The sequence below is a fragment of the Oncorhynchus clarkii genome, chromosome 10, assembly GCF_045791955.1.
Source record: "Oncorhynchus clarkii lewisi isolate Uvic-CL-2024 chromosome 10, UVic_Ocla_1.0, whole genome shotgun sequence".
Lineage (NCBI taxonomy): Eukaryota > Metazoa > Chordata > Actinopteri > Salmoniformes > Salmonidae > Oncorhynchus > Oncorhynchus clarkii.
This window is the reverse complement of record NC_092156.1, coordinates 48447107-48548295: the sequence shown is the minus strand read 5'-3', so window position 1 is coordinate 48548295 and position 101189 is coordinate 48447107. Positions and strand designations below refer to the sequence as shown.

At 42.5% G+C, this 101189-nt stretch overlaps 4 protein-coding genes across 5 annotated transcripts; 1 reads left to right on the top strand and 3 right to left on the bottom strand.

The window, feature by feature from the left end:
• Positions 1-8863: 8863 nt before the first annotated feature.
• LOC139419615 (vascular endothelial growth factor C-like) lies at positions 8864-16856 on the bottom strand. Its single transcript, XM_071169595.1, has 7 exons — positions 16682-16856; positions 13538-13751; positions 11835-12025; positions 11508-11638; positions 10562-10665; positions 10012-10348; positions 8864-9219 (listed from the first exon to the last, which is right to left on the bottom strand). The coding sequence occupies exons 1-7, from the start codon at positions 16775-16777 to the stop codon at positions 9105-9107; spliced, it is 1188 nt and encodes a 395-aa protein (XP_071025696.1). The 5' UTR covers positions 16778-16856; the 3' UTR covers positions 8864-9104.
• Positions 16857-22764: 5908 nt separating this feature from the next.
• On the bottom strand, positions 22765-47149 carry LOC139418695 (macrophage colony-stimulating factor 1 receptor 1-like). 2 transcript variants are annotated; one of them, XM_071168340.1, is made up of 21 exons: positions 47005-47149; positions 34886-35152; positions 34525-34803; positions 34285-34421; positions 33980-34148; positions 33536-33746; positions 33277-33392; positions 33025-33136; positions 32693-32850; positions 32373-32500; positions 32155-32281; positions 31963-32070; positions 31659-31769; positions 31368-31548; positions 28948-29027; positions 26270-26379; positions 26045-26167; positions 25826-25937; positions 25619-25718; positions 25419-25524; positions 22765-24986 (listed from the first exon to the last, which is right to left on the bottom strand). In XM_071168340.1, exons 1-21 carry the CDS (start codon positions 47054-47056, stop codon positions 24837-24839), a joined length of 2937 nt encoding a protein of 978 aa, XP_071024441.1. In that variant the 5' UTR covers positions 47057-47149; the 3' UTR covers positions 22765-24836. The 2 variants fall into 2 exon arrangements, with proteins under 2 accessions (XP_071024441.1, XP_071024442.1); XM_071168341.1 differs by having other exon boundaries at positions 34886-35147; positions 47005-47123.
• Positions 47150-50346: 3197 nt separating this feature from the next.
• Positions 50347-74798, bottom strand: LOC139418694 (platelet-derived growth factor receptor beta-like). The gene is made up of 24 exons (XM_071168339.1): positions 74273-74798; positions 69311-69384; positions 68894-69175; positions 68257-68514; positions 67962-68092; positions 66224-66383; positions 65836-66019; positions 65589-65704; positions 63907-64027; positions 63397-63608; positions 62983-63077; positions 62257-62389; positions 62018-62122; positions 61770-61880; positions 61507-61669; positions 61231-61382; positions 59375-59493; positions 59089-59211; positions 58299-58410; positions 56550-56649; positions 56331-56436; positions 55965-56236; positions 54783-55698; positions 50347-54724 (listed from the first exon to the last, which is right to left on the bottom strand). The coding sequence occupies exons 1-23, from the start codon at positions 74293-74295 to the stop codon at positions 55536-55538; spliced, it is 3315 nt and encodes a 1104-aa protein (XP_071024440.1). The 5' UTR covers positions 74296-74798; the 3' UTR covers positions 50347-54724; positions 54783-55535.
• A 12991-nt stretch (positions 74799-87789) lies between these two features.
• LOC139419614 (homeobox protein CDX-1-like) lies at positions 87790-93238 on the top strand. Its single transcript, XM_071169593.1, has 3 exons — positions 87790-88201; positions 92676-92824; positions 93041-93238. Exons 1-3 carry the CDS (start codon positions 87790-87792, stop codon positions 93236-93238), a joined length of 759 nt encoding a protein of 252 aa, XP_071025694.1.
• Positions 93239-101189: the final 7951 nt, after the last annotated feature.

The following is a 101189-nucleotide window of genomic DNA, read 5'->3' as shown; positions in this document are numbered from 1 at the left end:
TTTACTAATTCCCACACTGTATCTCTCTGGCACTGGGGGTAGGGCTGGTGTAGGGCTATAATCATGTTACCTGTCTTCCTGGGAGCTGCAGGCCAACACTTCTCACTGACATCAGCCCTACATTGCCTGTACTGTGTACACGTTAACAATAGCGTCTGCTTTGCGTACTGTAGTAAACTCTGACTAATCATGTAAGGCTGGCAGTATAACAGCTCTGGCAGCAAGTGTTGTCACAATGCCATTTGCCAAACTCACTCCATGTGTGTTTATTTGGTGAAAACATTGACATAAGAAATACGGGGAAGTGAACTTGAATTGAACGAAAGGAATGTGGATTTACCGTGTTGATTTGAACAAATACTGTGTAGTCTACAGTGCAAGCAGACACTTGCTGGGGAGGTTGAGAAATTATCTTGTGTTGTTTTAAGGGGAAATCTGTAGTTGGTACATTTTTTTTTTTTTTTACTTTTTAAAAATTAATGATGTGTACTCTTTTGATTTGTGAAGCAAATCACTCATGAGCTTAGTTGTCCTACCCCATCAGAACCCAAAGTATAAGCTTGTTTTTAAATCTAAACAAACACGGTACACCCGCAACTATAATGTTGATATCATGGACGGTCAGTCCGTGTCTCCAAAGCTCTGACAAGGATTTTGAGAGTGGTTACATTATTCCAGCCCCATCCCTCAGCTGTTTGCCAAATCAGTGGCGGGGTGCCACGTTGTTCTTGTTCAAACTGCGGATTGCCGCATTAATGCACACATCACACCATACCGGTGCATCACAACTCAAGTCCTGAGAAGCTAGTTGCGATTGGCTGTTGTGTCGGATGTTTTCTCACCCAAGCAATCGTGTATTGAAAGGTGAAACACCGTCCTCGGATTAGCGCTTATGTTTCCTGATTCTTCTCCTGATTACTTGGGGGGGGGGGGGGGGGGGGGGGTGTTTTCATTCCAGAAAGTTAACTTGCGTCACACATTCCAAAATCTTGGCAAATGTGAACGCGTTAACATGGTCTGACACAGGTCCATCTACAAGCAGTTTCATTCTAGAGGTAACTGATGCTATTTGTTTGCGTCTTGCCGAGATATTAGGTCTCCACTGTGTTTTCTTTTTTTTTTTTTAAGGTCTACCACCACCTACAGTATATGATCAACTGTTGTAAACGTTCCCTTTTTATCTCTTTAGAAAATGCTAATCTTTGTTATCTGTTCAACAGTTCTGTGTGTTAAATGTGTTCCAACAGTTTTTTTATTTTTATTTGCACTGTTTCTTGTAGCGGGAGATGCCGCGTGTCAAATGTATTACAGCATTCACAACACAGCTCAATCAGCCTCACAGTCACAGCCAGTCTATACGGTCATCATTTACTACTAGGCAAAACAACCCAAAACAAACTGCAAATGCAGTCAACGAGCTTGTAGAGTCACAAGCTTGATGTAATCATTGCGCGCTAGGAATATGGGACCAAATTCGACACTTTTGACTAAGTGATTTTCCCCAAAGAGACGGATATGTATGAAAACCACCTCAAATACAAGACAACATTCTATAGTCGCTTCATATGAAACAATTTTGATCTCAAATCCAAAACGCTGGAGTATAGAGCCCAAAAAAATAAATGATCCTTCACTGTCCAAATACATATGGGGGGAGTGTATCTTCACTGACAAATAGCTTCAAGCAGAAGGGGTACTATACCACATGTCCTTAGAGAGGAACAGACCGAGCACCACAGGCTAGTTTCACAGAAATCAATATTTCCTAAAACATGGGTGTCTGTCTCAAGAGACCTCTGTGTTTGAACAGGTGGTGGAGGAAAAGGAAATTGACAGAAAAGCCATCATTCTATTCCTCCGCGGCCCCATTTGGTTGTATATGTTAAGATACTGTGAGACTGATCGTCTCACGCTGTTGCTGCTGTGAACTGGCTGAAAGGAGAACCGACACCCAATCACAGTAATCCTGCTGGGCTATTAAACGCCCTCTCTCCAGACATGAGTGGCAAAGCAACAGTCACTCTCTCCCGATGTGGTGGTGACTGCTGAGGCCTCAATAAGCACTCATACATACCCCTAGCAGCACTAATACACTTCCGATCGCTTTATTGCTACATCTCACTTTTGAATGTAGACAGATGGTTGCAAGACGCGATTTAGATTGAAATCTCACTGTAAGCGACGTCTCCCACACTACCTCTGATTCAGAGGGGTTGGTTTAAATGTGGAAGACACATCTCAGGTTGAATGCATACAGTTGTACAACTGACTAGGTGTCCACCTTTCCCTTTCCCAGTAATTACCCCAATGACCTTTTTAAAGGGACACTTCTGGATTTTGGCAATGAGACCCTTGATCTACTTCCCCAGAGTCAGATGAACCATTTTTAAGTCTCTGTGTCAAGGACGTTGGAGCTAGTGTCCCTAGCCAATGCTAACTAGCGTTAGCACTAGGACTGGAAGTGTATGGGTATCTTCTAGTGTGCTTGCAGTACCCATAGACTTGCAGTCATTGTGCAGCGCTAGTTAGCCATTTCTTTAGAACTGCACGCAGGATTTTAAAATATCCACACATTTGCCAATCATTGCATGTATCAACTGTGCAATATGGTTTAGATGAGAAGCACCTGTGCAGTTTGAATTGCTATCCTCACTTGGTTTGTCTATATTGTATTTACAGTATGCTAATAGGTGCACATGAAGCAGGAATGTAGCTTTGGCCACACCACATCCAAGGCTGATGTTGGAAGAGCGAGATCTCACGAGACATATTTTAATCATGTAAATCCACCCTTCTTACTGCACATTTTATACTTTTCTCTCTCTGTTGTTTTTCCATGAGGTGAGAACTCGTGAATGAACGTGTCCAGCATCACATAACGTGTATCCAAATCAAAGGTTGCCGCAGTCAGTTGTTTCATTCAGATGAATTCGTGATGATTATTAAGACTTCACATTGCAGATTCAGACTTGAGTGTCCTGGCCAAGCAATACATAGTATCTTTACCACAATTTATGCCAAGAGAATTGTGTGTATCCATTCCTCACCCCCAATAATGGCACCCGTTGATGGATTAATGAATGCTCCAGGTTTAAGAACAACACAAGGCAGGAAGAGAGAATTTAATTTTCATAAGATGATAGACACTTTATGTAAGATTGAGGTGCAGCCTTGAAATTGAATGGCTTTTCCTGGTGGTGACATTCAGTGTTTAACCTTGTAAAAACAAAACGATGTGACCTCTAAGAAAACATATCACCCTTGATAAAAAGTGAAGTCGACCTTCCTGTCTCAAGTACTGTGTCTACTCTGTATGTATAAACCAAACTTTTTTGAATATCACAAACAAAAGATACTATCACTCAGTTTAGCTATGCGGTCACGTTTCTGTACAGAGGAATGAGCTGGTTTAGAGTACCAACTGTGGATGGCAGTTTCTACAGACACAAGCCAGAAGGGAATTAGATCTCTCTGCAATTGACCTCGGTGTAGTGTGTTTATTGTTCCGGACACATATGGCGGGTATGAGGAATTTGAGACGAAGGTCCTGGATCCATTTCCACTGCAGGGGTGTGTGTTTTCATTGCCTTTCTTTTGTGATTGGAGAAGGTGTTGTGAACACATCACACACCATGGTGCTAGTCTGGTCTGGTTCCCATAGTCTGTTGCCAAACTCCCTGACATGCAACCAACCCAGCTAGCACATATGGTTCCTTGGAAGTTGTGGGAGCATACGTTTTTGGTTTCCCATTGGTTCTAGGAACGAAGCCATAAGTTTCCTTACCAGTAAAATTGAACGTTTTGAGTGGGAGGTTTTATTAACGTTCTGAGAATGGAAATTAAAGGTTATTTTGAGTTTTTTAAATAATTTCCTTAACTTTCACGGAATGTTTCAATAAGACTTGTATTAACACTGCTAGCTTAGGTTAACTGTTTTGAACTCCAAGCACAGATAGGACACATTGAAATGAATTTCCTTAGGCATTAATCATGCAAACACACAGATTTTTTTTGTGGCAGTGCATCAGTGAGATTCAAACCCATGATCTTCTGTTCTCTATACATGGATTTAGTCCACTGTGCCACATGGATAGCATGCCATGTTTGATTTTTTTACTCAGACTAAAATGAACAGTTATGTATATTAAAACAGACCCCATTTCAAAGGAAACAAGCACTCATTAAGATCAGGTGTGGTCAATTAGTGGGCGCGGCCAACACACTTAACAAGATAGAGGATAGAGAGAGTTTTGTTGACGCTGAGAACGGAATATATATGTCGTTCTTTGAACGTTACTAACGTTTTAATGTTCTGAGAACATGACTTTAAATGGAAGAATGAGGAAACCTGCCGAAAATGTTATGCTGATGTACTGAAATTCCCACAGAAGAAAGTTGTTTCTTAACATTCCCTGAACTATTTGAGAATATTCCCAATGTCAAACAAGTTGGAGAACGTTCCTGGAACATTACCAATGCAACTAATTGTAACTTAATTAATTTGAACTTTTAGGAAACGTTCTGTTGGAGTAATGAAATGCCAAGAAAATTGTTATTTTGTCAAATTCCTTAAATGTGCTGAGAATGTTCCAAAGCCAAGCAACTATCCTGCACCATTCCCAGAATGTTGTGGGAAGGTTGTATGCAAAATAACTATAGGACAACACGTGCTCACCGAGCATAGGATTCTCAGAATGTTATGTGCTACCTGGGAATACCCCTTTTAACACACTTATCAAACACACACCGTACACATTTACCAAAGCCAATCAAGTTTTATTTTAAATACCATACAAATATGATAAGACATTAAAAACGCATACACTACGTGGCCAAAAATATGTGAACTCCCCTTCAAATTAGTGGATTTGGCTATTTCAACCACACCCATTGCTGACGGGTGTATAAAGTCGAGCACACAGCCATGAAATCTCCATAGACAAACATTGGCAGTAGAATGGCCTGTTCTGATGAGCTCAGTGACTTTCGACATGGCACCGTCATAGGATGCCACAAGTCAGTTTGTTGTATTTCTGCCCTGCTAGAGCTGCCCCGGTCAACTGTGGGTGTTGTTATTGTGAAGTGGAAACATTTAGGAGCAACAGTGGCTTAGCTGTGAAGTGGTAGGCCACATAAGCTCACAGAATGGGAACGCAGAGTGCTGAAGCGCGTAGCACGTAAACATTGTCTGTCCTTGGTTACCGAGTTCCAAACTGCCTCTGGAAGCAACGTCAGCACAATAACTGTTTGTCGGGAGCTTCATGGAATGGTTTCCATGGCTGAGCAGCTGCACACAAGCCTAAGATCACCATGTGCAATGCCAAGCATCGACTGGAGTGGTCTAAAGCTCACCGCCATTGGACTCTAGAGCAGTGGAAAATTGTTCTCTGCAGTGATGAATCACGCTTCACCATCTGACGAATCTGGGTTTGGCGGATGCCAGGAGAACGCTACCTGCCCCAATGCATAGTGCTAACTGTAAGTTTGGTGGAGGAGGAATAATGGTCTGGGGCTGCTTTTCATAGTTCGGGCTAGGCCCCTTAGTTCCAGTGAAGGGAAATCTTAACGCTACAGCATTCAATGACATTCTAGACGATTCTGTTCTTACAACTTTGTGGCAACCATTTGGGGAAGGCCCTTTCCTGTTTCAGCATGACGATGCCCCCCGTGCACAAAGCTAGGTCAATACAGAAATGGCTTGTCAAGATCTGTGTGGAAGAACTTGACTGGCCTGCACAGAGCCCTGACCTCAACCCCATTGAACACCTTTGGGATGAATAGGAACGCAGACTGCGAGCCAGGCCTAATCGGCCAACATCAGTGCCCGACCTCACTAATGCTCTTGTGGCTGAATGTAAGCAAGTCCCCACAGCAATGTTCCAACATCTATTGGGAAGTCTTCCCAGAAGACTGGATGCTGTTGTAGCACCAAAGGGGGGACCAACTCCATATTAATGTCCATGATTTTGGAATGAATTGTTCCACTTACTTTTGGCCATGTAGTGTAGAGACACGCTTTTCATTCACAGTCACCACTGACTACAGTATGTCACACAAGTTAAGTCACACATTTTGTACAATACAGTATATGCATGGGTCTTACATTTTAAGTATTATTTTCTTCCTTCCCAATTACATCATGACTTTGTCATCTCAGAGAGGTGCAGGGTCACTTACAATAAATATAAATGTCATTTTTTTAACTCATTTTAAATGCAGCACATACTGTACACTGCCTTGCAAAGTATTCATCCCCTTTGGCATTTTTCATATTTTATTGCATTACAACCTGTAATTTAAATAGATTTTTGTAGTAGTCCAAATTGGTGAAGTGAAATGAAAAAATTTACTTGTTTCAAAAAATTCAAAACAGAAAAAACTGAAAAGTGGTGCATGCATATGTATACACCCCCTTTGCTATGAAGCCCCTAAATGAGATCTGGTGCAAAAAAGTATCTTCAGAAGTCACATAATTAGTTAGATTGCACACTGGTGGACTTTATTTAAGTGTCACATGATCTCAGTATATATACACCTGTTCTGAAAGGCCCCCGAGTCTGCAACACCACTAAGCAAGGGGCACCACCAAGCAAGCGGCACCATGAAGACCAAGGAGCTCTCCAAACAGGTCAGGGACAAAGTTGTGGAGAAATACAGATCAGGGTTGGGTTATAAAAAAATATCAGAAAATGTGAACATCCCACGGAGCACCATTAAATCCATAATTAAAAATGGAAAGAAAATGGCAAAACAACAAACCTGCCAAGAGAGGGCCGCCCACCAAAACTCATGGACCAGGCAAGGAGGGCATTAATCAGAGAGGCAACAAAGAGACCAAAGATTACCCTGAAGGAGCTGCAAAGCTCCACAGCTGAGATCGGAGTATCTGTCCATAGGACCACTTTAAGCCGTACACTCCACGAGCTGTGCTTTATGGAAGAGTGTCCAGAAAAGAAGCAAACGTTTGGTTTTTGCCAAAAGGCATGTGGGAGACTCCCCAAACATATGGAAGAAGGCACTCTGGTCAGATGAGAATAAAATTGAGCTTTTTGGCCATCAAGGAAAACGTCTGGCGCAAACCCAACACCTCTCATCACCCCGAGAACACCATCCCCACAGCGAAGCATGGTGGTGGCAGCATTATGCTGAGGATGTTTTTCATCAGCAGGGACTAGGAAACTGGTCAGAATTGAAGGAATGATGACAAGCTTATAGAGACAAACCCTAAGAGACTTGCAGCTGTAATTGTGCAGTGAATAGTTATGCACGCTCAAGTTTTCAGTTTTTTGTGTCTTATTTCTTGTTTGTGTCACCATAAAAAATATTTAGCATCTTCAGAGTGGTAGGCATGTTGTATAAATCAGATGATACAACCCCCCCCCCCCCCCCCCAAAAAAAAACACATTTTAATTCCAGGTTGTAAGGCAACAAAATAGGAAAAATGCCATTGGGGGTGAATACTTTCGCAAGCCACTGTATCTGAGGCAATGTCAATGATGTCCATGACAGCAATATGTAGACAACTACATAATGTTGTTAATTGTGGAATGGGGACTGTGCTCCATTTTATGTTCCCTGGCCTGAAGATGGAGAACATGTTGATCATGGCCTATCAGGAGAATTTATGAAAATATTCCCACAGTCTAGTCTCCATGTTGTGTTGTAGAGGGAATGTGAAAGGGTTTCGAGATACATATAGCCTACGTACTTGCTGTACATTGCAAACATAGCTATTGTTGGTATTTATTACAAAAGTTACAGCGAGTTGCTTTGTCACTTTTCACAGATCAAAACGTTATAATTTATAACACACTGATTGTTACAAAGGACTGGGTTCGTTCATTACATGTTATTTTAGTGACATAAAAACACAAGTCATCTGTTACAAGTTGCTTACTCTTTTGGGGACCATTTCAGTACATTCTCAAGTGCCGAATTAGTTAAATGACTCCTCTTAGCTGAATTAGTTAAATCAGTGGCTTCAAAACTGTGGGGTGGTCGGCAGAGGGGGAGGAGGCATGTCAGCTAACATTTTTGTATTAGGGGGCCCTGAGTGAAAAAATTTGGGGACTCCTCACAGCTGTATCAGTTAAATGGCTCCTCCTCACAGACGTAGAAATATACTGAACAAAAATATTAAAGCAACATGCATCAATTTCAGTGATTTTACTGAGTTACAGTTCATATAAGGAAATTAGTCAATTGAAATAAATTCATTAGGTCCTAATCTATGGATTTCACATGACTGGGCAGGGGCGCAGCCATGGGTGGGCCTGGGTGGTTATAGGCCCACCCACTTGGGAGCCATGCCCAGCCAATCAGAATGAGTTTTCCCCCACAAAAGTGCTTTATTAAAGACAGAAATAATCCTGAGTGTCATGAGCTGTCCAAGGGGTTGATCTCAGACAATCCTGCAGGTGAAGAAGCCGAATGTGGATGTCCTGGGCTGGCGTGGTTACACGTGGTCTGCGGTTGTAAGGCCATTTGGACGTACTGCAAAATTCTCTAAAACCATGTTGGAGATGGCTTATGGTAGAGAAATTAACATTAAATTATCTGGCAACAACTCTGGTGGACATTCCTGCATTCAGCATGCCAATTGCACGCTCCTTCAAAACTTGAAACATCTGTGGCACTGTGTTGTGTGACAAAACTGCACATTGTAGAGTGACTTTTTATTTTCCCCAGCACAAGGTGCACCTGTGTAATGATCATGCTGTTTAATCTGCTTCTTGATATGTGACACCTGTCAGGTGGGTGGATTATCCTGGCAAACGAGAAATGCTCACTAAGAGGGATGTAAACAAATGTGTGTTTTTTTTTGGGGGGGGGGGGGGGGGAATAAGCTTTTTGTGCAAATATCAAATTTCTGGGATCTTTTATTTCAGCTCATGAAACATGGGACCAACAGTTTACATGTTGTGTTTATATTATTGTTGAGTATAGAATACCATTTGGTCAGTGTCCTCTCTGCCACACCTTCTTCTCTATTCCGGCCCATGTGGACAATGGTTGTGGTCAGGTCAGCCTTCATTTCTGCTTTATTTCACCATACAGTTACAGTACATTGCAGTTTGGCACCAGTGCTAGTGACACCAGCTTTGTCAGTTCCACTCCTCTGACCTCATGTGGTTGGGTATGCACTGGCAGACGTAGTGGCTGTAGTAGAAGCCAGTTGGACAGTTCTTGTGTGGCTTTCTGCAGGGCAGCCGGTAACAGCTTGGTGGAGGGGAAGAGAAACCGATAGAACAGTTGGTTTTACGCAATGTACTGTAACTTCAACTCAACTGTGACCCACTTGCATGACCCTGTGTGTGTAAGCTAGTTGTGTGTGTGATCTCGGACCAATCCCCATTGTCTCATTGATAAAACATGCTCTAACTCTTTCCGCTGTTTGGATAGAACATAAAACATTATTTTTAATCTCTCGCAAGAGGGGAATTCTGTGCTTTCTGGAAAGTCTGGTTTCTACATTCCAAAGAAATGTGGCAGGTGCCTTGCCTCGCTTATCCAGATTCATTGTAAAGGGACGTAAACAGGATATGAATTCTCACGCTGGAGTAGTTCTTCACATGAATGTCTTGTCATTATCCGGAAGTGTGAAATAATATTTGTATAACTATCATTACGTTTGAACAGATTCCCCTGAAATACATATTGCTCATGATACCGATACAGTATCTGGATTCAGACTTCACACTGAGTTTGAGTTTCCTCTATTTAATTCCTCTCGGTCTCCTCTTTAAGTGGAACAGGTTGTGTGTTGCTCTTGCCAAATTAAAATAACCTGTAGCTATAGCAGTTATAGCTTTTGTACTATGTGTTCCCAAGTTGTCACACTTAGGTCAACCGCGTATTATTACTTTGACCCGCATCATAGTTCTGGGAATAGTTTTCTAGAAATGGCAATGGGGATGTCCACCGGTGTCATGAGGCCTAATGAAATGTGAAGTGTTTGAACTTTCGCCCTCTTCTGTTGTGCGGTCTGTGTTTTAGAGTCAATTGTTTTACCTGCAATTGTGTGCGTTGAACCTCTTGCCTTGCAGCAGGCAGGTGTGAGGACTCTCCCTGCACTGGCACAGGCACGTCTCTGGGTTGAGAGGCTGACTACGGGGGCACTCTGCCCGGCACACACAGCCACACAGATCTGGGTCCCAGCGTTGGTTGGGTGGGCAGGTCCCTGGGCCGGGCTGGTCCTCACAGAGACACTCACAGGACTCTTGGTCTAGACGCCAGCCTGGCCCACAGCTGGCCTCCGTCAGACCGTTCTGACACACACACTCACAGCTGTCCTCATCCAGGACTTTGTTGGGGCCACACAGCTCCAGCAAGGCTGACTCCAGGGGCTCTGCAACAGATGGTGGAGAGGAGAGAGGCTAGTTAGTGTCACTTCTTGACCTCTAGACAGACATGTGGTTTAGTACATTTCACTTCAATGCGGCGAGGCATTATATCATTCTCATTTACCAACTCCCTGACCTATGGGCTACAGTATCTCTCGGTGTTGGCAAACGGAAACGACTGTACTGGGTTTGTATGGGTATGGGCTAGTTTAACTTACCTAGCTCTCTCTCTGAGAAGGAGCTTGTGTCCATGGGAACACACAGGCAGCTGGTGGGGTCCCAGACCAGTCCTGTACTGCAGGGAACATCTGGCGGGGAACACCTGGAGAGGGAAGGAGGGACACACAGACCAGGATCAGATCAGAGGTCTTGGCTTAGGGGGACTGCTACTCTCACAAAAGCATTCCTGTGAATGGGCTGGACACCATGGGCGGTCTGTGAGAGGGAACTGAATCCCCTGGCCCTCCTCCCTGCTGGCCTTGGCCTGGCAGACAGCCTACACACAGCCGTCTGGAGCAGTTAGGCTGGACACAGAAAGACGAGGAGAGAGCAGGGGGAAACATGGCCTCTTCTCCATGGCCTCAGTTCAAAAGCAAATGCACACGCAAAGCACTTGTGACGGAATAGCTGATGGTCTAGCTCATTCACTTGCATCGTCAGATACTGATCCACATAAAATAGGATTAGATGGAATGGTTTAGTATCCTTGGCTTAGTCAGTCAGCTATATTATTACATTGCATTAAAACTGGACGATATTGTTTAATATGAACCAAATACTGTATTCCTTAAAGGTCCAATGCAGCCATTTTTATCTCAATATCAAATATTTTCTGGGTAACAATTAAGTACCTTACTGTGATTGTTTTCAATTAAAATTGTTTTAAAAAAAATAATAATAATAATTCTGGGAGTGGTTACAGTTGGTGGCAAGGCTTCCGGCCCCACGCATAATTCCGGCCCATTCCGGCCCGCACGCATAATTTTTGTGACGTTGTCAGCCAACCCGTCTATATAAAACACAGGAAAAACCCAATTTTTTTGACTGCACTGGGCCTTTAATAATAATGAAGTGTGTGTGTGTGTGTGTGTGCGCACATTGTGTCTCGATCGGCAGCGTCAGAGGTTACGTCTTAAAGTGGACTAGTCCTCACTACTCACTCACACGGTGAGGTGAGCTGCAGCGGCCCTCCTGATGACGGAGTGCAGGGGCCTCTTGGACAGACACTCACAGGACGTGTGGTTGACGAACGCCACCATCACCATAGAGCGGTCACGGTGAGACAACTCCACCAGCTGAGGCCACAGGGGGAAAGAACACGGTGTCAATGACTAACATTCGGATTCGGCATCTATTGAATACAATGTTGTTACTAAAGCTGTGCCATTGGTACAACGCGGGTATAAGAGCGACTTGATGTAAAGTGTTACGCTGTACAGTAGCGTCATTTTAAAATGTCGAAAGATATCTAGTTTGTCCTCCGCTGCTCACCGTTTTGTTGATGTAGATGTGGCTGGTGTTGGTGCAGTACAGACCCTCCTGGGGACAGCAGCCCCCACAGCGGTGCACAGACACACAGCGAGGCACGTAGAAGTGACTGGTGCTCTCCGGGTACTCCTTAGACACCTCCAGACACACCTCCCGAGGAGTACACATGGTACGCTGGATCTCCTCCAGAATGACTGGGGATGTATGGAGTGGCGTTAGCAGAGACAGGTTATCAGGGATGATATAATACAATATGCCGTTTAGCAGACGCTTTTATCCAAAGCGACTTGAGCGTGCGTACGTTTTACGTATGGGTGGTCCCAGCGGGAAACGAACCCATGGCGTTGCAAGCACCATGCTCTACCGACTGAGCCACACAGGACCACCAAGGTCTAGAGAATAATAACTAATCCGGACTAATGTGGAATAGAATCGTCGGGAACATTCTGTTATTGACCATCTTCAGCCACCCAGGTAATAATATAGCTGCATTATTAGGCTATATTGCTGCGCTAATTGGTTGCAACCTCATCGACAGCGTCCACCACCTACAAATTTGGTTGGATTTGTAAAGGGCAATTTCCTTTTGGAAAGCCCATCCCAATAACTTAACCACAGAACCACACTGCCACCCACTAAGCCACATTGTGTAAGAGTAATGTCGATGTTTTAAAAGATTGAATTCAACAAATAATTTCCTTTTTAGTGCAATTTCTGTTGTCGGATGATCACCGTAACAATGTGCAATTTGTCTCGGTAACAGAATATGAGGACAACAGACTGCAAATACTCAAAGAGAGGAGAATGAGAAAAGCTAACCCCTAATGATATTAACTTTTTAGACAACTTGGCGTCTGGCCAATAAACGTCTATTGTTATTGTCTGATGGAAGCACACAATAGGTGGCTTTGACTGTGTTTGCCCAGCTCTTTCATCTTGGGATGTCTCTTGTAAAGTATCATTGTTTAATGTCTTCTAATTCAATCAGATGTCCTACTTTCTGCCACTGGTCGATTGTCCAGCGTGACTGTTTGATTGTCCAGCGTGACTGTTTGATTGTCCAGCGTGACTGTTTGATTATCCAGCATGACTGTTTCCTTCATAAGACTTTTAGTCACTGGACCTGACTGTTTGCTTAATTTTAGTCTGTGGATCTGATGTCCTTTCTTTGAATTGTTTCTGGCATCATTTCATAGAGGTTGGGGCTGGTCAATGAAAGGCAATGGAGCAAGATCAACAGTTTTGTAATGTGCCCTTTTTACAACTTTCTTTCAATGGCATCTGGAGGTCTGTTGTGTAAATGGGTGAACTGAGGCCAGGCCACCTCCTATCATTGTCCTTTAGGTTATAAGGGTCCACTCAGCCTTAATCAGCTCTCCAGTAGGGCCTATATCTTCTGTGATGAGCTCCTGTGATCAGGAAGCAGACACAGCTAGTTTATACTAGAGCGCAGAGAGGGAACACTCAGTCTCTGATGAGTGGGGAGGGAAGAGTGAGGGGCCTCTTTAACTGTTAGGAAAACAAGAACAGGCTTTTCTCTCTCCTTTTTAACAACGACACACAGCTGTACTGCTCCCATCTGTGGGTTTGGGGGGGAAGAGAAATGGGCTATCACGCTAGCAGTTCCCCCGTGTGAGATAGGCAGACAACGTTCTCTCTCAATTGGTGTTTGCTGTTGTTAGGGCCATTTGACCAAAGAGCCTTACCTTCAATGCTGCTGTCAGACTTGACCAGTGCCAGCTCCCTGGGCTTGCCCCAGGCCCAGATATCGTCTTCAGCATGGAGAGGAGGGGAGGTGCGCAAGGCTTTCCTACGTAGGCAGTGCTGCACCAGACTGTACTCTGGGTACAACAGCTCCACCAGCTCGTCCACATTGGAGACGGTGTCCAAACCACTAATACCTTCGCCAACCAGTGGGGCCTGATGAGGAATTGGGAAAATGAGCAATGAGAACATCAAATTCATATCTTTGATCTACCAAAATTCAGTTTATGTTGATCATCCACTGCAATATATTATGTAGAAAATACTATATAAAATGACACGGATGGGTATCTCAACATGTAGAAAAAACATGTTTGTAATAAAGACCATTTGATAAGTCAGAACTAAGTTGTAATCTGCCACTACTACGATACGAACCCTAAGGGCGTCACTGTAACATTATCAGAGATCAACACCCACCAAGCAGCCTGGGTGCTACCTTGTCATTATCTCTTATGGAAACAAATGCTGTTATTTTTTTCCCCCAGGTTGGTAATGCTAGACTGTCACTTCTGTCAGGGATGGAATGGAAACTGAGCCAGTATGGAGCACTGTGTCTGTCTGAGCCCAGGGAAAACAAAGCAACGCAAGATCATATTTTTTTCCATTGAGATCAGCCAAGTTCTTTCCTAGAGATAAGGAACAAGGTTATTATGTCTGTTACAATCAAAGGTCTCCATTTTCAGATGAAAGCCTTGGGTTCACTATCAGACATTTTCAAATATACGTTATAGGTCCTTCAGAAAGTATTCACACCCCATGAATTTTTCCACATGTGGTTGTTGTCACAGCCTGAATTGTCACTGGCCTACACACAATACCCCATAATGTCAAAGTGGAATACGTTTTTTTTAATCTAAAACATTTTTTTATTTATTTTTTTTTACAAGTGAATTAAAACCAAATGAAATGCTGAAATGTCTTGAGTCAATAAGTATTCAATCGCTTTGTCACGGCAAGCCTAAATAAGTCCAGGAGTAAACATGTGCTTAAGTCACATAATAAGTTGCATGGTCTCTGTGTGCAATAACGGTGTTTAACATGATTTTTGAATGACTACCTCACATACAAGTATCTGTTCCTCAGTCAAGCAGTGCATTTCAAACACAGATTTAACCACAAAGACCAGGGAGGTTTTCCAGTGCCTTGCAAAGAAGGGCAACTATTGGTAGATGGGTAAAAAAAAAAAAAAGCAGACATTGAATATCCCTTTGAGCGTGGTGAAGTTAATAATTACACTTTGGATGGTGTATCAATACACCCAGTCACTACAAAGACACAGGCATCCTTCCTAACTCAGTTGCCGGAGAGGTAGGAAACCGTTGAGGGATTTCACCATGAGGCCAATGGTGACTTTAAAACAGTTACAGAGTTGAATGGCTGTGATTGGAGAAAACTGAGGATGAATCAACAACATTGTCGTTACTCCACTCTACTAACCTAGATGACTGAGTGAAAAGAAGGAAGCATGTACAGATTAAAATATTCAAAAAAAACATGCATCCTGTTTGCCACAAGGTACTAAAGTAATGCTACAAAAAAATGTTGCAAAGCAATGAACTTTTTTTGTCCTGAATACAAAGTGTTATGTTTGGGACAAATCCAATATAACACATTACTGAGTACCGCTCTCCATTTTCAAGCATAGTGGTGGCTGCATCATGTTATGGGTATGTGTGTAATCATTAAGGACAGGAGAGCTTTAAATGGAATGGAGTTAAGCACAGGCAAAATCCTAGAGGAAACCTGGTTTAGTCTGCTTTCCACCAGACACTGGGAGATGAATTCACCTTTCAGCAGGACAATAACCTAGAACACAAGGCCAAATCTACACTGGAGTTCCTTACCAAGAAGTCAGGGAATGTTGGCCGAGTTACAGTTTTGACTTAAATCTACTTGAAAATCTATGGTAAGACCTGAAAATGGTTGTCTAGCAATGATGAACAACCAATTTGACAGAGCTTGAAGAATTTTTTAAAAGAATAATGGGCAAATGTACAATCCAGGTGTGAAAGCTCTTAAAGCTATGCAAATGCTGCCAAATGTGCTTTCTACAAGGTATTGACTCAGGGGTGTGAATGCTTATGTAAATTAGATGGTTCTGTATTTCATTTTCAATACATTTGCAAAAAAATCGAAAAAATATATTTTCACTTAGTCATTACGGGGTACTGTGTGTAGATGGGTGAGATTATTTTTTTTTTATATACTTTTTGAATTCAGGCTGTAGCACAAAAAAATGTGCGATAAGTCAAGGGGCATGCATACTTTCTGAAGGCACTGTAGCTGCTTCTAATGTTGTTTAGGATTCACATTTTGAACGTGGCCTTTTATGTAAGCCGCTTGTGTGATTTCGGTTCCACTGGACTTGCAAATGTCACCCCTTGTGGCTAATGGTAAGCTCCTGCTCAGATCACACAACATGAGGTCATCCCCTTGGCAACATGAGGTCATGGCTGACCAATAGATAAACGGTGTATACCTCCCACACGATCGATCGCTCAGGGTGAGTGTTTATCATCACACACAACCCATTGTCAGTTTACCTCACAATTTAAACAAGGTAGCCAACTCAATTGTAACCATCCCTAGTCACTTTTGCTATTCAGCCTCACTCGTCTCCTTTTGTCCAAATTGACAGTCCCTCTCTCTCCATTCAACCTTTTCAATGGCAGACGTCTGTCTAAAGGTATGGCCTACTACCCGCCTCAATAGTGGAAGTAGACAGGTACAACATGACTAACTCATTCACCTTTAATGATGCACAATGTAGCCACAAGGCGAGGAGGATGTTTTATTGCCCAACTAAAGACACACCCGCTGTAGTGAAAGCACTGACGAGTAACAAGGAAACCGCCTGTCTCTTTAAAAAAAAAACTATTGTGACAACTCATTTAGTCAACAAACTGATTTAGTCAATAACAGTAGTCTATTACCTTCACATGCCTATTTATTTTTGTACTGAAATCAGAGTTCTGAGCATAATGAAGGTTCATCGGGAAAGAGCCTCGTCTGGCCAATTCTTATCTGCACCGTACAATATGACACATCATCCAAAAGCAGCAGCGTGTTGTTTAGTTACTCACCTTTGTGTCCTCCTCACCCGGGTACTCATCATAGTCATAACCACGAGTGAGATTGGTGACATTGAGAATCCAAAGGACTAAAGATAATATCCACATGGTGTGTCTGGGATGAAAGGGGGAGCGGGAGGAGGACGAGGGGGAGATGATGAAGGATCAGCTAATGCCCCACAGTTGAACTCTCATCCCACAGAGCACAAGGATCTCCTCGTTCCTTAGCCAGGAACTGACCTTGAGATAAGATGAGCCCCGTAGAGTGCCTTTCAAACACAGCATTTTCCTCCAGGAAGTATTTTCTTTCACTTCGTACAGCATGTGAGACCACTTTCATTGTTTCATTCCAAGTATTTCCATCGCTACTCCCTTGAGTTTCCCTCTGAAGGCTTTGTATTTGGAATCAGATCCTTGTAGATGATCTTAATCAGAAAAGAGGTGTAGAGATTGAGAGGCCAGATTCCATAGGGGCTCCTGCAGGTCCAGATGGGGTGAGAGAGTGTAGGGTTGTGTCTGTCTCCAGTGAAGCCCGAGTACAGAGGAAGTGAGCGCAGACACATGTGACAGCAGGCAGGCTCCCTCGGCAGAGTGCCCTCCTTTCTCTCTCTCCCTTTCACTCTCTCTCTTTTGGGAGTAGCTGCCACCGCCTCTCCAGACTGGGAGTTAGTGTGTGTGTGTGAGCCTGTGTACCAGTGAGTACTGTTGTCTCTGACGCTTGGTGAGCACACTTTTTAAGGTGCTATATTTTCAATATCTACAGTAGAATCTCTTATTTTCAAATGCTCACTCTGTGTATTCCCCTGTAACATGCTGAGGCAATGTGCTTCTCCAGAAAGGTGTTCGTATCTGACTTGGCCTCATGACTTATCACCATACCACCTGGCCTCCTGCTTTTCAGGGTGGTCTACTGTACTGCTCTGTAAAGAGGGGAGAAGCAGAAGCACTCATTCTATGATTCACTGCTATCAAAACATAACCTACCAAACGGCATGATCGCCCTTACTATGTGCTGTATGATTGTCTACTGTCCTCCTCGATCCTCCCATCGCTGACTGTCTACAGTAAACTTTAGATATGTCATGCCTGTCTTTGTAAATCCCTGACATGGGTGTCAATGCTGGCATGGTGGTCTAGTGAGTGAATAGTCAGTCCAACTGTACAGCAATGTTTATTTTCATGGATGATTGAGCAGGAGAAGGAGTTGTGGTCATTTGTAGCTAAGTTGGTATGACATAGTGCTTGTAAAGCCGGGGTAGAGGGTTCGATTCCTGGGACCACCCATATGTAAAAATGTACACATGTATTACTGTAAATTGCTTTGGATAAAATCTAAATGGCATTTGTTTTTATTTTAGTAGTACAGATAGGGCTGTTTATGAGTTACTATGCTGTATGAAAGGATTTACACATTTTGAGTCATTGAATATGGCTATGTTGAGAAGTTGACTTCCCTGATTCCTTGGTACAGTCTTAGAAAAAAGGTTCCAAAGGGGTATTTCAGCTGTCCCGACAGAATAATCATTTTTGGTTCCAGGTAGAACCCCTTTGGGTTCCATGTAGAACCCTCTGTGGAAAGGGTTCTACCTGGAACCCAAAAGGGGTTTTTACCTGTAACCAAAAGGGTTCTACCTGGAACCAATAAGGGTTCTTCAAAGGGTTCTCCTATGGGGACAGCCAAATAACCCTTTTAGGTTCTAGATAGCACCTTTTTTTCCCCGAAGAGTGTATTGATGCAATGGTCTTTAATCAATATCTGCAAAGCAATCTCACATCTTACTTGTTGAATGCGGTTGTTTGAGTCCACCTAGTGTACAACTGCTATACATCTGTCGTCATCATGCTGCTGGCGTGGGGACAGCCAGCCAGGCAGCGAGTATGGCTCGGCTCTGGCCAGCCACAGTCATTACACTTAATGGGCTCAATCCTCTCAAGTAGGGCCATGTTTATCCCGCTCCTAATGAACATCTCCCCATCTACAGTATCTGGCTAATTCAATTCTCCCACAGCCAAAACACTCATTTCCACCCAACAACTGCTCTGTTTCCCCCATTGTTTTCTCCCGGATGATAGAGACATACTGTAGCCTGGAGTTTTTTTTTTTTTTTGGTGGGGGGGGGGTTTCAAACTGAGACACACTCACATAACATACTGTATAACCGGAGCACAAGTGTTTTGTATATGAATTGTCTCTAAGTTGGAGTAACAGAGAAAGTAAATGGAAGACGAGTGGTATTGTAGGGTGAAAGTCAGCAGCTGGCCATCGTATGCTGCAAGCTCAACAGCTCGTCATTGGGACTACCAAAGATTGCTCCAGTTTGTAGACTAGACAATATTCTGCATGACACAGTAGTGATGAGCAGCTCCTCTCTCGGGCCACAACTCTCTTCTCTCCACATACCCTTTTTTATAAATGTCAAATTTTATGAGTTACAAATCTTGCTAGTGCCTTTAGTGCTGGAGGCGATCAAGGCTTTTGTAGTGCACAGTAGCAGGTCTTGCCAGTGCATATCTGAGATATCTGTGTGCGGTAGATCCCTTACTATTGGGGACGTGTTGGAGCTCGCACCTAACGCAACTCACAAACGTGAACTCTACAATGAGGCAAAGACTAAGTTGTGACGGAAAGGGGATTACAATATGGCTGGATTGGTAGACAATAACCATAAAGTAGATCAAATCTACGCTGCATTTTGGGGTTGGATTGGCACGTTAAATGTGCACGTATCAAATTTGAAGGATGTGTAAAGCATGAAGTTGGTATACGCGATTCATAAACGACACGCTGTTAGATGCAATAGATCTCTATAGATTCTCTTAGCAGATGTGATCTAATCACAACGAAGGGTTGATTGGCAACAGATGCCGGAAAATGAGTTTTAATCTGCCAAATAGAAGAAGACGGTAATTGAAGGTAATTGAAATGTCATCCCAGTGTGTAACGTTACAGACAAAGGCTGCAGGTGAGACATGAGAACAAGGCGGAAGCTTTTCAGATCCAGCCTCAGACCCAGTAAATCTCTGCGATGTGAGTGACAGGCAGGTTCCCAGGAACCTGCTCTGGATTAATGGCAGGAAACACGATGGAATGTTGTCTTTCTCCAACATACACTGTGGGCCATGGCCTGGGGCCCTCAATGGTTTCACAGGAAAACATGAACCCAAACACCATTATCATAGAACCAAGACAGATCTATGTTACTGTATGTACCCATTAGAGATTGAGGTTTCAGCACTTTTCAGATGGCAACTCTGGAAGCGAAGCCTTTATTTGGCTTTGTTTTGTAATTCCTTTAAATATAGAAGGCCTCTCAAACTATTTTGTCTCAGACAAATATAGCCCTCAGGCGTCTTGTAAAATGCCAAGCTTTCATGAAAGTTTGGGAAAGGGCTCGAAAGGTTAATACAGCAATGTCCTTTGCTGAGAGCACAGTAGGGAGAATTCGTTATCTGACAGTGGACCTCGTTTTCATACTTATCGTATCTCCGAGGGGTTTTATTAGAAGGAAAAGTTGGTCTCGGGTTAGTCTGAAGTTACTCTCAGTGAGCCACACTCCAAGCTCTCTGGCTCATAACGACGTAGTAGAACGGGCTATAGAAAGTACGTGATGTGGCCACACAGTGAAGAGGATGTCGGTGAGGGTCAATCTGAGCTGGAGCCGAGTGGCTGTTTGGTTAGAACTCTGTTAATAAATTGTGTGCAAGGGTACCCCCTAGTGTCACAAACAGTCACACACAGGGGAATGAGGTAAATTGGGGCAACTGTCCATGAAAGATCAGCAGCATACATGACAGTTATTCACCTGTGGATTGTCATCACTCAGCCTTGCCTTTTTTTTATATCCAACCCCTCTTCTGAATTCTTATTTTTTTATGGTTCGTTTTTGTGGTTATGAAGGGAGGGTGCCATCTTCCAGAATTGCAAAAAAGTAACTTGACCGTTTTTTGCAATGTCTGGACTCTTTGTTTTCAAGAAATCTGTGCAAAATTCAGCACTTCCTGGTAGTGGTAGTAAAAATAAAAGCTAATATGCACATTTTTGGGTATGTGTATACACACTCGACTTCCTCAAGACAAGTTATATGCATGGGAAAGTGTACCCTTTACCGGGACTGGTTATGTGGAGTCAATGAAATTCATAGCATAACACTCCACAGTGGTGTCAAGTTGGTTGGATGTCCTTTGGGTGGTGGGGTATTCTTGAGACGCACAGGAAACTGTTGAGCGTGAAAAACTAACCAGTTGCAGTTCTTGGCACCTACTACCATAACCTGTTCAAGGCACTTAAAGCTATTGTCTTGCCTGTTCACTCTCTGAATAGAACACATACACAATCCATGTCTCAAGGCTTAAAAATCTTAATCTACACTGATTTAAAGTGGATTTAACAAGTGATGTCAATAAGGGATCATAGCTTTCACCTGGTCACCTGGAAAGAGCAGGTGTGTTTTATGTTTTGTACACTCAGTATATATTTAAGTGATAATGCCCAAGAAGCCGGTGTTTGTAGGATATATTGGCACGAACACCGGCTCTGAGGGAATTATCACTTTTATAAAAGGGGTTACCAACATTTTCAAAAAATTATTGAAATGATTGAAACGTGTTTTGAGGAATTTATTCATACTATTTCATACTTCCACGAGATATAGCCCTGACACAAATCTAGGGTTGCGTATACTCACACAGTGCATTCGGAAATTATTCAGACCCCTTGACTTTTGCCACATTTTGCTATGTTACAGCCTTGTTCTAAAATGGTTTAAATCGTTTTGCCCCTCATCAATCTACACATAATACCCCATAATGATAAAGCAAATATAGGTTTTTAGAAATATTTGCACATTTTTTTACAAATAAAAAAACTTGGCTGTGTGCTTAGGTTCGTGGTCCTGTTTGAAGGTGAACTTTCGCCCAGTCTGAGGTCCTGAGGGCTTGGGAGCTGGTTTGCATCAAGGATCTCTCTGTAATTTTCTCCGTTCATCTTTCCCTCAATCCTGACTAGTCTCTCAGTCCTTGCCGCTGAAAAACATCCCCACCGCATGATGCTGCCACCACCATGCTTCACATTAGGGATGGTGCCAGGTTTTCTCTAGACGTGACGCTTGGCATTCAGGCCTTCGAGTTCAATCTTGGTTTCATCAGACCAGAGAATCTTGTTTCTCATGGTCTGAGTCCTTTAGGTGCCTTTTTGGAAAACTCCAAGCGGGCTGTCATGTGCCTTTTACTGAGGAGTGGCTGCCGTCTGGCCACTCAATCATAAAAGCCTGATTGGTGGAGTGCTGCAGAGATGGTTGTCCTTCTGGAAGGTTCTCCCATCTCTACAGAGGAGCTTTGTCAGAGTGACCATCGGGTTCTTGGTCACCTCCCTGACCAAAGCCTTTCTCACCCGATTTTGTCAGTTTGGCCAGGCGGCCAGCTCTGGGAAGAGTCTTGGTGGTTTCAAACTTCTTCCATTTAAGAATGATGGAGCCCACTGTGTTCTTAGGGACCTTAAATGCTGCAGACATTTTTTGGTACCCTTCCCCAGATCTCTGTCTCAACGCAATCCTGTCTCGGAGCTCTATGGACAATTCCTTCGACCTCGTGGCTTGATTTTCACTCTTACATGCACTGTCAACTATGCGAGCCTTGATATAGACAGGTGTGTGCATTTCCAAATCATGTCCAATCAATTGAATTTACCACAGGTGGACTCCAATCAGGTTGTAGAAACATCAAGGATGATCAATGAAAAAAAGATTCATCTGAGCTCAATTTCGAGTCTCATGGCAAAGGTTCTGAATACTTACGTGAGTATAGTATTTCATTTTTTTATATTGTAATGAAACAGCAGGGAGCAGGTCTCGAACCCTCGACCTTCGAGTCCGAGGTCCGGCGCGCTATCGACAGGGTCGTTACAATATACATGTGCAAAAAAAATATAAACCCCTTTTTTCCCTTTGTCATTATGGGGTATTGTGTGTAGATTGAGGAAAATGTTTTATGTAGTGCATTTTAGACTTAGGCTGTAATGTACCAAAATGTGGAAAAGTCAAAGGGTACGAATGCACTGTATATAAATACTGTACCAGTCAAAGGTTTGGACACACCTACTCATTCAAGGTTTTTCTTTATTTTTTACTATTTTCTTCATTGTAGAATAATAGTGAAGACATCAAAACTATGAAATAACACATATGGAATCATGTAGTAACCAAAAAAAAAAAAAAGTATTTTAGACTGTTCAAAGTAGCCACATTTTGCCTTGATGACAGCTTTGCAAACTCTTGGCATTCTCTCAACCAGCTTCATGAGGAATGCTTTCCCAACAGTCTTGAAGGAGTTCCCACATATGCTTAGTACTTGTTGGCTGCTTTTCCTTCACTCTGCAGTCTAATTGATCCCAAACCATCTCAGTTGGATTGAGGTCGGGTGATTGTGGAGGCCAGGTCATCTGATGCAGCACTCAATCACTCTCCTTGGTCAAATAGCCCTTATACAGCCTGGAGGTGTGATTTGGGTCATTGTCCTGTTGAAGTCAAATTATAAGCTCAAACCAGATGGGATGGTGTATTGCTGCAGAATGCTGTGGTAGCCATGCTGGTTAAATTTGCCTTGAATATAAAAAATAAATAAATAAGAGAGTGACACCAACAAAGCACCATCACACCTCCTCCTCCATGCTTCACGGTGGGAACCACACGTGTGGACATCATCCATTCACCTTTAGCGGTTGGAACCAAAAATCTGAAATTTGGACTCATCAGACCAATGGTCAGATTTCCACCGGTCTAATGTCAATTGCTCGTGTTTCTTGGCCCAAGCAAGTCTCTTCTTATTATTGGTGTCCTTTAGTAGTGGTTTATTTGCAGCAATTAGACCATGAAAGCCTGATTCACGCAGTCTCTGTTATTTGGGCTGCAATCTGAGGTTCAGTTAACTCTAATGAATTTATATTCTGCAGCAGAGGTAACACTGAGTCTTCCTTTCCTGTGGCAGTCCTCATGAGAGCCAGTTTCACCATAGCGCTTTATGGTTTTTGCGACTGCACTTGAAGAAACTTTGAAAGTTCTTGAAGTTTTCCCGCACAATAACTGATTGGCTCAAAAACATTAAGAAAGAAAGAAATTCCACAAATTAACTTTTAACAAGGCACACCTGTTAATTGAAATGAATTCCAGGTCACTACCTTGTGAAGCTGGTGTTGAGCGTGCCAAGAGTTACAGTACGTTTCAGTTGAATGTAAAGCATTTCTTACGCTGAAGGCAAGACAAAAAACAGAAATCATTTGGTTCCATTGAAGTTCACACACTTCAGATTTTCAAACACTCAAGAAAAACTTTCAAAAGAGACTATGTTGCTACTATACACTATAATAGTAAAGCGTTTGCAATAACTATGTCTTTTTGTGCTGCTAGGGCGTGCTGAAATGTTGATCTCAGTTCAGTGAAATTGGTGTTGAGAATTTTGGGATTTTTGGAAACATAAAGCTGCATATGTAACTGCCTTTATTCTCCAATAGACATTCATCAAGTTTATCAAGCCGGTTAGATTAGTTAGTAAAGTATCTCATAAATGTTTAAGGTACATTATCTAGAAATCGCTCAGCCATTTCCTGGTTGCTAACATTCTAATAGTATGCCTCATTTCAGTTTATGACAAAACAAGCAAGTATAGTGTTGTGAATCATTGTACCGTCTAAACCGCTGTGAAATAACAAAATATATTGTTTTTTTCAGCTGCTTGAAGCTTGTGTACAAAATAGAAAGTGAAAGATGCAAAAACGAAACTTGTGAACGGAAAAGCAGTGCACAGACAGAAATAGTGCACAGAACAGATCTACTGCTTCTTAGACTTGCTTTCACTGCGAATGACAGATCTATAACTCACATTTCTATGTGAATTTGGTGGGGTCACCCAAAAGTGTACATATTGCAGCTTTAAAGATAATTAGATTTATATGACCTAATTATGAGCTTTTGGTCATTTGATCAATGATCAAGACATAATCAAGGCATAAAAGCTTATGTTGCTTACTGGCAGCTACTGTATGGCACTGAAATCATGTTCAGTACAATGAGAATCAAGACATTTGGATAAACTGGTGTGTATCCACCCATCTCTTGCCTGTGATTGACAGATGTTAACGTGAATGTATAGTCATTGATGATGGCCTGATGTGCTCTCAGCAGAACTGGTAGTTGTTATTTTTCATCAGGGGCTCCTCCTCTCCCTCCTGGTTCAGTGTCTGATCACAATCCCCATTCGTCTTAGCTGGGTCCCCCTGCTCTCCTGCCCCCTGCTGTGGAGTCTTATCCTGCACATTCCTGTAGGTCTGGCAGAAGTCAGGATACTTAGTATCACATTCAAAAACGTTTTTTTCCCACCAAATGATATTCTTCCACAAACTCTAAATACATTTTAGAAGTACAGTAGATCTAGCTGTAGGGAATGATTAGAAGTTAATGGAATGCTAAGAGAGAGACTAAACTTACAAATATTTTCTACAGTGAAAGGGAGATACCTAGTCTGTTGTACAACTGAATGCCTTCAATTGAAATGTGTCTTCCGCATTTGAATCAGAGAGGTGTGGGGGGCTGCTTTAATCGACATTCACGGTACCCGGGGAACAGTTGGTTAACTGCCTTGCTCAGGGGCAGAACGACAGATTTTTAACTTGTCAGCTCGGGGATTCAATCCAGCAACCTTTCGGTTCCTGGCCCAATGCTCTAACCACTAGGCAGTGTGTCACTTAAGTCCATCTTACATGGTCTGGCTGGTCAGGCAGTAGCCTTTGGATAAGTTGGCCGATGGTACTGAAGGCTGGACGCTCTGTTGGTTCCAGGTTCCAGCACATTTTCATGATTGTGTATCTGAGGAAAACAATCCGTTTCAGATAGTGCAGCAGGCAGTCAGGTAACGTCATATCTCTTCACTGATATACCCATCTTGAAGTACAATACTCACATTTCTGGAGGGGCAAAGTCCGGCTGAGACATGTAGCATCCATCTTTGATCATCTTGTAGAACCGGGTGTCCACCACAACATTAGGGTATGGGCTCTTACCTAGAAATACCAACCAAATATTTATTTCAGATGTTTCATTTGGACACAAACTTTGATTAATTCAACATAAGACAGTATTTTTGTCATCACATGCCAGTGTGACCCACCCAGAGAGAAGATCTCCCACAACAGTATCCCATAGGACCAGACGTCACTCTTCACTGTGTACACACATTCAAAGATGCTCTCAGGGGCCATCCACTTCACTGGCAGACGGGCCTGGGAATACAATAGATTTAGAGATCATCCTCATATCATAGTTCGCAATCATTCAAGGATCGGAGCCTCTAAAACTAAAGTGATTTCTTGATATGTTATTTACTCACATTTCCTTTCACCACATAGTTGGAGTCATTTTCAATGTCTCTGGCGAGGCCGAAGTCGCAGATCTTAGCCACACGGCCATCGGTCAAGAGGACGTTCCTAGCCGCCACGTCCCTGTGAATGCACTGCACGAAGACAACATAGGCGTCATTCATATGTACGTGTGTGCATCTGCATGTTACTCTACATGAGTTATGTTATTAATTACATTTGTATTGTTCTATTACATTTTTGGATGCCAAGAAGTCCATCCCCTGAGCCACCTGAGAGGAGAACCTCAACAAGTCTTCCATGTCCAGCGACCAGGTGCCTGTCTCTGGATCCTCACATAGGGAACCTATCAGGAAGAGAAAGAGAGAGAGAGAGTATATGAGACCTAGGGTTGCAAAGGGAGGGTATATTTCAGATAACCTTCTAAGTTTACCAGTAAACTACTGACATTTTGGAAACATTCAAGGTTTTTTATGGAATTTTCATAACATATAAAAGGTATAGAATAATCAAATATATATAATTGTAATATAACAAATGGAATGACAAAGCTGTAAAACATTATCCTAAATATAACCCATCAACTAAGTGAATACCATTGGTGTTTAATATGATAGTTTTTCAGCATGAAATATCCTTTATATATTGCACATGCTTCTATTTATTTTACAATGCCAATAGGTCTTTGTTGTAAATGTTTTGGTGCCAAACTGGTGTCAGTTGTGAGAAATGTGTTGCATAGTTATTTGTTAATTGAGACCTTGGGAGTATAAGGATCTATCTGACATTTTGGTCAAGAATGGGTTGTTCACATAAAGCTGTTCTTTAGGTGGTGTCACGGCTGTCGTGAGAACGGGACCAAGGCACAGCGGATATTGAGTTCCACATATTTATTCCAAAGTGAAACTTAAGCCAAAAACAATAAATAAAATAAACGAACAACGGAACGTGACTACGTGGTGCACAAACACAAAATATAATATCCCACAAACACAGGTGGGAAAAATAGCTACTTAAATATGATCCCCAATTAGAGATAACGATTACCAGCTGCCTCTAATTGGGAATCATACAAAACACCAACATAGAAAATATAAACTAGAACACAACATAGAAATTATAAACTAGAATACCCCCTAGTCACACCCTGACCTACTACACCATAGAGAAACAAGGGCTCTCTATGGTCAGGGCGTGACAGGTGGTCCTTCTCATCTGAGATGTCAGATTTGTTAAAAGTCCATTTACAATGAACAAAAAAAGTTATGTCTGTGCCAACACCTTTGAACTTGGTTCTTTAAGGTTCTAGCTGCAATCCAATCACACAATGCTGGGTTGTAAATAGAAAATAATATCACTGCTGTTGATAGTATCACTGCTGTTTAATAAGTTTACGCATCGGCCTCAAGACCTTCGTCAGAGCTTTTGTGAGTAAAAAAAAAAAATTGCACCCTTATGTAGACATAGCCTCACCCACATCCGTTCCACGCATCGAATGGGGTTGGAGTCGAGGGAAAACAAGTAAGCACTACCAAATATAACAATCTGCATTTAACAAATATTATATTACAGTGTGTACATAAAACGTATTAAACACGCCTGTAAAATCACAATGAGGACATCGACCTACCAAGCAAGTTTTCTAAAATCATTGGGTACAGAGCAAGCAAAACGTCAGAGCAATCTGAAATGGGGGCATTCATTTATGTTCACATTCACAACATAACATATACATCGACTTTTCGTCATTAAGACCTTGAGGAAATAATGTCTGGAGTGTGAAAATCCCAAAATATTCTCATTTGTTGAGAGTATTATTTATATCACCTCCCCTGTCTGACATCTTAACTTTCTCTATGCCTCAAAATAATCTAAAGGTGGAAATGTGATGTTTTAGGTCATTAAAATGTACTGCGACTGGATAGTCCCTGTGGTTTCTCCTGATTGAACTTTTATGTTCAGTAATTTTTTGTTTGAGAGAACGAGTTTTTACCGACGTAACAGCCCACATGGACATTTAATCATGTCGATAACATGGGTGGTGTAGTACGTAATAATGTCATTTGTTTGGAATTGTTTTCCTGTTTGTGGGTGGCAAAAATATTCACACTTGCACTGTGCGCAACCTCTGCATTAAAAGCTACCATTTGGAAGAGGGCGTAAAAGAGCCTGGCTGATTTTCTTTTGTGGCTGGCAGTTGGCATGGACCATTTTATCGTGTAAATTGCGACCTCTCCTATGACAATAAGTGGTGGATTCTTAAATTCAGCTGGCAAGGCTGGGTCCGGTGATTAAACATGCCAGTGTTTCTCGACAACATCTCCCACTCTTTTGTTATGTTCTGTTGGAATTGAAAGAATTGTAACATTCTGTATCAAATCGAACCTTATTGTTCTGAAATGTCAATCTGGGTTCAGCCATACGGTTCTATCTCAGTATTTTGATACTCTGCACTTTAGGTACTTTAAGGTGAAGACCTGAATTGGTTATGAAAGAAGAATTCACTACAAAACAGTTCTGAGATCTGGGTTGTAAACATTTTTGATGCTCAATTTCTCAGAACTATGCTTTGCGCAGATAGAACCTTACTACAGTCCCAACAATAAAATGTCATTATTGATTAGACACTTTTTTAAATAATTTAACTATTTCTTCTTGAACCATATGGTCTATCAACTAGAAACTCATGGACAATGGTCAGATAAAAAGATTAAGAAAATATATTTTATATGATTGCATGTTTAAAAGTTATTCAGGTATAAATGACCAAATTTGCAATAGATTACCTGTTAATTACAAAATGTACTGAAAATGCTGGTAACTTTTGTAAATGACCAGTAGCATTGCAACCTTAAGACGTTCCACTCCACAAACCTCTCTATGCTACTGTGATGAGTAAAAGGATGCTAATTACCCATAGGACAGTGTTTGGGTCTCTGCGCTGGATGCGTGTCCAGGAAGTTGTCTGAGCTGGAGCAGGAGATCCCACTGTCACTGCACACACACAGAGGACTGAGAGGTTTGTTCTGTTTTGTGCGGCAGAATTACAGAACAGAATTGTTTTTTTATTTTTTTTATTTCACCTTTATTTAACCAGGTAGGCTAGTTGAGAACAAGTTCTCATTTTGCAACTGCGACCTGGCCAAGATAAAGCGTAGCAATTCGACACAATACAACAACACAGAGTTACACATGGGATAAACAAGACATACGGTCAATAATACAGTAGAACAAAAGAAAACAAAAAGTGAGTGCAAATGAGGTAAGATAAGGGAGTTAAGGCAATAAATAGGCCATGGTGGAGAAGTCATTACAATATAGCAATTAAACACTGGAATGGTAGATGTGCAGAAGATGAATGTGCAAGTAGAGATACCGGGGTGCAAAGGAGCAAGATAAATAAATAAATACAGTATGGGGATGAGGTAGGTAGATAGATGGGCTGAGTCTCCAGCTTCAGAGATTTTTGCAGTTCGTTCCAGTCATTGGCAGCAGAGAACTGGAAGGAAAGACGACCAAAGGAGGAATGGGCTTTGGGGGTGACCAGTGAGATATACCTGCTGGAGCGCGTGCTACGAGTGGGTGCTGCTATGGTGACCAGTGAGCTGAGATAAGGCAGGGCTTTACCTAGCAGAGACTTGTCGATAGCCTGTAGCCAGTGGGTTTGGTGACGATTATGAAGCAAGGGCCAACCAATGAGAGCGTACAGGTCTCAGTGGTGGGCAGTGTATGGGGCTTTGGTGACAAAACGGATTGCACTGTGATAGACTGCATCCAATTTGTTAAGTAGAGTGTTGGAGGCTATTTTATAGATGACATCAACGAAGTCGAGGATCGATAGGATGATCAGTTTTACGAGGGTATGTTTGGCAGCATGAGTGAAGGATGCTTTGTTGCGATATAGGAAGCCGATTCTATATTTAATTTTGGATTGGAGATGCTTAATGTGAGTCTAGAAGGAGAGTTTACAGTCTAACCAGACACCTAGGTATTTGTAGTTGTCCACGTATTCTAAGTCAGAGCTGTCCAGATTAGTGATGCTGGACGGGCGAGCAGGTGCGGGCAGTGATCGATTGAATAGCATGCATTTAGTTTTACTTGCGTTTAAGAGCAGTTGGAGGCCACGGAAGGAGAGGCATGGCACTGAAGCTCGTCTGGAGGTTTGTTAACACAGTGTCCAAAGAGGGGCCCGAAGTATACAGAATGGTGTTGTCTGCGTAGAGGTGGATCAGAGAATCACCAGCAGCAAGAGCGACATCATTAATGTATACAGAGAAGAGAGTCGGCGAGAGAATTGAACCCTGTGGCACCCCCATAGAGACTGCCAGAGGTCCGGACAACAGGCCCTCCTACTTGACACACTGAACTCTATCAGAAAAGTAGTTGGTAAACCAGGCAAGGCAATCGTTTGAGAAACCAAGGCACAGCAATGCTGTGATGGTGATAAGCACAATCGTTTGCGAACCATTCCCGAGTTTAAATCTTTTTGAGGAGAGGGCGTGTATGTTTTGGTTCTACAAAGCTGTGTCCATTATACAATTCAATAATAAATCAATTGTAGTCATTCTTGCACCATGCAATCTATCATGAGTTCTAAACATGTATTTTTTAAATTCTCTATGCTCATGATCTATTTTTCCGCGAGCATAATGACAGGCAGTTGGTGGTCGGAGCAGGTCTCTGGAGCCACTGAGCTGGAGGAGTGTGTATCAATCCTGCAGTAGAACTCATCGCGGCCAGCACTAGCAGGTCAAACGACTAAAATGAACGAGTCATGACTCTCGGGTCAGTAAAAAGAGTCGTTCAAAAAGAACGAATCGTTTGCGAACTGCACATCACTACGGAGATGATGTAGTGATATGTAGAAGAAGAGGATGCATGTGCAGATTACGTTTGCTGTGATGGAATGCTAAGCTTGCAGAGAAATCATACCCTTTAATTATACCCATTGTGTCCTCATGTTACTGAGCCTGCTACATGACAAGGTTACACCACGGTCTACACTGTACATGTATTCTGTGTAGGCATTATAATGTGTGGTTTCAATGAAAGCATAAAGACCTTGGCACGTGTGAAGAGGCATTCATGTCTTGTTAGAATGTGGATTGTGATGCGGCACCACAGAGAGCAGTGAATAAAATCGGAGCACATGAGGTCACTGACTAGTGGAATACACATTACATAAACCATTTGTGGAGACTGAAACTTTGTCTCACATCTGTTTCTCGTTCTGGTGTGCTTTCACTTAAACAGGAACCATGTGTCTGCTGGGAGATTGGAAAAAGAAGAGTGAGTTGAGACGAGAGCGGCGTGTTAGTGATCATTACAGCCTACCTCCTTACACGGGACTCCTGTGCACATGTGTTCTTGTAGTGATCACGGTTCTCTGGAACCCGTGGAACCTCTGGAGTCCCTGGTCCGCTCGGGATAGAGTACAGGAACAGCTTGGCCTTGCCATGCAAGAAGTTCAGCAGGTCGCCATAGCTGCAGTACTCCGTGATCATCAGCATTGGGCCTGTGGTCGAACACAATAAATGGGATGATCGATTTGGTAACAATGACACTCGCCAAGTCGTGTTGACCTTGTTGTATGGAAATGCAAGTACAGAAAAGAGTTTGTCGCACCTCCTTGAGTACACGCCCCTAACAGGTTAACAATGTTGTCATGAGATCCCAGGTGACTGAGGATCTTCAGCTCTGACATCAGAGCTTCTCTCTCTTCGGAGTGGGCGCTTGCTGAGGAGGGGAAGTCATTTTTTCATTATTACATGTACTGAGGTAGTGCTTCTTCTACGATGGGTGCAAGTATCCAATAACAGCAAGTATCCAATAACAGTTATCTATTGTACAAAAACTTTGACTTCCTTCTGTAATGTAAGTGCAATGCTGCAGGAAAGATTTTACACACAGTATGAGGAGGCTAACTCACGCTTGAGCATCTTTACTGCCACGCGCGTGGTCATGTTGTCATCTGTCCCCAGACCATAGGCAGTGGCCTCCACTACTTTCCCAAAAGCCCCTGCTCCCAGAATCTGGCCTGGAACACACAGTATTCAGTCAGTCATTACTGTTTAGTGTACTGGTCTCTGTTTTTACCCCCAAAAACTGCAATAAAACACACCAAGCCTCAGCTTGTCACGAGGGAACTCCCACTTCTTGTTATAAGGAAGTTGTGTAGGGTCAATAAAGGTGTAGTTATTCCCATCATTGGCCTCAAGGATCTTCCACCGGACTTCATATTTTGGTTTCTATGAGAGAAAACACATGTTGTGTAATGGTCTAACTGCACATGTCTTTGGGCATTGATTGCCAGTGAATGGGCCAGTAAATGCAGCTCACCTGCTTGTATTTGTACAGGACGATGACAAGCAGAAGGAACAGAAGGGTTGCTGTGCTGGTGGCTCCAATGAAAGTGGGTGTGAACAGCTTGGGCGTTGCAAATGTTGATAAAGTCGCAGCAGGGACACCTAAGACATAATAAACAACATGCCCCTGAAGTCAGCTCATGACATTATTCAGTACTGAAAAGTGATATTAGATATAACACTACCTGTAGCTGTTTTAATACTAGTCATGATGTGATAGAACCAGCGCCATGTGAGAACCTCACAAAACCTTTCTTTGTACAGTATATTGTATATCTGCAAAGGTTGTCTTACGCAATACGAAGATGTCCCGCTCTTTACCAACCAGGTTAAAGGTCACACACTCCACTGTGACCTCCATACTTGAGGGACTGAGGGTCACCTCACTCTGCACCTCCATGGTGCTGGTGAGAAGAGGCTGCACCTCCACCGTGTCATTATCACCATCACACCTGACAACAGAGGAACATCAGGACGAGCACAGAAGAGTCAAAACAGCTCTCTCTGCACCTTGTGCCTTGGAAAGATCTTGTTCGATTGCAATCCAGTTAGAGAATCTACAATCCATCAATCAAATGTATTTTATACAGCCCTTTTTTTTTTACATCAGCAGTTTTTACACCTACGTGTTTTGTATTCCTGGGCACTGGTACCAGAGGATTGTGGGAGCTGGGTATCCAGAGGCGGTGCAGGTCAGGGTGGTAACATTCTTCAGTAGGACCATGGCACTGGGTTTCTCTACTCAGTCAGAGAGGACAAACGGCATCACGCTTTTTAAGTCGGCGTCACATTCTCAGATCGGTTCACAATTGCGGTCCATATTTTCCTGCCAGTTTGAATGTTGATGTGACCGATCACGCTGGAGTGAGATCACTTACGGTAGACTTGGACATTGAAGGTGATGGAGCCATTGAGGTATGTGCTCCTAGTGTGGAGGGTGTACTGGCCTCTCTCCTCAGACCTCACTCTCTGTAGCAGCAAGCTGCTCTCGTACCTACAGGGTGACCGTATCAGTCGGTTTCAAATAACAGCGCAGTTTCAATAAATAGATTCTGTACTTACTTTATAAATGATTTGATACAAACATTCAGAATCAGACAAATCATGTCCAGTGAAACTAGATGGGAAAACAATGACCTGTTATTGAATCGGACGGCCCATGTGTCGTCATGAGTGGAGATGTTGTGATTGTGAGACATGGGGATGTCCCACCACTGCTCCTTGATTTGAGGATACGCCTCGATCTGAATGTTTATCTCAAGGTTTTCTCCTTCGTTCACTTCAACTAAGGAGCCATTTAAGTAGAGATCTGGTGACAGGCGGGGTATGAGCCTCATGTAAGGCTTATCTGATGAGGTGAGAGGGAAAATAGAGTGAACGTTATTGTGACCACGAACTTGAACTAAACTGAAAATTGAGATTGTCACACCCCAATTTCCTTTTGAGGATGCTGAGCTGAGTTTCACTTTTAAAACAGGTTTCCGTGTTTGGTGTTTGTGGAAATCAACACGAGCCTCGTACTACCATGTGTCTGTGTAATGAAACATATTAGACGCTAGATCAACACTCCCTAATGCTTACCTACAACCTGCAGGTAGGTGGTGGAGCTGTTGAACCCAGCCTCATTCATGGCTGTACAGGTGAAGTTCCCTGTGTGAGACATGGCCACAGCTGGGATAGTCACACTACTGGTGATGTGCACTTGATTACTCTGGTCCCCTTGTATAATTTTATGTGAAAAGTCCAATACCTTTAAAAACAACACCAACATATCAGTTCAGATCTTCAGAAATATACTGTATCATACAAGTTAAAAGCACACGTAGGTAGGGAAAACATCTATGATTTAATGACAGAAATTGACAATAGGCTACGGTTTAACTGACTTTGAGGGAGGAGTGTTTCCACGTCACGTTGTAGAAGTGGTTAGGGTTGCTGGTAATGCAGGGGATCAGGAGCTGCTCTCCAACAATACGAACATACCCATTTACCTCAATTAGCACAGATGGTGGCAAACGCAAGCCTGGAACAGACGTAGAGAAGTGTTTAGATGTGTTGAAATGCTTTGGGGCTAATAACCTCAATGTCCAACAAACACAAATGCACAGACATCAACTTCATCTCACTTTGAATGACGAAGATGGGGACAACTTTGGAGACTTTCGTGACCCCATTGATCTTTGCACTGCAGACGTAGTCTGCGCTGTGGCTTGTCAGAAGGTATCGGATGAGGATTCCTCTCTTTGGGTTGACAGTGTAGTTCATGTCGGGGGGTGTAGGGTCTCCGTTGGCCATACGGACGGATAGGTCGGTGGCTATGGGGTTTGTCAGCTGACAGAGGAGAACATCACTGCCCTCCTTCACATCTCCCAGGGTTCGAGGGGTCACCAAGATGTTATGGGGATCTATAAGGAACATAACACGTGATATATGGTGCATGTGAGTCTTCAGGTTGAGCACTGAATATGACAATACTTATACACTTACCTTTCACATAGATGTGGACCTCTGAGAGGAGGTCTGGTTGGTTCTCATACATGCACTTGTATGTGCCAGTGTAGTCTACTGTAAGGCGCCTAGTGGTAATCACACTCCCCAATCTAGTTTTCCTCATGAGTTTGAATGCTGTGGTTGACCAGGTGACTGTGCTGTACCCCTCACAGGTCAATGTGAAAGATGAGGTTCCAACAGGGATAGTCCACACAGCCTCCCTCAGCACCACTGAGTTCAGCTTGATCACTGGAGGGCTCTGCTCTGTCAACAAACCAAAGACAGAACCAGGAATTAATAACACACATAAACAAATCTAGCAATCTCCTGTTTCATGGAATGCAGACATAGTCTTACACAGCTATTCCCAAACTGGGGTACGTACAATGCCGTCGGGGGTACGCCAAACAAAAATGTGATTCACATTTTCTTTGTTTTCCTTTAAAAAACAAAAAATATATCCCCTTTTTCTCCCCAATTTTGTGGTATCCAATTGTTAGTAGTTACTATCTTGTCTCATCACTACAAGTCCCGTACGGGCTCGGGAGAGACGAAGGTTGAGAGCCATGCGTTCTCCGAAACACAACCCAACCAAGCTGCACTGCTTCTTAACACAGCTCGCATCCAACCCGGAAGCCAGCCGCACCAATGTGTCGGAGGAGACACCGTGCACCTAGCGACCTGGTCAGCGCGCACTGCGCCCGGGCGCCACAGCGCTGTGCGTCGCCCCATGGGCCTCCCGGTCGCGGCCGGCTGCGACAGAGCCTGGGCTCGAACCCAGAGTCTCTGGTGGCACAGCTAGCCTTAGACCACTGAGCCACCCGGGAGGCTGTGATCCACATTTTTTTTCTCTCGCCTGAGTAGCCTCGTTTCACTTCCAAAAATAAAAGGAAACTATCTAGTGTCCAGCGAAATAGCAACAAAATGTCAAATACAGGTAGCCGAGTCAAATAATGAACATCCAATCACATTAACCGTTACTCTCTTGTGGGAAACTTCACTCTTGCGCAGACATTTAGAAACGAAACATGACAATTTGAAAAATAAGCCACAGGAGTTTTTTTGAGCGGGAATAAAGACGACTTTCGAGTAGTAAGACATGTATAAAACCAACAGATACCATTAATAAGAAGGGGCTAGACGCATCTTATATGGTGAGCTACCGAGTGGCTAGGACAAGCAAGTCCCATACTATTGTGGAGGACCTCATTCTTCCTGCTGCCGCGGATATGGCTGGGACACTGCTGGGGGGAAAAGGCCAAAAAACTATACAGACAATACCTTCATCAAAAAACACTGTTTCACAATGCATCACTGACATGAAAGGAGATGTTTTGAAACAATTACTGCTTCACATACAAGCCAGTGAATTAAATGCGCTACAGCTGGATGAGCCAACAGATGTGTCGGGCCTGGCACAGCTCCTGATATATGTCCGTTACGTTAACGTAACGGAGGGGGGCGGGAGGTAGCCTAGTGGTTAGAGCGTTGGGCCAGTAACCGAAAGGTTGCTGGATTGAATCCCCGAGCTGACATGGTAAAAATCTGTCGTTCTGGCCCCGAGCAAGGCAGTTAACCCACGGTTCTCCTGGCACCGTCAATTATGGCAGCCCCCCCGCACCTCTCTGATTCAGAGGGGTTGGGTTAAATGCGGAAAACACATTTCAGTTGAAAGCATTTAGTTGTACAACTGCCCTATTAAGGAGGACATCCTCTTCTGGAAACCAGGACAACAGGAGAGGATATTTTTAAAGTACTGGACAGCTTTATGACATCAAATGGACTTTAGTGGTCAAGATGTGTTGGTATCTGGACTGATGGTGCAAAAGCCATGACAGGGAGACATAGTGGAGTGGTAACGCATGTGCAAGTCGTTGCTCCCGTCGCCACTTGGGTACACTGCAGCATCCACTGAGAGGCTCTTGTTGCCAAGGGAATGCCTGACGGCTTGAAAGACGTTTTGGACAATACAGTGAAAATTGTTAACTTTGTTAAAGCAAGGCCCCTGAACTCTTGTGAGTTTTCTGCATTATGCAATGATATGGGCAGTGACCATGTAATGATTATCAAGGGGCAAAGTATTGACACGTTTTTTAAAATTAAGAGACAAGCTTAACGTTTTCTTTACTGACCATTTTCGCTTGTCTGACCGCTTGCATGATTACGAGTTTCTCACACGACTGGCCTGTCTGTGTGATGTTTTTTCTCACCTGAATGATCTAAATCTAGGATTACAGGGACACTCCCCAACTATATTCAATGTGCGGGACAAAATTGAGGCTATGATTAAGAAGTTGGAGCTCTTTTCTGTCTGTGTTAACAAGGACAACACACAGGTCTTTCCATCATTGTATGATTTTTAGTGTGCAAATGAACTCAAGCTTACGGACAATGTCAAATGTGATATAGCGAAGCACCTGAGTGAGCTGGGTGCGCAATTACACAGGTACTTTCCCGATATGGATGACACAAACATCTTGATTCGTTATCCCTTTCATGCCCTGCCTCCAGTCCACTTACCGATATCTGAACAAGAGACCCTCATCGAAATTGCAATAAGCGGTTTTATTCTAATTGAATTTAATCAGAAGCCACTGCCAGATTTCTGGATAGGGCTGTGCTCAGAGATTCTTGCCTTGGCAAATCGCACTGTTAAGACACTGATGCCCTTTGCAACCACATACTTATGTGAGAGTGGATTCTTGGCCCTCACTACCATGAAAACTAAATACAGTCACAGACTGTGTGTGGAAAATGATTTAAAACTGAGACTCTCCAATACAACCCAACATTGCAGAGTTATGTGCATCCTTTCAAGCACACCCTTCTCATTAACCTGTGGTGAGTTATTCACCATTTTTGATGAACAAATAAGGTTTTATATGTAAGATGGCTAACAAAGAGCAAAATGATTGATTATTATTATATTATTATTTGTGCCCTTGTCCTATAAGAGCTCTTTCTCACAACTTTGCTCGTGGGAAGTGACAAAAACTCACACTCATTCTTCTGTTTAATAAATGTATTGTATAGTGTGTGTGGCAGGCTTACAATGATGGCAAAAAACAACATTCGAGAGTGCGCTAACCCTGGTGCTAGAGGGGGTACAGCTGGAGGTTGAGTGTATGAAGGGGAACGGGACTATAAAAAGTTTGGGAACCACTGGTCTACTGTAATGATATACTTCACATTTGAATTAACACATTTGTAACTCCAATACCTACAGTACAGTGTATTCGGGAAAGTATTCAGATCCCTTGACTTTTTCCACATTTGTTTACATTAATAATGTCCCTTATCTATCTACACACAATACCCCATAATGAAGAAGCAAAAACAGGTTTTTAGACATTTTTGCAAATGTATTCAAAATAAAAAACAGAAATACCTTATTTATAAAAGTATTCAGACCCTTTGCTTGGAGACTCGACATTGAGCTCAGGTGCATCCTGTTTCCATTGATCATCCGTGAGATGGTACATTTGATTGATTGGACATGATTTGGAAAGGCACACACCTGTCTATATAAGGTCCCACAGTTGACAGAGCATGTCAGAGCAAAAACCAAGCCATAATGTTAAAGGAATTGTCCGTAGAGCTCGGAGACAGGATTGTGTCGAGGCACAGATGTGGGGAAGGGTACCAAAACATGTCTGCAGCATTAAAGGTTCCCAAGAACACAGTGGCCTCCATCATTCTGAAATGGAAGAAGTTTGGAACCACCAAGACTTTCAGCTTTAATTTGAGGGTATTTACATCTAAAATGGGTGAACGGTGTGGCAATTACAGCACTTTTAATATGTGGTCACCCCCTTTTTGAAGGTCCAAATGTAATTGGACTATTCGCTCCTCAGCTGTTCCATTGCCAGGTGTGTGTTATTCCCTCATTAGTTCATTTACAAGGTCAAGAGTTTATTTCAAGTGTGGCACTTGCATTTGGAATCTGTTGCTGTTGACCCTCAGTATGAAGTCCAAAGAGCTGTCACTGCCAATGAATGAAGCCCATCATTAAGCTGAAAAATCTAAACAAACCTGTCAGAGAGATAGCTAAAACATTAGTTTTGGCCAAATCAACTATTTGGTACGTTCTTAAAAACAAAGAACGCACTGGTGAGCTCAGGAACACCAAAAGGCATGGAAGACCACAGAAAAAAAACTGTGGTGGATGACAGAAGAATTCTTTCCCTGGTGAAGAAAAAAACCCTTCACAACAGTTGGCCGGATCAAGAACAGCCTCCAGGAGGTAGGCGTATCTGTGTCAAAGTCAACAATCAAGAGAAGACTTCACCAGAGAAAATACAAAACGGTTTACCACAAGATGTAAATCATTGTTAAGCCTCAAAAACATAAAGACCAGATTTGAGTTAGCCAAAAAAACATATTTTAAAAAGCCTGTACAGTTCTGGAACAACATCCTATGGACAGATGAGACAAAGATCAACTTGTGATGATGGGAAGAGAAGAGTATGGAGAAGGGATGGTACTGCTCATGATCCGAAGCATACCACCTCATCTGTGAAGCATGGTGGAGGTAGTGGTATGGCGTGGGCATGTACGGCTGCCAATGGAACTGGTTCCCTTGTATTTATTGATGATGTGAAAGCTGAAAAAGCAGCAGGGTGAATTCTGAAGTGTTTAGGGCTATTATTATCTGCTCAGATTCAGCCAAATGCTTCAGATCACATTGGACGGCGCTTCACAGTGCAGATGGACGATGACCCGAAGCATACTGCGAATGCAACCCAATACGTTTTTAAGGCAAAAAAGTGGAATGTTCTGCAATGGCCAAGTCAATCACCTGACCAGAATCCAATTGAGCATGCATTTCACTTGCTGAAGGCAAAACTGAAACGCCCCAAGTACAAGCAGGAACTGAAGACTGCAGTAAGGGCCTGGCAGAGCATCACCAGGGAAGAAACCCAGGATCTGGTGACGTCTATGGATTCCAGACTTCAGGCAGTCATTGACTGCAAAGGATTTGCAAACAAGTATTACAACTCACAATTTAATTTATGATTATGTTAGTTTGTCCAATTACAGTTGAATTTAGAAGTTTACATACACTTAGGTTGGAGTCATTCAAACTCATTTTTCAACCACTCCACAAATTTCTTGTAAGCAAACTATAGTTTTGGCAAGTCGGTTAGGACATCTACTTTGTGCATGACACAAGTCATTTTTCCAGCAATTGTTTACAGACAGATTATTTCACTTATAATTCACTGTATCACAATTCCAGTGGGCCAGAAGTTTACATACACTAAATTGACTGTGCCTTTCAACAAAATTCCCAAAAACTTTCCGGAAAAAGCTAATCATGCAATAATCTGAGTACGGCACTCAGAGACCAACACAACCCAAGCAAATATCCGCCATGTTGGAGTCAACAGAAGTAAGAAATAACATTATAAATATCACTCACCTTTGATGATCTTCATCAGAATGCACTCCCAGGAATCCCAGTTCCACAATAAATGTTTGTTTTGTTCGATAATGTCCATCATTTATGTCCAAATAGCTCCTTTTGTTAGCACTTTCAGTTCACAAATCAAAATTCATGACACGCGTTCATTAGTTGCAGACATTTCCGTTACCGTCCATAGAAACAAACAAAGTATAGAATCAATCTTTAGGATGTTTTTATCATAAATCTCCAATAATGTTCCAACCGGTAAGGTAACACTCACGTGAACGAGCGTCACGAGTGCATGGCATTCTGACAGACACCTGGCTCATTCCCCTCTCATTCCCCCCTCATTCACAGTAGAAGCCTCAAACAAGGTTCTAAAGACTGTTGGCATCTAGTGGAAGCCTTAGGAAGTGCAACATGACCAATATCCCACTGTATCTTCAATAGGGAATGAGTTGAAAAACGACCAACCTCAGATTTCTTCCTCCTGGTTGGATTTTTTCTCTGATTTTTGCCTACCATATGAGTTCTGTTATACTCACAGACATCATTCAAACAGTTTTAGAAACTTCAGAGTGTTTTCTATCCAAATATGCATATATTTGCTTCTGGGACCAGGTAGCAGGCAGTTTACTGTGGGCACCTCTGGGCACCTTATTCATCCAAGCTACTCAATACTGCCCCCAGCCATAAGAAGTTTTAAGGACAACAAAGTAAAGGTGGCCATCACAAAGTCCTGACCTCAACCCTATAGAAAATGTGTGGGCAGAACTGAAAAAGCACGTGCAAGGAGGCCTACAAACCTGACTCAGTTACACCAGCTCTTTCAGGAGGAATGGGCCAAAATTCACCCAACTTGTTGTGAGAAGCTTGTGGAAGGCTACCCGAAACGTTTGACTCAAGTTAAACAAATTAAAGGCAATGCTACCAAATACTAATTGAGTGTATGTAAACTTCTGACCCACTGGAATGTGATGAAATAAACAATATCTGAAATAAATAATTCTGTTGCTGTGCTCCCTGGTCTTTCATAGCCTTCAGCAGCTTGATGACCTCCCCTTAGCCGCTGGACACCTCTTGGTGCTCCTGGACCAGTTGAGACAGCACCTTGACCACCTCTCCTCTCCAGCTATCAACCTCTTCGCTGGTCGTGGGTTAGTTGGGAGAGTAACTGTTTCAGCTCGTCCACGCCACAGCAGAGGGATGGAGGGGCTACCACTGGGGGAGCCTGACTGGACTCTGGGTTGGCAGGGAGGATGGCTGATTTAGGGGCCCCCATGGTCATGCCAACTGGTTCATTGGCAGGGGCTTCTTCGTTACCTGAAAGAGAGTGATGTTGGGTGGTTCTTTGCATGGGGTGATGTAAGTTTCCTTCAACAATTAGTCTTCCAGATAGATGACACAGACACAGGAACCTTGGTATAAAACTCTTTAGTAATAAAATACAACTGCAGACAGAGATTCACATACAGCATACCTCAGTAGTCCATAGTAAAGATCTGTGTGGCGAAACAGGAGACAACACTTTAGTGGGTGTGGACAACCTACCGTCAATCATACCTTAACATTGGGGTGGCAGGGTAGCCTAGTGGTTAGAGCGTTGGACTAGGTTGCAAGTTCAAACCCCTGAGCTGATGTCACACCCTGGTCAAAGTATTTTGTGTTTATCTTTATTTATTTGGTCAGGCCAGGGTGTGGCATGGGTTTTTGTATGTGGTGTGTATGTATGGGGATTGTAGCTAGTGGGGTGTTCTAGTTAAGTCTATGGCTGTCTGAAGTGGTTCTCAATCAGAGGCAGGTGTTTATCGTTGTCTCTGATTGGGAACCATATTTAGGCAGCCATATTCTTTGAGTTTGTCGTGGGTGATTGTCCTTAGTGTTAGTTTGCACCAGTTTAGGCTGTTTCGGTTTTCATTACGTTTATTATTTTGTAGTGTTTGTATTTTGATTCGTGTTTTACGTTTGTTTAATAAACATGGATCGCAATCTACACGCCGCATTTTGGTCCGACTCTCCTTCGCATCAAGAAAACCGTTACAGAATCACCCACCACAAAGGGACCAAGCAGCGTGTCAACAGGCAAGAACAGCCCAAAGTGGAGTACAGTATGGACTATACTTCTTGGGAGGAGATAGACAGGTGGGCGGTCGACCCAGGGAGAGTGCCGGAGCCCGCCTGGGATTCGATGGAGCAGTGCGCGGAAGGATATAGGAGAATGGAGTTTGCGAAGCAAGCAAGGCGGCGCGGACGGAGGCCCCATAGTCAGCCCCAAAAATTTCTTGGGGGGGGGCTCAGGGAGAGTGTGGCAGAGTCAGGAGCCAGACCTGAGCCAACTCTCCCTGTTTATCGTGAGGAGCCAAGGAGGAGACCAGAGCCGGTGTTGGAGGTGAGCGAAACAGAGACTGTGAAGGAGTTAATGGGGAAATTGGAGGTGAGCGAAACAGAGACTGTGAAGGAGTTAATGGGGAAATTGGAGGAGAGAGAAATGAGGGAGTTGCTGTGTTGGTGTTTTAAACATGGAATTCGCCCGACGGAGCGTGTCGGGGATTTGATGGCACCTGGGTCAGCGCTCCATACTCGTCCTGAGGTGCGTGTTAGTCGGCTGGTGAAGATGGTGCCAGTCTCACGTACCAGGCCTCCTGTGCACCTCCCTAGCCTTGCACGTCCTGTGCCAGCACCGCTCTCAAGATCTCCAGTACGCCTTCACGGTCTAACCCATCCTGTGCCACCTCCACACCCCAGCCCTCCGGTAGCAGCTCCCCGCACCAGGCTTCCTGTGCGTGTCCTCGGCCCAGTACCACCAGTGCCAGCACCACGCATCAGGCCTACAGTGCGCCTCGCCTGTCCAGCGCTGTCGGAGCCCTCCTCCTCTCCAGCGCTGTCGGAGTCTCCCGCCTGTTTAGCGCTGTTAGAGCCTTCCTTCTCTACAGCGCTGCCGGAGTCTCCCGCCTGTTCAGAACTGCCAGTTAGCATAGAGCTGCCAGTTAGCATAGAGCTGCCAGTTAGCATAGAGCTGCCAGTTAGCATAGAGCTGCCAGTTAGCATAGAGCTGCCAGTCTGCATAGAGCTGCCAGTTAGCATAGAGCTGCCAGTCTGCAAGGAGCTGCCAGTCTGCAAGGAGCTGCCAGTCTGCAAGGAGCCGCCAGAGCTGCCTGTCTGCAGGATGCCGCCAAAGCTGCCAGTCTGCAAGGAGCCGCCAGAGCTGCCAGTCTGCAAGGAGCCGCCAGAGCTGCCAGTCTGCAAGGAGCCGCCAGAGCTGCCAGTCTGCAAGGAGCCGCCAGAGCCGCCAGTTAGCATGGAGCAGCCAGGGCCGCCAGTCAGCATGGAGCAGCCAGGGTCGCCAGTCAGCATGGAGCAGCCAGGGCCGCCAGTCAGCATGGAGCAGCCAGGGCCGCCAGTCAGCATGGAGCAGCCAGTCAGCATGGAGCAGCCAGTCAGCATGGAGCAGCCAGAGCAGCCAGTCAGCATGGAGCAGCCAGAGCTGCCAGTCAGCATGGAGCAGCCAGTCAGCATGGAGCAGCCAGAGCTGCCAGTCAGCATGGAGCATCCAGTCAGCATGGAGCAGCCAGAGCTGCCAGTCAGCATGGAGCAGCCAGAGCTGTCAGTCAGCATGGAGCAGCCAGTCAGCATGGAGCAGCCAGAGCTGCCAGTCGACCAGACTCTTCCAGATCTGCCAGTCGACCAGACTCTTCCAGATCTGCCAGTCGACCAGACTCTTCCAGATCTGCCAGTCGACCAGACTCTTCCAGATCTGCCAGTCGACCAGACTCTTCCAGATCTGCCAGTCGACCAGACTCTTCCAGATCTGCCAGTCGACCAGGATCTTCCAGATCTGCCAGTCGACCAGGATCTTCCAGATCTGCCAGTCGACCAGGATCTGCCAGTCAGCCAGGATCTGCCGAAACCACCAGCCAGCCAGGATCTGGTAGATTCATCAACCTGCCTGAGCTTCCTCTCACTCCTGAGCTTCCTCTCACTCCTGAGCTTCCTCTCACTCCTGAGCTTCCCCTCAGTCCCGAGCTGCCTCAGTCCCGAGCTGCCCCTCAGTCCCAATCTGCTCCTCAGTCCAGTGGGGTTCTGGGTGAGGACTACTAGGCCATGGTCGGCGGCGAGGGTGGACTATCCAGGGACGCGAGGAGAAGGGGCTAAGACATTGATTGAGTGGGGTCCACGTCCCGCGCCGGAGCCGCCACCATGGACAGACGCCCACCCGGACCCTCCCTATTGTTTTGAGGTGCGTTCGGGAGTCCGCACCTTAGGGGGGGGGTTCTGTCACACCCTGGTCAAAGTATTTTGTGTTTATCTTTATTTATTTGGTCAGGCCAGGGTGTGGCATGGGTTTTTGTATGTGGTGTGTATGTATGGGGATTGTAGCTAGTGGGGTGTTCTAGTTAAGTCTATGGCTGTCTGAAGTGGTTCTCAATCAGAGGCAGGTGTTTATCGTTGTCTCTGATTGGGAACCATATTTAGGCAGCCATATTCTTTGAGATTGTCGTGGGTGATTGTCCTTAGTGTTAGTTTGCACCAGTTTAGGCTGTTTCGGTTTTCATTACGTTTATTATTTTGTAGTGTTTGTATTTTGATTCGTGTTTTACGTTTGTTTAATAAACATGGATCGCAATCTACACGCCGCATTTTGGTCCGACTCTCCTTCGCATCAAGAAAACCGTTACAGCTGACAAGGTACAAATCTGTCGTTCTGCCCCTGAACAGGGGGCAGAACAGGACCCACTGTTCCTAGGCCGTCATTGAAAATAAGAATTTGTTCTTAACTGACTTGCCTAGTTAAATAAAGGTAAAATAAAATATTAAGAAATTGTTGCATTGGATTAGATACAAAGTATCTAAGATGAGAAAAACATGTCTAGATTGTGGTTTCTCATTTTACTATAGGCCATTTCGGCCTTGAGGCTGTGTGACTATCAGCACGGGCAGGCAGTTCTCATCCTGAGATTAAAGCAATGCATTTCCATTACCCAGTAATTGCGCCATCATTGCGCCTTGCTAGCATACAAAGGTTATCACATATATATAGTAATCATGGCAATGGTGTAGCCCCACGCCCACAGGGTAACACACCCAGCCCACAGGGTAACCCCTGTCATGACGTTTCCCTCGTTGGGTACAGAGTGGTAGCCCCTCTACACAAAGCACCATCCCCCTCTCCCTGCCTCCCCCTTTCCTCCTTCAATTAGGCTGCTGTGGTCAGAGAGAGGTCGTAAATTCCTGAGGATCTCCTCATGGCCACACAGTATAGAGAGAGTGAAGTTTCATAGAGAACAAAGGAATTTCTTCCACCTCACAGAACTTGAGGTCCGAACAATGTTTACGTTCCGGAGAAGAATCTTTGATAAAAACTATAAGTCTTCAATTTAATGATAGTAAAGACACAACAAACCCAAAAGTGAAAACAAAGATATTTTGTGGTGAGTGAAGACATCCCATTTTAATTCATGGCAACAAACCTGCAATAATTATTTTTTTTTTTTTACTGTACAACATAGTGTTTCACTTTTTTTTGTGTAAAATACTCAAATGGGCAAAAAAATAATCCCCTTACTTTAAGTCAGTGAAGCGCATCTTCTTGAATTTCTCCTCTGTCAGGAATGATGCCAACACTTGAGTACCAAAGTTATGTAATTTGCTGTTACTGACATGATAGAATTGTCTCATAATGATGAATGACGAGTTACTTCAGTAGTGTGCCTTAGAAATCATCCATAGAAAAAAGGAATGATTCAAGGAAAATGTAATTTCCCGGTGTGGCCCAACGTCAACAGAGATAATTATTTGGCATATATCTTATTTGTTTCATATTCTTTTCAGTTTTTTTTTTAGGGAGAAAGGGGAAATGAGAGTGTGCCTGAGTTGGTTTGACGTGTGTCTTTGTGTGTGTGGAAATGTTTGAAACGAAACCCCACATAGCGTCTAGTTCCAGGAAACACATTGGGCTGGGGACCTGCTTAGGCGGATCGAGGTCTTTGGGGGCCTGTTTCCCATTCTCACTCTTACTTCTGCTTTTTATGAGGATGTGGGGGGGGGGGGGGGGTCACCAGGAACTGGACAGGTCCCGTTACCTCTACCCACCCCCCTGCTCTCAGATGTCAGAACCTACAAAGCTAACTAAACACCTGTTCTCACTGTAACCGTCTTCACTAACGCAGAACACCTCAAAGTCACTATCAATTTGAGTAAAAATTCTGTTACACCCATGGTTACATTTTTATGTTTTGTCATAAACTCTTAATTAAGACAAAATATAATGTATCTATATTGTAGAATATGTCAAATATAATACAACCACACAGAATATTGTGGGTTTTTATGTGTTTAATACATTCATTAGAAACTACAGAAACGTTTTATATGAAATATACACTTTCGGATGACTTTTTTTGAATTATGTAATGACAATTTATCTGTGCAAAATACAATAAAATGAATATTTTTATAAATCAAAATAACTCATGACACATTTATTACACATTTTAGTGAATATTAACAGAACCATATGATTTTAAATTAGGTCTCGTTGGTTAAGAAATCCCAAGTATTAGGAGAACAAAGGCTGCGTTTTCTGATATTTTGCCCAGTTATTGCCAAACGATCTGATCTGATTGGTCAAAAGACAAATTAAGGAGCTCATAGGAGCTGATTTTCAACTACTTACAGTATTACTAGGGTAGCATTTGATTCATGTGCTTACCTTGGGCTGTGCAGCAGACCATGATGCCCAGGAGAAGGGCTAGGATGAGCATCTTCTGTCCCTCTCACTGCCTCTGTCTGTCTCTGACTGCTCTGTCTCTCTGTGTAAATGTCTGTCCGCTCTACTCCAGGGTAGTTAAGGAACTGGTTGATTGGTGTGGCTTCTCAGTCCTTATAGCCTAATATCATCAGAACTTCCCCTTACTCACCTCGCACAGTGCATACAGCCAGTACATGTTAAAGTTTTCTTTCATCCTTTTGATGGACGAGTCAATGAGTACGGTTGTGTGCACACAATAATGCGATTCCTGTGAATAGTCAGATTAATTTAATAGTTTGATTTAAAAGTTAACAAGCTGTGCATGATTTCCATAATAATCCTGTTTACATGGACACATCTGAAATCAGGCTACTTGATGGGACTTTGACAAATGCAGAAAATCCCCAATCAAAATAAACGTTCTACCACAGCGCCCATGCTATTTTTTTTGCGAAGAATGTCTGATTCTGAGTTCGGAAACATGTTTGTATGTGAAAACTCTTCCTAAGATGCCTACTTTCAGCTATTTCGAGCTCAATTCTGTTGTGCAAAAGAAAGAGGTTTGCGCTGCTTGTGCTAGCACATGCGCAGATCAAGTGCGCCGCTATAATTCTGATTGAAGGCTTTTACATGTAAGGGATGAACACTGACGTTCTGTACACTAGCTGGAAAATCATGGACTACACGGCGTGACGAGGCGGAGCCGAGGTGGAGCCAAGTCTCGTTGCGGAGTTCATTTGGACAGAACCGAGGCGTTTATCCCGCTATACCACAGTTGCCAAAGAAAACAATACTAAAGCACACATTTACGGGTAGCAATAAAAAAGAATGCTAATGATAATTCATTATTTCTCATCTTTTGGTTGCTTGAGACGCAACCCAATTCTACGTGTTGGCAACATTCTTGTCCCTTGCTTACTAACTAGTCAACACAGTCTCGACCTCTGCAGCCAGAATAACCGCAAAGTAGCTGCATTTGTTCAGGATATTTTCTATTGATAGTCATTCAAATACATCCATAACAATGAGCTAAGTATGCCTGGCATAGCTAGAAAAGTTTGCCTTCTCATCGAGCCCTGAATGCAAAGTTCTTTGGGATAGGGGGCAGTATTCGGAAGTTTGGATGACTGAGGTGCCCAAAGTAATCTGCCTGTTAGTCAGGCCCAGAAGCTAGGATATGCATATAATTAGTAGTATTGGATAGAAAACACTCTAAAGTTTCCAAAACTGTTAGCATAATGTCTGAGTATAACATAACTGATATAACAGGCAAAAACCCGAGGAGAATCCATCCAGGAATTTATTTTTGAGCACACCACTTATTATAATGGCTGTCTATGGGAATACCTCCCAGATTGCAGTTCCTAGGGCTTACAGTAGATGTCAACAGTCTTTAGAAAGAGTTTCAGGCTTGGTTTTTGAAAAATGAGCTAGAATTTGTAGTTTTTCTAGGTGGCTCCCATTTTGGCTGTAGTGTTGTGGCACATGTCGGTGAGGGCGCGCACTTCGTTATTTATCTCCGGTAATGAACATACTATTCTCCGTCTTAAATTTGATCGTTTATTAACATATTAGGGTACCTGAGGATTGATTAGAAACGTTGTTTGAATTGTTTGGGCGAAGTTTATTTGTTATCTTTCGGGATTCATTTGTATGCATTTTGAATGAGGGAAACCGGTGGTTTACTGAGTCAAGCACACCAATTAAACTGACTTTTTTGGGATACAAAGAAGGACTTTATCGAGCAAAATGACTATTTGTTATGTAGCTGGGACCCTTGTGATTGCAAACAGAGGAAGATATTCAAAGGTAAGTGATTTATTTTATCGCTATTTCTGACTTTCGTGACGCCTCTGCTTGGTTGAAAAATGTTTGTAATGCTTTTGTATGCGGGGCGCTGTCCTCAGATAATCACATGGTGTGCTTTTGCCGTAAAGCCTTTTGAAATCTGACAACGTGGCTGGATTAACAAGAAGTTAAGCTTTTAAAGATGTAAGACACTTGTATTTTCATGAATGTTTAATATTACGAATTTTGTATTTTGAATTTCGCACTCTGCAATTTCACCTGGATGTTGTCGAGGTGGGGCGCTAGCAGCACGCCTATCCAAAAGAAGTTTTAACTATTGTATATTGGCCATTTACCACAGCTCTTCGGGCCTTATTGCTTAATTATAGCACAACATTGTTGAATACTCGTTTCTGATTGGCTAGAAGGGCATTCTAGAGTTGACAGTTGGAAAAGATTTCAGGACAGTTAGAAAAGATATCGGGACACCTTGCAATCATGACACAATATGCGCCTGCACATGCAGGCCATACTTGCAGGCCATACTTGCTACTTGCATACTTGTTGCAGTCATGACGCAAGTGGCACTATGCTGTCAAATCCTCCCACATGTTTCTAGTTTGAACAGCTGTTTTCAGCTACTGGTATCTTTTAATTCGATTGTCATACTGGTAGGTTTTCTGGAAACAAACTATTTAGCTCGCTTCTAGTCTAGTGTTAGATATGCAATGCGATCTCCTCATAATGAACAGTGTTGAGTGTGAAGACAAGAAGGCAACCTTTTCTAGCTACCCAAGGCAATTGGGCATCATCAGCTCATTGTTATGGATGTATCCAAATGAATGTCAATAGAAAACAGCTTAAGCAAACGCAAATCCGGCTACTTGCTTTTATTCTGGCTGCAGAGGTTGTGACTGTGTTTGCCATAGCTAGTTGGCAGGCTAGCTACAGTAGCAAGCAAGGGACTCGTATGTTGCCAGTGAGCATGGCGACAGAGCATATAGAATGAACAACTCTGTCGCGTCCATAAATGTTGAACTAATCGAACGAAAGACTGGGTCGCATCTCTAGCAACCAAAAGATGCGAAAGTATGAATTATCTTTTAAAAATGAAAATATAATTTATACCTGTGAATGTGTGCCTTAATATTGTTTTCTTTGGCAATTGTGGTGTATGCATGATAAACATCTGTTATGTGCATTACCTAGGAAAAATGAACTCCCCAAAGAGACTCTCCTGCTTCATCCATTGTTTCCAAGGTAATGTGTCTAAAGGTTGCTCAGAAAAGCAGGTGTTTTAATTAGTGCGTTCTTACTTCGATTATGACCTTACGCCGATTAAGATCAGCAGAGTACGGCGTTTACATGACTAATGCCATAACAGACCTACTGCTATAATCAGTTTAATATCAACTTATTAGTGTGCATGTAAACTTACTCATTGTTTTTTTTCTTTTTACAACATAACAACGTTCACAGTTAATACAATGTATTTCAATTAGACATGAGTGGAAATAATAGTGAACATCTTTATTGCATGTACAGTAGAATGGGCTGCCCATTATTCATTTTAACGGATATAACAAAATATGCAAGCAAATGCCTTTAAAAAAAAACTTGCAGTGCATTTGCTGTGTAGCAATGTATGCATCTCAATTAACGTATGGAGTTCATTAAAAATAGAAATGTGCACCTTTTTTCCCGTCTAAGATGTTTAGATATCAACAATATTTTTCAAACATCCCTCTGCCGTTTGCCTTTCCATCTTACTATTATTTACAATTTAGATACCTAACAGAACAGGGAACACATACATGTTTTGCCAGCCCTGGTTACAGTAATGAAAAGTGTATATTTAATAAGGCCCGAGGAGGTGTGGTATATGGCCAATATACCATGGCAAAGGGTTGTTCTTATGCACAACACAATGCGGAGGGCTTGGATATAGCCCCTTAGCCTGGTATAATGGTCATATACCACAAACCCCTGAGGCGCCGTATTGCTATTATAAACTGGTTACAAAAATAATTAAAAGTAATTTTGCATCATATCTGTGGTATATTGTCTGATATACCACGGCTATCAGCCAATCAGCATACAGGAACCTACCCAGTTTATAAATAAGAATATACTATCATTGCTTTGATATAGAGGTACCATACATTACAGACTGTATACGAATGATACCATGCCGAGAGTACAAATTGAAAGATTATGAAGAAAATGTTAACAATAAAGGCACTTCATTTGAAATTAAACCACATGAAAAATCATTAAAACAACATTAAAACTAAGTCATTTAGTACAGCTCAAGAGGTATCAACTGCCCTTTCAATGTGTCCGAGTTAACACTCAAGGATACATGCCACAGACCTTTCAATATAGAGTTGGAAATTCAACAGCATTTTGTACAAGACAGTACTCTAGCCAGGCAAACAGATTAGGCACAATGAATATATACTATTGATGAAAAATTTAACATCACAAATTAATTCTGGCATTTACAATCAGTACCTTTTAATATGCTGACGAAACCTGATGAAACAACCCTGACCACATGAGAACCCTTGGAAGGAATGAGATGTAGTGCTCAAGGGGGAAATCTGTAGTTCAAACAATAACAAAGCCGGCACCCTGCCCCTGTTTTGGGCAAACAGCTGAGGGATGGGACTGGAAATGCAACCCCTCTCAAATTCATAGACAGAGCTACGGATGGAAGGACTGCTTTAGCCGACATCCACAAGGCAGCTGCTTTGGTGGTGTCTGAGGTGGAACTGTGTTAAGCTTACCATTTGCTTCCCAGTCCAAACAGTTTGCTTATATACAGTGCAATCGGAAAGTACTCAGACCCCTTGACTTTTTCTACATTTTGTGACGTTACAGCCTTATTCTAAAATGCATTAAATAACGTTTTTTCCTCATCAATTTATGCACAATACCCCCTAATGACAAAGCAAAAACATGTTGTTAGAAATGTTTGTAAATGTATAAAAATGTAAAACTGAAATACCTTATTTACATAAGTATTCAGACCCTTTGCTATGAGACTCGAAAGTGAGCTCAGGTGCATCCTGTTTCCATTGATCATCCTTGAGATGTTTCAACAACTTGATTGGAGTCCACCTGTGGTAAATTATATTGAATGGACATAATTTGGAAAGGCACACACCTGTCTATATAAGGTCCCACAGTAGACAGTGCATGTCAGAGCAAAAACCAAGCCATGAGGTCAAAGGAATTGTCCGTAGAGCTCTGAGACAGGATTGTGTCGAGGCACAGGTCTAGGGAAGGGTACTTAAAAATGTCTGCATAATTGAAGGTTATCAAGAACACAGTAGCTTCCATCATTCTTAAATGGAAGAAGTTTGGAACCTTTTACTGAGGAGTGGCTTCCGTCTGGCCACTACCATATAAGGCCTGATTGGTGGAGTGCTGCAGAGATGGTTGTATTTCTGGAAGGTTCTCCCATCTCCACAGAGGAACTCTAGAGCTCTGTCAGAGTGACCATTGGGTTCCTGGTCACCTCCCTGCCAAGGTTCTTCTTCCTCGATTGCTCAGTTTGGCCGGTCTTGGTGGTTCCAAACGTCTTCTATTTAAGAATGATGGAGGCCACTGTGTTCTTTGGGACCTTCAATACTGCAGAAATGTGTCGGTACCCTTCCCCAGATCTGTGCCTCGACACAATCCTGTCTCTGAGCTCTACGGACAATTATTTCGACCTCGTGGCTTGGTTTTTGCTCTGACATGCACTGTTAACTGTGGGGCCTTATAGACAGGTGTGTGCCTTTCAAAATAATGTCCAATCAATTGAATTCACCACAGGTTGACTCCAACCAAGTTGTAGAACCATCTCAAAGATGACCAATGGAAACAGAATGCACGTGAGCTCAAGTTAGAGTTTCATAGGGTCTGAATACTTATGTAAATAAGGTATTTCAGTGTTTTTTTGTTAATTGTGCAAAACAATTCTAAAAACCTGTTTTCGTTTTGTCATTATGGGGGATGTGTGTGTAGGTTTGCTGCGGAGTTTTATCTATTTAATCCATTGTGGAAGGCTGTAACATAACAACATTTGGAAAAAGTCAAGGGGCCTGAATACTTTCCGAAGGCGCTGTATATGTGGACGCTTCAGAGCTGTCAAATCCACAAGCGGCTCCTGGCATTATACCTAAGGCGGACATTGCCATTGGCTGCACGGAGTCACATTAAAAGAACACCCATGCAGCATTGTTTACAAGTTCGAACACTGGAATTTGTGATGATTTTTACACCTCAATTAAGATAATTGAATCCTCTATTTTGTTGAATGATTTTTCAATTTGGGCAAAATGATTTCTATGCACTCTCAGAAAAAAAGGATTTTGGCATTATTGGGGAGCGTTGCTGCAATTGGCGTTTTTCCAGCTGTGCCCATAGGAGAACCCTTTTTTGGCTCCAGGTAGAACCTTTTTTGGTTCCTGGTAGAACTCTATTGGGCTTCATGTGGAACCCTCTGTGGAAAGCAGTGGAGGGTCCACAGAGAACCCTCCTCAGTGAATTTCAGAATATTATTTTTTGGTGAAACATTAAGAAAGTTATCCTTTTTAGATAAAACTATGCTAAATATATTCACGTCACCAAACAATTGTTTAAAACACACTGTTTTGCAATCAACGTCTACTAGCCTCAACGGCACTCTGTAGGTTAACACCACGGGGGGTGTAGCCGGAGGACAGCTAGTGGCCATTCTCCTCTGGGTACATTGACTTCAATACAAAACCTAGGAGTCTCATGGTTCCCACCCCCTTCCATAGACTTACACAGTAATTATGACAACTTCTGGAGGATGTCCTCTGACCTATCAGAGCTCTTGCAGCATGAACTGACATGTTGTCCACCCAATCAAAGGATCAGAGAATGAATCTAGTTTTGAAAGCATAAGCCCAGCTAGCTAGCACTGCAGTGCATAAAATGTGGTGAGTAGTTGACTGAAAGAGAGAGAAAGACAATAGTTGAACAGTTACATTTACAGAACAAATACATTTCTTCAAAAATGAAGATCAAAGAGAGGGAGAGCTATATTAGTTTTTTTAAACTTTCACTTTCTTAGCTAGGGAATGCAGCTAGCTAGTTTAGCCTACTCAAACACCCGGCTCAAACAGAGATGGATGCTATGTTACCTAGCTGACTATGGCTATCCAACAGTGGATCTCTTCCAAGTCAAGGTAAGCTTTTGGTTTGATTAATTTATTGCCACCGGGGCCCGCCAATGTAACGGCTAAACTGCTTGCTAACTGTACACTGTACGGCAATGTAGTGGGTTTATTAACGCATTAGTTCTAGTAGCTCTGTTGACTTGACGTTAGATAATATGGTGACAAAGATGTAGTCTGTGTTTTTTTCGTCTGGTCTCAGAACAGCTGTTATGTTGTGCACTGAAGTCCACAAGCGAAGGGAAAAGGTGAGAGGAGTAGATGCAAGAAGGAATTCTACAACGATCAAAGGGATCATGCTGTTTGTATGTGGCTGCTATGAAATTGAACTGTTTGAGTGTGATCAGGGGTGTATTCATTCCGCCCATTCTGTTGAAAAAAAAAGCTGAAATGGGGATAGACATAACTGAATTGGTCCAATAGAAACTCTCGTTTGCAACTGTTGGACTAATGATCACACCCTAGATCAGCCAGATGCAGGCAAGATTGTGCAAGGCGGATGAATGTGTCAATGTCTGTCACCTTGATTACTCAAATTTCTCTCGACCTGTGCGCGCCTATGTTTTAAACTCATTCATAGGCTAGGTTTTTAGCAAACTCATGATGGATACAGGGAAAATTAGAGTATCATGTAGTAGCCTAAACTTATCGATGTTACGTTGAACTGGGTGAATGGAATATGAATGACAAAAAAAAGGGTTCTACCTGAAAACAAAAAGGGTTGTTCAAAGGGTTCTCCTATGGGAACAGCCAAATAACCCTTTTAGGTTCTAGATAGCCTACACTTCTAACGCGAGTGGGGCGTGTGTTGCTTCGTTACAATGATCGCAAGAGCAGCTGCTGACTGATTTGATTGCTCCAGTGCAGTTCCAACGCTGCCAAAGCATCCTATGCAGCTGTCTGCTATCGCCGGTTAAGGCTTGATCTGATTGAATTTAGGCCCATGTTTCGAGGCAGTGTTTGTTACAGTGTTGGGTTCTGATGGGGTAGGACAGTTAAGCTAAGCAGGCATTTCTAAGTTATATTCTTCGAGAATCAATGGGTATATATCATTCATTTAATAGTCCCAAAATGTATGCCTCAATTTATTTAATCGCTTTTTCAAAAACATTATTTTGTCTAAAATTGAGAATGAGAAGTGCAAATATGAGGTGCATTACTGCAAGCTTACATTCTCTTTAAATTATAATTTTTTTAATGATTGAAATTAAATGTATTCCCATGCCAAATATACTTTTCTTTACAGTTTGACAACTTCAATTTGATTACATTTGTATATAATATTACCATTGCCATGTGTCAAACTGCTGATGCTTTTTTTGTGAATCATAGCATTACAAGGGGAAAAGTACCTGAAAGATATACAGTATATTACCAATATACAAAAATAATAACGATATAATGTTTCCTAAAAGGGCCTACAACATTAGTGTTTAACTAACAACACACAATGTCATGTACAACATTGTCCTATACAGTAGACACCTCTAACTTCAGCTCTCTAATGAGGGGCTACAGGAAACTCTCCTCCACTTCAGGGGTACATGGAGACTGGGGGAGCTTGTCTTCTTGCGTGGGGGCAAGCACCGCTTCCTCTGTGGGTACTGGTTCTTCTAGGGGTGCTTCTGGTCCATCCAGGGAGGCTGTATCAGCCTGGTCGGTTGTGCTTGGAGGACTAAGAAGGCAGAACAAAGATCGTTTTCTACGTTATTACTGCTTTATTCATGTCAGAGGAAAATCAATAAGACCGAGTGTCAACTGGCAATCATTAAAAACAATAAGCAATAAACAAAAACCCAACATAAGAAAAGATTGTGCAGAATCGGGAAGTCCTCAAATGCTGCCTCTGACTCACGCAGCCACACTCTTCCTGTGGCAAACAGCCTGCCACAGAGTTGACAGACAAGAGACATATTCTGTGGAGAGAAGATCCTACGTTACCTTGATGTACTCTGTGTGGCGGTGTCCAGCACCTCACCACCTGCTTCTGCCTCTTCGACTACATGGATATCTGGGATGGCGATTATGTAGTCAGTCTGGGAGGGGCCAGCCTCCGTCCCAGTCTCCTCTATCTCCCCTGTCTCCTGACCCGTTCGATCCCCTGAGGAGTGGTCATCTGAAGACACAGCCGGGTTCCCTGCTGGTATAGGTTTGGACCTGATTGCAGCGTGGTGGTCGCTCTTCAGAAAGCTCTCATTCACCTGGGTGTATTTCTGGGATGGTTTGGAAATGATATGGAGTTATTAATACATGAGCAATCAAAATAGTCATAGTCATAGTTTTGAGAATTATTCTAGTTTTCTATACCTTTTTGTAAGCATCAGTCAGTAGGTTTCCCGTCAAATTAACCAGAGAGGAGAAGAGTGGCCTCTTCTTGAATTTCTCATCCCAACACTTGCACATGATATCATAGCTGAAAGAACATTTTTATTCAGAGTGAATTTCACCTTGTCCTATGCATGCAGAAGTTATTTTACTTATAACCACAAAGCTCCTACAGACAAAGAGAGACAGATGAGGCCTTACATCTCGTCTGTAGCATGAGCAGGTTTAGGCATCCTGTAGCCTCTCTTCAAGGCAGTGTAGAACTGTTCATTCATGGGAATGTCAGGATAGGGCGTTCCTCCTGAAGTTAGGCCGAAACAAGGTACATACAGTGCATTCGGAAAGTATTCAGCCCCCTTGACTTTTCCCAAATGTTCTTACGTTACATCCTTATTCTAAAATTGATAACTACTTTTTTCCCCCTCATCAATCTACACACGATTCTCCATAATGACAAAGTGAAAACAGGGTTTTAGAAATAAAAAAACCCAGAAATACCTTATTTACATAAGTATCCAGAACCTTTGCTAGGAGACTCGAAATTGAGCTCAGATGCATCCTGTTTCCATTGATCATCCTTGAGATGTTTCTCCAACTTGATTAAAACTCAATTGATTGGACATGATTCGGAAAGGCACACACCTGTTTATATAATGTCCCACAGTTGACAGTGCATGTCAGAGCAAAAACCAAGCCATGAGGTCAAAGGAATTGTCCGTAGAGCTCCGAGACAGAATTGTATCTGATGAAGGGTACCAAAACATTTCTGCAGCATTGAAGGTCCCCAAGAACACAGTGAAGAACACAACCATCAAGACTCTTCCTAGAGCTGGCTGCCCGGCCAAACTGAGCAATCTCGGGAGAAGGGCTTTGGTCAGAGAGGTGACCAAGAACCCAATGGTCATTCTGACAGAGCTCCAGAATTCCTCTATGGAGATGGGAGAACCTTCCAGAAGGACAACCATCTCTGCAGCACTCCACCAATCAGGCCTTTATGGTAGAGTGGCCAGACGGAAGCCACTCCACAGTAAAAGGAACATGACAGCCTGCTTGGAGTTTGCCAAAAGGCACCTAAAGGACTGTCAGACCATGAAAAACAAGATTCTCTGGTCTGATGAAACCAAGATTGAACTGTTTGGCCTGAATGCCAAGTGTCATGTCTGGAGGAAACCTGTCACCATCCCTAAGGCGACGCATGGTGGTGGCAGTATCATGCTGTGGGGATGTTTTTCAGCGGAAGGGACTGGGAAACTAGTCAGGATCAAGGGAAAGATGAATGGAGCAAAGTACAGAGAGATCCTTGTTGGAAATCTGCTCCGGAGTGCTCAGGACCTCAAGCTGTGGAGAAGTTTTACCTTCCAACGACCCTAAGCATACAGCCAAGACAACACAGGAGTGGCTTTGGGACAAATCTCTGAATATCATTGTGTGGCCCAGCCAGAGCCCGGACTTGGACCCGGTCGAACATCTCTGGAGAGACCTTAGAATAGCTATGCAGCGATGCTCCCCATCCAACCTGACAGAGCTTGAGAGGATCTGCAGAGAAGATTGGGAGAAACTCCCCAAATACAGATGTGCCAAGCTTATAGCATCATATCCAAGAAGACTTGAGGCTGTAATCGCTGCCAAAGGTGCTTCAACAAAGTACTGAGTAAAGAGTCTGAATACTTATGTAAATGTGATATTTCAGTTTTTTATTTGTGATAAATTTGCAAAATTTGCAAAAACCTGTTTTTGCTTCGTCATTATGGAGTATTTTGTGTAGATTAAAAAATATGTTATTTATTTTAGAATAAGGCTGTAACGTAACAAAATGTGAAAAAATTCAAGGGGTCTCATTAGTTTCCGAATGCACTGTAACTAAAGACATACATTCATAGATAATATCTCTAGTTGCAATAAGTAAAGAATCAAATCACATCTGTGCTATGCAGAGATTTTTGTATTTACCTAGAGTAAAGATCTCTGAAAGCAGAATGCCAAAAGACCAAACATCGCTCAAGGTTGTGTAGAGGTTCTGGAAGATACTCTCTGGAGCCATCCACTTCAGTGGCAGGAATGTCTATGATATCAGAGACATACTGTGGGTAATCCATTTTAGGTAAGGACAGTTGCGATACAGAGTTACAGATGTAATTATGGAAAATGGCTTTCTGCTTTTGGTACAGTGAAGAAAATTGACATTGTTTTGGTATTCTGACCGAAGTCCTGTACCATCTATGGCATAATGACTTTTGGAAAGCTGTTTCACATCCTCTTCTGATCTAAGACCAAAAAAACCAAAAGCCAAGAAAACCCCAGTGGAAAGAGTCTGCAGCCCAGATATCCAATAACTCAACCGCATTTCTGGCAAAAACAACTTCACCCTACTAGGAAGTTTTAGCATTTAAAAACCCTGAAAATGGCGCCTGCGCCATCTTTTTAACCTAAAACATATTTTACTCTCAGGATGTGCAGAATTAACCAGCAATACAGCAGTCTGTTAGGGGAAAAAAATAGCTAAAACCATTTTAAACATTACAGTGATGTCGGTCAGATAGTTTGCATAAGTAGGTCATATTAACCCACATCTCTGGAAGTTCCTTATAAAAAAAATTGTCTTTCAGTTTCAATCACTTTCATCTCTGAACAGAATGGCTGTTTGGTTGTTTCTTCCCCTCCTTTGCTTACTGTACATCGTCCAATGGCCTGTAAACAAATACACAACGACAAAAAAAAAAAACTAAACAAATGAACTCACGTTGCCTTTGGCTATGTAGTTGGAGTCGTTCATGACATCACGGGCCAGGCCAAAGTCACAGATCTTCACCAGCTTTCCCTCGCAGATGAGAACATTTCTGGCAGCCAGGTCACGATGAACACACTGTGAGGACAGGGCCAACAGTATAGACTATTATTGAAGTTTGTGTGGGTTCAGTAAGGTAAGTTACACGTGTTCTCAAGAATTAAGGAACGTTTGATGTGACATGGCAAGAAATGTCATGACATGAATAAGGATGTATTAGGAAGCTATTCCATTGTCATACATTCTTGGATGCCAGGAAGTCCATGCCCTTAGCCACTTGGTAGCTAAAGCCAACCAGATCTGTGTAGCTCAGAATTGGGGAGTCACTGATAGACAACGCGACGTCTGCTCTCTCTTGGCCTGAGCAACATGAAAAGAGAACATCAAATTGTCATAAACTTTGAGCCAGACCGCGCAAACAAATTGATCAACTGATGGTGTTTATCAAAAGAACAGTGTTAAAAGGCATTGTCTGGTTACACAAGAGGTTGAAACATATGTATATATTTTTCTGAAAGATGCTTGGTTGTCAAAACTCTAAGTGGAGAGAAAGGCTTCCCTATTTTGGTCTCTCCGGTAGTATTTCAACATCAGGGGTCTGTTTGTCTGCTCACCATCTGCCTGACAGGGATGTTGAAATGTCTTCAACAGACTAAAGTAGCGTGAGGATGACCATTGTTTGCTGCTGCTTCCCATAATACATGATGAACAACCAAGTTTTCATCAAATAAAATGTTGGTTTTATGAAGTGTTTTATGCCTTCAGTATTTACATTGCTTAAACCAATGAATAAAAAGTGTGTGCCTGTGACTGAAATGGCACCCTATTCCCTATATAGTGCACAACGTTTGACCAGGGCACATAGAACTCTGGTCAAAATTTGTGCACTATATTGGGAATAAGGTGCCATAAAACACACATTTCTTTGTAGAAAGCAGGGGTTGGAACGAAAAATACATTTCCAATCGGTTCATTTTGAACAGAACCATGATTTATTTTATTCTGTTCCACTGCTCCAATCAGCAAAATAAAGTTCTGAACCAGTTCAAACCTCCCAAAAAGTACCGGTTTATATCGTTCTTTTCGGTTCATTTTTAAACCTCTGAAATCATACTTTTTAAACAATTAGCTCGACATTAAATTAATTCACCGATCATGCACTGCGGATAGAGCAGCTTGCTATGGAGCAGGAAAACTATAGCTCAGTGAGTTGTTTACATGCTGTGATAGAAAGACAAGTGTAGGGCACGAGATGCAACTGAAACTTTACTGGTGTGGAGAGTGCAAGAGAGGGTGAAGGAGGAGGAGGCTTGGCTTGAAGTGCTGGGCATCTTGTGATGACATGCATTATCTGAATTAGGCCCACAGAATCATACCTGGAGGATCGGCTTTTATAGAGGAACTTTGAATGTCTTTGAACTTCAGAGTTGGTTTAATGTTGGACCAGAGCTAGCTAGCTAACAAGCTTGTGTGTGGAGAGCGGCACCTGGATTAAAAGCACTTCTTAACTTTTTGTAGTTAATACATCCAATGTGAAATGTGATAACTATAGAATCCCTAACTAGCATTGAAAAAGTGAATCCATTCTCCTCTAATGAAACATCTCTTTCCCTAACTTCTGAATCATACTTAAGTCAGTAGGCTACTAGACAATGCTTGGAGGGGGGTGGGCAGGTAGCCTAAATGAACACATACTGTCAAAGATTGTCAACTGGAAGGCAGACACTGGAGGAAGTTTTTGATTGACAGAGGGAGGGCTTTGAACAGGCGCTGCGTTTTTTATGGGACTGGAAGAAATGGCCAGAACATTAAACAATGTTATTAACCGGTTCCTGTTCCAGGAAAGTATAGATCACTTTCGTTCCCGGTTCTGATTCTGTTCCTTGTAGTTATTTTTTTTTTGTAAAGTTATTTTTCAGGTTTTCGGTTCTGGTGCCTGAATTGGTACCAACCCCTGAAAAAGAAAGTACCCACTGGGCACAGGCGTCAATTCAACAACTATTCCACATTGCTTCAACGTAATTTAGTTGAAACGACGTGAAAACAATGTCGATTCAACCAGTGTGTGCCCAGTGGATAATGTGTACAAAAATGTACCTTGTCCTTGGTAGTTGTTGTCCTGATGGTAGGGTGTCTCATTGACTGAAGGCTCGATGTCTGCATACTTGATGTTGTCACTCAGCTCTTGCATTGGGACATAATTTAAAGAATCTTCCTTGGTCATGTCCATGTAACCCCCATCGCACTCACTGTCAAAAACCAAGGGCATAATTTGTTACAATAAGTGATAGTACATCTTTGACAGAAAGCATTGACCCCTGAATCCATTTTCCAATGTTAGTAGTGTGTACTTCGGGAAGGCATCAGTCTTGCCTTTTTCCTTGGATTTGGACTGTACTCTCTGTGCTGTTCCTGCACATATCAGCATCCCTGCGGTTTTTGTCTGCGTAGTACTGCAGGAAGGTATGCTTGTTGCGGTGAAGGTAGTCAACCAGGTCACCATAGCAACAGTACTCAGTTATGAGGTAAATGGGACCTTCAGGACAGAGGAAAGCGGGCAGTTGTTAACACATACTTTGACTAACATATCAGAATATGTTAAGTCTATAAGCAGTGGCATGCTTTCCAGTTCCCACCTCGTTTCGTACAAGCCCCCAGTAGGTTGACGATGTTTAGATGGGGCCCAAGGTGACTCATTATCTTCAGCTCAGATATCAGAGCCTGAGTCTCACTTGTCCTTGCTGTGGCTGTCAGTCAAAACAATAGCAGAACATGCAGCGTTGCAATATTTTCCCATGGTAGAATGAGTAACAAGTAACGAGGTCAGTGTGTAAAATAGAGGAAATGTCAAGTTGTTGGTAATAGCAAAGCATAAAGTACTCACACTTGAGCATCTTCACAGCCACTTTGGTGGTGGACTGAGTGTGACCAAGGCCATAGGCCGTGGCCTCCACGACCCTCCCAAATGCTCCAGAACCCAGAGTGTGACCTGGTATGACAGAAAATGAGGTGTACTGTTAGCTTAGCTAATGTCAAATACATCAATACATTATGATTCATAAATAGGCTACAGTATTCACACAATTATACTAAAATATTCCCTGTAATTTAGTAGTCGCTCACCCAGGACCAGGCTATCCCGGGGAACCTCCCATACACAGTCATATGGCAGGTGCATGGGGTCCATGTAGGTGTACTTATGGCCATCTGAGCTCACTGACTCGATCACCTTCCAACGGATCTCATACCGGGGCTTCTAAAGGCCGATAGAAAAGGCTGTCAGAGTTTTATATATCATATATTTAAGTAATAACGCACGAGGGGGTGTGGTATATGGCCAATATACCACAGCTAAGGGCTGTTCTTATGTACGACGCACCGCGGAGTGCCTGGACACAGCCCTTAGTCGTGAAAAATTGGCCATATACCACAAACCCCTGAGGTGCCTTATTGCTATTATAAACTGGTTACCAACGTAATTAGAGCAGTAAAAAATAAATGTTTTATCATACCCGTGGTATACGGTCTGATATACCATGGCTGTCAACCAATCAGCATTCAGGGCTCGAACCACCCAGTTTATAAACATAATTATACTTTATTGTCCCTGAGGGGAAATTTGTCTTGGACAATGAAAGAGTGCTGCTACTTCCACAAAAATACATAAATACATAGAATCAACAGAAAGTTTGTTATGCCATGCAAGGCTGTGACTTAAGGCAGTTAACTGGCCAGGCTCCAGTCAATTATTGTAGTCTTCGCCAATTTTACAGTCTCATCGTTCAACAGTAGCATCACTATCAAGACAAATGTGTTGGGAAGGAGATGGGTTTCTGTTTGGGGGCTCACCTTTCTCCAAAGGGCGATGAGGATGATGAGGAAGATGACGGCAATGACGACCAGGGCTAAAACTGCAGTCAAGACAGCCACCTGGGAGAACAGAGCTGCAGATGCACACACAGAGAAGGAGCTCATACAAGAGGAGAACCTCAGCATTCCTTATTCATACTCTGTTAGTAAAAGTCAAAGACTTAGACAAAGACTAATACATTTCTATGATTTTATTTGTATAAATATGTCTGTAAAGTGTATTGAGGCTTTTGACCAATGACCTTTAAATAGATTGTGATTTGAAATAGTAAATCAAAAGTAATCCAATTGTTTCCATTTTAAATTAAATATTGTAAATGAGAGTTACTGTAACTACGTATAGCTTATTTGCATATATGTAAATACGTATCGCTTATTTGCATGAATGCTTACAGTTCGAGACCAGTTTGATGTCCCAGGCCCTGCGCCCTCTCTCGTTGCGGGCTTCACAGCGTACTGATGTAATACCCCCCATGGTCTGGAAGGTCAAAAGGCTGCGGACTTGGTTGACCCCTGAGGCCTCGATGTAGCTGATGTTCATCTGGATGCTGACGTTCTCTTGGTCAGCCGACAGAGACTTCCATGCTGTGGTCTTATTACTGCATCTGGGTGAAGATGTCATAATTAGCTTCGAATGGTGATAGACAAAATGCTTGTTCAGGTCGTGAGACTTTCTGAGCGAGATATGGGGTGACTGGGAGAGAAAAACAAACAGCTGTAGACTATTGAGAGCCCAAAATAAGCAACAGGTTTAACAAATATCACTCAATTGTTTAATTACAACGTGTGACCCCTTTGTAACACTGCCCTCTACAGATTGAGAATTAAAAGTCAAAACACAACTGAAAAGCCTGAATATGCTTCATTGTGTTGTTCAGTATTTCCAGGGGTCTGTTCCCTTACTTTCCAATGCTTTCACAGCTGTACCAGTGGACGGTGGGTGTGGGGACCCCCTCTGTGACACAGAGCACTCCGTGGCCCTGGTCTATGTGCTGGTCAGACAAATCTATTATCTTCGGGGAAGCTGCAGGGAGTGGAAATATCCAATGAGACAGTGAAAGGTAGTGAAACATAGATAGACTGAGCAAAAATATAAACGCAACATGTAAAGTGTTGGCCCCATGTTTCATGAGCTGAAATAAAATATCCCTGAAATGTTCCATGCGCATCAAAAGCTTATTTCTCTCAATTTCTTTGCACAAATTTGTTTACATCCCTGTTAGAGAGCATTTTTCCTTTGCCAAGATTATTCATCCACCTGACAGGTGTGGCATATCAAGAACATTGTGCTGGGGACAATAAAAAGGGCCACTCTAAAATGTGCAGTTTTGTCACACAACACAACACAATACCACAGATGGGTCAACTTTTGAGACTGCGTGCAATTGGCATGCTGACTGCAGGAATGTCCACCAGAGCCGTTGCCAGAGAACTGAATGTTAATGCCTCTTCTGTTAGCCTCCTCCAACATCATTTTAGAGAATGTGGACTCACAGCCCCAGACCACGTGTAACCACGCCAGCCCAGGACCTCAACATCTGGCTTCTTCACCTGCGGGATCGTCTGAGACCAGCCACCCAGACAGCTGATGAAACTGTGGGTTTGCACATCCAAATCATTTTTGGACAAACGGTCAGAAACCGTCTCAAGGGAGCTCATCTGCGTGCTCGCCGTCTTCACCGGGATCTTGACCTGACTGCAGTTCGTAACCGACTTCAGTGGGCAAATGCTCACCTCCGATGGCCACTTGTACGCTGGAGAAGTGTGCTCTTTTACACGTCGTGTGGGCGAGCGGTTTAATGATGTCAAAGCTGTGAGCAGAGTGTCCGATAGTGGCGATGGGGTTATGGTATGGGGCAGGCATAAGCTACGGACAATGAACACAATTGCATTTGATCGATGGCAGTTTGAATGCACAGAGATACCGTGACGAGATCCTGAGGCCCATTGCCTTGCCATTCATCCGCCGCCATCACCTCATGTTTCAGCATGATAATGCACAGTTCCATGTTGCAAGGATCCGTAAACAAATTCCTGGAAATATCCCAGTTCTTCCATGGCCTGCATAATCACCAGATATGCCAGCCGTTGAGCATGTTTGGGATGCTTTGGATCAATGTGTACGACAGCGTGTTCTGGTTCCCAACCAATATCCAGCAACTTCGCACAGCCATTGAAGAGTAGTGGGACTCTATGTGAAGGAGATGTGTCTCGCTGCATGAGGCAAGTTGTTGTCACACCAGATACTGACTGGTTTTCTGATCCACGTCCCTACATTTTCTTTTAAGGTATCTGTGACCAACAGATGCACATCTGTATTCCCAATCATGTGAAATCCATAGATTAGGGCGTAGTTCATTTATTTGATTTATATGAACTTTAACTCAATGAAATCTTGGAAATTGTTGCATGTTGTGTTTACATTTTTGTTCAGTGTAGTTGATTGTTTAATCAATAGAAGAAACTGTTCAACATCCTTTAAATTCAAACATGATAACTCAATAAAGACAAATGGCTGAATAGTGATCCCATCTAATGTAGATATGTCTGTCCATAGTTGATAATGATTCAGGCGTGTATCTTACACTTGACTTGAAGATCAAAGGTTATCTCCTTGACGTCGTCTTCATTGGCCACCTGGACAGTGTAGAGCCCCCTCTGTTCCATCCGGACCCTTACCAAGGTCAGAGTACTGAGGTAACTTAAGGTCAAAGGTCAAACAGAACACAATCAATATCATTGGGCTTATGTACAGTACTGATTCTCAATTTCATTGTCACCATAATAATAGATTTCTTTGTTGGGCTGTTCATGATCATATATGATTGGTACCTGGTCTCATGCACCTCTCTGGTGTCAATGGATACAGTTTCCCCAGTAAGGGTGTTGTTGTCTCTGGTCCAGAGCACCTGAGGTTTGGGAAACGCTTCGATCTGCACTGTGAGCGCAACACTCTGATACTGCAGCGCTGAAACATTGGTGTTGATGGAGGGTTCCAAATCCACAAAGCCCCGTTCTGTAAAATGACATTTGAATAGAAGATGGCACCTTATGGCAAGAACATCAATCAGTCAGATACTTTCCAAAGCAGACACACACAAAGCCCATTGAGGTCCCATTGCATTGTGCATAGTATTTCCACCTTTTCATTCAATATAATGAAAAGTTACTCCGCTTATGTTGTTGTGAGTTTGGAAAAGCTTTGAGGGTGTTTGCTCACCCAGAACAGTGACAGTGAGATTATCCATGGCTGACGTTTCGGAAAGAGGGTCCTGCACTCGGCAGATGTACTGGCCAGAGTCCTCCAGAGTAACACTGGAGATGTTCAAGAAGGAGCGGATTCTAATCTCCGATAGAAAGTCTGTCAGTGGCTCAATTGTCTTCAGATGGAAACAAATTATAACAGAGGTAAGAACAGCATAACAACAACCTAATTATCAACAAAAGAGATGATTATGCTTGGTGATATATGTCATGACTGTCTTGATCAGGTCAGGTTACAGGAGACCACAACCCTACAGATTCAGATTATCTCTCAATCCCAACAGAGGAGGAGAGATCTGTGGGTCTGAAGACGTGGGGAGTTTTATGGCCCCTCACGCCCCATGTAAATCTCAGGCCACGGACAAATTCCTTTGTCCTGTTACTATGGAGAACCAGCCTCAGAACATTAAACATGAAATAAAGGGACTTTGGAACAATGGTTTCCGTCAGCCACAATGGTGGTCATGACGATAGATGGACTATGAAAAGGTATGTCATTTTTGTTCTGTTATTAAAGGTTAATAGATGACATTATTACGAAAACATTGTAACATGAAGTGTTTTCCTAGTATATGTTTGATGTTTATACATTGTACGTTGTATGGAAAATATCCTAATCAAAGAGAATGTTTTGGGGAAGATGAAATGTGAAGTTAGTTGTCTAAAATGGTATTTGAGAAAAATCTAGCCCTTGCCTCATTAACTTGGTACGCCCAGAGAATTGCCCTAAAGGCGGTTACGCCCACTTCTGACTCATGGGAATAAAACTTGTGAGTATAGAATTTACAACAGGACTACGTGACCCCAGCTGCAGCAGGGTCTGAAAAAGTCAACCAACCCAGAACAAGTTTGAGGACAAAGAAATCCTTTTCTACCCAAGCTACGGATGAGTAGCTGTGTCTAAGCGGGTGAATTCAAGTCGAACCACCTAGCCTCCATCTCCCATCGAATCGTGGTGTCTAAAGGGTTTCATTCCTATGCTGTGAGCTCTGAGCTACAGAGCTGTCTGTCCTCCTTCCAGAGAAAGGGGTGGGGGAACAGACTCCTAAGCCAAAAAAGGACAGTGACACCGGGAGGACGTGCAGGAGAAGTGCGTCATCGAACCGTGGAATGGTCCTCGCAGAGAATCCCAGGAGAGCGGCAGTTTGAGGCAAGGCTAGGGTTAGAATAACATAGCTGACAAATTCACCAAATGTATATTTATCTTGTGTACTTCTTTTTTCTCTCTCTTTTGAAATCCCCATTGTGGGTAACACGCGCCATAGTGTGTTGGCCCGTTATACTAAGTTCTAATCAATAGCCAATAATGTGTTTTGTCTATGTGTATCTTTTATCATGATTTTAACTTTTTAGTAAATAAATATTCAACTAAGATTGGTGTGGTGCGAATTCATTAGTGGGACCCGGGTCCGTGCAGATTCAAGGTCTATACGACGTTCAGATTATGAGACTGATAGAGGCAACTGGTTAATTAGCGGCTGTTGTAAAATCGATATTCTGATATTCTTTGAGTTAATTTGGGAAATAGAAACTCAATAAAAACTAGTTTTCCCATAGTGCCCCAGGTTAATGAGTTAACAATTGCTTGATTCAGTTAATCACGTAATTAGAAACTTGTAATCATTCGATGAGCAACAGTCGTCACATTAACTAATACAACGTCACGACATATAGGTCACATATTGTCCACTCACCTCTTTACGAGGAAAATCCCATTCGAAGTAAACGATCTCTGCTTCTTCTACAGTACAATTAACCATTAAGGCCTCGCCTTGTTTCAGCACCGTCTTTGAGAGTGTCATGAAGGCGTTCATGGATTTGGGGACTGGAAAGAGTCAATCGGAAGAGGACATTATAACAGGTCCGACCTTCCTGCAGCCTGGTCTTCAATAAGCATTTTACAGCTTTTTAAAGAATATTTTAAGATTGTGCATTGAGACTTTTTATTTTTATTGAAGTTTCACTTTGAGGGTTGACACAGAGCCTTACCCACAATGCTGTAGACATAATACACCTGGGACGCCTTCTCCTCTCCGTTCATGGCACCTCGGCAGATGTAGGAGCTGTCTTTCAGGATGGCGGTGAACCCTTTACTGGGGTGGTATGTTCCCTCCACACGGGCCTTGCTGGCCCTCTCGTACAGGGTCACGTTAATGCCAGGGTCAGTCACCACGCAGGGAATGGTACCTTCCTCTCCCTCCTTCATCACTACTGCTTGCTGCAGGGGAAGAAACCATTCCTCAGGGTCTGGGGAAGTAAAAAGGGAAGTAAAAACAATTACATTTCTAAAATAGCCTTTGGAGACACGGGGACATTGTGTTCAAACGGTAGGGGGTGGTGTCAATTGTGAAACCAGCACTAATTTGTATTAGCTTTGAATTGTAACAGTTTGTTCCTCCATAGTCCTCCTAAAATAGAAGGTTCAGTGGTCTAAGGATGGTCTAGTGGTCTAAGCCACTGCCTCCAGATCACATATATCGCTGCAGCATGGGTCGAATCCAGCCCACTGCTATTTCAGCACACTCGCTCCTCTATATTTCCTCTCTACCTTTGTCCTATCCAATCAAATAAAAGACAAATGCATGACAAAGAAAATAGAAGGTTCATAGAGGGTGTTTGGTCTCACCTGGTACAAACACCGATATGTCCTTGGCCTCCTCTGTAGAGGGCTCTTCACAGATATAGTTCCCAGAGTGCCTCCAGGTGACGTTGTGGAGGACCAGCACACTGGTGGTTCCCCTGTCCTCCACAGCCACTCCCTCCAGGCTGGGGTCGTGGGGAGACTTCCAGGTCACCTTGCTCCAACCAGAACAGACCACCGTGAAGGAGGAGTTGGTGCTCAGTATGACCTCCTTCTCACTGGGGCTGAGCTCCAGACTGAAGCCCTCTGGACAAAACTGCAGCAGCACTGGGAAATGTATTTAGTATTTATTAGGATCCCCAATTAGCTCCTGGGGTTCAAACATAATGAGATGAACAACGTGAACACGTTACAAATGTGCGATCCAACTACAGTGTAAAAACCCATTTAGCTTTTTCTTACCTGTAAAGATGACCACCAAAGGCAGAGACTTTGCCAAGCCCATCTCCATAGTGCCAGTGTGAATTGATAACACTCTGGAAAATAAACATTGAATGGTGAAGGAGTCCGTAAAGGAGTACTGTGTAGAGAGAGGCCTTTAAATACTATGTATGTGATGTTTTTAGAGGGATTGTAAGCATGGAGGACTTGTCGTGTCTGGAAACAATTAGGCTCAAATCAAAGAGTGGAGAGCACAAAGATGGCGAGGACACTGGGACAGGAATGAGTGGGTGTACTGGGAGTGCTCAGAGCATGTCAACTCAAGTAAGTAAGGTCTGTGAAATGGAAGCTCACCAACTAGGGGTAGATGTAACATAGTAAGTGTAAATCTGTCTCCCTCCATTTAGTATGATATGTTACGTTTCGTATGGTATGTTTTAATTTGGGGATGTCCATCATCCATTTTGTATGATACACTCTTAGAAAAAAAAGTTGTATTGTATCTAGAACCAGAAAGGGTTCTCCGGCTGTCCCCATAGGACAAGACTTTTTGGTTCCAGGTAGAAACATTTTGATTCTAGGTAGAACCCTTTTGGGTTCCATGTAGAACCCTTTCCACAGAGGATTATACATGGAACCCAGAAGAGTTCTACCTGGAACCAAAAAAGTTTCTCAACATCACAAATTCACCGATAGTTAGTCTAATACAGTGACAACTAAAGGATACCAAAAACGATTTAGTTCAGTCAACATAAGCTAAATATGATGTGGCTTTCCATGGTTCTGATTTGTGTGTGTAAGCTAGTTAACATTAGCCTTCTACATCTAGATACATTTTGAACTTCCAGTCCAGGGACACAATGTATGAATTAATGGTTGGATCAGAGTTGCCGTTATAATCATTGGCCAGTACGGAGAATAAAAAAAAAACACAAGTCCAAATCCCTATCTTCATCCATGGCTAATTTAGGAAAGGGACAATTTTAGCTAGCTAGCTAGCCACCGGAGGACAACAAACAACGAGATGCAACAATTCAAGAATGTTTCTATCAATGACGAATTCCACTTGATGCGATGTGATAGGAGTGAAGTCAAATCCAAACTGGCTTCCCTTTACACTTTTTTTTGGTGCACCAGGACCATTCACAGTTGAGCTTACTCAGTTGAGCTCAACACTGATTAGCTATTATTTTATACTTTTTTTTCAAGGCAGGCCAAATGCATGCTGGCTTTCCTTGCATTGGGCTCCCGAGTGGCACAGCAGTCTAAGGCACTGCATCAGGTGCTACTATAGTACCTGGTTTGAATCCAGGCTGTATCCAGCTGTGATTGGGAGTTCCATATTGTGGCGCACAATTAGCCCAGCATCGTCTGGGTTTGGCCAAAGTAGGCCGTCATTGTAAATAAGAATTTGTTCTAAACTGACTTGCCTAGTTAAATTTTTAAAATGCTACTGGCGGCAACAATGCCATACTCTTTATGACCAGATACATGGCCTACAGAGACAGAGGGGCGCTGTTTTGCTCGGATGCTTTCTCCGGTGATGTAGATTCAGGCTCTTGCGAATTTAAGGACGATTATGGAAACACAGAGAGACTAAATATTTTGTTTTGTTTCTTTGTCAATATTTGGGGGAAGTCCGGCTTCCCTTGGCATGCATGGATACACGGCACTGCATTTACTATGTTTCTCCTACTCTTTGAGGCCAGGCTGAGCTCACAGTCAAAATAGAGATGTCGCGGCTGGGGTTTCCCAAAATGTATGACATACTGCTTCTGGAATTCACTACACCAACCAGCAGGTCTTTCTTCCTCTGCACTTTTAGAAAAGGTTTGTATTAACCTACTGAGAGCAATTTTGTTTGTACAATCTGAGTCATGGTATCTTGTATGATTCATCTTTTCCATTCAGTCATAGTAACCTTATGTTGACAAGGCCATTGCTATTCGGAGTCGAACATCGTTGGTTGTCTCAGACCACTGGCTGCCGAACAAAAAAGCAGCAGGACACTGCTCTGCTGTCTGTCTGGTACCATGAATCAAAAGCATACCTCTCTGCTACAAGACCCTTCAGGCAGCTATCGTGATCCTCAGCAAGTGAAGTTAATGTCCTTCCCAGCTACAGTATGTCTGAAAGTGAGAGTACAGACGGGGCATTGGTGGCAACTCGCAGGCAAGAGGTGCAGACAGACAGAACCTCACTGAGATGTGACTGCCCTGTTAGCCTCTCTTTCTCTCTCTCCCTGTTTCCCTCCGTCTGGTTTTTACTAGAGCTAAAAACAGACTCCCCCCTATATCCTTTCATCAATCACACTGCCTTTTTCTCTGGGGAATGAACAACTCAATAAACAGACCCCAGGCATTGTAGACAGAATTAAAAAGAATTGCTCTAGCTACCTGATCATTTCAATTTTGTGTTCCCTCTGGAAACAAACGGAATATGGCATGGATTTAATGACTAGACGACGCAGGCCAAGTATAAGGAAATTCCATCTGAAAGAAGCAATGTGTTTTCAGGGGAAAATAGAAAGAGGTAGAGGAAGAGTGGTTAAGGGAGGAGGCCACATAGAGGGAGATGTTGCGAAAGAGCCCCAAAGATAGGGGGAATTTTCCACAGAAAGCCAATGCGATCAAAATACCTTGTTGAGATAAACAGCTCTTTTCTAATCAAGCATCCTCTCAGGACTCGTGCTCTTTGAGGAATTAAAACAAACATTATTTGCCAGAAACCAAAACCTCTCTCTGGCAAAGGTTTGCAAATGAACTCTTTCAGAAAAGCATCAATAGTATGTAAGCACATTGGGCCAGGTCCTATAATGCTAGTTGGCCGCTGCCCAAGAGGGGCTGGCTGTGAGTCAAAATGTCTAATAAAACAAAATAAACTGTCTCTATGTGACCTGACCTCAGATCAAATAAAGGCTGTTTACATGAACACACACAAACTCATTTCACACTCATACTACCTCCTCACCAGGGAGGTACCACTGAGTAAGTGAGAGATACTTTATCTAGAGGTCTAGGCAAATTCGGGATAAGACTGGATTGCCAACGGAACTGAACTGGGCATCACCTCATCAGTTCAATCAGTTATAGTCTGGAGCATGGTGTTTACGAAGCCCTCTGAGCTGAGCTAAAGAAGCCAGCTGCTTTCTTATCATTGTGAGGGAGGCAGAACCTGGCCATCACAGTGTCTCTGTGATGAGGAACACTGGCCTCCCTTGTGTGGGGGTGAGTGACTGACACACCAGACGCAACCAGCCTGCGAACACAGATGCTGATCTGTGGCACCCTACCATAGCCGCACTGCATGCCATGTGTTTCCCACCAATCGGAAAGGCTGCAAAACAAACTGAACCTCTGTTTCATATGGCCTACGCTCCTGTATCCGATTTAGCACCTTCAACGACTCCATGACTGGTACATTTTCAGCCCACGTACAGTCTGCAGCAGACCCTCTCATTGGGTATGGCATATTTTTATTAAAAAAATATGTACTAAATTAAACACAAGCTCCTCCTAGATCGTCGCAGGCCTATTAAATGGTAATAGGTGCTCGAGTAGCCGCTATAGCAAAATGCAATGGAAATGAAATCACACAGAGGCCATCATTTCACCGTTTCAAATACGCGTAAATAAGCTGTACTCCTTGAGAGTTTGGTCTGTCTAGATGTTACATAAATGACCCTGCAGCAGTATATCGATAGACATTTTCGTTGTTTTCAGTACTAAGCAAATGTTCATCTGTGACCAAAACAAGGCTTTAATCAATTTAACACATGTTCCATGCAGTGTCTGCATTGAAGGGAGGGCTAGGTGGTGGTTATAGAGTAATCAGGTTACAGGGTATAGAGCGGTACCCAGTTCTGGGTTAGAAGAGTATTTTATGCCATTGTTTTTAGTTGAGGGAAGTCTTGCGGTATTACTTTTACCCCATTGAGGTCAGTACATTCTGTGATGGAAAGTAAGTGTCTAGTAAAAATGGAAGGGCGTATGGACATGAAACTCTACACTGCACAATCTGCTATTGCAATTTGGTTTCTTTTTGCACCATGTGATCTAGACAAGCTGTTTTTATCACAGCTACAGTAGTGGGTTCCTTTCTTTTTGTTGTTGTTGTTGCTTTCGGGTGAATTGTGTATCCGCGGTGACATTCCACGCATGCCTTTTCTCCTGTCTTCATTCTTTGGTAAGTGTGCAAGAAGCACGGCAGCACACAGCAGTGTTGACTCCAATGTGCAGAATAATAAAATGTTGGTAAATGATGCTACTGAAACCGCAGTGGAATAGCCAATATATAATGAGCTGTGTGGCTTATGGCACATTATGCAACAGCATGGTAACACGCGATGTCTATGTGCTCTTTGACCATTGTGCCATTGAACTGAAATCCAAACAAGTGTTCATGTCGAACAGCCCCCATTGAAGGAGATGAGTGATATCCATAGAGGGTCAGTAAATCTTTCAACAGATAGATGTGTGTGGGCCGTCGTGGCTCTCAGCCCATGTTATATGCTGTTTTCTTTTCATCTATCTTGGGAACAAGTTTGACCACCTTTGTCCGTCGAACTGAAGTACTTCGAGTAGCCTTCCGTGTCTGGAAGTACTATTTGGTTCGAATCCTCTTGTTATCATTTAGCTGCCTTGCCTGATGGGAAGGGATGCACAGCAGGGGATACGCATACCAGCTGCACTGAGAGACAAGCTATTCGGAAAAACTCCCGTTTGTGTTGTTCACTCTGGCAATGCCACAAGAGAGACCCATCAGGATGTGGATAGCTTTGTCACCCATCACCAAGTTGGGGGTTTTATAATGCCTGAGAGCAGAGAAACCAGTACTGTCTCACATGCAAAAGTGTGGGTTGGCAGTTGTACAATAGTCTGGGCTGGTTGCAGACAGAGACGCAGCCTTGAAACCCTCCTTTTTGTGTGTTAGAATAATGGTGGGAAGAAGAAAGGTGATAAGGACGGTGTTGTTGTCACTTACCTTGGGAGAGTTCCTCTCCACATTTTTCACCACCCTGTCTTGTCTGTTGACTAGTAAGATTTCTCGTATCCTTTCTGAGTTGGAGAAAAGTCCTTGATTTTGATGTTGAGTGAGCTCCTTCAATTTGCAGGGATATATGGGTGGAAACCTTCCGTCTGGCGCATGCTTTAGGAGAGTGGGTGTATGGGAAGTAAACAATACACAACAATTCTCTTGAAGCCATTAGGGTAAACAGTTCCTCCTCCTTCTCCGGGACAGCATTCTGGCTAGAATTTCTATGTCCGTTCTTACTGCAAAAGGACAAACAAATCAATACAAAATAAATATCTTATCCACTGGCGGAAGTCTATTATTGCCTTGAAAGTCAATATCATTCCATTCCGATAAAGAGCGAGAAAAGAGAATGGCTGCTGCTTTTCTTTGAGGGTCCAAGCTCTATATCTGTTTTCAATCTTGGCTTTTCAGCCCTTCTTTTTCCTTTTCCTTCTCAGGATGTGAGTGGCTGGCTAGAAAATGCAGGGCGCTCGCCAGAACCTTGGCTAGAGCTTTTTTATTTGTGTTTTTTTTGTGGGGGAAGGGGAAGCAAGGTCAGTGGAGGGATTTAACTGGTTTCTGTGAAGTCACTCTTGGACAGATACCGTCTAAATGTTCAGTGTGTGTTTGTGTATGCATGAGTTTAATCGTCTTCCATTAGCTAAAATAATATAATAGTGAAACTAAATTCAATACTTCAAAACTTTTATGACTTTTTGGAGATCGCATTTGGATCTTATTTATCCCGACTGTGCGGGATCATATTCATATGAGATTTCCCACATAGCACTGCCGTAGAGAGAAGGAGATGTTAGTGCTGGCATGTTCCTGCTCTCTCTGACACAGCAGTGTTTGTCATGGCTCTGCTCTGTGGGAGGACTGGCACACACACACACACCCACATTATATGAGGCAGACCCTGATTACTGACCTCACCAGTTTTCGACCAGTGTGTGGGGGTAACCGCGAAAATCAAATCAAAGTTTATTGGTCACGTACACAGATTTGCAGATGTTATCGTGGGTGTAGCGAAATGCTTGTATTTCTAGCTCCAACAGTGTAGTAATAATACCTAGAAAGCAATACAAAACACTATGCACATCATTCAAAAGTAAAAAGAAAGAAATGAAGAAATATGAGAATGAGCAATGTCAGAGTCCGGAACAAATAAATAAAGTATTCAGACCCCTTGACTTTTTCAACATTTTGCTACGTTACAGACCTATTCTAAATTTGATTGAATGTATTTTTTTCTCTCATCAATCTACACACAATACCCTATAATGACGAAGCAAAACAGGTTTTTAGACATTTTTGCAAGTTTATTACAAATAAAAACTGAAATATCACATTTACATAAGCATTCAGACCCTTTACTCAGTACTTTGTTGAAGCACCTTTGGCAGCGATTACAGCATCGAGTCTTCTAGGTATGACGCTACAAGCTTGGCACACCTGTATTTGGGAAGTTTCTCCCATTCTTCTCTGCATATCCTCTCAATCTCTGTCAGGTTGGATGGGGTGCGTCGCTGCACAGCTGTTTTCGGAGATGTTCGATCAGGTCCAAGGCCGGGCTCTGGCTTGGCCACTCAAGGACATTCAAGACGTCCCGAAGCCACCCCTGCTTGGCTGTTTGCTTAGGGTCGTTGTCCTGTTGGAAGGTGAACCTTTGCCCCAGTCTGAGGTCCTGAGCACTCTGGAGCAGGTTTTCATCAAGGATCTCTCTGTATTTGATTATTTTCATATTTTCCTCGATCCTGTCTAGTCTCCCAATCCCTGCCATTGAAAACATTCCCACAGCATGATGCCGCCACCACTGTGCTTCACCATAGGGATGGTGCCAGGTTTCTTCCAGACGTGACACTTGGCATTCAGGCCAAAGTGTTCAATCTCGGTTTCATCAGACCAAAGAATTTTGTTTCTCATGGTCTAAGAGTCTTTAGGTGCCACTTGGCAAACTTCTGCCTTTTTACTGAGGAGAGTCTTCCGTCTGGGCACTCTACCATAAAGGCCTGATTGTTGGAGTGCTGCAGAGATGGTTGTCCTTCTGGAAGGTTCTCACATCTCCACAGAGGAGCTCTGTCAGAGTTCCAATCGGGTTCTTAGTCACCTCCCTGACCAAGGCCTTTCTCCCCCGATTTCTGTTTGGCCATGCGGCCAGCTCTACGAAGAGCCTTGGTGGTTCCAAACATGTTCCATTTAAGAATGATCGAGGCCACTGTGTTCTTGGGACCTTATATACTGCAAAAAATGTTTTGGTACCCTTCCCCAGATCTGTGCCTCGACACAATCCTGTCTCGGAGCTCTAATTCCTTCGACCTCATGGCTTGTTTTTTTTGCCATGACATTGTCAACTGTGGAACCTTATTGTAACGGTCATTGTTGCATGAAGAAGGTGTGGACCAAAGTGTAGCGTGGTACGTGTTCATGATTTTTATTTGACTGAACACTAAAACACAAAACAACAATGCGAACGTCTCAATCAGAGACAACGATAGACAGCTGCCTCTGATTGAGAACCACACCCGGCCAAACACACACAAATAGAAAACATAGAACACAAAAACATAGAATATGTTAACATTTTAGCAGCCCCCTATTGGCAGTGGGGATAAATAAAACATGTTTTATGCAATTTACATATTTTGCTATGGGGCGTAGAGAAAATGTTGCCGTATCAAAGCAACGAGTCGGAGTCAGAGTCTGAGTTTTCTCTGGTCTCTCCTCCACCCGTTACGGTGTCTGAGACGACGAAGCCTCCAACCATTAGCTCTGACAAATTGAACACCCTAGTCAATGGCGACTACATTTCCTGTAGTATTACTCGTAGTATTAGTAACATTCAGCGATCATACACTGTTTACCTGGGGGTAGGACTACCGACGTTATGGCTAATCTGAAGATGGTGCTGGCTAAGGCTAAAACTGGCGAGTGTAGAGTATAGGGATATTGTTATCCAAGTCGGCACCAACGATGTTAGAATGAAACAGTCAGAGGTCACCAAGCGCAACATAGCTTCAGAGTGTAAATCAGCTAGAAAGATGTGTTGGCATCAAGTAATTGTCTCTGGCCCCCCTCCCAGTTAGGGGGAGTGATGAGCTCTACAGCAGTCTCTGGCCCCCTCCCAGTTAGGGGGAGTGATGAGCTCTAAAGCAGAGTCTCACAACTCAATCGCTGGTTGAAAACTGTTTTCTGCCCCTCCCAAAATATAGAATTTGTAGATAATTGGTCCACTTTCTGGGACTCACGCACAAACAAGACCAAGCCTGGCCTGCTGAGGAGTGACGGACTCCATCCTAGCTGGAGGGGTGCTCTCATCTTATCTATGAACATAGACAGGGTTATAACTCCCCTAGCACCTAAATGAGAAAGGGCGCAGGCCAGGCAGCAGGCTGGTAGCCACCCTGCCAGCTTAGTGGAGTCTGCCACTAGCACAGACAGTGTAGTCAGCTCAGCCATTGAGACCGAGTCTGTGCATCGATCTATTTTGGGTAAAACTAAACATGGCAGTGTTCACCTTAGCAATCTCACTGGAATAAAGACCTCCTCCATTCCTGTCATTATTGAAAGAGATTGTGATATCTCACATCTCAAAATAGGGCTACTTAATGTTAGATCCCTCACTTCCAATGAACTAATCATTGATCATAATGTTGATGTGATTGGCCTGACTGAAACATGGCTTAAGCCTGATGAATATACTGTGCTAAATGAGGCATCACCTCCTGGTTACACTAATGTCCATATCCCCCACACATCTCGCAAAGTCGGAGGTGTTGCTAACATTTACTATGGCAAATTTCAATTTACAAAAATGCAGCCTACTCAATCACTTTTTATAGCTACTGTTTACAGGCCTCCTGGGCCATATACAGTGGGGCAAAAAAAGTATTTAGTCAGCCACCAATTGTGCAAGTTCTCCCACTTAACAAGAGTCCTGTAAATTTCATCATAGGTACACTTCAACTATGACAGACAAAATGAGAAAAAAAATCCAGAAAATCACATTGTAGGATTTTTAATGAATTTATTTTTAAATTATGGTGGAAAATAAGTATTTGGTCAATAACAAAAGTTTCTCAATACTTTGTTATATACCCTTTGTTGGCAATGACAGAGGTCAAACGTTTTCTGTAAGTCTTCACAAGGTTTTCACACACTGTTGCTGGTATTTTGGCCCATTCCTCCATGCAGATCTCCTCTAGAGCAGTGATGTTTTGGGGCTGTTGCTGGGCAACACGGACTTTCAACTCCCTCCAAAGATGTTCTATGGGGTTGAGATCTGGAGACTGGCTAGGCCACTCCAGGACCTTGAAATGCTTCTTACGAAGCCACTCCTTCGTTGCCCGGGTGGTGTGTTTGGGATCGTTGTCATGCTGAAAGACCCAGCCACGTTTCGTCTTCAATGCCCTTGCTGATGGAAGGAGGTTTTCACTCAAAATCTCACGATAATTGGCCCCATTCATTCTTTCCTTTACACGGATTAGTCGTCCTGGTCCCTTTGCAGAAAAACAGCCCCAAAGCATGATGTTTCCACCCCCATGCTTCACAGTAGGTATGGTGTTCTTTGGATGCAACTCAGCATTCTTTGTCCTCCAAACACGACGAGTTTAGTTTTTAACAAAAAGTTATATTTTGGTTTCATCTGACCATATGACATTCTCCCAATCTTCTTCTGGATCATCTAAATGCTCTCTAGCAAACTTCAGATGGACCTGGACATGTACTGGCTTAAGCACGTCTGGCACTGCAGGATTTGAGTCCCTGGCGGCGTAGTGTGTTACTGATGGTAGGCTTTGTTACTTTGGTCCCAGTTCTCTGCAGGTCATTCACTAGGTCCCCCCGTGTGGTTCTGGGATTTTTGCTCACCGTTCTTGTGATCATTTTGACCCCACGGGGTGAGATCTTGCATGGAGCCCCAGATCGAGGGAGATTATCAGTGGTCTTGTATGTCTTCCATTTCCTAATAATTGCTCCCACAGTTGATTTCTTCAAACCAAGCTGCTTACCTATTGCAGATTCAGTCTTCCCAGCCTGGTGCAGGTCTACAATGTTGTTTCTGGTGTCCTTTGACAGCTCTTTGGTCTTGGCCATAGTGGAGTTTGGAGTGTGACTGTTTGAGGTTGTGGACAGGTGTCTTTTATACTGATAACAAGTTCAAACAGGTGCCATTAATACAGGTAACGAGTGGAGGACAGAGGAGCCTCTTAAAGAAGAAGTTACAGGTCTGTGAGAGCCAGAAATCTTGCTTGTTTGTAGGTGACCAAATACTTATTTTCCACCATAATTTGCAAATAAATTCATTAAAAATCCTACAATGTGATTTTCTGGATTTTTTTTCTTCTCATTTTGTCTGTCATAGTTGAAGTGCACCTATGATGATTACAGGCCTCTCTCATCTTTTTAAGTAGGAGAACTTGCACAATTGGTGGCTGACTAAATACTTTTTTGCCCCACTGAGATATAGGATTAAAAAACTTGAATGTCTCCCTTGATCCTAGGTCCTGGCAGTGTTGTGCAGACTCAGGACAACTGAGCATCGGCGAAATACGCAGATTTAAAAAGGAGTCGTAATTTGCTTTCAAATGATCATGATCTTTTCGTCATAGAAGTTCATGAATTTATCGCCGCTGAAGTGAAAGCCATCCTCTCTTGGGGAATGCTGCTTTTTAGTTAGCTTTGCGACAGTATCAAAAATGCATTTTGGATTGTTCTTATTCTCCTCAATTAAGTTGGAAAAATAGGATGATCAAACTGCAATGAGGGCTCTTCGATACTGCACGGTAATGTCTTTCCCAGCTAGTCAGAAGACTTCAAGTTTGGTGTAGCGCCATTTCCATTCCAATTTTCTGGAAGCTTGCTTCAGGGCCTGGGTATTTTTTGTATACCAGGGAGCTAGTTTCTTATGACAAATGTTTTTTGTTTTTAGGGGTGCGACTGCATCTAAGGTATTACGCAAGGTTAAATGTAGTACCTCATTTAGGTGGTTAACCGATTTCTGTTCTCTGACATCCTTGGGTAGGTGGAGGGAGTCTGGAAGGGCCTCTAGGAATCTTTTGGTTGTCTGAGAATCTATAGCATGGCTTTTGATGATCCTTGGTTGGAGTCTGAGCAAATTATTTGTTGCGATTGTAAACGTAATAAAATGGTCCATAATATGTATTCCAATGGACAAAAGAGGTCCAGAGTATGACTGTGGCAGTGAGTAGGTCCGGAGAGATCTTGGACGAAACCCATTGAGTTGATGATGGCTCCGAAAGCCTTTTGGATTGGGTCTGTGGACTTTTTCATGTGAATATTGAAGTCACCAAAAATTTGAATATTATCTGCCATGACTACAAGGAATTCAGGGAACTCAGTGAGGAATGCTGTACTGTAGCTAGCAACTAGCTAACGTTAGATGGAAAATGGTTGTTGAAAAATGGTTGTACATAGCTAAATCCGTCTAGTTATCTAATAGAAGTTAACTGCTTAACGTTACCCTGAATTGTGAATTTCTCTGCATGTTGTGCCTCTTGCTGAGATCAGTGCTGTCTTCATAGTACTTTGCCTGGTTGGAAAGATAAAAGAAAATCTCCTCAAGGGATGCCATTGAAGTGCAACTACATACAAACAGAAAGCTGCAATAACAGTTACAGTAGCTTGCAAGCTAGCTAGCTAATGTTAGCTAAATAAAACTGTCTGGCTAGCTAGCTAGCTAGCTGACTAGGCAGGCTGAGGTATATAAGTACAGTAGCTAGCCACGTCAATCTAAAAACAGCTTAAATAATTTATTCCTATTTAACAATATGTACTTATATAAAGACAAATACATGGTAAAGAAAGTGTTCTCTTTCCAGACTTTTCGGTCCTCTGAAGCAGCAGGTTGTCACTGTCAAAAACACCGTCCTTGGATAACTATTCTGAGCTAATAAATTTGTGCGGACTGAGTGAGCGCTTATGCGGTGAAATAGAACTAGAACTGCCCGCACCCTCCTTCCTTCGCGACCACTCTGAGGCAAAATAGAACCAAGCAAGGAAATGTGTTGATACAATTTCGGTTGCGTTTTCTTCAGATTTCTCAGGATATGCGGTTTCCAGGATATGCGATTTCCAGGATATGCGGTTTCCCCAGGACATGCCCCAGGACGTGTAGTTTCGTGAGAGCTGTTGCGGTGTTGGCTTGGGGTTGAATATACACGGCAGCGTAAGGAGGTAATGCGATCAGCATTTGATGGTGAGGTATTCCAGATTGGCAGGAACAATAGGACTATTCACCACCCAATTCAGCATGCTGACAGACACCAACATATTCTACTGTTGCCTTAATGGTGCTTGGGCATATCTGGCATGTCGTCAAGCTTGCCATTCAGTTGTATCAGAGAATAATGTATGACTTCAGTAAGGAGTGGTAGAGCAACATTTCATTTGGAGTGCTCAAAGCCTAGATAGACATGAGAAGTAATGTGGTGTACAGCACCAGAGCACATTATAGTAGCATCCCACTGGGCACACACTGGTTGAATCAATGTTGTTTCCACATCATTTCAATGAAATATTGTTGAACCAACGTGGAATGAATGTTGAATTGATGTCTGTGCTCAGTGGGCAGTATTCTAATATTTATTTAGCATAAAGCAAGTCAGTGCCCAGTGGGATGGCAATCAAAGTGAGAGAGACCATTAGGGGAAATCTATATCTGACAGTGCAATTTATCTAAATAGACTGATGTAAAGAAACCAAATGAAATGGGTTAGCACCCACTGTACATATGGCTCTGTGAGTTGGAGGTTCGTCCAGCAGCTCTCTTGAGCAGCCTAACTCAGCACATCTGTCAACACGTGGGATATTTAGGTCCATATGTTCCTCCGGAAGTGGGACAAACTGGGAGCGGAGCGGAGGCTTGACCGCAGGCAGACACAAGACTCTTTCAGCTGTGTGTGTGTGTGTGTGTGTGTGTGTGTGTGTGTGTGTGTGTGTGTGTGTGTGTGTGTGTGTGTGTGTGTGTGTGTGTGTGTGTGTGTGTGTGCGTGTGTGTGTGTGTGCGCGCGTGTGCATGAATGCGTGTGTGTGTGTGTATGTGTGTGTGTGTGTGTGCGTGAGTGTGTGTGTGTGTGTGAGAGAGAACCTACAGGATCCTGCACATGAAAACCAGCAGCACAGATCCATCCCAATACTGGAGCATGCCCAGAGTATGACCCTCAGTTTCCATGGTGATCTGCAGCGATAAACAGAGATAATATGAGGTCATAATTATTTATTTTTAACTTGGAGTAGTTAAGAGAACTTTTGGCCAATGGAGTTGAAGGAAAGGAAATGACGCATGAAGACATAATCCCAAACCAAGGAGGCAGCTCAGAGAATAATGATTTCTTTGCACATTTTTATATTTGCTGTTCACTCACTCTTTACTCTCAACTTAGTTTTCTTTAATCAATTTGTCAGTTATACATATTTCACTCTATTGCTGTGTTCTTATAAAGCCTATGCAAGGTTTTGTTTGCTATTACTATCTCAACAAAATTAAGTTTAAAGAAAACAATGCCTTCTTTATCTGCTCCCATTCCACTTCTGGGGTGTAGGAACCAAACAGAACCAAACACAATGAAACAGGGAAAACCTACCTAAATGTGTCCAATAGAAACGGTGCAAAACGTTTTACTACGATGTAAAACATTTTGCTACGGTGTGCGACTAATAAATAAACCCCATGCAATTTCCTAAATTATGCAACAGGGGGAGACAGAGGGCAGTTCACATACAATCTCGTATGACCACCATGCACAACTGTGTGTGGGAGGTTGTGAAATAAAAGATTAGTAAATGTGATGACATTAGAATTGAAAATTGTAGTGTCAAGCAATCGTTAAAGGAGCATTCAGCATTTGCTACATCCATTTTTGATACAATATGTACCAATTGATTCTTGAAGAATATAGAACCCAAAATAGAAGCTTTTTTTGGGGTCCAACAATTGTAAACAAAGCAACTGTAAACAAACTCTATATAGTCTCAAACATGGTTAAAACTATCATTTTGATATCATTGATGGGCAGTCCCTTACACCCATAGCTCTGTCTTTGAATTTGAGAGTGATCAAATTTCTCTATCCCCATCCCTCAGGTTTTTGCCGAAAGAAAGGCGCTTTGTAAACTCCAGATTGGCCCTTTCAACTTTGACTGCAGAATATTTTAAATGTGGATGACACAAATCACAGCTGCCCTTGTTGTCAAAATGAAGGGTAACATAACATGCCAAACAACAAATCTCAACTAAACCTACACCACAACACCTTTCCACAATATTAAGATGTCTTTTTTTTGACTGATCCCTAATGAGACTCAAATTCTTATTTTAAAACGATTTGATCTCTCTCTCAAGGCACATTTTATTTGGAATAGTCATGGAGTACGCCATTCAGCATGAATTAAATGTGAAGCAATTGACCAAATTATAATGTTGTACAAACGTATACAATGTGAATTTACCATTGCTCTTGTTCCACTGAATTACATTGACCTCTTGGCTGTACACCTTCGTTTCTCCACCTGTTGCATTGAGCTGAATCAACAGAGCAGTCAGCCAGTCAGTCAGGACTTCACTGTCTCCATGACACACAGGTCGGGTCATTCCCCCTGACTGTCTCCATGGCACCCTGCGTTGACGAGGAAGTCACACTTGGTTGTGAAGTGTGACCTAACACTGTCACCCCTCCCCAGCCTGCTTTGAACTTTTTTCTCATCTTACCCATTTTCATGAGTGTTATTCATTTCTTCCCATGAAAATGTGTCAAAATTCACAATTACATTTCTCAGGGAAAGAAAAATTGTGAAATACACATTCATGTTCATCTATTACATGTTTATACATCAGTTGTGTCTTTGACTGAGGAACACAGAGAGAAATTCTATCAAATTCCATCTAGACACCGTTGCCTAAGAGGAAAGACTTTTGCCTACCTTGGCCTAAACATCAGCACGATAGGTAACTTCCACAAAGCTGTGAACGATTTGAGAGACGGTGCAAGAAGGGCCTTCTACACCATCAAAAGAAACATCAAATTTGACATCCCAACTAGGATCTGGCTAAAAATACTTCAGTCAGTTATAGAACCCATTGCCCTCTAAGGTTGTGACATTTGGGGTCCACTCACCAACCAAGAATTCACAAAATGGGACACACACCAAATTGAGACTCTCTGCATGCAGAATTATGCATAAACATCATCTGTGTACAACGTCAACCCACCAAATAATGCATGCAGAGCAGAATCAGGTCAATACCCGCTAAAATCCAAAAAAGAGCTGTTAAATTCGAGAGGCACCTAAAAGGAAGTGGCTCCCAAACCTTCCATAACAAAGCCATCACCTACAGAGAGATTAACCTAGAGAACCTCTCAGCCAGTTGGTTCTGGGACTCTGTTCACAAACGCAAACAGACCCTATAGAGCCCCAGGACAGCAACACGATTACACCCAACCAAATCACGGGAAAAACAAAAAGATAATTACTTGACACATTGGAAATAATTAACCAACAAACGGCGCAAACTGGAATGCTATCTGGCCCTAGACAGAGAGTACACAGTGACAGAATACCTAACCAATGTGTCTGACCCAAAAATAATACAAGCTTTGCCTATGTACAGACTCAGTGACCATAGCCTTGCTGTTGATGTTGCACGTTCCTGGCTGTTGAGAAAAGACAGGCTATGTGCACGCTGCCCACAAAATGAGGTGGAAACTGAGCTGCACTTCCTAACCTCCTGCCAAATGTATGACCATATTAGAGACGCATATTCCCCTCTTATTACACAGACTCACAAAGAATTTGAAAGCAAACAATTATTTTGATAAACTCCCATATCTATTAGTCCAAATACCACAGTGTGCCATCACAGCAGCAAGATTTGTGAGCTGTTGCCATATGAAAAGGGCAACCAGTGGAACACAAACACCATTGTAAATACAACCTATATTCGTCTGCTTATTTATTTTCCCTTTCGTACTTTAACTTTTTGAACATTGTCATACATTATTATAGCCAATAATATAACAATATGAAATGTCTTTATTATTGGGAAACTGTTGTGAGTGTAATGTTTACATTCAATTTCGGATTATTTTATTACATTTTTGTTTGTTATCTATTTCACTTGCTTTGGCAATTTTTCCCATGCCAATAAAGCCATTTGAATTGAATTGAATTGAGAGAGGCAGGCAGACTGGTAGTCTGTGGGAAGCAGTGGCAGAATGGCAGATAGGGACGCATATTTACCATTAAGGGCGGGTGAGATGGGAGAGGCTTCCCCATGTCATTGTGTCGCTCTGTCCTCCCGGAGCCCGACAAACACTGTCCCAGACAGGGAGCCATGGGGAGCCATGGGGAACCAGAGCAGGGCCACTTCCCTGGGCCCTCAGCCTGGTGGAGGAACCCCCTCAGGGGCCAGACAGAGGTCACCTCACAGCACAGTCCCCCTCCTCGCAGAGCACAGGTGACCACACCAGCCCACACAGAACATAGTGCTCCCAAGAAAGCTACACAGGTGACAAGGAGAGGAGAGAGGACAGTAGAATGCCACGAGACACTGGGAAGCTCAAAGCCTCTGTAGCACTGTACCCTTGCCCACAAATGCTTCTTCACGGTGTACAGTATGCTCCCACTGTTATTACTAGGTTATTATAGGGTTATTATCTGAACATTAACTGGTTCAAACTGGCGAAACTGTTTAAAATGATTAGTGCTGGTTGTTAAACCACAAGGAAAGAAAGTGTTATATAATAAACAGCCTTCAATATATTATGTTGAATTAGATCAAATGCTTCTAGGTCTGATTTTCTTTTGATACTGACAGAATGCTAAAAACTGTCACCTGAACTGAAATACACTGAATTCATGAATTATTATTATATAGTTATCGTTCTAATTTTATGTTTATAATTATTTTCGTTTGTATTGTTTATACTGTTGACGTTGTTATGATAAGCACCTGTGTTATTGTATGACAGGAATGAAAGTACAATTTTACATATTTGAAATCTCCTTCATAAATCAAAAATGTCGTTTTTAAATAAATAGCTTTTTTTTAATAAATAGCTACAATTATTTATATTTTTAGAACAATTGAGCTAAAAACGGTATTATTGAAATGCTTCAACCAATGAAAAAAATGCTTCTAAACATTACATTACGTTTTGTTATTACCGGTAATAGTAGACAACTGAAATAAACTAATTGTAGATCTAAAGAAAAAAAAATAAGGAAAACTTGAAATATTATATTCTATTTCGTTAGTAATTATGACTTGAACATTAAGGTCTGAATGAATTACAGTAGAATAATGACCTGGATGGACATCTAATGTTTGACCTTTAATTGTTTTTACAAAATAGACGGTGTGATTTAGCTTTCAAGTCGTATTTCGTTTGAAAGTCGATGTATTTCAATGGTATCTAAATTTAGACAAATTCTATTTTAAATGTGTGACCCTCATGAAACTCAGCTACAACCTGCATGTTTTTTTCACTGGTTCAATTCAATTTCTAAAGCACAAGAGGGGTAACAACAGAGAAGCTTAAACTCGGGGCACCGAGAGAGCAATGAGTTTGATTAAAATTCGAAATATTCCATGAGCCACTTCCTCCTGGTTTAGAACAACGAGACTAGACCGGCATATCACCTCAGCGATCTGTTTGAAATCCCCGGATACAGCCATTGGAGCCGGGCTACCTGTTTCAGCACAGCACAGAAATAACATATTAATACTTTCCCGCTTAATGTCACTTGAAATATGTTATGCTCCAGTGGGAGAGTAAAATATATAGGCCAACTCATGAAATAAATATACATATAGGCCTAATATTACAAGAAGTATATCACCCAAAACAAGTAAGAGATGAGCACATGGCAGGATGTAGGCTATCTAAGGAAATTGTATGGTTAGTATATAGGGTCATTTTACATTTAATAGGGATTTATTGGGGCACATTTTATATACACAACATGATTTTATAGATAGGCTATCTGCTTTTAGTTTTTTTTTTAAGGCCATGGCCACTACAGGCCTTGCTACCACGTTCCTCGACCCTTCACCATTATATTCCACAAGACATGTATGGGCGTTATGCGGACAATGCAGTGACAGGTTCTCCCATTGAGACAATCAACATGAACTCATGTTAGTTTCTCCTGTGCGATTTGTAGCATTCTTCTAAATGCCCGTGACGGCTTTGATGCTGGTGCTCTGTTGCCTTTGAAATGCAGGCCCGTCTCTAATGCAAATTGTCCCTGGTGGGATAAGGTGAGGGAGGGAGATGAGGGCTATAAAATGTTGACGTCAGCGCGACACCTCTTGACTGGCAGCGTGTTTAGCAAACAAGAAGTTGAAGAGTAGGCTATAGACCAGCCAGGTAGAGGAGGCCTTGGTTCAACAGAAACCTGGGGTTAGAGGAGGCAGGAGCAACCGCGCTTGACGCACACTATGCGCACGAGTTCCCATACGGAAAGATGTACGTGAGTTATCTTTTGGAGAAGGAACCCAGCATGTACCCAAATCCAGTGCGACATCCCAGCCTAAACTTGAACCATCAGAACTTTGTCCCCGCACCTCCACAGTATTCGGATTTCAGCGGATACCACCACGTTGCTGGGATTAACAATGACCCTCACCACAGCCAGACGGGGGCCTGGAACCCCGCTTACCCGCCGAGCCGGGAAGAGTGGTCACCCTATGGGCCGGGGACAGGACCGGCCACATCTAATCCGGGGCCAATAGGCTATAGTCCCCCAGAGTTCTCTCCAGTCCCACAATCCGGGCTTCTCCCGTCTATCAACTCATCTGTTGGGCAGCTGTCTCCCAATTCTCAGCGCAGAAACCCTTATGATTGGATGAGGCGGAGCGTACCACCGGCAAATTCAGGTAGGTTACTGAGGTGTTTCATACATTTTTGTAATCAATCATCAGAAGTGGATCATTTGGTTGTCCATAAAACCATAGCAAGTAAAGGCTAAATCACGTTTTTAAATGTTTATTAAAATAATAATAAACTATATGTAGCAAACCACATACATATGAAATATGAATGGTTAAATTCAATATCTTGGCCCATTTTCTTTCTCAAATCAAAGATGCTGAAATACTGTAGAATTTGTTTTGTATTTAGAGGGAAAAGCAAAACCAGAACCACTGCCCTTGGGAGTCACATTCCTTGAATGATGGCGTGCACCTGTTCTCTAAATTCAGAGACGAATTCGTTTTTCAACTCAGAAAGATGGAATACCGGGTTATCTGTCGCTTGATTTTTCATAGTTCTTTCCTTCTTTAGTATTTGTCCAATCCCATAAAAGTATTTGACATTGCTGTGTATTGTCATATAATATCATATGTCAATCTTTATATTTTGCGCTCATTGGCACAGTTGCTCCTCACTACAGTGCTTGTGTGAACACATGAATCACACCTCGCATGCCATCTTCAATTAGTGCATTATCTCGTGCGTTTTATGGGTACAGACGTGGGATCTTAATTTGATGACTCTTTTGTTACTGCAAATTTTTCTGGACAGCAGGAAATTATTTTATTTGATCTTTATTTAACTAGGCAAGTCAGTTAAGAACAAATTCTTATTTTCAATGACAGCCTAGGAACAGTGGGCTAACTGCCTGTTGAGGGGCAGAACGACAGATTTGTACCTTGTCAGCTTGGGGGTTTGAACTTGCAACCTTCCGGTTACTAGTCCAACGCTCTAACCACTAGGCTACCCTGCCGCCCCAAATGCACATTTCTAGTGTATTTGAGTTTTAAAAAGGCTTCTAAAGTTTGTCATTTCCACTTTGAAATGTCAGACTTGAATTGCCCCAACAAAAACTCTATCATACACACATTTCAATTAATTATAATCCACATAGCCTAATAATTCACATTTCCTGTTGCTGCCGAATAAGTTTCCTGCTGTAGCAAACTCACCCAAATGAAGATCCTACATCTGTGTAGTTTGGGCTATGTAATGTTTATTTTTATTTTTTAAAATATTTTCTATTAACCTTTATTAACCTCTAGGCAAGTCAGTTAAAAACAATTTCTTATTTACAATGATGGCTTACACCGGCCAAACCCGGACGACGCTTCACCCTGTGGGACTCCCGATCACGGCAATCAATGTATTGTTGTACAGTTGAGGGTAAAGCAGGGTATGCATTTTAATTGCATTGTGTGTTGACCTATTCAAATAATAAGCGCTCAATGATTATAGTTATGATTATAATTGCCTATCATCAGTAGTGAATAGTAATAGTAGTAGGCTAGTAGCCTATAATAGGCATAATATAGTCTATAATAAGCATAATGTAGTCTATAATAGGCATAATACAGTCTATAATAGGCATACTATAGTCTATAATAGGCATAATGTAGTCTATAATAGGCATAATGTAGTCTATAATAGGCATAATGTAGTCTATAATAGGCATAATGTAGTCTATAATAGGCATAATGTAGTCTATAATAGGCATAATATACTCATCATCAAATTCATTTGGATTTTGTCTGGTTTAGACGTCACAATTATTACGTGAGCAATCACTCCTTTCCCCCCGACATCTGCATATTTCATAATGTTACAGGATTTTTTCATAATTTCAATAGGAATTCTTTAGAGTCAGCTGAGACGCCTAAACCTGCAAGTGATCAAATTAAAGAAACAGTCTGCTGTGGTTCGAAGATCTTGTTAGGCAAATTAAGAGGTTTGTTGTCTTCTTGTATGTCAGCGACCTAGGGCTCTAGAATAGTTTTCTATGTTGTAATACTGTGTTAGGAATTATGTCTCAAGGCGGAAGTAGTTTGTGTTAAATCACCTTTATCAGTACAAGAAAGCAGGCCCGAAGAGAAAATAGCAAATCATTTCAGAGTATGCATGCTCCTTCTGGCCTCATAGATTATAGGTAGATAACTGAAACTGAATTACAGGAATGCAGTTTGAACCCATGTGAATCCTGTAGACCAAACTGCCCAGACTGAGAGTTATGACTCTTAACGCTTTTCTTCCTGTGTAGAAAACCCATCAGAAATCAAGATGTCGTCAATGGCTGCCTGGGACCGCTTCTGATTACAAAGGCTTCAGGGGCACAGACTTTGGGCCTCCGTAAATGTCCAGTTTACTGTACCTATTGGACGTGGATGCTTCAAAAGTACATTTTTATCCAAAATTCGTCGTTCCAGTCCATGTGGTTATCTGGATGTCCCAGACAGAGAGTTCTACGGTCCATGTTACAGATGATCTCCATGTCACTTTATCGTACCGGCCAGAAAATCTCCTTAACATCAACTGCTTAACCATTTATCTCAGCAGCCGTCAATGGTAGTAATTACAGAAGTACAGCGCTCCATAGATTAATGGACAGTGCAATGTTTTGCCATCAGTGGTTGCCATTTTTAATAAGCAGAGTTCTAGATTTATCTCCACCTATGCAATGTAAACACCACCACTTCTCAAACGTTTCACATTTGGACTGAATTATGTTTTTTCTTTTTATGGGTTCTTTGAATGCTGTTTGGCATTTTTAGTAGCTCCATCAAGAGAAACTATCATCGGACTGTTGAATATTTCTGGCTCCTCTACGGTTTCGTCTCTCCCAGTGCAGCGTTACAATGCTTTGCCACCTAACATTCAAATTAAATGCTAATGTACAGGCTCAAAGTGAGCCTCTTGGTGGCCTTCCCATGTGACCGCAAACTGTGTCGCCGCTGGCGACGAGAGCCACTACAATCAGTACAGTTTTTGATTAACGCAGCATTACGATTGTATGGGTCAATAACCCCGTAGACATACATGCCGTAAATAATGACGTGCCTCATTAGGTGCCCAGATGCCGTCCGTTTAGGAGCGGTCCTCCTCGGTCAACATGGAAGTTTGAAAACAACGGTCATGAGAGAATTATGAATCAGGAGGTGAAGAGGAACAATTAGAGGAACATGGGAGCAGGAGGGTGTGTTCTGTGTTTCAACAGCCTAATGGTCTGGATAACTCTCTGGTCGTCAGGCCTGGCGCCCTCACAGGCAGCCCCCTCACCCTCTCAGCTCACACATTTTAATCTTTAACCTGGTCGCTGCGTCTGCACTTAGGTGCCTCATTCACTATGGACAGAATGAAGTGACTTTTGATTTACGGTACCTGATTAAAAAGGCTGGGTTGATCCCAGAGCTTTGCTACTTTATCTCTGTGTGTGTGTGTTTTAGTGAAAGGTTTCATGTATGAAATGAAGCAGACACCACATTTTCACAGATGTCTGATGTCATTTTTATTTACTCTTCTAATGTTGTTTATTTACGGCATGCAAGTTAATGTGAAATGTGACTGGACAGTAGGCCAGTCATCCTCCCATTATAACCAATGCAGGTCAAGCCCTGTCTCCTAGTGAAAAGGAGTCTTACTCAGAATCACATTTGTTCGGCTAGTTTATACTGGGGTCTACTAAGCTAACATATGGAGTTGTTTTAAGATGGTCATACCATGGATCATTTAGCTATTTGATTTATTATTTTAGGACCCCTTTATGTATATAAAAAAAAAGATTTGATAAAATATTGAATTTGCCCTTTACTGCTGTAGCCTATAGAAACGCATTGACTAACACAGTGGTTCCCAACTTGGCCGATCCTCCGGGGGTACTTGGCCGATCCTCAGGGGGTACTTGGCCGATCCTCAGGGGGTACTTGGCCGATCCTCAGGAAGAGACATAACACCATAGGCCTGCCTCTGAACTGCACATGAAGGGGTCCTTCAAGGGTACTCGGGGCAAAGCTAAATTCAGTTGTTGGTACGGTAACCGTAAAACGTTGGGAACAACTGGACTAACATATTCATAAATGGTAAGAAAGACAGTAAAAATAATGTGTCATATGGTTTTAAAGTGTCTGTCCTATATCTAGGAGATATAAGAAAGCTCAGGAAATGTTTGAGTTTTTTTGGACACATATTTAATTAACCCATTATTTTTGTCGGCACAAAACTACCTCCGTACTTTCATTAATTTGTATGGGTTACCTTCAGATGAGTCCCGTGACACATCGTGTTCGTGAGAGTCTCATCTTGTGGTCATATTCGTTTTGTTGGCTAAACCGTTCGGACGTTACACACATTTTTGTAAGAAGACCAATTTTCGGGATGTCTCATGTGACAAACACTATTGTAGCTCGGCCACCTTCCACCGCAGATGTGGAAGGCCGACAGAGGCGGATGCATTGGATTGAGATGCAGCCCTTCCATATCTCCAGCTGAAATTGACGGATTAAGCGTCAATAGACTCTTAAGGATTAAAGTTAGTCAAAATATAAGTCGTTTTTCTACATGACACACGCAATATAAAAGTTGACAGATGGCCGTACTCTGTTGCAGGTGGTAAGACAAGAACGAAAGACAAGTACCGGGTGGTGTACACAGATCACCAGCGGTTGGAGCTGGAGAAAGAGTTCCACTATAGTCGCTACATCACCATCAGGAGGAAAGCAGAGCTGGCCACGTCTCTCAGCCTCTCAGAACGACAGGTCAGACACAACATCATGGGACAGGGGACAATCTCTCAATTTTCTGTCTCTCTGTCTCTCTGTCTCTCTGTCTCTCTCTCTCTCTCTCTCTCTCTCTCTCTCTCTCTCTCTCTCTCTCTCTCTCTCTCTCTCACGCACGCACGCACGCACGCCTTTCTCAAAGTTTACTGGACCAGTCACGGAGCACTTACATCAAATCTTTTCTTGATTCCATAGGTAAAAATCTGGTTTCAGAATCGGCGTGCCAAAGAGAGGAAAGTGAACAAGAAGAAGATGCAACAGCCTCAGCCTGCGTCCACAACAACACCTACTCCCCCAGGCTCTGGCATGCCCGGCAACGTTGCCATGGTGACCAGCAGCAGTGGCGGCTTAGTGTCTCCGTCTATACCAATGACTATCAAAGAAGAATACTGAGGACGATGGTCTGCCGTGATGGGGAAAAAAATACTTTTGTCCAAATCTAACCTGCAATAGTGACCCCACCCCCCGGTCAACAGCCTGAGCATCATGGGGTCAAATGCAGGAGTCAACTGCTCCAAAGACAGACAAGAAATATAGACTTGCTGCTGTTTCCTTCGCTTCTGTAAAAAATAAATAATAATAATAACAAACGTCTAAAGGACAAGATAGACCAACACTAACGTCCGGCCATGCGCAGTAGATCACCTGCTGGGTGTCGAAAAACTATGGCGAATTCAATTCGCAGAATCATCGGGAAATAAACAGAAAATGGCGGCCCATGTGCTGTGGTTGAAGGCGATAGGACGGCCACCCGCTCTGCACACGTTCGCGTTGGTCTGTCTTGTCCGAAAGGGAGACAATGAACAGAGAAAAATAACTGCTATAAACATATATAGATATTAAACTGTTGTATTTCACTGTTATAATGGCTTCTACTGTTTCTGTTGTTGATATCTCTTCTGCTCTGCCCATCACATACTGGGAATACTTGTAAATGGTTCTGATTCCAAGCCAGAATAATAATAAGTGTATATTTTTTAAGTCATTTGTATTAAAAGCTTTATTGTCAACTCTGGAGCTCATTCTTTACAGAAGGACAACGGAAGAGATTTGGATCACACGTTTATATTATGACCATCTGTCACACACTTAGGAGTACATCATTTCAAAAGTGTCCCCAATGGGAAATCCTCCTTCAATGTCTTAAAGCTACGTAAGTGTGGCCATAAGCGTACCGTGCAGCGTGTGTTGTTTTCGAGGTACTCGATTGGGACGAACATCATTGGAGAAATGTGATTTCAGCCGACACTTCATCTCTGAATCCACCTACCGTGAGAAAGTTAAAGAAAACTACGTAAGTGATCATTGCGTATCGAATTGAATTTATTCGGGGGTTTGCGTTGTGACCTTATAGATTTACAATGTAGTATTTTGGATCATTATTGTGTGGGTCTTTGTGCGAACATCAGCAGGTTCAAGGAGAGGTATCATGTCATAAAAATAAAAAAAAGTGATAGAGTCAGTGGTCAAAGTGACAACGAGACAGGCAGGGCCCGTGACAACTCACCAAGGAGGCAGGACTGTTTGCACAGTAAAAATGAGTGGCATGATAAGGAGCGATTGGCTCCAAGAGGATAGAGTCCTTTTAATATCATCTCTACCCGTTATCACGGCCCCGCGACAGAGAGGCGCACTCTGTGGAGGCCTGTGGTATCAGCCCTGCTGCATCGCACGCACAGACCTATTTGCCAATCTACCTACCAAAGGCAGGGCGCAGCGTCCAAAGGGCAAGGTGCGAAAGGCGGTGAGTAAACAGAGCAGGAGGATCCATCTGTTTGGGAACATCTCTTGACCCAAGGCCAGGGAGAAGAAGGCCATTGGGTGAGATTCTGAGCCCAGGAAGGAGTACGGAGGGTGGTGAGATTCTAGGACCCTGTAAACTGTGAAGGTAGAGCCAATACTGTCCCATTTGGAGTCCTACGTTAGCAGACAATGTTAGAAACTATCTCTACAGTGTCATTAAACATGGAGTAAGCATGCTTTAGTCCCCCCTCACACCCACAAAAATAAGAAAGGCCTATTTGAATGATGAGGCCCAAACCAAAGTGTTGCTTGTAAGACTGACAGAGGGCGATATGAAGTTTCATTCCAAAACACCATGCCCTACATTTTCTGTCCGCTCTAGTAGACATCAGTTCTTGGTCGTTATCTACAAGCCACTGTATTAAGTCTTGTTGTACGTTGGAGAGGGCATTCTGGGCTTTACAATGATATCACATGTGTGGGGGTGTGACCTTGACAACTTCATCTTCCTGGCTCTCATAAAAAATGTTCTGTTGTCAAAATGTGCATATTTTATGGAAATGTTAAAAGTGTGTGTAATTGTTATATTTTTTTTGTGAGTTTAATGTTCAAATAGTTTCTAGTAAGTGAATATCTCAGGAATAGTTAAGTGAGTTGTCAGAACTGGGTAATATTTGTTTCACATTAAATAAGACCTAAATAAGAGCTAATCAAGAAATGTCCTCTGTATTGGACACCTGGGTGCCGCAACTATGTTTTTCACCTACTGTACACATTGACAGTAATGTTAATGTTTCTCACCTACTGTACCCATTGACAGTAATGTTAATGTTTCTCACCTACTGTACACATTGACAGAAATGTTAATGTTTCTCACCTACTGTACACATTGACAGTAATGTTAATGTTTTTCACCTACGGTACACATTGACAGTAATGTTAATATGTGTAATGTTTCTCACCTACTGTACACATTGACAGTAATGTTAATGTTTCTCACCTACTGTACCCATTGACTGTAATGCTAATGTTTCTCACCTACTGTACACATTGACAGTAATGTTAATGTTTCTCACCTACTGTACCCATTGACAGTAATGTTAATGTTTCTCACCTACTGTACACATTGACAGTAATGTTAATGTTTCTCACCTACTGTACACATTGACAGTAATGTTAATGTTTCTCACCTACTGTACACATTGACAGTAATGTTAATGTTTCTCACCTACTGTACACATTGACAGTAATGTTAATGTTTCTCACCTACTGTACACATTGACTGCAATGTTAATGTTTCTCACCTACTGTACCCATTGACAGTAATGCTAATGTTTTTCACCTACTGTACCCATTGACAGTAATGTTAATGTTTCTCACCTACTGTACCCATTGACTGTAATGTTAATGTTTCTCACCTACTGTACCCATTGACTGTAATGTTAATGTTTTTCACCTACTGTACCCATTGACAGTAATGTTAATGTTTCTCACCTACTGTACCCATTGACTGTAATGTTAATGTTTTTACCTACTGCAACCATTGACTGTAATGATAATGTTTCTCACCTACTGTACCCATTGACTGTAATGTTAATGTTTTTCACCTACTGTACCCATTGACAGTAATGTTAATGTTTTCACCTACTGCAACCATTGACTGTAATGATAATGTTTCTCACCTACTGTACCATTTGACTGTAATGTTAATGTTTTTCACCTACTGTACCCATTGACAGTAATGCTAATGTTTTTCACCTACTGTACCCATTGACTGTAATGTTAATGTTCACCTACTGTACCCATTGACAGTAATGTTAATGTTTTTCACCTACTATACCCATTGACAGTAATGTTAATGTTTTTCACCTACTGCACCCATTGATTGTAATGTCATTTTTTCATATTGATGTCCTAATGACCACTAGAGAGGACAATTTGGCACTTGCAATAAAAGATAAATAACACACAAAAAAAAAAAGATTGGTAACGTGTTTCCTTCCCACCGCAAACAATGTAATAATATATATAAGAATCCCAAACAATTTTTTCATTTCTCAGGAGGATATCCATTCTCCGAAATATTGGTATGTTAGGTTTTAATGCTTAAAGAAATTATGAAAGAGATTGATGTGTTTTTTCAGTATCTAATCATGAGACTGTTCATGAGCAACATGTATTTGTTTCAAATCTATCACTTGGTGGTTTCTTTTCCTAGAGACTAATAAGTATATATATATATTTTTTTTACAAAATGCTATATATCTCCCTCACTCTCAGAGAAACAAGTAGCAATGCTAGCCTTTCCACAGTCAAATGTAACAAATAACAACATTTTTTATAAAGAAATGTACAAATTATACATTTGTGACATCAATATTTAACAAATGTAAACAATATTTTAAAAACTCAAAATTATATAAAGTATAATGAGATCTTTATGTAAAACATTTACATTTAACATTTTAGTCACTTTGCATATTCTCTTATCCAGAGCGACTTACAGTAAGGGAATTCATCTTAAGGTAGTAGCTTGGGGAAACAACCACATATCAAGGTCAAATATAAAGCATACGAACATTCCATTCCGTCTTAACAGTGAATACATAGCGTTTGGCAAAAAAACTAAAAAACATTTTCATACACATCTAAAATGTATGAATAGAAAATCTGAAACAGTAATATTTTACACACACATGGAAGGTACCCAAAATAAATATTTCGGATGAAATAACATGTGGAAGTAAAGTGTTTTAATGTGGTACTGTTAATACTGTAAATCTAATATATGAGAGAAATCTGCCTCATACATATTTTTGAAACCATAAAAATGCATTAAGAACATTGGATTCAGTAATCTCCCCTCACTGAGGCAAGGTTGTTATTCGTTTCTACCCAGACTTGACAACCCAATGTGGAGTGACACTTGGTTAGGACAAAGCATTTCCTGTTGTGTGTCAGGTCTTGTTTGGATGTCTGGAAATTGTAAATGACAATGGTTCTGAACTTTGAACTTCAGCAGCTCTAAATTCCGTTTTGTGTTAAACACCACGGGTGGTATCAATGAGATAGAACCATATCAGTGCCCTCCTGAACACCAGGAAGTACCTCCAAAAAGAGTAATCTTCAACTTGAGCCGGAACCCACTGCCAGTGACACACAACAAGGGTTGGACTGACAGGTATTGGTGGGTGGGGTTGTTTTTGCTCTGGTCTCCAAGGGAAACTATTTTAGACTTATCGGTCTATCATCTAAACACTAAAGACATGACAAGAGGAAAGCCCCAGATGATCTGCTGTATGTTCAGTTACTTTTACAAGCTCTCCTAGAGTCTCGCTAGGAGGTTGGTCTTGCCACAGAAACACTGGCATCTTTACGCACAGGTCAGCACCATCAGAGGCATGTTCAGTGGTGTAATGGTGTTTTTATGTGATAGTTTCCTACCATTATAATCATTTGGTCCTTGCCATGAAGTAGTCATGATGGTGGCTCTAGGATTCAAATAAAACTGGATCCAAAGGCTCCTGGATTCAAAGGTAGTTGATAGAAATATATATTTTTGATAAGCCTTTTTCTCTTTTCAGTGGTGTCTTTTCCCAGGTAAACAGATAATAATTTGTATAAACAATAGGATGCTTGCTCTTAGCTTCCTCAAGGCTGTAAATGTTATTGGGGGGGGGGGGGGGTAATGCTCTAAAAAATGTCCTCACCACAGTAACGGAGATATGGTTGTTGAGAGAGTCTGATGCTCTGATAGTATAGGGGATTCCTGAAAGCGGCTTATGGAAACATGTTGAAATACCGCACACCTCACAATAAATAGGCCTACCTGGATTATCAGCCAAAGGCAATTACTGTAGTTTTACTGTTCAAATATCAAGATGGCCGTCCAAAACCAAATGATCTTGCATGGGCGCACAGGAAATAATGATTTCTAAATAAAACACAAAACCAGCCTATTTAGGTGCTAAATTTACTCTCAACAGCAGTTACGAGTGCCCTCGCGGATTCGTTTAAACTGTAACGTTTAAGACAGATGTGTCATAATCCGCATGGAATCTGTTTACAGACAATCAAAGAAGGGAATATTATCACAATCTATGTAAACAGACAATTATTTAAAGCAAATAAAAACAAACCAAACAGAGCAAATAACTCTTACCACCTTCAATAAAAAAAACAATTGCCTCTGCAGTGCTCATACTAGCTTATATAGCCACGTGTTTATGGGGCAGTTTTACCATAAACGTTCATTTACAATATACTTACTGCTGCCTAATATCCTCTATACTGGTCAGATTTATTCTGTATAAACACGGGAGCTGTAAAGTAATAGTAATCAGAATGGGGTTAACGCAGTAGCTGTCTATAAATGCTAGATATGCTTAAGTGCCCTTGTCAGGTAAACCCTTTCATTGAGATTACTGGTATTCCACAGCACGCGCCTGTTGAAATACCAACGAGCGCAGAGACTCACGGACTGAAGGCACTTTATTAGAATACATATTTTCTCTAAAGGATGATAAATGGCACGTTGTTTTAAGATAATAATAATTACGAAGTGCATATATGTGGATAAAAAAAACAAACATAATATATATATATATATTTACGTCTATGCTGGGCAATATGTGAAAATATAGAAGGTTTCACACAACATTTACACAAGGTATTATAGAGCGATGTCAGAGCAATGTCATGACCATCCTATCAGTATGACGCTGATTGTAGTGTGTCAGTTGCACAGGGCCTAATTAAGGCCAGAAGCTGTATATACCAGAAGCTTATTAGCCTGTACCAGTTACAGATGTCTGGCAGACTGTAACAATCAACCCCTAATCCCCCCTAACAGGCTACATAGACGTAATGCTACATGCTACGGTCACACTGGCCAATTGTTGTGACCGAGCCAATATTTATGAAGTGTTAGAGGTATTGTAAATAGCACATTGAGAGTTATCACTACGTAAGGCAATATTAATACGAATGTTAAATAACGGGTCAATTGGACATGGCATTGTGCATGGTATATGGTTATGATGGATGCTTTTTGGCTTTGCAGAAGGCTACACTTAGTTTCCTCAAGTGAGACAGCCATGAAAATGCCTCATGGCACTTTTGACAGACTTACCTTTTGCCTGGGTAATTAACCTTTGTCTTGTTGGTAATTTAGACGATTTCGACATGACATTACAGAACCCAATCCAAACCAAGTTCATGTTTGGCAACTCGGGAGATATGGGGCTTAGGGTTGACATACTCCCTGTGCCATAGGTAGTAAAATGTAAATGTTTAACCATTGAAAAGTAAAAGGAAGTAAGTAATCAAGTAAATATGTCAAAAAGAGCTCTGAAGTCTACACTTCAACAGTAGGCTATTGGAGATTTATTATGCTTTTAGCCAAAGATATTGATATTCTCACCATATTACAAAATAAATCCCAATAGAAACACAATTTGTCACCCATTGTGTTCGAATGTTTTACTGAGCTCACTTGGACGTCTTCACACACTTTATTTGAAATGACTCTTCAGCTGAGGCTTTGTAATGAAAATGGAAAAGATGTCTCCATGCTGAAATTCGCTGTCGTGTTAAATTCGTGACCATTGTCCACCTCTTTTACACTTCACGTGGAGAGTGGTTGTCTTGGTCAGGTGTAGAGGACGTGACGTCAGGCGATAAGTGTGGCAAGGCCACTGACACATCTGAGAATGTCTAGCTGGATTCTAACCCACATTTATGTCAGACTAGTTTTTAACCTGGCTTTCCCTGATCAGCCAGAGGATCCGACTGTGATAAAAAGAGAGGAAAGGGAATCCTACGTCTCGACATTCACATGTTTTGCTATCTGGGATGTACAAGGAGCTCCATGAAGACCGTCTCTTCTCCCTTTAAAGTCAGACCTGCAGACATTTCTCAAGATTTTTCCTCACACAAATGATTTCGTTTTCTATGGTCTCGTTATATGGACTCATAAACTGTGTTTTTTTTAACTTTATTTAACTAGGCAAGTCAGTTAAGAACAAATTCTTATTTTCAATGACAGCCTAGGAACAGTGGGTTAACTGCCTGTTCAGGGGCAGAACAACAGATTTGAACCTTGTCAGCTCAGGGATTTGAACTTGCAACCTTCCGGTTACTAGTCCAACGCTCTAACCACTCGGCTACCCTGCTGCCCCATGGGAAATCGTACACCGGACAACAAGCATTGGCACGAAGAACGGTTTAGATGGATTTTGAAGTCGGATGAAATGTACGTTAACCAGACGTAAACAATGAATGGGGAGCGTTCGTTTATAACAAGGGTTTGTGTGTCTTTTTGTCTGCTCCATGAGCTGGAGTTCCTCCTCACCTCCTCTGACCTGGTGTCAAAGTTCACACCGCATCACTAAACCGGTGTAGTCAGCCACACTTCACGGCTCTCTGGATAGGATAAGAGGCCTAGAGGAACAGTGATATTGCAGATGCAGTCTACTGTAGGAGACAATGGTGGGAACGGGACACTATACATGATACACATGATGATTAGCATTGCTGATCCTGCTATGCCCTGGCTTTGTCTTTCTGCTAAAGCCTGTGAACGAAGTCTGTGATATGGGCT

Excerpts from the sequence above, each read along its gene's own strand:
- LOC139419615 (XM_071169595.1), bottom strand. The coding sequence starts at position 16,777 with ATGTGGATATTATCTTTAGTCCTTTGGATTCTCAATGTCACCAATCTC. Across the intron at positions 11,639-11,834 it reads ACATCTACATCAACAAAACG|CTGGTGGAGTTGTCTCACCG; the intron begins GTGAGCAGCGGA and ends CTGTGGCCTCAG. Across the intron at positions 10,666-11,507 it reads GCTGCAGCTCACCTCACCGT|GTGTTCCCCGCCAGATGTTC; the intron begins GTGAGTGAGTAG and ends TTCCCTCTCCAG.
- LOC139418695 (XM_071168340.1), bottom strand. The coding sequence starts at position 47,056 with ATGCTCATCCTAGCCCTTCTCCTGGGCATCATGGTCTGCTGCACAGCC. Across the intron at positions 33,393-33,535 it reads GCCGTCCGATTCAATAACAG|GTACGAGAGCAGCTTGCTGC; the intron begins GTCATTGTTTTC and ends GTCACCCTGTAG. Across the intron at positions 29,028-31,367 it reads CAGGAGTCCCGTGTAAGGAG|TGACAGTGGGATCTCCTGCT; the intron begins GTAGGCTGTAAT and ends GTGTGTGTGCAG.
- LOC139418694 (XM_071168339.1), bottom strand. The coding sequence starts at position 74,295 with ATGTGGAGAGGAACTCTCCCAAG. Across the intron at positions 69,176-69,310 it reads TTTGGTGGTCATCTTTACAG|TGCTGCTGCAGTTTTGTCCA; the intron begins GTAAGAAAAAGC and ends TACATTTCCCAG. Across the intron at positions 62,123-62,256 it reads CCGGGATAGCCTGGTCCTGG|GTCACACTCTGGGTTCTGGA; the intron begins GTGAGCGACTAC and ends CTGTCATACCAG.
- LOC139419614 (XM_071169593.1), top strand. The coding sequence starts at position 87,790 with ATGTACGTGAGTTATCTTTTGGAGAAGGAACCCAGCATGTACCCAAAT. Across the intron at positions 88,202-92,675 it reads CGTACCACCGGCAAATTCAG|GTGGTAAGACAAGAACGAAA; the intron begins GTAGGTTACTGA and ends ACTCTGTTGCAG. Across the intron at positions 92,825-93,040 it reads TCAGCCTCTCAGAACGACAG|GTAAAAATCTGGTTTCAGAA; the intron begins GTCAGACACAAC and ends TTGATTCCATAG.